Consider the following 143,686-nt stretch of genomic DNA (forward strand, 5'->3'; position numbering starts at 1 on the left):
TCTCCACCCCCAATTTACTATATTTGTTTGAGATAGGGTCTCAGCATAAAATTCTGGCTGACCTGAATCTCACTTGTATTGACCACAAACTCACAGAGATCTGCCTGCCTCTGCCTCTGCCTCCTGTCTTTAGTCTATTCTTCGTTTAAAACAAATCGTTAACAAATTGTTAATGCTTCTACAATTTATTTTGAAGTGACAAGTTCTGATAACTCTTAGAATTTTATTTATTTGTTATTGACTTATTTGAAACAGAGTCTCACTCTGTAGCCCAGGATGGCCTGGAACTCACTATATAGCCCAGTCAGGTCTTGAACTCATGGGAGGTCCTCCTGCCTCAACCTCCCAAGCGCTGGGATTACAGGCTGGAGCTGCTACATCTGGCTTTAGAGCAGTCCTGAAAGTTAATGACATGCAGGTGGAGTTGTGTGGCTGGTGCGGCCAAAATCTATGATTTAAATCTGCACTCTCCCTTCCTTTGTCTGCGGCCTTTTTTTGCCTGGCGCTCCACCTTTCTCCGTAGCAATGTTTCCCAGCCATTTTCTCAGGTTAAAAATTCAGAACTTCAATATCTATAAGCTTATTGAAATCAAATACTCAAGTAAGTACATCATTCCCAGCCTTTTGTTTTATTAAAGAGAGAAGTAAGATGACAGAATACCTTTTATATGCCAAGAGCTTTTGAACAAACACACCGTTCGGTGCTTTGTATATCCTGTGGTGCGTGGTCCATTTCACCAAGGAGATAGGCAGAGGTCCTGCTTCCTGTGAGTCCCTCGCCTCAAACATCATCTAGGAACAGGAGTGTGATCTGCCTCACACGCCACAGTGGGGAGGCCTCTCTTCATTGATCCCTTCATGGTCAGGGTCTCAGGAGTGACCTAGGGGTTGCCCAGATGGAATGCATCTCCCTAGGGATTGAGGTTTGCAATATAAAGCACAAAATGGGGGGGTGGGGGTGGATGGTGGGGGTGGGTGGGTGGAGATTTGGTATCCTTTGTAGGTTGATGTGTCTGATAGTGGCACTTAGCAGCAATGTTCTGAGGCTGGACCTCATTGGCACCAGTCTGAGGATGGTTCTTTTTACACCAGCCCTTGGTTTCCAGCTGAATTGTCAAATCAGACACTTGAGGCCCTGTCAGTATTTCTTTAGGAAATTCCAGTTCAGGTGGATAGAACCAGAGTTGGCACAGTTCCTGCAACCAAGTACTCTTATCAAAAAGTAAAGAAACTGGCTCCAAGTCACAGAGTTTGTTCAACTGGCAAGAGGCGGTGTTCTGGCAATGCTGTCTTTTTTTTATTTTTGTTTTTTTTTGTTTTTTTTCGAGACAGGGTTTCTCTGTGTAGCCCTGGCTGTCCTGGAACTCATTCTGTAGACCAGGCTGGCCTCGAACTCAGAAATCCCCCTGCCTCTGCCTCCCAAGTGCTGGGATTAAAGGCGTGCGCCACCACGCCGGGCACAATGCTGTCTTGTTTCCTTGATCCTGTGCTGCCTGGGGAATTCTACAAAAGGGCACCGCCTGGGTGCAGGGTTAAGCAGGGTACACATATGTGAATGGCAAGTGAAGAACATTTACCCCAAATCCATGCTCAATGACACATGCATAAACAAGCAAATCTACTCGTACCAGGGATGAGTTGTGTTCGAATATTATTTCACTTCATCCTCATCACTATGTACTAAGTTAGAAAACAGTGAGTCTTGGGAAGGGTTATCTATATTTATACCATAGAAAATGTTAGTGCTGGGTTTGAACTTGAGTCTGCAGAAAAGAAACATGCTGACTCATTAAGCCACAGCCTCACTGTGGAACTTTTTGTTTGTTTGTTTGTTTTTAAGATTTATTTATTTATTTTATGCACATGAATTCATTGTAGCTGTCTTCAAACACACCAGAAGAGAGCATCAGATCCCATTACAGATGGTTGTAAGCTACTAAGTGGGAGCTACTAATTTAACTTAGGACCTCTGAAAGAGCAGCTAGTGCTCTTAATTGTTGAGCCATCTCTCTTAATTGTTGAGCCATCTCGCCAGCTCCTTCACCTTGGAATTTAATCAACCAATTAACATGTTTCTATTGTCAGTTTTCTATTAGCCTTATAATGGCCCTAGAACAACACTATCAATGTGTTCTTGTTTTTTCTTTGTTTTTGTTCTTTTGTTTTGTTTTTTTCTTGTTTGTGATCTTACATCTGTGTCCTCGAATGTGTCACCTGTCTTTTTTGGGGAGCTGGACATTGTCAGGACACAGGACTGTATTCCCTACTGGTCTTCCCGTCTGTCTATCCATCTCTACAAAGGCATCTCTACAAAGACTCAAATATGGCAGATACCGGGCTTGGGCAGGATGGTGGATGGGTGGGATACAAAGCTGTCATTGAACCAACTGAAGAACTCTATAAAGGCAAGAGACTTAACTCCTTAAAGTGCTTACATCTAAAACAGTAGTTCATATTTCTCTTCAGGCTAGCCTGCCTCTACCTCCCCTATGGTGGTGGTGGGGGGGGCGGGGCGGGGCGGGAATCTGCCTTTGCTTATTGAACTGTTCAAGATCCATGCTGGCAAAATAAATAAACAACAGACATCTCAGGGTCTTTGGGGACAGATCCCTTGCCCAGACCTGGCTCATGACAGCCAATGAACATTTTGTCGTTTGTGTTTTGGATTAAGAAAATGAGTTCTGCATGTTTCCTAGTATCACAAGGAGCACTGAATTGAATTGGTGCCATTGTAAGCTTGATTGTTGTTGCATAGATAAAAGCCTCATTAAGTCCCTCACGAGGAGAGGAAAATTTTATTTTGAGGAGCAACGAGGGCTTCTTTGCTTGTTGTGGTTACAACAACAAAACATTAAATGGAGGAAATAATTAAATAACTGAACTTTTTTTTTCTTTACCCAAACCTTGTCAAGAGGCTGGGTGAGTTTTTAATTAGTGCTGCATTTTCAATAAATCCAGATCAGTACGTGGTACCGATTCTTTCCTGGATAAGGGAAAGATAATAATGAGAATCTTATTTTTCAGTCCCACACTAAAGGGATGCCTGGTATATTTAATCATGCTGTAGAAATCCTGGCAGCCTTCTCTGAGCCTGGCCTCTGCTCTAATTACATTTCTAGATTTTAGTAAATTGAAAGGGAAAATGTAGGAACAAAATAATTAAAACCGAAGAGGAAGTGCATATTAAAAAGGAGAAGCTGTTTAAAATTCTTACACGTAGTGCTTCCAAGGACATCCACAATCGCTTAATCAGCTCCACACCAAATCAAAGCCCTTTGTGCAGAGGCTGGAGGGATCATATCTCAGGTGGGCGGTGTGGTCCTCGCAGTAAAATGGGAGCCTCATTGCACAGAGCTACAGATGGCAATAGAACCTCTTATAGCCTTCCAGATCACTGGGGATTCAGACTGGGGTCTGGACAAGCTGCTGGCACATATTCCATACCCGGAGGAGCCCTCTCCCTCTCCCATATCCTGGGTAGAGTCTGGCTAAACTGTAAGGATTAGTCTCAATTGTAAGGAAGCTGAAACAGATGTCCAGATGTGTCTATTCTCCATAACCAACTCTTTCTGCACCTCTTCCCCATGCTCCTTTCTCAAGAGCCTCTCTCTCTCTCTCTCTCCCCCCCCCCCCCTCTCTCTGCTTCTCTGTGAAATCCTAAGTCAAGAGACTAGGTAACTAAACAGCCACGGTGTCACCAAGGGCTAGTGATTTGTAACTGGTTACTGAGTTACCCACGGGACAGCCATAATTTTTACAAGGAGCCAACACCTCTCTGGCTTCAGCTCAAGAGAGGAGGGTTTGTTGATAGTGACAGTAAATGAAATCTAATTGAAAAGTTTCAAGAATCTGCCTCAGGTGTCAAGAGCTCTTTCTGCTTTAGAGCCAAGCACACGGACCACATCAGTAGAGAATCTGGGCTCTCCAGTTCGTAAATAAACCATTTTGGTTGGGCAGAGTGGAACACCCTTTCAGTCTTAGTACTCAGAAGGTAGAGGCATAAGATCAGGAGCTCAAAGCCAGCCTCTGTTACGTAGTGAGCTGTGTGTGTGTGTGTGTGGGGGGGGGGGGGGGTCAGCCTGGACTGTGTGAGATCATCTCAAAACCCCAAACCCTCAAAATAAAGCAGAGAAAAAAAAAACCAATAAGAGCAATTTCATCTAGAATCTAGGTTGTGTAAGGCCCCAAGGGTTTGGAAGGTTTTGCTTATAATTCCTAGGATATTTCATATGGGGATTACGGGGTCTGCTTCTATACTTGAAAGTGGAAAGCCTCCCGGCACTGTCGGGGTTCTTTCCAAACCCAGTGGCTTGGTTCCTGGGCTGCCAGCCTTCCCTGCTGAACAGGCTCACCAGCCACTGGGTGCCAAGGAGCATGTGGCAAGAGATAGGAGCAGAGTCTCCTGGAGACTGTCCCAAGGCCTGGAAAGCAGTAGGGTGCCAGGAAGCAGCTCTCAATTAGGCTGCAACCCTGTTACCTCATGACCCACAGGGTCACTGGGTTGATCTCTCAGAGCTAGGTGTGTGCTTGATATGTGTATGCAAGAGGCAGTCTGCTTTTGCTTTTGAGAGCTTGATTCAGTAATAAAATATTTTCTTTTAAGTTTAAGGTAATCGAAGAATGTAACACAAAGATGACTGTTTTCTTCCAGGGCCAAGATGCTCTGAGACAATTCTACCCAACTCCAGAATCACTTTTGGTCCATGGGAGCTAAGACATGAGACAGACTGGGGACCCGGATGGCTTAGCCAAGGAATTGTCACAGAATCAGCTTCCTCTCCATTGGGTCTCTCTCTCTCTCTCTCTCTCTCTCTCTCTCTCTCTCTCTCTCTCTCACACACACACACACACACACACACACCCCTTCTGCCTTTCCCAGAAAGAACAGCTCTTTGGTTATTGTTGTCAAATGCTAATTTATTTAGTTTTCAAGACGCGGTATCACCTTGTAATTCTAGCTGACTGTGAACTCAGTAAGTAGACCAAGCTGGCCTTAAATTCACAGAGCTTCTCCTGCCTCTGCCTCCCGAGTTCTGGGGTTAAAGGTGTGCCTCACAGTACTCTAGCAAAGTACCTTATAAATGTTAGCATTTGCAGGCTAGGCTTATTGGACATGGATCTCTATGAATTTAAGGCCAGCCTGTCAACAAAGAGAGTGCTAGGTCAACCAATCCTATAGAGCAAGACCCTATTTCAAAAAATAAAACAAACTAAAACACATGTTAAAAGTTCTTTAAAAAGTATTTTAGCTGAGAGTTGCCTAAAAAAGAAAGTAAGAGCTAAGTCATCGGTAATCCACAAACTGCACAACTAGGTTTCAGTTGCGAAATGCCTGTTGCTGCTCCACCCACCCGGTCCCTGGATCTCAGCTTCCTTCCTCCATTCTGGCCTCGCACCTCAGCGCGAACTTCTGCGCGCTGCACGCGACCCCCTCCGAGTTCCCGCCTCTTTCCACTCTGGCTCCGCCTTCCGCCCAAATTCCCGGGCCCTGGCACCACCTCGCGACGCTTGCGCACTAGGGAAGGTAGGCGGAGTCTTAAAAGAGGAGGAGCTGGAGAGTCTTGAGCGGGACGGGGTGGGGCGGGGCAGGACGGGGCGGGGCGAGGCGGGGTGGGGCGGGGCGGGAAGCTGGGGGGAGGAGGCCGCGCGGGGTGGGGCCCGGCGGGTACGCGCTCGCTGCGTCGACGTGCTGACGACAGGACGCCCAGGCCGGTGTGTGTCGGTGTGTATGTGTGTGTGTGTGTGTGTGTATGTGTGTGTGTGTGTGTGTGTGTGGTGTGTGTGTGTGTGGTGTGTGTGTGTGTGTGGTGTGTGTGTGTGTATGTGTGTATGTGTGTGTGTGTATGTGTGTGTATGTGTTTGTATGTGTGTGCGCGCTCCAAGAGTGTATTTGTGTATCGGCGGTCCCGCAGGTCCCGGATGTTGCGGGCAGTATGAGGCGAGCGCAGGGGGACAGGGACCAGCAGCTGTCGCCGCCGTTCTCAGGTGAGTGTGTGTATGTGTGTGTCAAGAGTCGAAGAAGGGGTTGGCCTGTTGGGGTGCGGGGTTTTTCCTTGAGAAGTGACTAAACCCTCCCCCACAACACACACTTTTCCTAATGTACTATTCTCTGCCCCATTTCCTATGTTGGTTTCCTGGCCCGAGGAAGCCAGAGCCTAGTCAGCCGTCCGTTCTTCCTACCTCAAGCATTCTGGAAACACAAACGCGCCCCCTGCCTCCTGCCTCCCTCACCATCATATCCCCAACCCCATCCCCCTTGCCAAATAGTGAGCTGTCGCCTGCGGCGAGATGGGGAACTGCGCATGCTCGAATGTGAAGGAGCTCCGGGTGCCTGGTCGCTGCTTCAGGACGCATGCGCATTGCTGTTTTGCAGGGACCTGCGGGATAAAGAGCCCCTTGACCACGAGCCCGCCTTCTTCGCTAGACTTGCCACCCAATAGTGAGCTTGTCGCTCCGATCCGAGAGGGAGAATTTAAATTATGCGAGGGATTTAAGGACAAAGCACTATTTGCATCTGGTGTTGCCCTAGAGACTCCCAGGCTACCAACGCCTCCTAGAGCCAACGTGTCCCACGCTGACCCTTCTTTTTGAAACTTAACTGCTACTTCTACTTCTAGTATTACTTCCCTTTCCACCACTCCCGTCGTCATGCTGAAACCTTACTACAAACTTCCCCTAAGTTTAGGAGTAAGTCCAACTCGTTATTCTGGCAGGGGATTTTGATAGTCTTGTTAAAAAGGATTTGTTAAAAGGTCCATTAAAAAAGAAACTAAGGTGGGAATTTCTCTTTAGTAAAATTCTGAGTTGCCTTTACAGAGTAGCTAAGGAAGGGATAAGTGCCACACACAGACTTGAGGTAACAACAAAACAGAAATCAAGCTGTCAATCAGTAGCTTCATTTCAGCCCTTTTACTTAGTGGGACCTTTTTGGTTCATTGTGTGTGTGTGTGTAAGTTCTTCCATAGCGTTTCAGTTTAGTTATACATTTAGTTGTACAGTTTAGTTGTACATTCTGTGACAATATGGAAACAGGGGTAATCAGAAACAATTGAACAACTTGTCCAGAAGTATTAGTTTCAAATAATTTGAGCACTAATTCTTTCATATTGGCAAGTTCCAAAAAATTAAAATGAGGAACTTTACAAAAATATTCCAGTGACTTAGGTCCCAGAGTTTTAGCTGACAGACTGCAGTTGGTTCTTTAGTTTGGTGCTGTGCCATCCCTCTTAGAAACTTTGTCTTAGCTCTACCATGTAGGGAAAAAGATGTTTTATTTGTTTTTGATATAGTCAAGTTGTTATGTAGCCATGACTGGCATGGAATTCCCTATGAAGACCATGCTGGTCTCAAGACTGTATTCACAGAGATCTGCTTACCTCTGCCTCCCTAGTGCCAGGTATACATTTGGTCCCAAAGATAAACACTTTCTACTAGCAAAAAGTTTGCTGAATTGTATTGAAATGAATAGCTAACTTGTTGTTGGGTGGAGAGAATGGAAAAGGGAGGGGCATCTTTTGTTTTTCAGTTGTCTGGCTAACCTAATGTCTCATACTCTTGGGAGTGGGACATGAATCAGCCTTGTTTTGAAATTCCTTTTCCTTTGTGTTCTTTCTTTGGTATTCTCACAAGACATAATTTTGGTTGGCATTTTATCCCTAGAACCTCATGTTCTTGGTCTTGAAAGTGTATGAACACTTCTCACTTCCTCATTTAACTGGGCTTTATGTGGTTCAGTTGTCTGTCTATTGTGCTGTTTCCAGTTGCCATGTTGCACTTGGATCCAGAGGATGACACAGAGCAGCACAGGGGTTGGGGGCAGGGGCACATACATCATCCTGTGCTGGGAAAGAGCTGGATCCTCAGTCTCCCACCCCTACCCTCAGCCCTCAACATCCCCAGTAGTATAAGTTACTGTGTCAACTCCACATTTAGGATCAGGGCACTTGGCATCCTTTTGGTATTTTGGTGACTACACCTCTTAAAAAAGTTATTGCAGAGGCTAGTATGGTAGTGGGAAGAACTTTATGAGGTGTACGTCCTTGCCTGGATCAGGCTGTTGTAAAATCTAGAAGGGAAGCTAATGAGGTAATCCCTGTCTGTCTTCTCTGTAAGCTTTCTTCATTTGGATGCTTTGTTCTTATCTGGAAATGCTTTATCTCTGAATTCACTGAAAGCCTTATTTAAGTTTTTCCACGGTGCAAAAGCTTGGGATGCTTTTAGGATTAAGATAAGTTGTTCATTCATTCAGATTGGTACAGAAATTTGTTTAGAAATAAAAGGAAATACAAATGTTTAAAAAAAAAAACCAAAAAAAAATCAAAAAACCAAAAAAAAAAAACAAAAAAAAACCAAAAGCTCCACAGTGAGAATGCAAACCCTTCCATGGTTCTCCTGTCTGTCAAGTTTACCTTCTCAAAGGCAGCAGCTCCTCCTCCCAGCGTCAGTCCACACAGCACAGCACAGACGCAGACAGATCCTTTGGTTTCTGTTTTCCACAAATGATTAGACACTTTGTATATTTTTATTTTTTCAATTTACCTTGGTGATCATTTCATATAGTATGTGTAGTATCTCTTAAGTGACAAGGGTTGTACTGTATATGATATGCCGTTGTTCAACAAATTTAGTAAGCATTAGGGTTTCAAAGCCACAGTTCATTTTTTTATGTGTTCTGGTGTCTATTGGATTAGATTTTTTTGGCGAATGTACCAGATCAATGGGTGTATGCATTTTGAATGTTGGCAGTATTGTTGAGTTGTTTTCTACAGAGGTGTATGAATTTATATTATTGCCAACAGCTCGTCTGTGTGTTTCCTACTCTACACTTTCATAATTTAAAAATCTTATAGTGTTTTCTCTGAAATTTTAAGTTCATTATATAGTTTCATAAATTTCCTTACACCAAGGAGTTGTGGACAGACTGTCACCGTTTTGTAAGTCAGGAGTCTTAGAGGTACTCTTTCATGAAAGAGTGATGCCGTAGGAACAAAGACATACGCTGTGTTACAGCAGACTCAGGGCAGTTCTAGGAAGGCCTATGAGACCTGGATCCTAGGGTTCTCCTCTTCACTTTCAGTTCTAGTTTCTTTGTGTGGAACTCCAAAAGCTTATGTAACGTTTTTTGCGATATCATTTTGGTAGCTTTGAGCAAAGGCAAGTGAGCTGCTTTTTGTTGAGTTGAAAAGGTAACTCAGTGGCTAAGATAAGTGTCTCTTTTCTCCACCAGAATGTTGGCCTTAGCAGTCTTCTGACTGCAGAATGCCTTATTATGAGCTGTAAAGAAAGAGAAAAGGCTGGGTATGGTGGAGCACACCTTTAATCCCAGTACTCAAGAGGCAGAGGCAGGCAGATGGATGTGGGTTTAAGGCCAGCCAGAACTTTATAGTGAGACCCCGCACCCCTCCCAGAGCCAGTCTCCCCCAAAAGAAAGAATGAATGAATGAACGAAGAGATGTCTGTACCTGAAGGAGATTGTGATCTTACCAGATGTACTGACTATGTGAAATAGAAGTCATAAAATAAAAGTAAATAATACTATGCCCGTCTTCTACTCTGAGAAGACCTGAGAGGAGTGACAAAGGACTGAAAGAGAGTTAGTTTGGGAGGGCTTTCTGGAGGAAGTGTGTGCTGAGGTGTGTGTTTGTTTTTCTTCAACTATTGAACGTTCAAACATACAGAAAAGTAGAAATGTACAGTTATTATCCTTCTGTCTACCACTTTAATTGTTCACACTTGCTGTATTATAAAAAGTATACGTGCTATACATGTTAGGATGTATAATGTTCAAACTTTTCTATATTTCAGATATATTCCAACCTTTAGATGAAATACATTGTTTTACTCAGTTGTTCTTACAGTGTTTGTGACAAGGCAATTTGAGTAATTTTAAATTTTATTTTATATTTTGAGACAAGGTGTAGCCCTGGCTGGCCTAAAGTTTACTTTGTAGACCAAGCTGGCCTCAAATTCATAGACAGCCACCTGCCTCTGCCCCTCAAGTTCTGGGATCAAAGGTGAGTACCCCTGTACCTACCATTGTTTGTCTTTTTCCCCTTCAAACACATCTCTGGTTTCAGAACTGTTTGAAGCTACTCAGGATTAGTGGCTTTTGTGTTTTGAAGCAGCCAGGCCAGGCCATCTGTGTTCTAGTGTACATCACCTCTTAGAATTTCCTGATTATTTTCTTGGTTTTAGTAATTTGCTCTTTTTTTTTTTTTTTTTAAGACAGGGTTTCTCTGTGTAGCAACTCACTTTGTAGACCAGGCTGACCTCGAACTCAGAGATCTGCCTGCCTCTGCCTCCCAAGTGCTGGGATTAAAGGCATGCGCCACCACTGCCCGGCTAGTTGTATGTTTTAAGGTGATGAAGCTCAGACTTTTCAATGAAATTTCTTCCTTCTATAACTAGCAGATAGTCTTTAGAATGGTCCCATTCTGGCTACTGTTACTTTCCTAGTAGCCTCTTTCCTAATGTGATGGCCTTCCCTTTCTCAATTAAGTAGTTGTAAAATGGTGATTTAAAACATTCTGCCATTCTTTTCCTTTGGCTAGTTTTTTATTTTCTATAAAACTTTCCCTTATCAGTTAGGAGGAAATTATAGTTTCTACAACAAAAGGTTGAGGTGAATCTTTCTTTCCATTCAATATTTTCTGAATAAGGAGGTGGTATAATAATTAATAGGCAGTTTAGAAAGGCTACTGACAAACAACAGTTCTGGGGATTTATTTAATGCCTGGAACATGAGAGGCAAGTAAGCACTCTACCTTGGGTTATCCCCGTAGCTCAAGCTGTCATCTTGACTGGTAGCAAATGAATAGTTGCTTTTTTTTCTGTTAGTATCATCTTGCACACATGGCTTTTAATGTATTGTGTCTTACCAACAGTTACAACGTTTTTTACGATGCACAAGATGTTCTCTATTTTGCCTCTGGAGTCCTCTCAGCTCAGCAATATGAGTGCATCCTTGCTTTCTGGCACAAGAAGTTTTTGGCTGTATTTTTTCTGTCCCACATGTGCAGTCCTTACTTTACCTTTCTTTCTTTCTTTCTTTCTTATTTTAAAAATTTTAACCCTATTTTTATTTTATGTGTATGGTGTTTGGCCTGTATGTATATCTGTGCACTGTGTGAACCCTTGGAGGCTAGAAGAAGAAATCTGAACAGTTATGAACTGCTATGTGGGTGCTGGGACTTGAACCTGGGTCCTCTAGAGGAGCAGCCAGTGTTCTTAGCCAATGAGCCATCTCTCTAGCCCCACACTTTACCTTTCTGCAGTTTCTCTTTTAGTAAATTAGGTTGTTTATTCCCTTTATGGGGCTCTGCAGCTAAGTTATGAAAAACAAAGTTGCCTTTATTTAACTCTGTATACCTAGTGTTTGATTCTCTGTGCTGCTGGCATTGCTAGGATCTAGATCTTAGAACTCACAACTTCTTTGTCTTGAATATTCTTTGTGAAGATAGGTAGTGTCCCAAGTGAAAGAATTGCTATATCCCACATGAACATAAAGTTGGCTATAGAAAATATTGGAGGTTCCCTCCCCTAGGGCAATGTTGCAATGTCACTTTTTTTCTGGGGTGAAATATAAGGAAATGAGGGCTGGGATGTAGCTCAGTTCTTAGAGTACTTACCTAGCATGTAGGAAGCCCTGGATGAGATTCCTAGCACCACCTAAACTGGGCTGCTGGCCCACACCTATGAGCCAAGCACTTGGGAGCTCAGAGCAGGAGGAACAGAAGTGTAAGGCATCCAATAGCTACATAGGGAGTTTGTCGCCCAGCTTTGTGGAGCATGTGCTGTTCTAGCGTTATATAAAAGAGGTCGCCGGGCGTGGTGGCGCACGCCTTTAATCCCAGCACTCGGGAGGCAGAGGCAGGTGGATTTCTGAGTTCGAGGCCAGCCTGGTCTACAAAGTGAGTTCCAGGACAGCCAGGGCTACACAGAGAAACCCTGTCTCGAAAAACCAAAAAAAATAAAAAAGTAAAAAGAGGTCTTTGTGGGGATGTGCGTGAATATTTGCTTTGCTTTCCTTCTCCTCAGTTAAAGCATTCCTTTTAAAATGTCCACGTATATTTCTCTACATGAATGTTATGTAAGATTCTGCTGTTACAGCATATTTTTCATTATCATTAGATTTTCATCTTTTAAAAAGGAGCAAGACAAATTGTTCTTAATTAGGGAAATTTTTCAGCCAAACCATGACCTCTGATTCCCAGCTGTCTTAACTCAGGGTCTGGAACATTGCTGCACCCTGTGATACTGTGTACTGTAGACTTAGGAAAAATGTCTGCTCATCTGAGTGCTTTTTGCAACTCTGTCACACTAATGAAGGCTAATTTGTAGCTGGTCCTAGGATCTAGACTAATTCTTGCCTTAGTAAAAAATGTTTAATGAGATGTTTCCTGGGCTGGTGAGATGGCTCAGTGGGTAAGAGCACCCGACTGCTCTTCCGAAGGTCCAGAGTTCAAATCCCAGCAACCACATGGTGGCTCAAACCATCTGTAACAAGATCTGACGCCCTCTTCTGGAGTGTCTGAGGACAGCTACAGTGTACTTACATATAATAAATAAATAAATCTTTAAAAAAAAAAAAAAAAAAAAAAAAAAAAAAAAAGAGATGTTTCCTATGCTGGGAGACTTTGAATAATTTTATGTTACTCAGAGCCAGACAATAACAATATTCTGATACCTATCTGAAATCCAATTCCCAAGTTCTCTTTACCATCTTGTCATATTTATAAGGTTATTTATTCTCAGTCTGGTTTCATAACAATACTGGCTCCACATTGCATTCTGCTTGTGTATTTGAGGAAGCACACCTGTTTCTTGTGTTTGTTTTCAGGCATGGTAAAATTACTCAGCAAGGCTCTGTGGACATATTTGCTAATAAATTGGATCCAGTTCCTTCTTTCACTTTTGTATTTATAAAGCTCCCATTACAGGAAAATACTTTAAAATTAGAGTTTTGAAGGAACATCTGGGCCGTTATTCTTATTACTATAGTCAATATTTTATGTATTTCTGAATTTATTTATTTATTCATTTATTTTGTATGTGTGTGTGTGTAAACATGTGCATTTCAGGTTACATGTGTACCACCGGGCATGTGTGAAGGTCACAGTATAATTTCCAAGAGTTGGTTGTCTCTTTCTACCACGTGGGTCTCAGGGATGACGCTCAGGTTATCAGGCTTGACAGCAAGGGCTTTTACCAACTGAGCCATCTCTTAGATGTGGTAGATTTTCATAGACTTGGCCAGAAGCTGCAAGCGTGTTCTCTGTATATAGCAAAGCTAGCCATGCAGCTTTATGGGAGCTGGGTACAGATCACAAGAGTAGATATTAACATATAGTAAGTCTTCCTTGATACAATCACCATTACTCTTGACTGTCCTAAGAAGCTGTTGGCATAAATTTTCCTGCCATCACCAGCTACCTTGGAGAGGGCTTACACATTTTTTTCAAAAAAGTTCTAATTTCTCCTGTCTGCAGATCTGCTTTTGTATTTGTAAGAGGAAAAATGCACTTGTAATTATTTATCTCCCTAAATTGAGATGTATATATTTTTTTACCTGATATTTATAAAAAGGCAGCCATGTAGAAGTTTGCTATAAATAAAAATAAGCTTTTCAATGTTGAACGTCATTTGTACTGCTGGCCTTAAGTTTTAAATTGTAAGTTGGCTGTACTGGTGCACACCTGTATATCCAGTACTTGGATGGTAGAGGCAGTTCTATTCAAGGACAGTCTGATCTATGTGTGGTGATCCAGAGCAGACAGGGCCACACAGTGAGATCCTGCCTTAAGAACACAAAAAGAGGGGGCTGGAGAGCACCGACTGCTCTTCTAGAGGTCCTGAGTTCAATTCTCAGCAACCACCTGGTGGCTTAAAACCATCTATATGGGATTTGATGCCTTTTTCTGGTGTGTCTGAAGAGAGACAGTGCATTCACATACATAAATAAATCTTTAAAAACACACAAAGTAGGGGCTAGAGAGAACTCAGTTGGTAAATTGAATTGAGATCTCTAGAACCCATAAAAAGCCAGCATGGTACCTCATACCCATAATTCCAGTGCCAGGAGGCAGAGACAGGAGTATTCCTGGGGCTTGACAGTCTAGCCAAATCAGTGAACTCCAGGTTCAGTGAAAGAGCCTGTCTCAAAACACAAGGGAAAATGACTGAAGAAGACACCTGACGGTGACCTTTGCCTCCACATGCACTCATATTCACTGCCCAAAATAATAATCTTAAATATGATCTACTTTAAATATGTAGAAAAGTATAAAGAATAATGCTACTCACATACCATCACCCAGTTATACAAAATCATTTCTTGTGTATATGTATGTGTGTAAAGGCCAGAGGGCAACTTTGGGAATCATTCCAGGAACACTGACCAAGTTCTTTGAGGCATGTCTCTTATTGGCCTGGAGCTGGAGCTTAACAATTGGTGTAGATTGGCCAGCAAGCTTCCCCTAGGATGCTTTTAACTGTCTTCCTAGCACTGGGATTATAAGCCTGAGTCATGCCCAGCCTTTAAAAAAAAAAACAAAGAACTCTTTTATTAAAAAGATTTATTTTTAGTTTATGTTTGAGTGTTTGCCTACGTGTGTGTGTGTGTGTGTGTGTGCGTGCATGTGCGTGTGTGTGCGTGCACACATGCACATGTGTCCACAGAGGCCAGAAGAGGATATTGAATCATTGAATCACTTGGAGAAGAAATGACAGGTAGTTATAGGTTGCCATTGGGTGCTGTGACCCAAACTCGGGTCTCTGGAAGAGCAACCAGTGCTCTTAGCAACTGAGCTGTTTATTTCTCCAGCCCCTTTGCCTGGCATTGTTATGTTGATTTCCGGAATCTAACTTAAAAATGTTGTGAATAATAGGTATACAAACTTCTCTTTAAAATATTGCTTTCAATTCTTTAGTGTATAGATCTAGAGTTAGAATTCCTAGATCATGTGGTAATTCTATTTTTGATGTTTTTTTCAAGATCCTTCGTTCCATTTTTCATGGTGCCTGTACCATTTTATATTCCTATCAACACAGACGTTCCAAGTTCTCCACATCCTTACCAACACTTTTTTTTCTTTTTGGTACTGGCATCCTAACGGGTGTTGTTGAATTCTTTTTTTAGCTTTATCTTTTATTGAAGTTGAGTTGTAAGTTTTATTTTATTTATCTTTAATTTTTAAAAGGTTCATTATGTTTTTCTGTTTGTTTATGTGTCTGTGTCTGTGTGCTATGAGTATGTGGGTGGCCATTCGGACCACAAGAGGGCGTCAGATCCCTTGGAGCTGGAGCTGCTGGTGGTTTTGAACCACATGATGTGGGAACTGAATTCTGGTTCTCTGGAAGAGTAATATGTGCTTTTAACTGCTGAGCCAGCTCTCCAGTCCCCTTTGTTTTGGGGACTGAGTTTCACTCTGTAGCTGGGCTGGCTTGAAACTCATGATCTCCTTCCTCAGTCTCTTAAGTCTTAGAGTCTAGAATACAAGTGTGAGTCTTCATGACCAGGATAAACTATGTCAGACCTATTTTGTTGTCCTTTTGATGTTTGTATAACCTACTCTGGCTTCAAACTTGTGCTTTCTCTGCTTCCCTAGTGCCAGGCTTGAAGTCATATGCTACTATACCTGGTTTTGTTTGTTTGTTTTGTCTTGTTCTGTTCTCTCTGTATGTGCTTGCTTTACAGAAGGAATTCTCTTATATTAGGGTAATAATTAAGTCTTATTTTCTCATATGTGCTTATAGTTTTGCTTTTTTTACATATAGTTCTCTACTGTCAATTTATTTTGATATTCAATGTGGGAACGATTAAGCTTTTTTCTATAAGAAAGCCTTAAACCATGGATCTACTTTTCCATGAGGAGAACTCCGTGACTCCTGTTTTGGATAATCCAGCTGTTTCCTACTCTTGTTAAAATGTCATCTGTGTTTGTCTGTGTATATGAGGGTTTTCTCTCTAGTCTCTTTATGTGCCATTGGCTGTCTGGCCTGTCTTGCTCTGTGCCATTGGCTGTCTGGCCTGTCTTGTTCTGTGCCATTGGCTGGCTGGCCTTCTTGTGCTATTACTGTACTGCTTTCCTTAGCAGAGACTTACAGTAATTGTTCTTGTCTGACAAGCAAGGCTCAATGTCTCCTTTTTATGTTCATCAAGCTCCTTGAAAAAACCCTGTTTTGTTGGTTGGTACAATTTTTTTTAAAAATTTTTTTGTTGGTTTTTGGCTTTTTGGAGACAGGGTTTCTCTGTATAGCCCTGGCTGTCCTGGAACTCACTTTGTAGACCAGGCTGGCCTCAAACTCAGACATCCTCCTGTCTCTGCCCCCGGTGTGCTGGGATTAAAGGCATGTGCCACCACCGCCCAGTTTTTATTGGTGTTTTTATACAATCATAACAGGTCACTTTCCACATGAAGATCTTATCTCTATATAAAAATAATGACCGCACCAAAAACCAAACCAAACCAAACCAAACCAAAAAAACAAAACACCAATAAAACAGTTTTGGTATTGGCATTGGTATTGAACTTGATGGTATTAAAGATATCTCTCTCTCTCTCTCCCTCTCTCTCTCTCTCTCTGTTGTTATTTTTAAGACATGATCTCAGTTTATCTCAGACTGGCTTCCAATTTGTGGCAATCCTCCTGACTCAACTTCCTAAATGCTGGGATTACAAGTGTGAGCCACCCTGCCCAGTAGTTAAAACCCTAATAATAAGGAAATGGGACCTACTTAAACAAAGAGATTATCAAAAAGATATATAGAAGCTGTATAGCACAACAAAAACCAAACAGATAGATTTCAGAAAGTCCTGGAACGAAAACAGTTGCATGGACTTCAGCAGTAAGAACTGGTAGACTCTGGTGCTCTATAAATAAACTTCAGTTTCCATGAAGCTTGATTCAGATTCCTAAGGGATATCTGATTTGGTCAGGCCAAGGCTTGATTTCCCATGGGCCACATATGTGCCCCAGGTTCAACTCCAGTTGTTTATGGGGAAGGGGAAGTTTGATATAAATAGAAGGGGGGGGCTGGAATTAGAGACAAATTTTCTTTGAGTAATGATGAATCTTAAGACTCCTTACAATCTTAAAATTCTTAGTGTCTTGAGGGTTTCTTGTTTGTTTTTAAAATGTGGGTTGTATCTATTGGTCACTACTAAATTAGAACTTAGGATACAGGGTTGGAGAGATGGCTCAGCAGGTAAAGGTGCTTGCCACCACCACGGTGGAAGAAGAGAATTGACTCCTACAGGTTGTCCTCTAACCTTTACTTTGTATGCCATGGCATGCACACACTAAATACATATATTAAAATAAAGAAAATATATTTAAAAAGAAAATGTCAAGAAAAATGTTTTAAGAATTATTTTTTAACTTTAAAAATAAAGTCATGTCACTTTAATCCCAGTACTCAAGCAAGCAGGTGGATCTCTTGAATTTGAGGTCAGCTTGGTCTTTGCAGTAAGTTCTAAGCCAGCCAGGGCTATATAGTGAGACTCTATCTCAAACAAACTGAAGTCCTCATCGTGTATTAAACTAAGTAGTATTTAAAAGAAAAAAAAATGAGCCAAGTGGTGGTACATACCTTTAATCCCAGCACTTGGTAGGCAAGAGGAAAGCAGATCTCTGTGAGTTCAAGGCCTGCCTGGTCTGCAGAGTGAGTTTCAGGATATCCAGGGCTATATAGAGAAACTCTGTCTTGAAAAAACAAAATCAACCAACCAAATAAACAAAAAACTTGAAAAATTAGTAAGTTTGGTTTTAAGTCCCTTTAATGTCTACCTTAATAGAAGATAGATACTAAATTTTTATATCTGGTTCTATATTCTTGTTTGTTTAATTTTTCAAGACAGGGTTTCTCTATTTAGCTCTGGCTGTTCTGGAACTTACTCTGTAGACCAAGCTAGCCTCTAACTCACAGAGACATACCTGTCTCTGCCTCTTGAGTGCTGGGATTAAAAGCATGTTTCTTTTTGAGACAATCTTTTTACTTATCTGTGGCTGTCTTGGAACTTACTATGTAGACCAGATCTGCCTGCCTCTGCCTCCTAAGTCCTGGGATGAAAGGTGTGAGCACTCCTAGCATTCTATATCCTTTTATTATTGTACACACACACACACACACACACACACACACACACACACACACGCAGGTGCCAGAGAGAGAGAGAGAGAGAGAATATGAATGAGCACATATGTGCTACTGTGAGTATGTAAGGATCAGAGGATAACTTTCAGAAGTCATTTCTTGCCTTCTACCTTGTTTTTGAGGAAGAGCCTATTTGTTTCTGCAGTATTGCATACTTCAGTTTAGTCAGCTTCAGAGCCTGTGAGTGAGTCTACAGGGAGATTCTCCCGTCTCCCACCATCTCAGTGCTAGGATTGCAGATGTCTGTCACCCATTGGGCTTTTTTTGTTTGTTTGTTTTGTTTTTTGGGTTTTTGTCGTTGTTGTTTAAAAAAAACCAAACAAACCATGGATTCAAGAGATCAAACTCAGGGTTGTCAGGGCTTCCTGCCAAGTACTTTTACCAGCTGAGCCATGTTCCTGGTTCTTTGCTTCTATATGCAATCTGATGTGATAGATTATTTTTGTTGAAATACAGGATGGAAATGTAGTCTCAAAGGACAGTTAGAAAAGGGAGAGGTATTTTATAGCCATTTCAGACAATCACATACCTTTGATATTATAATAAAACTGACCAAACATTAGTTTCCTTGTAGGTTAGTTTGCACTGTTGATCTGAAATTATATTGATGTAATTGTTATATTGACATATGTTGATATGTCTTACATTTGGATACGTTATTTATTTAAAGAGATCGAATCTCCTTGTGTTGCCCAAGCTGGCTCTAGACTCTTTCAGGAGAGCCTTCTGTCTTCCTGAGTAGCTGGAACAAGTGGACAGTTGAATGGATTTTACCAATAGTCTCAGACACTGATCATTTGGAAAATTATTGACTCACTGAGTTCAGCTAATCTTCTAAATGTCTAAAACATCATTTTCAAAAACCGCTTTAGTTATGATCACCATTCTTTTCATGAAAAAAAAAATCAGTGTTGGGAAGCTGTCAAGCAGCTACAATTACTCAAAATTGTAAATTTTTTTTAATTAAATGCTCAGATTTTATCATTGGCAACAAATACTGTCAGTTGTTTTCCTTAATGTGACAGACTTACTTCATTTTCAAGAAAATCTCTGCTATCTATTTATGTCTGAATAACTAGTTTGTTCTTTTTCCAAGAAAAAGTAGTGTTTCATGAAAAAGCTGGTTGAGCTCAAAACTCAGTCACAAGTGCTTTTCCTCGAAGCCATTGTGCTCAGGGATACTGAGAGGTGCTTCTATGTACCTCCTGTTTCTGTTCACAAGATGTCATGGGTTTATTGTTATTACTTCATCAAGAACGCTCTTGAGCCAGGCGTGGTGGTCCACATATGTAATCCTAGCATTTGGGAAGTTGAGGAAGAGGGTCTGGAGTTTAGTTGAAGGTCAGGCCTGGGCTACATGAGATCTTGTTTCAACAAAACAGGAGGAACATTTTTTTTTAAAGATTTATTTATTTATTATATCTAAGTACACTGTAGCTATCCTCAGATACTCCAGAAGAGGGCATCGGATTTCGTTACAGATGGGTGTGAGCCACCATGTGGTTGCTGGGATTTGAACTCAGGACCTTCGGAAGAGCAGTCAGTGCTCTTAACCACTGAGCCATCTTGCCAGCCCAGGAGGAACATTCTTAGTGCAGTTGACTTTATTTCTAAGTCATCAGTGGACAACATCTCAAAGATTAGTACTAATTTAATACCACTTACCTTACCTTATGCTAGATGCAACAGTTTCTACTCATTACTTTGTGTGATCAGAACAAATGTCAACATAATCATAAATCTAAACAACTTATTATGATTAATATTGAAATAGTTATGACTTTGAAGACCTTTTGAAAGGGCTCTGCCATGCATCTGTACACCACACTTTGAGAACTGCAGCCTTAGGAGGAGACACAGATGTGTCATGGTGTGGTCTTACTGGGTTGCTAGTGTAGTCACATTGAGTTGCTTAACATGGTTATCAAAAGGAATGCTGTATTTTAAAAGTGCATAAAATGTTTCAGATTTCGTGATTAGAAACATATCCTAGGAATTAACATTTTCAAACATCAGAGTTGAAGGGATTCAGCTTTTCAGCTAGATATTCTTTCAAGTATGTGATAATCTTGCTATAAACTATTTTAATAACATGTCACTTAGGTATTACAGTACATACAATAATTTAACATTTTTCAAACATTAAAATTTTTAAGTAAATTTTATTTCTTTAGTTAGTTAGTTTGCACATGTGTGTGTGGAGGTCAGAGGACAGTTTGGAGAAGGCGGGTCTCTCCTTCCACCATGTAGGTCCTAGGAATCAAAAATCAAAGTTGTAGAACTTTGATTGGCAGAGAAGGGAAAGAGAAATTTAGGTAGAAGATGCTAGGAGGAAAACTGTGGAGATAAAGAAGGGATGGGGAATATTGGGTTGTAATCCTAGGTCTACTTAGAGAGGCCCTCTTGAAATCTCTGAATAGATAATTTTTAAGAAAATGTCTGTTGGAGGTCAAAGAGACGAGCAGGGGCAAAAGCTAGGAGGCATGCTGTGTCTGGTGTGCTCAGAGATTCAGTAAGGAGGCCAGCATGGCTAGACTTAAGTGAGCAAGAGACAAAGTAGAAATGAAGCCTAGTTCTTACAGTGCTCTTTGTTAGGATAGCCGGCCCAGAGACCCTGCAAGAGTTCTAATTCCTGCACTATGCCTGTGCAGAAATCTTTGCAGGTAGGACTGTGGCAGAGAAGAGGGAGAGAAGTGACTGTGTTTGAGAAGTATGTCAAGGAAGAATCCATTTAATTATAGATTGAATGTGGGGGTTGCAGGAAAGGAAATGTCATGAATGATTCCAGGTTTCTGGCTCAAGAAACTAGATGGGTAGAGGTGTCACTTACTGAGTTGAGAGTGAAAGATAAAGAGGAATGGGAGTAGGTGTGGAATTTAGACGGAAGATCAGAAATCAGTAGTTCAGTTTTAGACATGTCAAATTTGGTATGTGAATGAGGCTAAGTATACATATGTTAAGTAGGCAGATATATGAGTGGAGCTTCAAGTGAAATCAGACACTAAGGTAATACCATATGCTTATTGATGGTCTTTACTGTGTCTAAATGACATCTTATACAAGACAAATTTGATGGATAAAGATCTTGGAGTGTGGGAACTAGTTAGCCTCTCGCAGTTATCTGAACAAGAAGTGTGGTGGTAATGCGAATCAGGATGGTGTTGGCTGGAGCGAACAGGAAGTAGGTTGGAGATCTGAGGACCTGTGGGATGATATTCAGTAAAGGTGGACACTGGACAAGGAATTGAAGATGGCTTTGGAATGTCAAGCTTGGATGAATGGTGGGTCTGTTAGCAGTTATAAAAGTCAGAAGGAGCTGGCTTAGGAAGTGGTTGGTTTTAGATGTATTAACATTTAGTAGAAGCATCCTAGTAGTAGGTAGGTGGGGGTTTTTGCTCTGAGTTTTGGAAGGGCAAATGAAGTTCAAAACACAGTCCATTTCCATGAAAAAAATTCATTTGTATAAAAATGATTCACCAAGATTTATAAAAATGGTAACATCCACATCCAGTTTTGATGTGTTAGGGTGTCTGTTATGTGTCCTTGGCTGCTTTTTGTATAATGTACTTCCATTTGGTCACCATATTTGAGATGTACTGTCTTTTTTCCTGTAGTTCTAGGATTCCCAGTTAATTCTTCCCTTGTAGCTTTTAATTTTTTTTTCTTCATCTTGATTCTTCAGAAGTTAGTATCTGAGGAATGAAGAAAGTTCCAAAAATAAAATGTGGGAGTAGGGGCAGGAGAAGATGGTTCAGTAATTAAGAGGGCTTGAAGCACAATCATGAGAACTGGACTTCAGATCTCAGTTTCTACAAAACAATTTAGGCATCTCACAGACACCTGTAACTCCAGCTCTGAGGGATCCAGCCCCCTACAGGTATGATACATTCAGACACACATAAATACAATTAGTCTTTTCTTCTTTAATATATGGTAGTACAAATGAACATTTGAAATGGAATGGCTATGAAAGCTGCTGATGATAAAAGCCTGCCAACACAAAGGCACAGTGCATGATGGTCTTCGTGTACTCCAGTACTCAAGTCTGTCCAGCAGAGATGCCAAAGCAGTGGGATGGAAGTGATGGTTAACCTTTGGAATTTGGCTTGACTCATGGTCATCCATCCTGTTTATGGAAATATATTCTGCAGAGGTGAAAACCTTCCTTCAGTGAAAACGACTCTAAATTATTTTGGAAACTTCTGGAAATACATTGAAGAAGATAGCTGGGTGTGTACCTTAATTGGCAGAGTGCTTGCCTGGCATGCCAGAAGCTCTGGGTTTGCCTGCAATACCACATAAGTTGGGTGTGGTGATGTATGCCCATAAGTGAGATGTAGGAGCAAGCAGATCAGGAGCTCAAGGGCATCCTTGGCTGTATAGTAAATACAGAGCCAGATTGGACCACATGGAGAGGAAAGGAGCTGAGGAGTAAGCTAAACTAACTTTGATATACTGTTAGTGGTTACTGCTCTTCATGAGCTACCTCATCATTCCTTAAGTCCTTAAAGAATTATTTTTTAAAAAAACCTTTTTGTTTGTTTGGTTTTTGTTTTTTTTTTTTGTTTTTTTTTTGTTTTGAGACAGGGTTTCTCTGTGTAGCCCTGGCTGTCATGGAACTCACTCTGTAGTTGAACAGGCTGGCCTTGAACTCAGAAATTCGCCCGCCTCTAGCCCCACCCCCCCAATCTATTTTTATATAATCAAAGCATTTTCCTTTTTTCTCATTATAAAATAATTCATGAAAAAAAAAGTAAAAGTGGAAAAAAATCACCCTAACACTCATTCCATGGGATTAACAACAGTTGGCATTTTCATTTTTCTAAACCATTTGCTTGTTACTCTTTGTGTAAAGTGCAAGTCTGTGAATGCCACATGCCACTGGGGATATGTGGAGGTTAAAGGACAATTCTCAGGAATCAGGTCTTATCTTCTACTTGGCTGAGGCAGAGTCTGTCTGTTTCTGTCACTGTGTACTCTAGGCTCGTTGGTCCCCAAGCTTCTGGGTGGCTCTTTCTTATCTCCCGTCTTACTGTAAGAACAGATGGAGTGCTAGAACAAGTAGGATTGTGTCTGTCTGTGGGTTTGTTCACAGGAGTGCAGGGAATCTCAGAGGCCAGAGGCATTGGGTCCCACTGGAGCTTGAGTTTCAGGCAGTTGGGAGCAGTACACACTCATAACCACAGAGCCATGTCTCTAGCCCCCCTTTTCTTCTTTCAGTGGCTAAGATCATCAAGTTTTTAACCCACTGAGCCATCTCACAAGTCCAACATTGTCTCTTTTTGTACATTTCTTTAAATGTCCATGTGTATTATTATATATTTATGTAAAGATATTTTTTCAAAAATTGAATTATTTTAAAATTTGCCTCTATAGCCAGGTGCGTTGACACATGCCTGTAATTCTAGGACTTGGAAGGCAGAGGGAGACTGATTTTTGTGAGTAAGAGGCCATTTAGAGCTACATAGTGAAGCTCTATCTCAAAGAAAGAAAAGTGCCTTAAAAATTCACTATATCCAGGCTAGAGAGATGGCTTAACTGTTAAGAACACTGGCTATAGCCGGAGGTGGTGGTGCACGCCTTTAATCCCAGCACTTGGGAGGCAGAGGCAGGCGGATTTCTGAGTTCGAGGCCAGCCTGGTCTACAGGGTGAGTTCCAGGACAGCCAGGGCTACACAGAGAAACCCTGTCTCGAAAAACCAAAAGCAAAAAATAAAAAACAAAAGAACACTGGCTATTCTTTTAGAGGACCTGGGTTCAATAGCCAGCATCCATATGGTGGCTCAAAACTGAAACTCCAGTCCCAGGGGATCCAGTGCCCTCTTCTGGCTTCCATGGGCACTGCATCTACATGCCAGAAACCACTCATACACACAAAATAAAAATAAAATTTCAAAAAAAAAACAGAATTTTTTCTATGCTGGTGAAAAGAAAACATGATTTCTTAAAGTATTTCCATGGAAAGCAGAGTATAATGGCACACCCTTGTAAGCTCAACAATTGAGAGATGGAGGCAGGAGGATTGTAAGTTCAAACCAGCATTAGCCATATAGGAACCTTAAGGCTAGCCTAGGCCATATGAGATCATATTGCAAATGAAAACAAAAACCGTGCCGAGGAGATGGTTTGCAGGAGCCGTGCTTCCTGTGTAAGCATGAGGGCCTGAGTTCAAAAGTGTCAGTAGGTTATTTGTGCCTGTGGCCCCAGCACTGGGAAGGGAAGACAGGTGATCTTGGGAGCTCGCTAGCCTGTCAACCAAGGGAAACCAGTGACCTTCTGAGTCAGTGACAGACACAGTCTGAAGGAATGAAGCAAAGAACGACAGACAAAAAGACCTGACAGCCTCATCTGGCTTCTACATATGCACACACAGAATCATACACACAGACAAACAAACCACAAACAAAGGAATCATAGGCATCTAAGGCATGGATACATAATCTGTTAGTGTTTGTTTAGTTAGGGTGGTTTTGTTTGCTTTTGTTTTATATTTTTGAGATAGGGTCTCATGTAGTGTGAACTGGCTTGGCACTTGTTGGGTAATAGGAATTATTTGAACTTCTGATTCTTTTGTCTCTAACTCTCAAGTTCTGTGAGTACAGGCATGTGCAGTCATGTCTGGTTTATATGGTTCTCAGAGTAGAACACAGGGCTTTGTGCATGCTACCAAATACTTGACTACCTGAGTTATATCCCTAGTCCCTGAATACATAACTCTATTAATTAAACATTCTTCCCTACTTTGATCTGTAAATTATCCTGTCATAGATATCCTTGTGCATAAATCTTTATAGGCTGATTTCCTAGGATTGATTTCTCAAATGACATTACTTTGTGAAAGCCTGTGCAGTGGGACCCATGCTATGGCTCAGTAGATAGAGGTGCCTACTGCCTAGGCTCACTGCCGAGGCATCTCTTCATCCCCAGATTTTAATCTTTTCCTAAGCACTTATCCTGGGTGTCATTATCTCTATCAAAAGGATATGTGTGAGACTGGAAAGATGGCTCAGCAGTTAAGAACATTTGCTCCTCTTGCAAAGGCCTGGGTTTTCATTCCCAGCACCCACATAGCGACTTACAGCTGTTCATAACTTTAATTCCAGGGGCACTTGCACCGTCTTCTGCTCCCCTGGTACCTAGCTTAATGTGGTGCATATATATATATATATATATATATATATATATATACATGCAGACAATCACTCAGATGCATAAAATCTTTAAAAAGGGGGTATGTTAAGATTTGAGTGAGACATTATAGAAGAATTACAGTTCTGGGCATTCTAGTTAATTGTCAGCCTCTGAGTTCTAAGTAGCACTTAGTTTACTGTAAGTATGATTGGAATTCAGAGTAAACTGGGGTGGCAAGGTAGAACTTGACCTGGATCTAGAAAAGCAATATTGTGATAAGAGGAAGAGGAATGTTTTTAGCTTTCAGAGTGCTGTGAATCAATTTGAGAAAGGCAGGTGAGTGAGATGACTGAGAGGCCACAGTGCAGCCAGTTGGAGAGGAGAGGTTATTTGTGGTGTACTTGAAAGGCTTTCTGAGAGCTATGTTGTATCTCAGAGGACTGCTCTTATTTTTAGTATATTTTAAGTTGTATAGTATAGAAACATAAGATAAAGTAGACAGCCATGGCTCATTTGTAAACAAACTAGAAACAGTGTAGTCACTTTTTCAAGAAAAAAAGATTAAGGGTTATTTTTGTGTAAATTACTTTAAGAGTGACCTTCCCAACAACAACAATTGATTTTGCTGGAGACTTTGATAAGCTACTGTTTGATTGCTCCTGTTGGTTTGATAAGCTACTGTTTGATTGCTCCCGTTGGGGTTCTTACTCTCCTGTAAAGTTGAAGAGTTTAGCTTTTTCTGACAGTGAAATTATTACAGAACTCCCCAAGTATAAAGAAGTTTATGAAATATCTAGTCTATATTCATGTTGGTGCCCATTTCTGGCTCCTTAGGCACGTACTGGAGCTTGGTTCTTCTCATCTTTTATTTTCAAATGTCATTTAGAGATGCTAAAATTTTTATATTATTTATTTTGCGTGTGTGTGTGTGTGTGTGTGTGTGAGCACACATGGCACGTGTCGTGGTTGGTGAAAGGTGGTCAGAGGACAAACTTGTAGGAATTCTATCCATGTAGGTTCTAGTATTCTAACTTAGTTCTCAGATTTGGTGACAGGTGAATTTACCTACTGAGCTATCTTGCTGGCCCAGAGATTTTTGTTTAAAAGTGTTTTATGGCTAAGAACAAGCAGCAAGAGGATGGGAGGAGGTCAAAGGGAAATTGTTTTCAATTTACTCATGTTGGCTTCTTACTTTATTTATTTCCATGATATCTTTAATGCATATCAAGGATATGTAAATTATTATTTCATAGGGGAGATAATTTTGGATGTAAATCTTTAGGAAAAATTATGTTAGTGCATTTGAAAGTAAAATGTTAAGGATATTTTTTTTTAGTATTTATTTTTAATTCGTATTTTTAAAAATGCAGTACAGATAATAATAGTAATTTTTAAACTCAATAGCTTTCAGCAAGGCAGTGGTGGTACACGCCTTTAATCTCAGCACTCAAGGCAGAGAGAGATGGATCTCTGAGTTTGAGGCTAGCCTGGCCTATAGGGTGAGTTCCAGGACAGCCAAGGCTACAAAGAGAAGCCCTGTCTTGGAAAACAAAGCAAAACACAAACTCAAGCACTTTCTCTTTAAAGTACATAATGCTGAAAGCTAATTAGTGACTTACTTTATTTCTCTTCTAGGAACACTTTCTTAGGTAATTACATTCACAGGGAATGACAGAGAAACTAGGCTGGCATTTTGCCAGTGTACATCAACCAGTATTTTTTTCTGTGATAGAGAACATGTCTCTCTTTGGTCCTTTCCCTTCTTAGAGACATAGTAGTGTTAAAAATAATTACAGTAATATTTGAGCACAAGTGTCAAACATTGTATTAGACACTATACACTTTTAACTTATTCAATGTTCATAACACTCTACTAAGATATTCTCATCAGTATTTTACAGGTGAAGAGTCTGAGGCACAGAAAGGTTTCTAAGTAACTTGCCTGAGATTTTATAAGTAGTATTCTCTGCTGTAACAATCAAAAGATCACTACTACATGGTACGCCTGAAATCTTAGCCCAGGAAAGTCAGTGGCCTAGAGGCTGACTTACCTGAGCCATGATGTGTGCACTCCTTCCTTTTTCATTTACTTCATTTATTAAGCACCTACAATTTCCTGGGCTCCACACTGCGCCTCGACACCAGACTTACTAAGGTGAATGCAGCATAGCAAGCGCTCTCCAGGGAGTCCCAGTCTAGTGGGAGAGATCTACACATTGAGAGTAAGGAGGAAGCATTTAATTTTCCTTGGAAAGATTACAGTAGGTATTTGCAAAGATGAGGGGAAAGCATTCTGGGTAGAAGGAAAACCTTCAAAGATGCCATAACAAAAACCGAGCTCCCTGTTAGTGGACTGGGATTGGTGTCTTGGACTGATGTGGTGATCAAGATTAGTTTGGGGTGTAGTTCTAAGATAATATTGACTAGAATTGGGAGGTGGGGGGTTGAGATAGGGTGGAGAATAGAGTGGAGAGTGAAGGCTGACTCCTGGGTTTTTAGTTTGACTATCTTGTGTGGGTTTCCTTTTTTTGTTTTTCTGAGACAGGATTTCAATAGCCCTGACTGCCCTGAATTCACCTCTGTTTCTGACTGCTGGTATTTAAGATGTGCATCATCAGGTCTGACTTGAAGACTTGGGTATATAGTAGAATCACTGTGGAAGATAATCAGGTTTTTGTGGAAAGACTTTTTTAAGTCCAAAGTGGAAGAATAGAGAACTATTTGAGTAGCAGGAAGTTACAGTATGAGTAGATAGGCAAGCTTGCAACTCAGTGAAAGGATGGATCAGTGGGTAGTTTGGACTGACTTGGAGACTGAAGTAGAGAATGGGCCATTTCTCTGTTTCCATTAAAAACTCACCTACATTTTTATTTTATAAGTTTTGGGACAGGGTCTTACAACAATGCCTTGGCTGGCCTGGAACTTTCTACGTGGATCTGGGTGACCTGGCACTCTGAGATCTGCCTGCTGAGTGCTAGTATTAAGGGTGTACGTTACCATGCTTGGCTCTGGTCTAAATTTTTAGATCCTGATTTATCTGCTTCAAACTTGGTTAAAAAAAAAATTACTTCTGAAATAAATGCTTTTAGTTAGCTCTTATTAGATGATTGTCCCCAACTTTACCGTATTGTTTTATGTCTTTGTTGGGGTGACATGACTATAGGTATTTGTCAGAATTCACAGAACTATATACCAAAAAGTATAAAATGGTAACAGAAAAGATTATCTATAGTTCAGTAGATATTCTGCTGTCTCTACCCTTAGGCGGCATATGGCTAGATATTTTTATATTAAAAACCCAATTTTATTTATTTTAATTCTTTCTTTCCTTCCTTCCTTCCTTTCTTCCTTCCTTCCTTCCTTCCTTCCTTCCTTCCTTCCTTCTTTCTTTCTTTTCAAGATAGGGTTCTCTGTGTAACAGCCCTGGCTGTTCTAGAAATGGCACTGTAGACCAGGCTGACCTCAAACTCACAAAGATCTGCCTGCTTCTGCCTCCCAAGTGCTGGGATTTAAAGATGTACATTACCACTGCCTGGCTAAATCTATTTATTTTATGTGTGTATGTATATGTGTGCCTGAGTGTATGTATGTGTACCAAATGTGTGCAGGAGCCTCCAGAGGTCAAAAGGACCATTTGGATCCCTTGGAACTGGAGATATGGCATGTCGTGAGTCCTGTGAGTGCTGGGAATTAAACCTGGGTCTTTTGCAAGAACAGCAAATGCTCTTAACGTGAGCTATCTCTCCATCTTCCGAACCTCATTTTAATTAATTTGTCTTAACTTTGAAGCCACTTCATAAATATGTAGTCAAGTTCATAAATAAGCATTGGTTTGGATTGTAACTGTTCTTCTTATACTTATTTATACACTTGAGAAGCAAGTAAGGAAAGTCCTGAAGAGCCACACACTGCAAAGTAGGCTCTGAATGAGCTCCAGCCTGCCTGGTCCATGGAGTTTGTTTAATATAAATACTTCTTGTTTGTTTTGAGAGAGAGTCTTATGTATTTCAGGCTGGCCTCCATCTTACAGTGTAGCTGAGAATGACCTTGAATTTATTATGCCCACTTCACACCCCAAGTGATAGGATTACAGGTGTGAGCCATCACACCTGGCCAAAAAGCATTTGTTTTCTTTCCTTTGTTGTTGTTGGTTTTGGTTTCTCTATGTCTGGCTGTCCTAGAAATGGCTTTGTAGACCAGGTTGGCCTGGAACTCACAGAGATCCACCTGCCTCTGCCTCCCAAGTGAATATTTTGTTTTCCAATTTCTTTTTGAATAAGCTTGTTCAACTATGGTTGATATGTGAATCAAGGTCATAATTTTATTCCAGAATAAAAATAAACAGAATCATCGTTATTTCTAATCATAGTTCAAAGATATGTTAATATATGTGAAAATTACAGTTTATAAAAGCATTGAATGAATTATAAATGATATAAAAGTATCAAAACATTGGTCATCAGTTTTAAGTCACTTATTTTTGTAAATTATTTGTATTAGATAATCTGGTTGGATAAAACTTTCTGGTACTAGTGAATAGCAGCCAATGAATATGCAGTTGAGTTATCAGGATGTAAATAGCAAATCACCACCTTTTCTTTTTCTCTTATGTCAAAGTAGTTTGGCATTTAACATAGCAGCCCAACCTAACGTTGCTTTAGTTTGTCCTTTTTTTGTTTGTTTGTTTGGTTTTTTGAGACAGGGTTTCTCTGTGTAACCCTGACTGTCCTGGAACTCACTCTGTAGACCAGGCTGGCCTCGAACTCAGAAATCCACCTGCCTCTGCCTTCCGAGTGCTGGGATTAAAGTCTAGTTTGTTCTTTACACAGTAAACATGCTCTGTGTTATGTTGGATGTTTTTGGATTTGGTATTTGGATTAATACATATCAGGCAGCTTATTTTTCTCTTGTTGAGCCTCTTAAATAATTTTTTTGTCTCTTAGAAACCAACAAGAGAGAATATTAAATTCGCCTGCCTCTGCCTCCTGAGTGCTGGGATTAAAGGCTTGCGACATTTTATCTCAGTTTATTGTATGATTAGATTATTTGATTTTCTTTGATTTAAATTTTTTTTTTTTTTTGAAAATTCTTTCTTGCTAACGTGTAGAATTTGACTGATAGATGGAATGTTGAGCTGTTAGGTAGCACTTGCCAACACACCTGGAAGACTCGAGTTTTTTTTCAGCCTTCATTCAATCTGAAACAGCCTCCCAAGTCATGAACCTTGAGATCTAAGCTTTATATTCTTAGAATTTTGGGACCGCCCACACATTGGCCTGGCCCTTGCACCAGGCTGCCTTGTACTTACAGATTCACCTGCTCCTGCCTTCTACATTCTGGCATTAAAGAATCCTGGCCTTGACTTCTTTTTGTGTGTTGTTGATTGTGTGAATCTGGGTACGTGTGTGCATGTGTGTGTGTGTGTGTGTGTGTGTGTGTGTGTTTAACAAACATGGATACTAGGAATTGAATTTAGGAACTCATGTTAATAAGGCAAGAAGCACTTTTCTGATTAAGTCATCACCCCAGCCCCTTATTGACACTATATTCAGTTAACATACATATTGATGTCTCTTTGGGTGACTGGAACTATTTACTGTGAGTCCTGTCGCAGTTGGCAGCTGAACTGACATAATCAAAACAAAGGCTAAAAGACAAGCCTCATTCTAAGAAAGAATTCTGACCTTCAGCATTGTACTTAGCACACAGTTTTACAGGTCGAAAACGATGGCCTTGATTCTGAGTATTTCCTATTTAATGTCTACAATTGTAAGGCTTGTACTTTGGTGATCCCTGATAATAACAGAAATGAGAAGCAATTTTCTTAAGTAGTTTGATGTTAGTTAAGTAGTTGGTTTACATAGATGAGGAAAAAAGAATATATTGAGAATAGTCACGTGTTGTTTTTTTCTTCCATATAAAACTAGAGAGAGCTTTTGCTGAAAATACTTTTATTTTTTGAGTCAAGGGCTTGCTTTGAAACCCAGGCCAACCTTAAACTCGCAATTCTCCTGCCTTAGCCTTCTTGAAAGTAATATTTTTAAGCCAGGTGGTGGTGGTGCATGCCTTTAGTCCCAGTACTTGGGAGGCAGAGGCAGTCAGACCTCTGTGAGACTGAGGTCAAGCCAGTCTACAAAGTTCTAAGACAGCCAGGATACACATAGAAACCCTGTCTTGAAAAACAAAAACGGGGCTGGAGAGATGGCTCAGCGGTTAAGATCACTGACTGCTCTTCCGAAGGTCCTGAGTTCAAATCCTAGCAACCACATGCTGGCTCACAACCATCCGTAATGAGATCTGACACCCTTTTCTGGTGTGTCTGAAGACAGCTACAGTGTACTTAGATATAATAATAAATAAATCTTTAAAAACAAAAACAAGAAAGAAAATATTTTTAATCTTTGTCTAGAATTTGATAGTATGCTACAGTGGAAATATCATGAATGTATAAAATAGCAAATTATAGAGAAGTTAAATAGGAGCTTTATTTTATTTTGCTTTTAAGAACCCACATACTAGGCTGGAGACATGGCTCAGCATTTAAGACCACTGACTGCTCTTCCTAGAGATCCTGAGTTCAATTCCCAACAACCACATGGTGGCTTCCAACCACCTGTAATGGGATCTGATGGCCTCTTCTGGTGTGTCTGAAGACAGTGACACACATGTGTACTCATATAAATAAAATAATACATAAAATAAATAAATCTTAAACAAAACCCATATACTCCTTTTCTTCATGCATATAAGCTCTTAGGAGTGTCTGGTGTTTACATTTTTTTTTTTTTTTTTTGCAAATACTCCCATTACAGAATTAGATGACAATATCCAAAATAGATGCTATTAATTAAATCAGTTATAGCTGGATGTCTATTACATTTTAAATGTTGTATGAATTGTTCATTTAAAAATTGTAAAATACCAAGAGCTTCTTAATGTTCTGTTAGCACATTTTACCACCTTTGGAATCTTAGATTAATGTGTAGAAGACGGTTGAGCTAATAGGAATTCTTTCTCAGTAACAAAGGCAAGGAACCAAATCATATTTACCATGCAGTAGCCCTTTTTGAGCAAAAGTGACCAGGTTAGCATACATCTTAGTAAAATACATCTTGATCTGAGATAGAACTGGCCTTTCTTGTGGTTGATAGAATTCACAATACAAGATGTTTTTTTTACCTGCGCTCTGAAATGTATTTTCAGAGAAATGTATTTTCTGTCAACAGAGACACTTCATAGACAGTACTGTAATCACATCTGCTGTAGTTTTAGTTGAAGTTTGTCCACTTAGTTTATAAAAGACAATTTGGCCTGTTTGTTTTGGTCTAAACCTCACTGACTCTTTTACTTTAAAATCTGTTCATTCCCATTTTTTTCCCTTCGCTGGCCATCTTGAATCGATAGATACTCAGTGAGGAATTACACTGGAAGTATGTATTAGTACATTTTGGAGGACAGTTATTTTGATAAAATAGTTACCAAACAGTGTGCCAAGATTCCTTGGCCTCCTTAAAGAGTGGTTTGTTAAATTGTTTGTAGTAGCAAAAACCTGGAAATGATACAGCCGGGTTAGAAGGGAGTTCTGTATAATCCTTAAAAGGAGTAGGTGTGCCAGGCATGGTGGCATAGTCATTTAATCCCAGCACTTGGGAGGCAGAGATGGGCAGATCTCTGTTAGAGGCCAGCCTGGTCTACAGAGTGAGTTCCAGAGCAGCCAGAGCTACAAAGTGAGACCCTGTGTCAGAAAACAAAACAAAACCAACCTCCCAAAGAAATCCAGCAGCAAAATAAACAAGAATTAGGAAGTATGTGCCTACAAGAAATACTTGCTGGCACAGAGCTTTTGTTTTGTTTTGCTTTGCTTTGCTTTGTTTTTATGGGGTTTTTAACTTAAAAATTTTTGTCACTTACCATTTTTATTGGTGTGTCTGTACATACATGGAAGTCCGAAGACAGTGTACTGAAACTGGTTTGCCTCTGTGGTGACTGGATTCAGGCCACCAGGCTTGGTGGGCCTCTAGAGAGGCTCTTAAAACTTTAATATTTGGGTTGTAGATCCCTGTAACTTTCTGTCTCCCCATCCCTCCCTTCCCCTACCTCCTTTCTCTTTTTCTTTCTTTCTTTCCTTTTTTTAAAAAATGGTTTTAGAGCTTTATTGTAGAAAGGCAGAGTGAAGCCAGGTGTGGTGGCGCACGCCTTTAATCCCAGCACTCGAGAGGCAGAGGCAGGAGGATTTCTGAGTTCGAGGCCAGCCTGGTCTAAAGAGTGAGTTCCAGGACAGCCAGAGCTATACAGAGAAACCCTGTCTCGGAAAAAAAAATAAAAAATAAAATAAATAAATAAATAAATAAATAAATAAAAATAAAAGAAAGGCAGAGAGAAAGGAGAGAAGGTAGAAAGAGAGAGACGGCCATGGCCACGTGGAGAGAGGGTGGAAAGGAAAGAGAGAAGGAGGGTTAGAGAGTAAGAAAGGTGAGCGCTTAAGAGCTCTTTTCCTTTTTTTTAGAAAGCAGAATCTTGCTGTGTTACCCAGGCAGGCCTCAAACTCAGTTCTCCTGCCTCAGCTTCCCAAGTGCAGGGATTACAGTGACGACAGACTTGTGTGCCACCATGCTTCTTATAACTTCTGAATCGTGTGAACTGCCTCTAAACTCACTCCTAAAGAGAGACAGGTGACATTGTTTTTAAAATAATATTTCCAAAGGGACACAGAAAGTAATCACTGGAAATCAGATGAACTTTAGTATCTGACTAGTCTAGATTTTACTGTTTTTATTTCATTGCTTATCCAGGGCTGAATAGATAAGATAGTCTTTGTGACTGTTTTGTGACATTCTTACACTGTTAGCTTAGAAAATTCAGATTTAGGAATGTTGTGTGTAAAGCTACACTAGAACTCATGTGCCAGAACATCAGTGGTTTATGAGTAGATTGGCAACTTTTGCCTTTTTCCAGTTTGTCTTCCAAGTCTATTTAACTGATGGCCATTTCCTGTTTTTCAGAAGAACCAATAAAATGTTGGCATACCTCTTCCAACCATGATGGAATGGTATTAACTCCTCCCCATGTTTATAAGTTTAAGCGGCTCAATCGACCCCTCATAAGTGAATTCACTTATGAGGTCCTTGTGTATTCTTCAAAATGAGATTTGTCTGAAGTCTAGTGCTTCCTTTTTTTTTGAAATAGTTAACTAGTTATAGAATAGTTCATTAATATTAGCTAATTAATATTAGTTAATATTAAGTAATAGCTAATTACTAGGTAGTTAATTATTCTAAAATGTTAGATTAATTTTATGATATCTTTAGAAACTAAAACTCATATACCAGGGTGAATATTTTCTGACATTTTAATAATTTTCTGTTTAAAAGCAAACCTTTTAAAAGATGTTAAAAATGTTTAAGAGGAAAAAATATGTACATATTATTTATATAGTGGAGAATTTCTTAGTTCTTGAAAATACTTATTCATTCAACTATACCTTGAATCTTTTTCTACTTCTTCAAGGCTAAAGACATTTTCAGTCCATGCCAAGCAGGGAAATGCATAATGGTGAGGTTGGTAGCTCAGTGTGGGACTAGACATTCAGATTAGAGTCAATACATTTTAAACAATTATTTTTATCATATATGCGTGTTTTGTCTGCCTGTATGTCTATGCAGCATATATGCCTGATACCCAACAAGGCCAGAGGACATAGGATTTGCTAGGGCTGGTTACAGTCGGCTGCGAGCGGACATGTAGGTGCTGAAATTGAACCCAGGTCCTCTCTGAAAGATCAGCCAGTGCTCTTAACCGCTGAGTCGTCTCTCAACAAATATTTTTTATGCTTGAATGACTTCAGGGCTCAAGCAGTAGAAACACTACTAATTTTTACTACTTACTAATTTAATTATTTACTGTTGTTATAATTAGCTAGATTTAGGATTTTTAAAAAATCAGTTTTGTAACCTTACTGCTAGTAAGGATGGGGAAAACTTTTATAAAACTTAAGTGACTCACAGTCCTGTTTCAAATGGGAACTCTAAATATTTTATAATAATTCAAATCATTTGATTTAGCTGATAGTATGATTCTACCTTGAAAGAGAGTTTTAAGGGGAAAGCCCTTTTACATCTTGAACATCAGAGTCAAACTATGTAGGTGCTGTTTTACTCAGTAATGATTAGTTGAATTGTAAAGGAAAAGGGCTACTGGGGTCAAGAGCAAATGGATTTCCAAGTTTATCTTTGTAATTCCATATCCTTAGGGAGCAGTTCAGGTGGTAAGGCTGCCTCCGTTCTGTATGGTTGTGACTGCGCAGTGGATTGAGCAGCTTGACAGTTGACTGAGGTTGAACAGCACGTTCAGTAAGACTGCTTTGTTTTCTGATTTGTTTATAGTATCTTCACTCTTAGTGGAGAGAATTTGCTTGGTCCTTTGTACTCCTTGTGATGGGTAACCAGTGCTTCACCAATCTGTGGTGCTCTCATTTCCTCATCATCCTAAAGCTAGTGCTCTTAGCTGCAGTTGGGGAGTCTGTTGTCAGTGTGTTATCTTTCATTTGCTCCCTTTGAAATTCTTCTGCCCAGTACTCCCCTTTCCTTATACAGCTGTATTCGGTCTTAGCTCTGCTATTGGCTTCAGTGTCAGTGTCACATTTGGGAAGCTACTAAGTTGCTTTGGTGTTCAACTTCTTGATCTGTAGTACAAACTTATGTTTTAGAGTGGTTTTATTAATATGGAGCACATTTTTTATGTGCCAAGCACAGCATAGAACACACTGGGTGTGGTACTTTCCCCCCAGGAGAATAGTTGTGTTCAACGCAAAGAACTGCCTTTGTTTATTTCAGATCAATTTAGTCTTTTACTTATGAAAAATTAGTATTAGTGAATTCTCTCAATTTTCACTTTGTAAGATATTTGTTAAAGTGGTTGATGCAGGAGGGAGAGTCAGTTTTCTTTACAGATGTGGTCACAGGTTGGTTCTCATGCCCCAGGGGATGAGCCATGCCTATGTGTGTATGGACAGGACTAATTGGACCCAGTGGGCTAGGAAGGGAGGAAGGAAGGAGAGGAGAGGGAGGGAGGGAGACAGAATATGAATATGAACCTAGAGGCATAATCTTCCACAATACTCACGTGGTTCCCTCTCCCCAGCACTCTGTTTCTATAAGCAGTCTTTTATCTGGAAAAGATGCCAGTGTTGTTGTCATGGCTCATTGTGATTAGTTGTTTTCTTTTTTGAGACAGAGTATCACTATGTAGCCCTGGCTGCCTGGAACCCACTCTTTAGATCTATAGAGTACAAGTCAGTGTTATAGGACTATAGAGATGACTGAGCAGTTAAGGCCCCAGCTGCTCTTACAGAAGACTAGGGTTCTATTCCCAGTATCTTCATGGTGGCTCATTCACCATTTGTAACTTCAAACCCAGGGGATTTGATGCCTTCTCTGGTATCCTTGGGCACAAGGCATGTACATGGTGTACAGACATACTTGCAGACAAAATATGCATACACATAAAATAATCAGTGATCAGAAAAAATAGCCGCCTGTCCCTCCTCCCTGTCTTCACCCCTCCTTCCATTCTTCTCTGGTGGGCATGAGTCTAGGACCTTTGGAATGCTAGGCAAGATCTCTACCACGGAGCTATGGCCTCAGCCCTAAACTAGTGATCTCTCTTGAAGTGAAGGGGTACTCTTGAGAGTGGCACAGAGGCTAGACAGTTCCCCTGTAGCCTAGCAACCTGAGTATTCCATCCATAGAACCCAAGGTGGAAGGAGACTCCTGAAAGTTGTCCTTTGACTTCCACATGTACACTGTGGCATGTCTGTGCCCCCTCCCCTTACACACACTGTCAGGGAAGAGCAGCAGTGGCTCAGGAAGCCTCACCACCTTAGCTGAGGAGCTAGTGATGGGCAGCTGATGGCTGCTGGGGGAGGGAGTCGTGGTTTTCTTTACAAGTGTAGCCTCGGTGTATTTCTGCTCAGATAGAAGGGCATTGTGAGCTCAGGAACAATGCAGCTCTGAGAGGAAGCCTCCTCAGCAGAGGTGGTGCAGCTCCTAGGGGAGGGGATCCCCAGCTGAGCTCAGGAGCCTCAGCTCCACATTTTCACCTCTTCCCTTCTTCTTTTCATTGCTTCTTGGCTTCTTCTGCTGAGAGAGTCACATTAGACAGCAAATCTCATGAAAGAGATTTGTTGTAGGGGCCAGGGAGAGGATGAATCCAGGGATGGCTGCCCTCTGCTCCCAGGGTGGACAGTGGGGAATTGGGCAAAGGGCAAGGCATGGATAGGATTTCCTAGGGAACAGAGATTTTCAGGGCAGAGCTTTCCAGATTGAAGATTGGTGGGATTTTAAGTTCTGAGTTTAGGAGCTCAGGGATTGGTGGGGTTTTTTTTCATCCCCTTTTCCCTGTATTGGGCCTGTGGGTTAGGATGAAAAGTCTGCAGGCGATTTTAGCTGAGGTGCCATCTCTGTGGAGCTGCTGGGGAGGCTGGAGAAGTGCTGCTACTGTGGACAGTTCCTGTGGGGCAGCGCCTGCGGGTGGTATTTCACGAAGGCGTGCATGTCTTTGTGCATACACACAGCACTAATTGGACTCAGTGGGTTAAAAGAGACAGATAAAATCTAGAGGCAGAATAATTATTTTTAAAAATCATACCTAAATGATTATATATAAGGGAATTTTCTGAGATTAAATATGGCCTAGAGTTGGACCCAGTGGCATGCAGCTGTCTTCAGCTACTCAGGAAGCTGAAGTAAGAGGGTCTCTTGGCCTTGGGAGATTGACACAACCTACATAGCATAGTGAATCCTGGACTCAAAACCATACTTACTCTGTATCATAAGTCTATGGCTTTGTTTGAAAAGTTTATGATCAAAGTAACAAGAAAATCCTATTGGATGCCAAAAAGAAAAGAAGCAAGCCACTGTATTAAAAAAATCAACATTTTCTCAGGAGAACCTCAGTGCCCTCCCTGCTCTGTTCTCAGCTTTGTAGAAACAGAATGTGTTTGTTTTGCTTTTTGTTTGTTGGCATAGGGTCTGGCTACATAGTTCAAGCTGTCCTTGAACTCTTGCCCCTTGAGAACTGGAATTATAGGCATGTGTACCACACCTGTCTAGAATGTCATAGCTGCACCAAGAAGATGGTTAGGCTATGGACTGTAAACACCATTATAGGTTAATACACACGAAACAAATCATCCAAGGTGTAGAGACTGAGCTGTTACCTCTGAATGAGGCCAGAAAGTCTTTATAAAAGGACACTTTGCCCGCTACTGGCCCCTTTCCTTCTACCCCTTAAGAGATGACTTGAGTTAGTAAAAAGAAGCTACCAGTGAGCCAGTGTGGTGATGCACATCTTCAGTCTCAGCACTAGGAGGCAGAAGCAGAGGAAGGGGGATCTCTTATGAGGGCAGCCTGGTCTACACAGTGAGTTCCAGGCCATTCAGGGATACCACCTAGTGAGACCCTGTCTCAAAAAACAAAACAACAAGCCGGGGTGTGGTTGCCCACGCCTTTAATCCCAGCCTTTAATCCCAGCACTCAGGAGGCAGAGGCAGGCGGATTTCTGAGTTCGAGGCTAGCCTGGTCTACAAAGTGAGTTCCAGGACAGCCAGGGCTACACAGAGAAACCCTGTCTTGAAGAACCAATCAACCAACCAACCAACCAACCAACCAAACAAACAAAAAACCAAAAAGGAGCTAGCAATTAAAATGTCTAGGAAAATGGTTTTAAGGAACTTCTCGGCAAGGAAGAAAGAATCAAAGGCCTGAGATGAAAACAAGCTTGGCTTGTTTATAGAAGGGCAGTGTTTTTTTGAGTTAAAAGATGGTCAAGAAGGGTAGGTAGGCCATGAATTTAACATAAACTGGCTTCCATGTATAAGAATCCTCTAGGGTGTGATAATAAAGACTGAATTTTACTTTAAATGTGGTGTGATCTGGTTGGCATTTTAAAATGTTTACCATGGCTGCTTTGTAGAGACTAGGTTGAGCTTCATACAGAGGAAGTTAGGATGCTAGGAACAGGTAACAACTGTTCCGTGGAGAGATCACTGTGACTTGGATACAGTGAATAATAGAAAGTAAAGCCTAGTGATTGGAAGGACTTGATAATGAACAGAATATACAAATACAGGGGTTTGGCCTAAGCATCTGCGTTGAAGTTAGTGCAGTTAATATTGTAGTTATGCTGGATGCCACAAATAAATACAAAGAACCGTAGAAATTCTGCTTTTTAATTCTGTAACTTTAGAAGGAAAGGAACTGATTTCCTAGAAACAGTAGAATATTATTCTGGTACATTGGGATAGTAAACATTTTAAAGAACTGAGGCTGAGGTGTTAATGTGTGGAGAGTTAGTCTAGAAGGTACATAGTGTCTGTTCTTAGATGAAGGTGTAAACCCGGTCAGTGGCTTGCTCATGTCTCCATGTTAATGACGATGCTCAGAACTCACTAGAACCCAAAACCATTTCTACAGAGTTGCCATTAAAAATGAAATTGAGCCAGGCACAATGGCACATTCTAGCAATGAGGAGGCCAAAGCAGGAGACTCGGAATTTCAAAGCCATCTTCAGTTACATAGAGACTTTGAGGCCAGCCTGTGCTCATAAGATCCTATCTTAAAAAGAAAATGAAATAAAAATCAAATCAAATTTCAAGCTAGAGTATTTAAACATACTGCCTGTGAGATATTTTCCCAAATTTTTACATGTTTAACAAAAGACATATTCTTACATAGAACCTTATGTAAGGATCAGGAAGTCAAAGGATTAAACTATTAGATTAGTAGTTAAAAGGCTCGTAGTCTAACTTAAGCTGCTTAATAACCACGTGACAGGACAGCTGGGAAGCCTGTTTCCTTGTTTGTAAGATGCTTGTTTTGCATGCTTCACCAAGTTGGTAAAAATCCCAAATACGATCATGAATGTCAGAGTGCTTTGAAAATAGGACTGAAGCCACTTAGCACTGAATGCAGTTCTGCTTTGAGGGAGCCCTTCTACTGCCCCAAACATGGAACTAAACAGGCCCTTGGTGGAGACAGGAGGATGAGGTAGGGATACAGATTGTATCACAGCTCTGGATTTTGAAGTTATAGATTCTACTATAGTAGTCAGTTGTACAGACCTATTCAGGTGCCTTGATCGTTCATAAGCAAAATGATTTGTAAAAGAGGGAACTCTGAATCAATTGAATATTATGATGTATGAGTAAGTTTGATTTCACCCCCTCACCTGATAGTCAGAACTTTATTTCTACTCTTGTTGCTGAAATGAAGACAGCAATATAAAGTTAATTTTTATTTCTTACTTTTCCCCTTTTATTTTAGATTTGGGCTATGTAATGGGGTTTTATTTGGTTTCTTTAGAATTATATTATCGCTCAAGAAATGAAAAGTACAAATATGCCAGAGATAGAACAAACAGAAAAAGAAAAGGAAGGAGAAATATTAGAATGAAGAAAGACTTAAAATATTTCAAAGTAGTCTTCCCCCCTCAAAATAAAAAAAAAATCTCGTGTTTTTTTACACACTAAAATTTGAGGTGATTAGAAGAGGGGGGTTGGTTTTTCAGGGCAGCACGGTAGAGAGGGGTGAGAAGGGGCTCTGTGCAAGCATTCCCTGCAGAGACCAAAGTCTTTTTGCAGGCCTGCTAGGTCACTGAGCCTCCCTTTTGTTTAAAAGGTGCTTCCTTACTAAAGCGTGAAGCAGTCTCTTTGTACTCTGTGCTCAGGTCACCCATGCTACATTATTTCTATCAGTTACAGGTTTTACTACCAAGGTTCTCACTAAGGAGATCTGGTTAGAGTCATTGGTTTTGTAGGTGTGATGAGGCTTCATTCAGACTACATTATTGTGTGTTTAAAAGATTACTCTCTTTTTAGCTTTTCTAATTCTGTTTCCCCTGAATTTTGATGAAAGCCCAATAAAGAACATGAGAAATATCATCAGTTAAGTCATCCTTAGTTCCTATCCTTGTTCCACAGAAAATGTTATAATACATATCCTTTCAATGTAAGCTTTATGTGTTCCATCTTCATATAAATTTTAGATATGTAAGTACTTATGTATGTATATACATATATATGTATACTGCACATATTTAAAGATTCTTTTTTCTTTTCTTTTGGACAGGGTCTCTATGTAGTCCTTGCTGTCCTGGAGCTATCTATATAGAATGGGCTGGTCTGGAACACAAAGAGATACTTCTGCCTCTGGCTCCCAAGTGCTGGGATCAAATGTGTGCCACCACACTTAGCTAAAGATTCTACAACAATCACTTCTTCATTTATTATTTTCTGACCTCTATCCATGTTGGTATACATATGCTTAGCCATTCATATTTTGTTTGTTTGGTTTTGAGACAGGGTCTCACTATGTGGCCCTTGCTGGTCTGAAACTCAGACTCACTCACACTCACACTCTTTCTCTTAAGATTTATTTATTTTATGTATATGAGTACACCATTGCTCTCTTCAGACACACCAGAAGAGGGCATCAGATCCCATTACAGATGGTTGTGAGCCACCATATGGTTGCTGGGAATTGAACTCAGGACCTCTGGAAGAGCAGTCAGTGCTCTTAACCCCTGAGCCATCTCTCCAGCACTGGTCTGAAACTCTTAAGTGGACCACGTTAGCCTTGAACTCAACAGAGATCCACCTGCCTTCTGCATTCTAAAATAAAAGCCATGCATCACCATGCCTGGCCCTAGGCTTAATGTTCTAGTGATACCATTTTTATTTCCTAGTAGCACAACTAGGTTATGTTAATGATTATTTAATTTGCCATTACAGACAAAATATCAAAGAACATAGGTCGCACTCTCTCTCCCTCTCCCTCTCTCCCTCCCTCCCTCCCTCCCTCCTTCCCTCTCTCTCTCTCTCTCTCTCTGTGTGTGTCTCTGTGTGTAATACATTGTCTTATATCTGATAACTTTTTATAAACTTCTGTACTATCGAGATTTGCCTCTTCTATGTAAACTGGGCTGGTCTTGAACTTGTGATGCTTTTTCCTGTTTCTACTTCCCAAGAGCTAGAATTACAGGCTAGAATCATTTTACTACTTTTTAACTACTCAGATAATTTAGTTCACCAAATGTGGGACTGTTTAATGACCTCTGGCCTGGTCTGTGCAGTTCTTTTTTTTACCTCAGATATTCAGTGTGTCTCAGTCATAGCTGTTAAACTACTGGGCTTTCACAGAAATATGACATAAAAAGCAGAGTCCCAGCTGTTAGTGTTCTTGCAGATTTGTTCTTACCTTAGGGTGTGGTCCAGGCCATAAGCTCCGGGTAGGAAAGAAGCTCAGGTCTAGGCTTACTCTCCCTTTACGTGGATGAGGTGCTCCCTCAGGGTGCACACGCAGTGGGTACAGCACACACAGCACACACACATACACGTAGCCAAAATACTTCATGCACATAAAGTAAAAATAAATCTTTAAAAATATGACATTTAAAAAACAAAAATAGGAGTTTGAGGCTAGCCTGGTCTACAATACAAGTTCCAGGACAGCCAGTGCTACACAAAGAAACCCTATCTCAGAAAAAGGAACGTTTTCTTTCTTTATTATTTGGCTTTTTGAGACAGAGTGCCACTACGTAGCCGTGGTTGGCCTGAAACTCTATGTAGGCCAGGCCATGAGTTCACAGAAATCTGCGCACTTGGCTCTGCCTCTCAAGTGCAGGATCAGAGCACCACCACCTAAGGCCTGGGTATCTTTAAGGTTATATTTTATTTACATATTTTTATGTTACTTTTATTTCTTTCTTTCATGTATGTGAGCACACTGTAGCTGTCTTCAGACACACCAGAAGAGGGCATCGGATCCTCATTACAGATGGTTGTGAGCCACCATGTGGTTGCTGGGAATTGAACTCAAAACCTCTGGAAGAGCAGTCAGTACTTTTAACTGCTGAGCCATCTCTCCATCCCACATATTTATTTTTAAAAATATTTTATCTTATAATAAAAATAAAACATGTTCAGTTTTTACAAACTTAAAAATAACAAGAGATACAAAAGGAGCCCTGTATTGTACATTGTCAGATATTCCCAGGACACAGGGCTTCTAGACTCTTTGCCCTCAAGGATGTTATCATTAAAAACAGGTATTTTGCTTTGTTGGGGGGAAAGATAATTATGCTTTCATCAGTGTTCTGGACATCTGTGTTCCATTAATATGAACTACAGAAACCTAAAACTTGTTCATTTTAAGAGGCTGGAGAGGTGGCTCACAGTTAAGAAAGCACTGGCTGCTCTTCCAGAGGTCTTGGATTCATTTCCCAGCATGCACATGGCAGTTGACAACCATCTATAACTAGTCCCATGGGATCCCATGTCATCTTCCATTGTGCAGACATAAATGCAGATGAAATATCCACTTACATTAAATAAGTAAATCTTTAAGGCCAAACGTGTTGGCACACACTTCCAGCGCTTGGAGGCAGAAGCAGGCAAATCTCTGTATTCAAGGATAGCCTGGTCTCACAATCCCAACACACACAGCCAGAGCTACACAGAGAATCCCTGTCTCAAAAAAAAAAAAAAAAACAAACAACCAAACAAAAAAAATTTGCTAATTTATAAAGAGGTATTTTTTGTTTGTTTGTTTTGAGACGCGGCATCCTTATGTATTCCAAACTGGACGGAAGCTTTAGTCTGTAACCCTTAGTAACCTCAAACCTCATCTGTTCTTGTGCCACCAAAGGAATGTATAGAGCGAATTACTGTGAAATCTTTAAGGACTGAGTCAGAAGGAAAGGTGGATTCACTCATTATTAAATAGGTTTGTTTCTGGCTTTCCATGTGCCAGACGCTGTCTAGGTGCTGCAACGAAACACATAAACCTGCCTTTGTACAGCTTATTTCTCAGTGAGAGGAAACAGACTGTAAAAAATATAGTGTGCTAGATGACTTTAGTATAGAAACAAATAATGAGGCAGGACTACAACTGACTGGGAGAGAGGATTGCATTTTAAGGATATCAGGGAAAGCTCTCATAGAGATGATGACAGTTAAGGAGTCAGCAGTGGCGAGGGACTGGAGAGTGTTAGCCCAACTCCAGGTACAAAGCCCTGAGACAGGAATGGACCTGTGCCGTGAGGAGGTGCAACAAAGAAAAGCGGCATGATTGGAACATAGCGAGCTTAGGAGGTGTAGTGGGAGATGCGACCGCAGAGGTGCGAGAGTACAGTGTGTGCAGGCCTCTTCAGGCCTCTGTACAGACTGTGGCTTTTACTCAGTGAGATGGGGGTGACTAGAAGTTCCCTCAACCACAGTGACATTCTACAAAGCAAAAACCAAAACAAAAAAATCACTATGTTCTGCTTTTGCTTTTTTCAGGGTTTTTTCTTATATAATTGGAGTAATGGCTCCTGGTGTATAGTCACATGTATTAGATTTCAACATTTATGTCAAGAGAAAACTCCTGAAATACAAATCTTAGGTATTAAAATTAAATTTTAAGTAATATGATAGGATATCAGCCTGTAAATATTCTTGGGTGACACTGCTCTATTACCAAGTTCTCAATCTTCAGTTATCTTTGAAAAAAGATAAAAGAAAGATTGCAAGGGCGTGTTCTCCAGAGATGTTTAACTTTTACGTAGTAGCGGGGAGCTGGCTAGCTATATACTATAGTGTTACTTTAACAACGTGTTTCAAACAGTTTTATTATGTATTATGATAAAAAAAAATACACAGTGCATGATGTCCTAGTTAGCTTTCTGTAGCTCTGATAAACTTCTCTGACCAAAAGCACCTCTCAGAGGAAAGGATGTATCTGGCTTACAGGTTACAATCTATTACCTGGGAAAGCTGAGAGGCCGGAGCTCAGAGCAGGGAACCTGGAGGCAAGATCTGAAGCAGAGACCACAGAGGAGCATTGTGTATGGGCTTTTTCAGCTTGCTTTTGTAGGCAACTCAGGACCGCCTCCCCAAGGGTAGTATAGCCCATACCAATCAATAATTTCAGTATGGACTGAGTCATCCCATATCAATCCATAATTTAAAAATAATACTCACAGTATGCCCACCGGCAGATCTGGTGGAGACAGTTTCTGCGATGGGTGAAGTTCACTTTTCCCAGTTGATTCTAGTCTGTGTGAAATTGACAAAAACCAACCAGCACATACGGTTACATAGTTTAAGGATTAAGTACTTTTTAAAAATACCCAAATAATTATATAATCATCAGTTAAATGCCTAGAAATACATCATTGCCTGCATCAGAAGAACACTGTCTGGCTAGATCTTCACTCCTACCGTTGTTTAGAGAGACCCACGTCTGACATGGCGGTAATTGTTCACTTAATCTTCACCACAGTCTTACCATTCAGGTTTTATGCTGACCTTCTAGTTTGATTTTGTTTGTTTTTGAACTTTGTATCCATGGAATAATGATACAGTATATGTTTTGTGGGTTTTTTTTAAGAACTCAAAAATATGTCTATGATTTTGATATGTGCTATATAGAACTATAGTTGAATCTCACTGTCCTACAGCATACTTTAAATGAATAAATCATAATTTATCCATTCCATGTTGTTTCTAATACAGGCACTTAGGAAGGTTGCTGCACTACTCACACACAGTGGTAGCCACAAACAGGAGTTTTTCTAGGCCACATATTTGGGGATGGAATTGCTGGATCTTCAATATTAATGTTATCTTATATATACACAAAGGATACCTTTAATCCCATCATTCAGGAGGCAGAGGCAGGTGAATCTTTAAGTTAAAGGCCAGCCTGTAACTCCATATACAGGGAGTTCCAGGACAGCCAGTTGCTATGGAGAGAAACTCTGTCTTGGGAGAAGAGAAAAATGAGTTGATGGGTGTATTAACTATCTTGGTCTGAGCACTGTGCATTGTACACAAGTATCAAGATGCCACATTTAAAAGCTTTTAAAATGAAACTTTGTTATATATTTTAGTTAATTTTGTGTGTGTGTGTGCGTGTGTGTGCTTGTGCTATATGGCAGATGTGTGGAGGTCACAGGAGAGTCACAAGGAGGTCACCTTGGCAACAAGTCAGTTCTCTCATTTGACCTCTGACTCCCTGGAATTGAACTCAGGTCACAGGCTTGGAAGGCATTTGCCTTTAGCCACAGAGTCATAAAACTGCCAGCCCAATTTAAAGGTTTAAAAATTTAAGTAATAAACTTATTTGCCAAATAGTGGCATTTATTTGTCTTTATATCAGTACTGAGTCTCTGTTTCTTCTTGCCTTGTTAGTATTGTCAGGTTCTTTAGCTTTTCCAGTGTATTGGCTCTAAAGATGTTAATTCTGGAAAAGTAATTGACAACAAACCCCAGAAACTTAAGGAAAAGTGAGGAGGGACTAAAAGTTTCAGTTTCAAGAATCACACATACAAACTGGGAATGGTGGCACACACCTTTAATCCCAGCACTTGGGAGGCAAGAGGCAGAGGCAGGCGGATTTCTGAGTTCAAGGCCAGCCTAGTCTACAAAGTGAGTTCCAGGACAACCAGGGCTACACAGAGAAACCCTGTCTCAAAAAAAAAAAAAAACGAAAAAAAAAAAAAAAAGTTGGCCACCATCTGCCTGTCAAGTAGTACTTAAAGGTATTTCTTTTCCTACCTTTGGGATTTCAGGAGCTTTGTCCCTTTCACTACTTCCGTTTCAAAAACTGCCTTGTTCAGTGGTGCTCACCAAATAGTTGTTGAGTGGATTTCGTCAGACTGCTATTCTCTTGATAGAACTTTGTGACATTTTTCTGAGTTTTATATTGTGGTATCTGGCTGATTAAAGCTGTCCTGATGCAGCATCCTGCTTAGGGGGATGCTCTTTCTGTTACTAATAGTAACCACATTTGGTTTTACTCTTAAGGGAAATTAATTTGAGTCAGTGTGTTAAAGTTCCCGTGCACACGTCTGAGAGGCCGTGATGGCTGACCAGGAAGCTGCACGGCGCTTTATTTCCTCAAAGGAAAGCAAAGTTGGTTCCGTGGGTTCCTTGGTTTTTGTTTTGTCTTCCCTCCCTCCCTCCCTCCCTCCCTCCCTCCCTCCCTCCCTCCCTCCCTTCTCTCTCTCTCTCTCTCTCTCTCTCTCTCTCTTGCCTAGGTTTTGTTCCTAGAAGCCTAATTCCTGTTGTAGGATATGTGATAGACTTTTTAGAGCAGTTGTGTTACAGACAGCAGCCAAGATAACTCACCAAACATCAATAGTTTCTTTTTCTCCCTTTATCGTCAGTCATTTGTGGCCTCCTTCTTGCTGTTTCCTAAAGCCATAGGATAAATAAATTTCTTTAAATGTGTCTTGCTTTGGTATTATTTAGCCACATAGCACTTTTAATAAACGGATAATCTTATATGTTGTTATAATATTTTCTCAACAATGTTGACATGGTGCAAGTAATATTTTATTTTTGCTTATAAGCAAGAGTATTAGAAACAACTATGGTTTTCTTTCACTTTATGTGTACTCTTTTTTGAGAGCTGAATATGAAATAGATTTCAGGCCAGAGATATTAGAATAGTAATTTTGTTCAGTAAGTCCTTTTATCAGTCATTTCATTGTAAGTATATCATCTGATTTTTGTGAATTTTTTTACCTTTAAGACTAGCAGAAGTAAGACATGTATAAGACGCAGAAGCTAGTTAAGCTGACTCATCATCTCTGTTTCCAACAGAAATTTCCTGCTAGACAAGACAAATTAGTTTTCCTACAGATTTAACTTGGTGAGTTTTATTTATACAATTTAAATGAAAGGATAAACCAGAATGAGATGAACAGAAATATTTACCATGACTGAAAAATGCACATTTTTAGTGCCTATGCAAGGTAATGCTGAAGTCATATTAAAAAAAAAAAAAATACATACGTTTGATTTTCTTTTTAGTGTGTGTGTAGTTGAATGTATGTGCCTGTGCAAGCAGAAGGCCAGAGGACACTCGGAGCCGTCCTCAGGAGCAGCATTCATCTCCTTTGACGCAGGGCCTCTTGTTGGCCTGGAGTTACCAAGTCGGATAAACTGGGCCACAAGGGAGTGCCGACATGCCCAGCTCTCTGTGGATCTGGGGGTTGAACCCCGGTCCCTGTTCTTATAGAGAAGGCATTCCAGCTTCTTGTGACTGACTTCAAGAAAGGTTTCATCATAAATATCTCTGCTGGGAATTAACCAGAATCTCTTAGCCATATCTTTTATATACTAGGAAAAGATTATATATACTAATATTGAAGGAAGCAATTATATTTTGATTTAAAAAAAAATTTTTGAGATGTAGTTTGACACTATATAACTGGCCTCAAACTCAACTTTCTTCTGCCTCAGGCTTGTCAATGAATGCTAGGATTATAGGTGGATAGCAGAAGTCCCAGACGGGTTAAATTTTTAATTAAAGATTGACAATGCATGATTTGGAAACAGTAGAGTAAGGAGGGCTCCCCAGTGGGTTAGAAACACAATTGACAGAGCCAAAGCCTAAGCAGTGTGCTGGCCTTTTTAGTCTATAAAAGAAGTTTGAATTTTGAGCCTTTTTATATTGTACCTTAGAACTCAGCTCTTTAATATTAACTTAAAATCTTGCTACCAAAATGGCTACTTTCTTTAACTTTGTTTACTTTGTGCTCTGATTTATGCTTCAAACTCTAACGTATACTTTTGCAGGGTCTTACTGGGTGAAATAGGTGTTACTCCATTTTAACCTTTCTGACAAAGGCCATCAGGAAGTAAGGACATGCTCTTAAGATAGATATCCTGGCCAACTTTTCCCTGTTTCGGCTGCCTGTGTGTTTTCACTTTCTCCTTGACTCAAGAATTTGGAGTAAATGCTGGAGATTGAGAACTTCTGGTTCTCTTTTGTTCTGTTGAGTTTATGTAGATAGTTCATTGCCTGGATAGATTACCCATTCAGCTCCAAAGACTCTCTACCTGCCTTCTAGTGCTGGGGCTTCTAGTCTAGGTCCCTGGTAACACTTTACCCAGAGAGCCATCTCCTCTGAGTGTTTCTCCCTCTCTCCCCTTTCCTTTCTCTCTGTTCTGAGCCCTCCATCCCCAACACACACACCACAGTAGAATCTCTCCTGTCCCTGTCCTCAAATGATGTGCCTGAGGATGGTCTTTTAACCACTGGTTGGTTTGGCTTCCACTTTCCAAACGCTGAGATTATGGACATGTGCTGTCATGCCCAGTTTATGTGGTGCTGGGAATCAACTCCAGAGCTTCCTGTATGCTAGGCAAGAACACTGACTGAACTCCATGCCTAGCCTAGCATTTGATCATGTTAAGAAAGAATTTATTTTCTATGTTTAGGTTTTAGATAAGGCACCTTGCTTCATTTAATCAGAAGATATCTTAGTTAAGACCCTAAAGGAGAAAATGACAAGCCTTCTCCCCCCCTCGCCCCCCCCCCCCCACGAAGGCTGGGATGGTAGTTCTATGATTGAGTGATTGCTTATCATAGTTGGAAGAGGCTTTTCCTTTCAAAAGGTATTTGTGAAGAAAATTGAGTTCCCTAATGCAGAACATACTGGGTTGCTTTTGTAGGATAGTGAGTCCTCTAGAGCAGAGGAGCCTTTATTTTCCAAGTTTTTAAGTTTATTCCACATTCTATATCCCAATACTGATTCTGATTCTTTTATGTTCATTCTTTGGGCTCCCGTCTGGCTAATTTTTATTAGCAATAAATATTTTAAATGGTTTCTTATAAGGCCAGAGGATATTATGGGGTAATAGACCTCTGTCTCTGTCTCTCTCTCTCTCTCTCGCTCTCTCTCGCTCTTTCTCTCTCTGTTTCTCTCTCTCTCTGTCTCAATAAATCTTTTTTATTATTTTCCAGCTTTTGTTTAGAATAAGTAAATTTTCTTCCCCTAGGAGAAAAGTTTTGGTTTCACATGTGGGAATGTCAACATCTTTACCTTTACCGTGCTTGCTCTTTGGCGTCTTGTCCATTCTGATCATTGGAAGTAACACATGGTTTCAATTTATGAAATTTGAGTCATTGCTTATTGTTTGATTTTTGCCTTTCTACATTTCTAAAGATTTCTTTCTTTTGGAACTGAGACCTACTTTGAAGTGAAACAGCCCCTTTATTCGTAACTTTGTTTCTTGATTTGAATTTGCGTTGTTCTATTTTGGACATGTCCCAAGTGATGGGTTTGAAAGTGGTGTGTGGAGATCACACTCTGATGGGCCCTGTGTGCTGTTTCTTTATGGTTGTTTTGTTGTTGCTCTGTTCTTTTTTAAAAACCAGCTAGTAGAGTTTTTCTTCCCAACAGGCGTTCGGTAATTAACAAAGCAACATATCACCTGCCCAGGGCTTGTTTTGGACATGTTTTATTCTTCTGGATCCCCCATCCAAGTAAAAATGTATTTTCCCCCTCATATGCTGTTATATTGCATGTACTTTGTTTCATAGATATTTCTGCTTAAATTGAAAAGCAAAATGGAACTCCAAAAGTCTTTCTAATCTTTGTGGAGTTTTCAGTATAAGGTAGTTAAATGGAATATGGTTTCCAGGACAAGCTTAAGTTCAGAGCATAGATGCATTGCCTTCTTCCAGCATATATTCTGAGGGTAGATGATGATGGCCAGTTTGTCTGTATCCATAACTCTTCAATAAGTGGTGGGTAGACCTTATGGGAAGGAAATTATTTCCAGACCCTTAAATTGGCAATAAAATTGTTCGCTTTTTTATTTAATTTATTTATTTTGCTATCTAGAAAAGATGTGCCTAAAGTGAACATTATTCCAGATTTTATCCTTTGAGTTGGCTGCTAGATCTCCTTAGGGACAGGACAGTTTGTGGTTATTTATAACCTACTTCCTTCTAAGGTGGGCAGTAAGGCTGTAAACTCCCAGCATACCCTGAAGCTTGGGAATGAGTGGGGACATTCTGCTGTTAACCAGTTGCATTTTGGGAAGGACTTGATAGTCTTTCATATACCTTCTTATTCATTGCTAGTTTAACTTGAAAGTATGAGTCCTGCCAGTCTATTTCTGTAAAACTCTAGCTTATAGTACTGGAGAAGAAGGAAAAATATTGCTTAAAGGTACTGACTTGTACACTAAATGCCATCTTTGCCTCAGATTTTTCTGCATATTCAATAGTTTGAAAAAATTTTTAACTCTTTTTGAGATGAGAGTCTCACTATGTTGACTAGGCTGGACTTGAACTCCTATGCTCAACTGATACTTCTGCCTCACCCTTCCAGGGAACTGAGACTGGAATTATATGTACACTGACATGCCTGGGTTTGAATCTTAATTAGACAAATATTTAGCTATACCAGAAAAATAGTCTACATCTTAGCCTGGTTTAGGAAAACTTAGTTAAGTGCCTAGACAGATGCGTCTCCCATTGTACATATTTGAACATGTTTAATTTGATCATTTTATTGGAATTTTATTATATAGAATTTAACTTGAAATAACTTAGATTTAGACTGGCACCCTGGCTATTATTTTAATGATACTTTCTTCATGTTTTGTTGTTGTTGTTGTTTTGTTATGATGGGGTCTCACAGTGTAGCCCTAGCTGTCCAGGAAGCCACTATATAAACCAGGCTGCCCTCAAATTCAGAGATCCACCTGCCTCTACCTCCAGTGGCCACCTGTAATCCCAGCAGACAGAAACAGGATCCAGGAACAAGCTGGCTCATTAGACTAATCAGAACTGGCAAACTTCTGGATTCAGTAAGAGACCCAGCCTTAGTAAACAAAAGGGAGAGTGATGGAAGATGCGCGACATCAATTTTTGGCTTTGACACATGCACATGTCAGAGCAGGTTCACCTGAACATACATACATGCACCCACTCACATGTGAATGCATATCCATGCACATGTGAATATATATGTGTATGCATGTATATTGTATGTGTGTACGTGTGCCAAAATGTGTGTATCTATATTGATGAAGTTTAACTTTCTAAGTAGAGTACACTAAAGAAAAAGAAATCACAAGTGTCTAGCTATTCAACAACAGGCTTATGGAACAAATATTTATTGAATGCCTGTCATGTCACCATTGGAGACACAGGGAGATGCTATTCTTCCATGGAACATAAATTCTGGTGGAGAACTGTGGAAATACAAGCAAAATAATTTTAATTAGTGACAGTAAAGAGAAAAATGGGGTAATATGGTAAAAGAAACAGTCTTAGAAATAAGGACTGCCCCAGATTGGGTGGGATGCTACTTTTATAGTATGTCTAGATGACAAGAAGGAGTCAGCTATAAAAGACCTGATGGGACCAAGCACTGTGCCTCATGCTTCTAATCCAGTAATTGGGAGGCTATGGCAGGAAGATGACAGTGAGCTGAAGGCCAGCCTGGGCTACAGAGGGAAGCCCTATTTCAATCCCTGCCCCCATTGTAGATGAACGTGAGGAATGAAAGCTCTGTGGTCTGAGGATAAAGTCCATGTACTCAGTAATGATTTGTTCCAACAGAATTAAAAACTAAATAAAGCATATTGATTGAAAAGAACTGCAGGCATTATTATGAGGCAGAGAGGCCGTGGTGGTCAGGACAAGGCTTATTTTACTCAGAACAGTATAAAATGTTGAAGAATGTATGTCTTGTCTCATTTGGATTAAAAACATATTATAAAGGTGTGTGTGTGTGTAGGTGTGGGGGGGGGATAGGTAGGTAGGTAAGTCCGACTCGTTTCTTTCTCATTTGTTTGTTTGTTTGTTTGTTTGTTTGAGACAGGAGACCCTTTTCCTGAACCTGGAGCTCAACAGCAGGCTCCAGGGGTCTTCTTGTTTCTGCCTCCCCAGCACTGGGATTATGTATGTATGTATGTATGTATGTATGTATGTATGTATGTATGTATGTTGCCATTCTCAGCTTTTTATGAGGGTGTTAGAGATCTGAGCTCAGGTCCTTATTGTTTTAAAAAGCTAGAACCAAGAGCACTCCCAAGATAAACTCTGCCCTGTATTGCTGGAATCAGGCAGGCAGTGGACCCTCAAGACAACCCTCACCTCGTGCCTTGTAGCCCAAGCACCCTGAGATGACCCCTTCCTGATGCCATAGCACAGGAGGGACATAGCACTCCTGAGACAATCCTAGATACCCAGAGACTCTGAGTGTCACTAAGATGAGCAAGTACGTAGTGGAGGAAGAGAAGCAGAAGGATGCGGGCACAATGAAGACAGGCAGGACTCAGATTCAAGGGCAGTGAGGAACAGCCTGATGTGAAGAGCTGGTGATGTCACTTTGCCACCTAAGGCCATGGTGAGGTCCAGGCCCATGCTGCCGATGAGAGCCATGTCTGGGTCTGTGGCGCTCCAGTAGCAGGAATCTGTTACCACCAAAAGCCAGGTGGAAGTCCCTGGTCTAAGCTCTCCCTGCATCTTGCCTGGGCAGTGCTGGAGAGCTCACCCTAGTGGTGTGGGTGCAGGAGAACTGGCAGGCTGATCAGCTCAGCTACCACAAATGCCCAGATCCAGGGCTTTGAGTTGGCCCACCCCAACATCTACACCATCTATAAACTGCTGGAGTGTGTGAAGGGGCCAGTCCTGCAGATCCAAAGTCACAGGATGACACAGTCCCTCCATGACACAGGGCAACAACAGGAGTCCCAGTGAGGATCCAGCATTGATAGTGTAGCAGAAGCCCAAGGCCTCAAACAAAACCAGACTCATTGCATGCACATGCGTAAGTAAAGCTGTGTGGACAAAAGGGTGGACTGTGGGACGCACTGTGCAGCTTACACAACAAGATTTTTTTTCTTTTGGGGAAAAGGTTGCAAGGTTGGAAGGCAGATATGAAGGGATAGGGAGATGAGTGGGATTGGAGTACATGGTGTAAAGTTCGTAAAGAATCAATGAAAAGTTAAATACAAAAGCCAGACTCTAGCTTAAGGCAAGGAAATCCACTTATGCCTCAGACCCTTCTACACTAGGAACCAGCATTGTCATATTATTGCCATTAGTAAAATCTGATCTAATTAGATCTTCTTTCTCCTGGTGTAATTTCAAATTCTGTGACATCTTCCAGCACCATAACGACAAAGTCATCAAACCCTAGAAGTATACCAACAGTTTCTTTATCAAGTGTGAATAGTTGATCTTGCACCACAGGACTTGCAACAGGTTCATGGATGCAGTGGCTACCATGGTCATGCTGGACACATTGCCTTTTTTTATAATCTCGTAGGATTGTACAGACTATGAATTGGATAGACATACAAGAAACTCCAGCCTTTCCTTTGCTGTTTGAGATTCTCTTCACAGTGCTTCTAGCTTCATTTTAAAAGTGTCTCTACCTAAAAAAAAAAAAGACCCAGTGTATTTAATATTATATTAGATTAAGCCAATCATACAAAGGGTCTACTTATAACAAATATTCAAAACTCATTCAAATATTGCAACAAAAGATGTCAATATGACCTGTCCTAGCTGTCTCTAAGATAATGAAAAATTATTACCACCTGGGCTGAATATGCTTGCGCACGCTAACAGAAATTCCTTTTAGGTCACATTAGCCTCTTGAAAATGAATATACCCAAGTCTTTATATATTTTTTTTTAAATCAACAGTGTTTTTGGCATCTTATATTTTGAAGAATGGAAGTTTCTCTCAGGTTTAAAATGTGTGTGGCCTTGGGGATCTTCTTTAGAAACCATACAAGCCTTTAAAGCCCACAGACAAAAAAAAGGTAGAGGTGGGCTTTTTAAAATTCTTAACTTTTCTCTGGCAGAAACCTCTGTTCCTAGCTCACACTCCATTCCTAGCTCATTTGTGCTGGGTGTTACGTTGTACCACATGGAATTGCCAATACAAACCTACTTTGGCATATAAAACAAGTCTCGTGGTTCAGCTCAGTATCTTCATGATCTTATTCCTATCACTTTAAAACTGATGGATATACAGCTGACTCAGATGTAATCAGAATGTGTGAGATATACGTCTGTGTACATTGATTTATTCTTTAATTCTCTGGATGAGTAGATTAGGTTGATGAAGAATGCTTATGAAAGATTAAACAAAATAGCTGCACAAGCTGTGTGTTTTACACTTTTCAGAGATATTCTGTCTTAGCTCAGTGAATACCACACATCAACTATTGACTTTTTTTGTTTACTATTAATAGCATCTGTCTATATCTGTCTTGAAAAAATTCTGATTATATAAGAAGTTAGGGCGAGGCAGTGGTGGTGCACGCCTTTAATCCCAGCACTTAGGAGGCAGAGGCAGGTGGATTTCTGAGTTCGAGGCCAGCCTGGTCTAAAGAGTGAGTTCCAGGACAGCCAGGGCTACAAAACCCTGTCTCGAAAAACCAAAAACCAAAAAAATAAAAATAAAATAAAATAAAATAAAATAAAAATAAAAAGAAGTTAGCCCAAATTAATTATTGGCTAACCCCAATTAATTAGCCCATTTGATAACCATGTTTTTAAAATGAAGAAAATTATAGCCAGTTTTTTGTTTTGTTTTGTTTCCCTTTGAAAAAGAAAGATATACTTCATTCTGGCCAAAAGCCTCATTTTTTTTAGATATGGGATTTGATGTTACAGGCTAGGAGTTTGGACCTATGTTTATCTTTTATCCAAGAGAAGAAATTACTGATTGACATTAGATCACACGTCTGGTGTACTTAGTGTTCTTTGAAATCCTGCCTTAGAGATCTGTCAAACAAAACCATAAAAACCAGAAAAGTTGACTAACTACTATAACTAGATAAATATTTTAATCGTCAAGGTATTTTTACTGGGTGGTTAACACCTTTGTTTCTAGACACTGTGCTAGATGGTAAAGGGATGGATGCAAAGAACAGATGCAAATTATGTTTAAGTCACTTTAAAATCTAATGCAGGTAGTGGACTGTTTATACATTTACAAAAAGACAGGAAGAGGTGGGTCAGCTGAAAACTGACCTGTGTAGACTCAGCTTAAACATCATCTTTACTCAGTAGTATTCATGTTTCTCTTATCTATATCTACCTTCCACAGTTTAACCTTATTAGAAATCATATATTTATTGATTTCTCTTCAATAAACCACCCTTTTTCAAAGGATGGTTACTGATTTCAGGGTCTTATACTAGTGCTAGGAAGCATCCCATCGTAGATGGCTAATAGCTTATAACACTGCATCCAGTAGTAGAGTTGAGAGGAATATGCTGAAGTACATTTTTTCTGTAATCTAGGAGCATCTCTCCTTACAGGTCAGGATTTTGTAGAGTCAGCAGGAAAATAATATGGTGGTACATAAAGGCATCTTCAACTTAGAGTTGTCAGTGCAGTGGAGTTTGGTAATCTTGAGAAACTTATTTTCTCATTAAAGAGATTGGATGGTCATGTTTTGACATGTTTGAAGCTGTGAAGAATTTATTTTGGCTCAAGTTGTCTCTTGCAAGCATTCTCAAAGTCTGACCCTCAAATAGGTCTCTCCTTCCTGGGATTGTTCTTGCTGAGCTGCTGCAGCAGTGGTGTGAAGTACCGAGGAGTTCAGGCAGCTCCAGGTGACTTTGCCCATGGTGCTCACTATGAGTGAAATTAATTAGACTTCTGCCATCGCAGTCAATTTCTCTCCCAGCAGGTTGTGTGGTTAGAGCTTCTCAGAGCCGAGATTGAGTCTCTAGTTCTCCTAGGTGCTGCGTTGGACATTTAGATGATAAGTGGTTTCTTTTGTTTGGTTGGGATTTTTTGTTTTGTTTTGTTTTCAAAGAAAGACTTGGTTATAAAACAAGTCAAACACAAAAAATGGAGAAAAAGGCCCAAGACCAAAATAGTATTTCTTTTAAATTTTTTTTTATTTTAATTTTTAAAATAATAGACTAACAAAATAATAGACTAAAATAGCCACTCAAACAAATACTTGCTCAACCCCAACAAAATAGCATTTCTTTATTCCTGGTCATAATGGAGTAATAGTCAGTGGAAAGAAACTAATGAATTAATAGAATGTCATTTGAAAAAATATGTCTTTTTCCTAGACTTTTAAATTTTGTACTTGTTAAAGCAATGGGTATTGAACCTAGCAAACACTCTACTACTCAGCTACATCCCCAGCCCTCTAAAATGTTAGATGAATTTGAAAGTTAAAAAACCAAACAACTTCAAAATAAGTTTAGATCAGTATTTTGTGATGACTCAATGTGGAGTGTAGCCTTCAACACACACCTTATGAGCCGAGTTTTAAGCTGTTAACTCACATGTAAAATTCACCTTTTCATTGCTGCACTGCCCAGAAGTAGGAAATTGGAAGCTTCAGTCTAGGCAGCAATGATAACTGGGATTTGTAAAACTAGTTACTAGACCAATGAGCCTGTGAAACCAGGTCTTATGACTTAAACAAGCAGGTGAATGCAGTGGTTTGAAAGATTAAATGAAACAGTATTCCATGTATATAAGACACTTAACTTCATCTGTGAGGGCAAATAACGCTTTAGTTAAAAATGCTTCTAGGGTAGTGCTTGTGACCAATGGAACATTCAGTTACATTTATAAGTATATTAATTCTGGATAGGTACAAATATGTCCTATTAATCCTGCGAATGCTATCCCTAGCAAATGTTTGTGAGTTGAATTATTTCTGGATGATTCTGTCGTTATTCATTTATATCATCCTCTACCAGGATTTTAAGCAGACTGAAAAAATACTTGGGCGACAGCTTAGTCAGTAAACATGCACATAAATACGAAGGCCTGAGTCTGACCCCAGCACCCATGCAAAGCCTGGATGGGTAATGTCTGTAGTCCCAGCACTGTGGAAGCGGAGACAAGAGGAGCCTGGAGCCTGGGACTCTGGACAGCTAGCCTAGCTGAATCTCTGAGCTCTAGTTTCAAGGAGAAATCCTGTCTCAAAAAATAAAGTGGAAAGCCATAGAAAAAGACACTCTACATCATCTTCTGCTGTGTGTGTGGGAACACACATGCACAAGATAAAAGCTCAGCTGGTAGTGGTGGCGCACACCTTTAATCCCAGCACTTGGCAGAGTGAGGAGTATTTCTGTGAGTTCGAGGCCCACCTAGTCTACAGAGTGAGTTCCAGGACAGCCATGGCTACACACAGAGAAACCCTGTTTCAACAAACAAACAAACAACAACAACAACAACAACAACAACTACTACTACTACTTCTTCTTCTTCTTCTTCTTCTTCTTCTTCTTCTTCTTCTCTCTCTCTCTCTCTCTCTCTCTCTCTCTATATATATATATATATATATATATATATATCTTTGTGAATTATAGCAAAGAGACAAAAGAAAATGCATGAAATTGAAACTAACGTAGAGTGAATGTGTGATTACATATAAAGCAGCACTTATAGAGCAGGAATATAAACATGTCATTTTAGGAGACGTGTCAAAAATTTTTGTCTTACAGCTTCTAAGTAGCCAGGCAAAAACGACAGATAGCACCATATTGGTGAGATAGCCCAGCAGGTAAAGCACTTCCTGACCACCTGAATCGAGTCCTTGAAATCTATGCAGAAGGGAGAAGAGAGAACTAATGCTAAAGAGTAAAGAGCTGTCCTCCACATTCATAGCATGGCATGTGCTCACACACACACATAATACACACACAATCAGTAAAGAGTTGTCCTCTAACTTCCACATACATAGCATGGCATGTGCTCACACACACACACAATACACACACCATCATCATTTTAAAAATTACTTAAGCCAAACAGTTTGGCTTAAATCAAACAATAGTAGGTACTCAAGCAACTGTTATCTCTAAGATTTGTGTTGTTTTATTTGCTTTCTAGCATCCTTATTATAAAGTAAACAGGCTGCTCTTCCTGAGGACCCAGGTTCAATTCCCTGCACCCACATAGCAACTGTCATAACTCCAGCTCCAGGGTTTTCTTCAGGCCCTTGTGGGCTAGGCACATATGTACACACATACACATATAAGGCAAAGTACCTACATACAGAGAATAAAAATAAATGTTTAAGAACAAAAACATGAGAGACAAAGTTAAAGTGTCTTCTCTATTCTTTTCTGTTTGTTTTTGTTTTCTTTTTTTTTTGAGACAGGGTTTCTCTTTGTAGACCAGGCTGGCCTCGAACTCAGAAATCCACCTGCCTCTGCCTCCCGAGTGCTGGGATTAAAGGTGTGCTCCACCACCACCTCCCTGCTGCTTTCTAGCTTTTTACTGTTGCAGTGTCCGTTGGTACTCTAGTTCATGTCTTGTTCATAAGTGCAGAATTTCTCTAGGCTAGTGGTACCCAGTGTGGTTCCAGAACTAGCACAGTAGGATTACCAAGGACCTTGCTAGAAATGCAGTCTCTTGGGCCCATCCCAAATTGCTGACTCAGAAGCTTGGGGGGTAGGATCAACATTCTTAAGAGGTAATTCTGTTGCTTTCCAAATTTGGCAATCCCTGCTGCAGTATGCATTCTGTTCAAAGTGGAAGTGCTAAGTTCTGTGATATGTGTACTTTAAACTTTGCTAGATATGACCAAATTCCTACACATACAGTATAATTCTTGATCCACTGTCTCACCAACAGTGTGAGAGTTTCTGTGTCTATCCTTTATCTCTGTAACTTTGCATCCTTTGACGTACTTTATTTGTTTGCTTGCTTGTTTGTTTTGAGAAATGGGGTCTCATTGTTTAGCCATGGCTGACCTATAACTTTCTATGTCGATCCAGTTAGCCTTGTACTCACAGAGATCTGCTCTTGTGAACCCCAAATGCTAGGATTCAATTATGTACAAGTGTCCCTGGCCTAACTTACATTGTTATGCTTCTGTGGGGATGTCATGCGTGTGCCACAACACACGGTGGACTGAGGACAGTTTGTAGGGCTTGTCTCTTCCCTTCTATGTTGTGGATCCCAGGTCAGTAGACTTGATGGCAAGCACCTTTTCCTGCAGAGCCATTATGCTAGTCCATCACTTACATTTTTTAAAATAATTTTGAGTTGGATTTTATTGTTAGTGGTACATCCCACACAGGTAGGTATATAGCAGCTATTTAAAAGGGGACTATGAGAAAGGTATAAAGAGACTTGGAAATGTTTGTATATTGACTGAAATTTGATATTGTTGAAATGATTGATCTCCATAAGAATGTAAATCAAGAAATGATTGAGCTGTGCAGTGGTGGCATACACCTTTAATCCCAGCACTCGCCTTTAATCCCAGCACTTGGGAGGCAGAGGCAGGTGGATTTCTGAGTTTGAGGCCAGCCTGGTCTACAGAGTGAGTTCCAGGACAGCCAGGGCTATACAGAGAAACCCTGTCTCAGAAAACCAAAAAAAAAAAAGAAAAAAAAGAAAAAAAGAAAAAAACCAAAAAGAAAGAGAAAAAAAGAAAAGAAAAAGATTGAGAATTAAAGTATGGGGAGTGATCGTGAACAAAGACAGTCCAATAAAACCTGAGGAAGATTGCATGTGGTGGCGCTTGCTTTTCATTCCAGTTGGAGGTGAGAGAAAGAGAGCAAGGGAAGGGAAGGGAAATTGAGATTGAGGAGCTATTAGCAGAGAAAGCAAGAAAAATTTAGAGAGTCAGGTAAAAACTTGACTTGGTGTTGTGGAGAAAGGAACACATCTAAGGGAGGTGTAAAAATGCTGCCCTTTAAGAGAGCAGCTGGCAGAGGAGTGGAACAGAAGGCTGTTCTTAACTTTGTAGGGAGGCACAGGAGACCAGGAAAATTGGAGGGTAGGGTACCAAGGTCATTTATTTCCTTCCTTCCTTCCTTCCTTCCTTCCTTCCTTTCTTTCTTTCTTTCTTTCTTAAGATTTATTTATTTATTTATTTTATGCATATGAGTACACTGTAGCTGTACAGACAGTTGTAAGCCATCATGTGGTTGCTGGGAATTGAACTCAGGGCCGCTGCTTGCTCTGGGCCCTGCTCGCTCCAGCCAAAGATTTATTCATTATTATATATAAGTAATGCAAAGGACGTCAGATCTCATTACGGGTGGTTGTGAGCCACCATGTGGTTGCTGGGATTTGAACTCAGGACCTTGAGAAGAGCAGTCAGTGCTCTTAACCTTAGCTGAGCCATCTCTCCAGCCCCCAAAGTCATTTTCAATGGGAGTGTTTGTGTCCTAAGAGCAGGTTCTGGTGACAAGGAGGTATCTAGTATTAACCGTGTTATCTGTCTATCAAGCAGCCTTTTTAGAAATCCGCTTTAATATATCCTTTAATTAAGTTTGTCTCGATTTGTTTTTCCAGACAGAGTTTCACTGTGTAGCCTTGGCTATGCTGAAATTCACCTTGTAGAACCAGGCTGTCCTTGAACTCACAGAGATATGCCTACTTTTACTTCCTGAATGCTGGGATTAAAGGTGTACATCGCCATACCCAGCTAATTTATCTCTTGCTGTTGTTTTATTTTACTCTGTAGCATATGTTGGCTTGATACTGGCTGTGTAGACTAGGTTGGCCTCAAATTCAAGAGATCCACCAGCCTCTGTTTCCAGAGTGCTGGGATGAAAGGTACATGTGCCACCCTGCCCAGCTGGGTTTTTCTTTTTCTTCTTAAACATGATGTTGAACATTATGAATAAGGGCAAGGCACAGTAATGGAATTTTATTTATTCAGTTCATTCATTTATTTGAGACACAGTTTCATGTCGCACTGGCTGGCCTGGAACTTGCTGTGCACCGCTCTGAGTCACAGAGATCTACCTTAGTCGGCCTCCTGAGGGCTGGGATTAGAGGATTAGAGGTGTAAGCCACCATGCCTGGACAATAATGTAATTTTGCCCAGGAGACAACATGGTCTTCTCTGAAGTTAGTTTTTAAATCGGGATAAATTGTTTCAACAGGCCACAAAGTTTTCAGTCTCTTAGAAGATTAAACAAATCATAGGACAATAGAGGGAAAGGAGAAAGTAATCAATTTTTAAAAGTTTAATAAGTCTTTTTAATTATTGGGTCTTACCAGGGTGAAGAAAAACCAGAAACCTTTGCCCCCTGACTTTGGAGACTCAGTTTAACCTTCAAACTGGCGATGTCAAGGGTTCCAAGTCCTCCACCTCCGGCAGAAATGTCGAGTGGTCCCGTTGCCGAGAGCTGGTGCTATACACAGGTAAGCTCGGGAGGCTGCTGGGCAGAAGCACCACACTCACGTTCTTGCTCTTGAGGTTCCTAGTGTCTCTGGCAAACAGCACAAGATGAGGACCTTATTGGCCTTGTTTTTCTGACATAGAACCTGAATCCCCAAGGCTAGTGGTTTTCCATGGTAGTTGAAGGGGAATCTTTGCCCGAATCCTTTACATCCTCCTTGATGGGGCTGTGTTCTAAAGCCTGGAACAGTGTTTGAGATCCTCAGCCCCAGGATGGCATCAGCATCTCAGCTACGGGCTTGTTTAGGACCCCAGAGCTTTAGACTTCCCCTACCCTGTCCGTGGTTTGTTCTTACTGCTGCTGTTCTTTCCGGCACTTGGGTTCTCTCACTTCCCTCCAGTGTTTTCAGAAGGTGAAAAGTTATAAAACAGTCGGTCACTGAGACTTCTTTAATTTCTTTTAATGAACTGATTGATATCTTCCTGTGGGGCTAAGGGAAGGATACTTGTCTGGTTTACAGCCTGTTTTTCCCAGGTTGCCCGGATCCTATTTAATTCCTTCCTAATTTTCTATCAACAGATCAAGGTAGTGAAGTTCTCCTACATGTGGACCATCAATAACTTTAGTTTTTGCCGGGAGGAAATGGGTGAAGTCATAAAAAGTTCAACTTTTTCATCAGGAGCCAATGATAAACTGAAATGGTGAGGAAGAACACCTCTAGGTGTAAACTTTTTCTATAAGTTGCCTGTTTTGCTTGGTTTGAATAGGATATGGATAGAATGTAATTTCTTAAAGGCGGGGACCTTACTTTCTTATTCCCATTGTCTAGAATAGTTGCAGGTATGGTATGTACTCACAAACAAATGGTTGAAATAATTTAATGAGTTTAGTATATTTAGCAAACTCAAGTTGTATAGGATGATGTAAATGAATAAAGAGGGCAGGTGGTACCTGAGGAGTTTGATCCCTGGAGCCCACACTGTGCAAGGAAAAGAACTGGTTCTGTAAGTTGTCCTTTGACCTCCACACTTGAGCCATGGCACTTAGGGGAACACTTATGGACACACAAAAGAATTCATAACTATAATTTGAATGTTTTAAAGGACTGCTAAAGGGCTGGCCCTGTAGCTCAGCAGCAGCGTGCTCACCTAGCGTGTGTGAAGATCTAGGGTTAGTTCTTGGCACTGCAGTAAGTATATGAAGGACTGGTAACAACCCAGCTCTAGCCCATCAGGGCTGTGTGTGGAGAAAGGCCTACTATCATCCGGTTTGTTTGTTTGTTTTTGTTTTTTCAAGAAAAGCAAAACGTCTAATTTTTGTGACTTTTTGTTTGTGTTGAGATGTGGTCTCACTATAGTATTGGCTGGCCTGAAACCCAACATGTAAGCCAGATTGACTTTGACTCACAGAGATAGATCCACCTGCCTCTGCTTCAGGAGAGCTAAGATTAAAGGTGTGTGTCATTGCCTCTGGCAGTACATCTAAAGGTTTTTAACTTAAAATCTTGACTTTGAAGTTTTCTGCACACATATAAAGACTTAGACTCCATCTCCAGAACTCATAGATGGGGTGTGGTGGTAGATAGTTGAAATCCTGCCACTCAGAGGAGAGAGTTCAAGGGTAAGCTGGGTATGCTGGTGCATGCCTTTCATCTCCATACTGGAGAGGTGGAATTGGGGGAGTTGGGGGAGGGGAGGTGGATCTCTGGATTCAAGGACAACCTAGTCTAAATAGCAAGTTCCACGGTAGCCAGGGTTACATAATGAGACTCTTTCTCAAAAAGGAGAACAGGGCAATGGTTCAAGGTCATCCTTACTATATAGGGAGTTTGAGGCCAGCCTGGACCACATAAGATCCTGTCTCAAATAATAATAATAAAATAATAATAATAATAGTAACTTACTTTTAAGCAATAAAGAACATTTCTTTGGCTTTGTAACTGGCAGGGTAGAGATAAGCTTCTTCCAGGAGACACATTATTACACTGCAGACCTCGTTTTCATGGTATAAATGTCTTAAGTGTAGCTTCCCTATGCTTGAAGTAACAATGTGTATATCTGCCACATGCCAGTAAATCTTTGAGCTTTCTCTGAATTAGCTGTATAGTCAAGCGTGTGCCATTCATGTACTGAATGGGTTAAGTCTGGGATTCCTGAACTTAGAACCTATTGCCAGGTGAATATGATCGGGGTGTGAGGATTAATGCCTTCTAAGCCAAGTATCATCTTGAGGTATAGGAGCAGGTGGTTAAGGCTGCAACCATATGTCCCCAGCAAAGATCAAAACATTTTGTCTCTGAACTACCACTTTGATCTCTGATAACCCTCTGAAGATTTTATTAATTTAATATTGGTTGACTTTGTACATTAAGTGGCAGACTACTTACTGAGTGAAATGTTTGTTCTAGGCATATATTTAAATCTCTCTAGCATCTTGTACCGTGATATATATAGCATCTGTACTCCCTAGAGAGGCACTGGATTAGACCACCTGTTTGAGAGAAGTGACACAACCTTGGCAAGGCCTGAAGATACATGTGACTTGTGCTCTATGGTGGTAAAGCAGTGTCTGAACTACATGCATTTCAGCTAATGACATTTACAACTTAACTCAGTTGAACCTATTAAGTTCTGTGTCTAAATTCTGTTTTGAATCATCCTTAACAGATTGGCATCTCAAACTCTTACTTAGAAGCGAAGCTTGGAACATTCCCCTGTAGAATAAGTTTTACTTTTATCTGTGCTTCTTCGACAATACCTCTGTTATTTTAAATCTTAAAATATAGTTGCTGGGGGTTAGAGGTATGGCTCAGCAGGTAAGAATACTTGCTGTTTTTGAAAAGAATCTGAGTTTACTTCCTAGCACACACATTGGATGGCTTATAACTAACTCCCTGACTCTAGTACTGGAGGGATCCCGTGTCTTTGCCACCACACATGTGACACAGACACACACATAAATACCTGCAAAGGTGTGTATCAGCCAGGCATGGTAACACATGTCTCTAATCCCAACACTTGGCAAGCAGAAGCAGGCAGATCTTTGTGAGTTCAAGGCCAGCCTGGTGTCCACAGCAGTTCTAGAAAAGCCAAGGTTATTTATGCAGAGAAACTTGCCTTGAACAAGGAATATGTATCATGTGCATACTTCTCCAGAATAGATTTTGTTCTCCCACAGTGTTACTAAAAGGCTCTTTGACTTTGAAAAAAAATTATTCCTCCATCATGAAAAACTAAGGGCTACCTTTTCTGAGTTTGAAGAATGAAAAACAAACTAATCTGAAATATTCTAAATATTTTAGGGTGAGACAGGTTAATGATTTGGCAATTGGTAAAGAAATGGCAGAGATGTAAGGGATGTGAACGCTCCGTGATTCTTGTCTGTTCTTTAAAAGTTGATTCAAATTGGTGGAGAAAAGTTGTTTTCAAGTTTCTATTGAGTCAGTCTCCTGGTGAGGGGCTTAGAGTTTAAAAAGCTAACAACAGTATCAGCAGGAACAAATCTTCCCCTCTGGGTTCTCATGTTCGTGTTGGGCTGCAGGAGCCATAAGGGTTCTTTTGATGCACATTTCTTTCTATGATGAGCAGGTGTTTGCGAGTAAACCCGAAAGGGCTAGATGAAGAAAGCAAAGATTACCTGTCGCTTTACCTGTTGTTGGTCAGCTGTCCAAAGAGTGAAGTTCGGGCAAAGTTCAAGTTCTCCATCCTGAATGCCAAGGGAGAAGAAACCAAAGCTATGGGTAAATGTTCTCTACTTTCACATCAGTCCTGACATACACCGACGCGTTGTAGATTCGGGCTGGTCTTTGTGTAACTAAATATGACTTTCTTTTCTATCCCAGAGAGTCAGCGAGCTTATAGGTTCGTGCAAGGCAAAGACTGGGGATTCAAAAAATTCATCCGCAGAGATTTTCTCTTGGACGAGGCCAATGGGCTTCTCCCTGATGACAAGCTCACCCTCTTCTGTGAGGTGAGTCCTTTTGCCCTACTTTGAGACTGGCAATTCCCTGACCTGATGTGTTTTGGTGGATTTAATTGTATTGTGTCAAGGATGTGGAATGAGAAAAATCCCCAAGGGGAGTGGTTCTGTACAAATGTTCTTTATGTGGCTGATTGAGCTGCCTATGATTTCAAGGTTGCTGGGCACCTGAGCTCTCCACTCGTTACTTTCATAAGAGCAAAGATTGTAGCTGTCAGTTTTGAGTTGCTTGAGTCCTCCCTTCTTTTCTTTTTTGAACTGTGGGTTTTTTCACATAGTATTTGGAAGGTCTGATGCTTCAAGCTGAGCAGTGGCCAGCAAGTGCAACTAAAGTTGTGTATCTGTTGCTTAAACTTCCTGGCTCCTTCTTAAGTGGCAAGTTTAGGTATGTTTAACTGTTGCTTGCTCTCCTTTTTTGCTCTCTGGACTTTGTAGGAGTTGAGTGTACATGGTTTGTCTTGCTGGAGTCATACAAAATTGAAAAGTGAAATTTGAAAGCTGTGGAAACTTGAAGCTTAGAGGGCGAGAGTTAGCTGTTACCAGATTGAGAGGTCAGTCTCTCTCACCAGAGGCCTAAGAGCCTTTGGAGAAACTTCTAAAAATTCCTTGACCCAAGATCTAATCGAAAGGGGGTTTTTAATATGGTTACTGAGTATTGCAATGAGCCAATTTATGCCATTTTCCATACAATTAGAAATGCAACTTGGGTAAATAAGTAAAAGTTTTATCCCGTAAACTAGAATATTAGTGTCCCTGTATATCTTATAGGCAGGGAACTGCTTCCTGAGAGTGAAACAAATAACCAGTGTACTCCGGAGGCAGAGTGCAGGCCAAGAGTCCCAACTGACAGCTAGCCCATGAAATAACAGGCTTACATTGTGAGTTAATGACTTTGTAAAGGCATATCACACCTGTGTAGTCCAGGAACTTGTCCCTTAGGAATCTTGCCCTTTTGTGAAAGAAGCATGGCTGGCAGTAACAGGCTTGTGGATGGTAACAAACACTGCTAACGATTAGAAAGCGTTGCACGCTAAAAAGGTAAAATTTAGTTTTCATGATAGCCATTCCTGTCCATTTTAATTGCAAAGTAACTGAGTGAAATGGTGGCGTATCAGTACCTATATAAATATATGAAATGTGGCAGTTGTTTGATGTTTAATGAACTTGAAGTGTGAGTTTCACGTTAGTCTTATTAGCTGCAAGTCATACTCACTTAGCTCAGTAGAACGACGAGAGTAACTCTATGGCGTTGTTTGAGGTTAGCTGTTGTATAAACAGCATCAGCTTCAATCTTTGCCTGTTACCTATCCTAGGGTTTTGTGGGGTGTTTGTTTGTTTAAAGGAGGTTTCTCTGTAGCCTGGGATGAACTGAAGCTCACTACTATCTTCCTGCCTAGCCTCCTAAGTGCTGAAGACTTGTGTTTCAAGGAAAACTTTCAGATTGTGGAAAATTCTAATTTTGTTGGAAACGGAAGCTAGCCTTCAAACGTCTCTGATGCGAGTCTTTAAACATTACCCGTGGCGTTTCAGGCAGTGCTGCACTTTATATTGTAGCATTTGCAGGTCTGCAGTGGGTCCATGTTTCTCTCATGTGCCTCCTCTTTCCCCACACTGTCCCAGCTGCTCCAACCCCTGGATTGTCATCGTGACTTGGAAATCGTTTGGCCTGCCCTTAACTTGGTTACTCTTATCCTATGGTTAGGTCTGAGGCTGAGTTCCAGCATTTTCTCCTCACTTCCCCATATGAAATTCTCTTAGGAGAAATCCTGTGGTTAAGTTTAGATTTGCCTTACTGACTTAGAAGGGAAGTGAGATGACACATTGGAGATGAGGAGATGTTGAACAGGGAAACGTCTGCTGAGTTCTGCTGATGCTGTGCTTTCTCGCCATAGAACCAGGTGTGCCATCTGTTCCGCTCACACTTCCCAGTTGGCCACAGGTGCCGAGTGTTGCTTCTCGTACTTGGTCTTGTGCCTAGTGAGACTCATTCCTGTTCCAAGGCTCTCTGTGGACTTAGTAGCATTCAACACTGCAAGACGGTTGCGTGGGGGTGTGTATGGGATGTGTGGGTTTTTAAAATGTCTGCAATTCATCCAAGTTCTTAGCACTTTTCACAGCTAAACCACTTTCCATTTAAGTCCTGTTCCTTTGACCTGTTTTCCCCTGTATCAGGGAATATTTATAAACAAGTTTATTTTAATTCATGTTTATATTTTATTTTCTATTTTAATTATTTCCTAATTAATTAGAGGCTTTTATGAAAGGATGTCCACATGGAAATTTAGTTGCAAATACCCACTATGCTACAATGCTCCCTCAGACTGTGCCCAGATACTTCTGTGCTATCCTGATGTGCACTAAGTGCAGCTGCTTCAAGGATTCTTGGTGCACCCAGCAGTCATAAGGGAATCCTAATGTTAAAGACTGAGAACCACACATGTGCGCATTTGGCCTTTATCTCAGTGGTATTACTTCGACTGAATGTTTAAATTAGATTGTAAACTGAATGTACCAGGTAGGTGGTCTTGTTTGTAATGTGCCACACAGGGTTCACTTTTAGATCTCTGTGATTTTTGTCTATTAGAAAGTATGGCGATTCTTCCAAGTTGATTTTGTTTAATGAACATACTTAGAAATGTTTTCTAAGCATTTCTGGAATCATCCCTTATCACAATCTTTAGAACTCGGTTAGATCTGTTTTCGTCATTTCGTCTGTTATACAGAGACAAGTAGTGTCTTGGGAGGTCAGGTAATTTTTCCTAACATTGTACAGCAAATTAATGTCAAAGCCATGTCAGCTCTCCATTTCCCACTTCCTGTCTGCTGTGCTGTCCTCAGTGGAGCTGAGTGCCTTACTCAGGAGAGCAAGGGCTCTCCCAAAATTTCTTAACAGAGAGTATTTACTTTGATAATGAAAGGGAGGACATAAAAAGCATGTTTAAATTATATTTTTAATTTCCTCTTTAATAATTTGGACCATAGAGAATGTTCAGCTTCTGTTAATCCTCTCTGGTTACTTACACTGAGAACAAATACTCGTTAGCAATGGAGGTACATGCATTTCCCCTTCACTGCCGATGAAGGTGGAAGAGTCCTCTTTGTAAGGTGGTAGTTAAGGTGAAATAGCACTTATAAAATATAGCACATATGAAATACCACTTATAAAATATCTGGACATAGCCGGGCATGGCATGGTGGCGCATGCCTTTAATCCCAGCACTCGGGAGGCAGAGGCAGGCGGATTTCTGAGTTCAAGGCCAGCCTGGTCTACAGAGTGAGTTCCAGGACAGCCAGGGCTATACAGAGAAACCCTGTCTCAAAAAAGAAAAAAAAAATCTCTGGATATGAGTTTATGCTTCTAAAACATAATTTTTCATTCTCATGCATAGAATATTCCTTTGGTTGCCTGAGAATATATATTTTCACCTAATTTTAAACAAATATGTTAGGGAGATGGCTTGGCTTAGCGGTTAAGAGCATTAACTCTTCTTCCTGAGGTACTGAGTTCAATTCCCAGCAACTGCATGGTTGCTCCTTTGATGGGATCTGATGCCCTCTTCTGGTGTGTCTGAAGACAGCTACCGTATACTCATATACGTAAAGTAAATAGAATCTTTTTTTTTTTAAGATTTATTTATTGTTATATGTAAATACACTGTAGCTGTCTTCAGACACACCAGAAGAGGGCATCAGATCTCATTACGGATGGTTGTGAGCCACCATGTGGTTGCTGGGATTTGAACTCTGGACCTTTGGAAGAGCAGTCGGGTGCTCTTACCCACTGAGCCATCTCACCAGCCCAAATAGAATCTTTTTTAAAAAATAAATATGTCTATTCCTTTTTATTAGTGAATTGTTGGTATGCATTAGTTATACTATATGAAACAACCAGTTTGTTCATGACCTATGAAGATCTTAGCTTGATATGCAACATCTTTGTAGGTTATAAACTATGTTGATAGTAAACGCACATCCACACTTGAAGTTAACCTGTGTGTGCTGTTCCTTGTCCACACTCTGCAGATTTACTTGGTTTTGAGCTCTGTAAATCTGGTAAGACATGGACTGTTGTCACCTAGCTAGGACCTGCTGTTTTTTCCTTTTTTCTTTTTAAACATTGTTTCTAAGATGTATACTTTGTATGTAAGCACGGTTTATTTTGGTGCAGGGGAACATGTCCTTGTTGGTACTGTTTGTTCTCTTACTGACTGACTTTCAGATTGTCCCTGCTGTTGCTTTGAATGATGTGTGCTATACTATAAACACTGTGCGCTGCTGTTTCCTTATCTTTTCAATTTTTAAAATGTTTTTCAAATTATTATTTTTTTTTAATGTATAGGAGCACATTGCACCTGTCTTCAGACACACCAGAAGAGGGCATCAGCTCCCATTACAGATGGTTGTGAGCCACCATGTGGTTGCTGGGAATTGAACTCAGGACCTCTGGAAGAGCGGTCGGTGCTCTTAGCTGCTGAGCCTTCTCTCCGGCCCCTATTCTTTCAATTTTTAATTATTCTATAGGCACTAAAGTATTTTTCATGGACTTTCCTTTTTATGGAGATGAGTGTACAAGATTTGACAGTCCTTAGTTGTTAACAGGTACTGAAGGTTTCTATGGATTTCCCTCTTCTGTGGATGAATATACACTACTCAACAGCCCTTAGTCATTCATGAAATTTCCTTTAAATTTTTTTATTTTAAATTTCCTTTTTTACAAAAGAGAAGTTGAAGCCAGGCATGGTAGCCCATGCCTTTAATCACATACTCAGCAAACATAGTCAGGATCTCTGAATTTGAGGCCAGCGTGATCTACTGAGCTAATTTCAAGACAGCCAGAGCTACACAGAAAAACCCTGTCTTGAAAACCCAGAGGGGGCCAGGGAAGAGAAGTTGATTTTAAAAGTGAGACCCTTGGTCTGGAGAGATGGCTCAAATGGTTGAGAGAGAACACTGGCTGCTCTTCCAGCGGTCCTGCCTGAGTTTAATTCTCAGCAACCACATGGTTTCATAACCATCTATAATGAGATCTTGTGCCCTCTTCTGGCGTACAGGCATACATGCAGGCAGAACACAACGTAATGAATAAATCTTTTTTTTTTAAACAAAGTGATACCCTCCTTAACTTGAAGCTTGGGAGATTATACACCCTTCCTGAGACATTTTCATGCATTCATTTATAAGACGACATAAATGTCACAGTCCTGTCATCCTCACAGCTGCAGTTCTGAATGAGTCTCCATAGTCAACTTTATAGGCATAAAAACATCTTTCGTTTTTCTCAAAATGGTCTCATTTTAGCATCATCATTTGCAGAGGAAAACAATCCCTCTCTAAGTTAAAAGTTTGGGCTCTGAAGACTCATTTGTGAGTGCCATTTAAAATTTATTTTTAATTAAGCGAATTTAATGTTGGTAAGAGGTGCCAGACATTCAGAGCTCTGGAGAATCCAAGCATCCATATATCTACAGAACAAGTCTGGCTCAAACTGTAAAGGTACATTCTCCTTCCTGCTGTGTTCCTGTCTATGTCCAGAGAGAAGAATTGCCCTTCTGAGACTTTGGGCCCCACTCATTACCAAGCATGTATCTAGCCAGCAGAAGGTCCACTGGTAACCATAGTTCATTTGAAACTCGGCTTAGCTTTTGCCAATTCATTTTACCCAGTCTACTCAATTGCTATTAAGTGTTAATGATTTTGGGCTCCTGTCAGCCTGGTTTAATTCAAACTAGAAACATAGTGCCAAAAGCTTCCTCTATTCCCTTCATTGGTCATCCCTGGAGATCTCTGCCTTTCCCTAGGAGGAAGGTGGATTTAATTGGTCTTTTCCTTTTTTTTTTTTTTTTTTTTAATCAGTATTTAGAACTATAACTGGGAACAGACAACTTTCACTTTTAATGTTAATATTATAGCAAAGAAATGAGGGCACCAATATGACAAAATGGTTGAACCAAATTAGAAATCTTACAAAGGACAAGAGAGGATCTCTGTGGGGTGGTTTGTGCTGGCTTCTGGGTTATTAAAATATTGTTATAAACTGTCTCTGATAAATGTGCTGTAATGCTGAGCACATTCATAATTGATTAACTTGACTCCCTCCTTGTGCAAGATCATAACAGCTTGTTTTAAAGAAGTAAGTTTCCTGACCTGGTAGTAAATATCTCCCTGGAACAAGAAGGCATTATAGGTCATTTGGATCAAGCACTGACCTTGCCTCTGGGTTTATGACTGCAGCTGAAGGATGACTTTGCATCTTGAAGGTCAAAAGAAATCTAGGTCATCAAGGATGTTCTCAAACTGTCTTTCTCGTCAGACAGACTCTTAGCAGTAGAAGAGCGGGGAGTTGATTCTCAGGGATTGAATTCGGCTTAGCCCTAACTTTTCTCACGTGGTGTATGGTTGTAGGGGAGAAAACAGTGTTGTTGGCTACTTATTTCTTGTTTGATGGCTAGAATATTTTATAATGTTAATGTGGTTTCTAAATCCTTGTCATTGGTATCCTAACATCTGACTTTCACAAACTCATCTATACATTTAGCTTGGTTTCTATCTAGGTTGAGTTAATTCAACTAGTTGAAACATGCTACTGAAGCCCAAGTGGGAAGTTGGAGCTTTTCATACGGTTGGCATTGCCATTCTGTCCTAGGAGTGGAAACGCATGTGTAAGCTGAAGTTAGCCATCTTGAATGTCATTGTCACAGATGATGAAGTTCAGGTGTAAAACTTACAGCACCCTCACCCAGTTATCCCTCCTGGAAGGCCTCTCTAACTCAGTCCTTGTGGGAATTGGGCCATCATGTTCATTAATGGAACATCTTTGAGAAATGCCTTACTATAGGAACTATACTTCATCTGTGTTTCCTGACCTGACTAAAGTCAGTGAGATGCTTTTGAACTTAAGTTACTAGGTTTCTTTAGGGAGTTTTATATAATGACTTCTATAGCATCTCTTATGTGTAAGATTTCTTTTAAGGTGGGATAAGGGGAATATTTGACATTTAGCATTTGTTCTTGTCAGTTTCTCCTTGGGGGCTATGCTTGGCTTTGCAAGGGTATAGGACTTATAAGAAACTGTAGGAGAACTTATTCTGTGAGGCTGTCACTGGCCTAAGGTGTGGTAGGAAAGAGATGTGTTTGTAATAAATGGGGAAACAATTGAGCCAAAGGAGAAAGTCTTGATTTGTGGAGATAAATCAAGAAAATGAGGTATCTGACTGTCTGTAGCACTAAGGTAGAAGTCCTCTCTCCACCTGCTGGTAACAAAAGCTTTGTTTCTGTCTCTTTATATTTCACAGGTGAGTGTAGTACAAGACTCTGTCAATATTTCTGGGCAGAATACTATGAACATGGTAAAGGTTCCTGAATGCCGGTTGGCAGATGAGTTAGGAGGGCTGTGGGAGAACTCTCGATTCACCGACTGCTGCTTGTGTGTGGCTGGTCAAGAATTCCAGGCTCACAAGGCTATCTTAGCAGGTTGGTATTTATTCATGATTCACTTTATAATTTTGATTCAATAAGAAGAATAGTGGCTACCCAATTGCCTTTAGGGAACAACTTCAGCTTATGAACTCTGTACCTAAATACGTTTTTAAAATTTACTTTCATTTTGGTGTTTTGAGATAGGGTCTCACTTTATAGCTTAAGCAGACCTAGAACTTATTGTTAGCCTAGACTATCCTCAAACTTCAATCCTCAGCCCCATCCCACTTCCTGCCCCTACTGCTGAAGTAGTAGGTATATGCCACTGTACCTGAACTGTATTTTATATTCTAACGACAGTTCTCATAACCAAAAGTGCTACTCTTCATAAAAATGGCATTTCTGGTTTGTCTTAGGTGGACTTGGGTACTATTTTAAGAGTATAAATGGTGGTCATACAAAGGAACTACCTATGTTTGCACTGGGCAAGTAGCTCTTGGAGTACCTAAGAGCAAGTGGTAGCTCCTAGCTGGACTTTGGATGCCATCGAGAGGATTCTGTTCTAGGGACTAAGTACTGTGAGGCTGAGACCTAGGCCTCTCAGATGGTTAAGCCAATGCCTTCACTATAAACACACGAGAAGAATGAGGCTGTGCTACTGACCCAGAGGATCAGCTCTTGTTCTGTCAGGTTCTTGATCTTTAAAACCAGAAGGACTCACCCCGAGGAAGAACTGATAGAGGGCTGACTTCGCCTTAGAGAAAAGCGGAGCCATAGCCACACACTGCTCTGCAGACCATAGAGCGTGGAATAGCATCGAGTGACTCTCCAAGTAACAAATGTTTTCCCAAGACTCCTCTGCTGAGCTGTCTCAGCTCCATCATTCTAAAGTACACACTTGAGATGAGCTCAGCCTGTCTCATGTGACAACTTTCCATTCTCTGCTTCAGCTTGGTATTGTTGTCAATGCTGAAGGAAGTGTGTAACTTAGACTAATATCTACCTGTATAGTGAGACCCTCAACGTGCTTGCTTCCCCCAATCCCTGTTCCCTTTAGTGTTTCTTTCTTGCTTGTGTATGTGGTACAAACATGTCTATGCAAGTTCATGTACTTTGTGTGTATATGCAGAGGCCAGAGGTTGAATGCCTTCTTTTGTCACTCTCTACCTTACTTTTTGAGATAGGGTCTCAGTGACATAAAGCTGTTTTTACTGGACTGACTGGCAAGTGAGGTCTAAGAATCCTCTATGTCTCTCCCATATCCTCACTTAGTGCTGGAGTTACGGATCCATACCTGGTTTTTAAGTGGATGCTAGGGATCCTCGTGTATGGACAGCAAGCACTTTATCCACTGAGCCATCTCCTCAGCTCTCCTATCCTCCCCGTGTGTCTTTCTGTAGATGTAGTAAGCTTCCTCCCCGAGCCTGCAACAGTAGATATTTCAGACTTCAGCCTTTCCCCTCTAACCTTCCAACTCCTAAAGGATTTCCTTGCCTTCCAAGGGGCCCTTTTGTAGGAACACCCTTGATGCTTACTGTTCTGTCACCTGCCTTCTCACCGGCAAGGAGGTATTGCTCATCTTCAGAATCGATTGATTTGTATACTTGTGCTCTCTGGCCTTGCCCTGCCTTCCCAGAGCCCTCGGTCTCTCAGTGTGCGTGCTCCCTTTCTCCCCACATGCTCTAAGCTGCCATAGTCACGGCCTTCTTCCTTTCCCCACAATGTCCTCACTTCACCTCCTTGCCAGAAAAGCAATTTTCCAAAGTTAGATGAATGACCTGCTAGCTTCTAAGTTTGAGAGACTCAATCATGTGCTAGTTGACTCCATGCTCCAGTTTTTCCTGGTTCTTCAACTATCTTATTCTTTCCCTTTATGGCTCAGAAAATCGAACCCTAGGCCCCATGTATGCTTGGCAAGCACTCCATCCCTGGGTGTATCTCCTGCTTGCTCCAGCTATTTCTGCTGTGTGGCTTCCCTCTCTCTCCCTCGCCTGTCCCTTCAGACATCAGCCAGCCCTAAGGGTCTGCTTCAGTGTTCCCTCTGTTCTCTCTGGTGATTCTGTTCCCGTTGCATCAGCTGCAGTCTGTCTACTAATGACTTGTAAGCCCTTCCTGCTGCTGTGCACCCTCCCATATTGAAGCACCTTATAGCCTGTAACTCTTCTGAGATAAGCAGAACATAGAGAGAACCTTCTGAAATAGATTAAAACACTGAGGTTCACATTTGAAATCTGAAAAGGTGGGGAGAAATTTCTGCTACATAACCCAGGCTGACCTCACATGCAGAATTCTCCTGCCTTACAGGTGTAGAGTGTATACTACTATGCCTGGTTAATTTATAAATTTTAAAAAAGGAGGGGGCTCAGAAGGTTAAATGATTCTTCCAAGAAAATAGAAAATGACAGGGCTAAAATGAGTTCTTTCTGGCATAAACTACATACAGGCCCAAAGCTCCAGGTCTCTGCCACCTTCCTACACTCTCCACCTGTCCTTCCACTCCTAGGTACTGAGTTGGGAGTTTCAACTGTGACCCCCAACCCCTGATTTACTCAGCAACATGAGCATTTTTGAGTTCTTAGTCATTTTATTATTTTTCACAGTTGAAAGTAAGCTTTGTGTGTGTGTTGTTTTCATGGGTGTTCATAGAATGTACATGGGCTCTGTTTCTTGATTATCTTTTTCTTCATTCCCATTTCTAAAAGGAAAAGCAGAATTCTCCATAATGAAAGAAATTAAATGCTAAGAAAGATGGTTTTACCAAATAGAGGGAGCTTTGAAGGGCCATAAACCATTATACTTAATGTAAGGCTTTTACAGCCTTTGGGGATAATAACAACTTCATTGAGAACACATAGCTGGAGGAAGAGACAACTTGCCAAAAATGTTGGTCACCAAGCTAGCACATGCCATTGAGCCCAGCTCTTGACCTTCTCGCTGTGTGGTCTCTATACAGGTGCCCTTTCCAGCCAGACATCCAGGATTAGAACACCCAACTTCAACAATGGAATACCTTCCTTCCATTGGGATTTCAGTCTGTACAAGTAGGCCATATGCCATTCTTGTCATACACAGATAAATCATTTCCATAAAATGTAGATGATTAAAATACAGCCAATGACGTGTTTTGAAAGCATATGTTTTATAATTCCGATGTTATTTCCATGCGAGACAGGAAGAGCAAAGATCTTCATTATTGCTGGGGTAAGTGAGCAGTTCCCGTGTGATAACCTCATTGTTTCCCTCTCCTCTCGTAGCTCGGTCTCCAGTCTTCAGTGCCATGTTTGAACATGAAATGGAGGAGAGCAAAAAGGTGTGTACCAGGATGCACATGTACCTGCTTAACCCAGCGACTGCAGCAGACCTTGCCAGGCCACAGACTTTGATCTAATCATCTTTCTCTTGCTGTGTTATTAAAATACAGTTTCGTGAACAGACACCTTCTGAGAGCAGAGAGGTGATCTGAAATGTCCCAGGTGATGTGGACTTACCTGCTCAGCAGGTCAGCTGAACAGTTTGGATTAAAGATACTAGAAAGTCCAGAGATTTAAAAAACAAAAAACAAATCACACATTTTAGTGCTTGTGTTGCTACTGTGTTGGAGAAGATAAAGGTGGTGGACAGTGGTGGGAGGGGAGGAGAGCTACTGCGGCCAACAGTCATGGGGGGGGGGGGCGCACTGTCTACCCATGGTGTTAGGTTTAACTCACACAAGCTTCTCCTCACCAGAACTTAAGTCATGACTGTAGGTTAGGGATTCTGTCTGTTAGGACGCTCCTCACTCTCAGCTTTTCCGGCGTAGAATCGGGTTGAGATTAACGACGTGGAGCCTGAGGTGTTTAAGGAGATGATGTGCTTCATCTACACGGGGAAGGCGCCGAACCTCGACAAGATGGCTGACGACTTGCTGGCAGCTGCCGATAAGGTAAACTAAGAACAGGAAAATCGTCGTAAGACTAGGTGACGTAATCGTTTATGTGTTATATTGTGTGTAGGTGAAGCGAACATACATATATCTTATAATTTCGGCAAGACATTCTTACACATTATTCTAACACAGTAGTAACGTTTGGTACTAAAAGTGTCCTGCTCAAAATGGTAAACTCTCAGGGTCAACTTAACTATGGAAAAGAAGGGTATGTTTGATATTCACCCCTCTTCTTGTTCTACCTGAAATTTAACCCTGTCAAGAATTAAGTAAGTAGCCGGAGTGTGGTTTGCGCACGCCTTTAGTCCCAGCACTCCAGAGACAGAGGCAGGCGGATCTCTGTTCGAGTCCAGCCTGGTCTACAGAGTGAGTTCCAGGACAGCCAGGGCTACACAGAGAAACCCTGTCTCCAAAACAAAACAAAACCAAAAAAAAAAAAAAGAATTAAGTAAGTAAATAGATGTGATTTTTTTTTTATTTTATTTTTTCTGTTTTTTTTTTTTTTTTGAAGACTGGGTTTCTCTGTGGAACCCTCATTTCCTAGAACTTTAACTACAGACCAGGCTAGCCTTGAATTCAGAGGTCTGCCTGCCTCTGCTCCTAAGGGTGAGCACCATCAAACCTGGCATTTGAGTTGTTATGTGGGTACCTGGAATTGAGTCTGAGTCTTTTGGAAGAGCAGCCAATGTTTTTAATCATTAAGCCATCTTCTCAGCCCCAAATAAATGTAGTTTTGAGAGAGAAAATAGCCTAGAGGTAGTGGCACATACTTTAATCTCAGAACTCAGGAGGCAGAGGCAGGTGGCTCTCTGTGCCTTGGAGGACGGGCTGGTGTATAGAGCTGGTTCCAAGACAGTGAAGGCTACAGAGACACACTCGTGAGTTCACACACACACACACTTCCTCACACACACTCACACTCACAGGGGCTGGGGAGAGGGAGGAGAGACCTTTATCTGCATCTTGGCTCCCATTTTACTGTAGAATTCCTCAGACGCTAATGTGTATTGGAAGTTTTGTTTTCTTCTTTCTTCCCTCCTCCTTGAGACAGAGTCTCTCTATGTAGCTCTGGCTGGCCTAGAATTCATTCTGTAGACCAGGCTGTCCTCTAACTCACAGAGATCCTTCTGCCTCTGCCTCCCAAGTGCTGGCTGGGATTAAAAGTGAGAGCCACCACACTGGGTTTACAGAGATTTTCTGGGAAGCAAGTATTGAAAGTTGCATGTCTCCAACTCAGTTAACCCTGGAGGCATTTTCTCAAGAATCACATCAGATTAGAGGACCTGAGGACACAATGGGAACTGGCTTGCATTGTAAAGCCACATCAGCTAGAGCTGGGAGGCTAGCTGCCTGTGACCTGGAGCCCATGCAGTACCTGTGATAAGATGGACAGTGTGATTGACAGTTGCCCTGTATACTAGGCAGGGGCAGTTGATGTAAACTGTTAAAAGGGCTTCCTTACTACTAGCTGGAGACCTCAGGAGAAAGCAGATGCTATGCTGGGAGTTCCGCCTCTTTCTGTTGTGTCCTGAGTTCTAGTACTTTTCTGAGGAAAAAGTTCCTATAACCAAGAGCACCGGAGCCTCTCCAGGTTTTGCTCTGGAAAATTGGGTCCTAAGGACAGAGGATGGTGCATACAACAGAGGTTTTTCTGAGTTGATCAGCATTTTGAAGGGTTATTGAAGATAAAGAATATAGACCCAGTTGTTTCTCTTGATGAAGATCGGGATAGTAACTCCATTCTTACTATCTTTAAGACTTGACTAATAGTTAGCAACATGAAAATGCCGTGCTATCCCAGTCAGCCTCATTTCTGACTAGGAGGAACTGAGTTTCATTAAAGGCAGTAAGAAAGTATTACCTTTAAGCTGAGTAAAATTAGCACTGCCCACTGCTCATTTTATTTGAGACAGGGGTTTGCGCTGTAGCCCAAGCTGGCTTGGACCTCATCATCATCCTGCGTAGCTCTTGAGTAGTAGGGGTAGCTGTGAGTGCCCAAGCCTGGCCCAGGCCTGCTTCATAGAGTAGCTGTGCTTCTGTGTGACCTGCCGCTGGATCCAGTGCAGTAGTCATTTGTGCTTATACACCTCAGGTCTGTATCCTCTTATCTTTGAGGTTCTAAAAGGGTGATGAGTACTATAAAGTTCACATTTTAGACAAAGATACTGAGGGTCAAAGTTTTATATCCTTAGAACCAAAGTTAAAACTTGTTTACCTCTGGGTTTTCACTAGTTCAGGGAGCAAGGGAGTCAGCCTCAGTTATCATTCAAGAGTGGAGGTTTTAGTGCACCATGTTTCCTTCTGATTTTAAAAAAGAAAAAGAAAGCAGTTGAATCCAACAATGCTATAAATTTATGAATGACGAGTTGCCAGGCGGTGGTGGCGCACACCTTTACTCCCAGTGCTCAGGAGGCAGGGACAGGACAGGCAGTCTGTGAGTTTGAGGTCAGCCTGATCTACAGAGCCAGTTCCAGGACAGTTAGGGCTACACAGAGAAACCTTATTCTGGAGGAGAGGGAGGGGAGTGGGTGTCAGCTGCTAATGCCTGCATTTTCAAATCCTACTCAGAACTCCCCCCGGGAAGCCCTTGCTCCAAGACTATTTGAAAGCTTGCTTTACCTTTATACCTCTCTGTGAGTTTAGGAAAACAGAGTGAAAAATCCTTCGTGGAAGGATCTAAACACCTAGAATTTACCCAGGAGGCTGAACAGCTTCTTGTGCTCCTTACCGATCTCCTGGGGATGTGTGTAATTAGACTCAAAACAAAACACAACACGCTGGCCAGGCCTAGGAGACACAGTTTCAATCTCCCAAGTAAGTACTGCCATTAGGCAAGGTTTTCAGAAGCATAATTAAGAAAAAAACTTTGTCCCCCAAGAGACAAGAGTGGCTACTTTTGTCTAATTGTGCAGGCGGGATCAGAGCTATTCACAGCAGAAGTCCTTTTAAAAGAATGTGTGAGGAAGGATAAGAGGGGCAGTCCTTGTGGCACCGTAGAGAGGCTGACCGTGGACTCAGCCCCTCCAGCACCTCATCTCCTGCCTGTCTGTGTCATTTTTCCCTTTTCCATGGAAACTGTGTTTCAGTTACTTAAATGTAAGAAATTAAACTGGCACCAAAACTAATAAAACTCCTTTTTGCTCTAGGAGATCACAGTGCCAACAGGTTTGCCTCCTTGCCTGAAATTCATAATAAAATTGTAGTGGTTTGATTGCCATGATTCAGCCTGGTAGGGCATTGTGTCATCGAATTCTGAGGCCCTAAAGGTGGAGGCCCTATGGAGAAACTGTGGAAAACCTCATAGCGAATGCTTCTCCAATGAACTAATTAATGGCATGTTATTTCTTGCCTTCTTTATTCCTCTGGAAGTTCATGCTAAAATAGAGAGCAGGTAGCAGAGGGTCATCAGACCGAATCAGCTGGATCAGCGCGCCAACCTCGACCTTGACCCTCTGCTTCCAGAATGCATGTGCTATTTATTTAGAAAATAGGAGTGTTTAAACTGAAATTGGAACCAGGGTATCTGCTGCTTTGTCCTTTTCTTCCCTTCAGAATCTTAACCTCAACCCCAATAAAATAAGACTTGATTTATCTTTTCCTTTTTCAAAGAAGCCCTTGGCTCACCCACACTCAGGAACAGTTATGTGTCAGAGATGCTGGTGAAAACCACCACAGGGTCCCTGTGCACAGCTTGATAGGTCAGTTGAGACATTTGCCAGGGTGGTGTTGTGTTTAAGTAATGAGAACTGTGGCAAATGTGGTGGTGCACGCCTTAATCCCAGCAGTCAGAAGGAAGAGGCAGGCAGATCTCTTGAGTTCGAGGCCAGCCTGGTCTACAGAGTGAGTTCAGGACAGCCAGGGTACACAGAGAAACCCTGTCTCGAAAAAAAAAAAAAAAAAAAAGAAAGAAAGAAAGGAAAGAAGGAACAATGGAACCCCACCCCCAACAAAACAGTGCTTCAGCTGTAAGCAGTCGGGCTGCAGAAGCTGTGATGGCATGTTCTGCTGCTGCAGCTGGCTAGTGCTTCATTGTCAGGGTAGGTGGAGACTGTGTAAGAAAGGCAGGGAGTATAAATCTGCTCTGGTGGTCATTTCCTAACAGGTAAGCTTTAGAATCTGATAGACAAGGCTACCCATGTTCTTTCAGTTGTCTTCACTTCAGGCATAAGCAGCTACCCTTCAAAGTGTGGTTGTGTTTGTGGCTGTGTTGGCACTTTCCTGCACTCTGCCTCGTTCTCCGGCCGCACAGCTAAGGAGAAAGCTTCAGTGGCGGTCAGCCCTGGGCCGTTGCTGCTCTGACCACAGCTCTGCTTGCTCCACAGTACGCCCTGGAGCGTCTGAAGGTCATGTGTGAGGACGCCCTCTGCAGTAACCTCTCTGTGGAGAACGCTGCAGAGATTCTCATCCTGGCTGACCTCCACAGCGCAGATCAGCTGAAGACGCAGGCAGTTGATTTCATCAACTAGTGAGTAGCGCCTTCAAAGTCCTTCCTCGAGAATAGTTGGGAGGAAGAAGTAAGAACGACTGAATTAGGGGGGAAGTGAGCAAGCAGCCTCCTTAACCTTTCGATGGGAAATAGAGAATTGTTATCTTTCCACTCAGCTCAGCAGTGTGACAGTGGTTTTGCTTGCATGGGTCAGGTTGTACATGTGAGGCTCCTTACTTCCAAACAGTGCTGGAACTGAGTAGTGAGGCTCCCTGGCCTGGAAAGGCTGTGTGTGCCCATGACAGCAGCTTCCCTTCACTTTGACTAACAAAGTAAAGATAGATTCCAGAAAAATAGACGTTCCTGCTTTATGAGTTAGTAAAATATGTTTTATAGTCTCTGGTGAGATCAGGAAAAGAGAAGGGGTAGACATTAACTGATTGCTAAAGGCTATTTTGGAAAGGAGACAGCCTACCAGATGTGTTACTTGATTCCAAGTGACAGGTGAGGTCACCACAGTGCTTTCTAGAGTACTGTGAAGGAGCTGGGGCAGGTTATAAGTTAGTCTTTCTCATTGAGATGCACTTTATTACTCCTTTGCAGCAGTAAAAATTTGGGGGAGCAAAATTTGGAGGGGGGAAAAAGCCCTCCTAACAGCACCTTGGGGTTAGCAAGTCTAAGGTGTTCAGGTAGGTGAGTGAACAATTTTAACACAGAAAATACCCAAATATGGGGAAATAATGTCTCCTACGTCTAGTTACATGGCTGTCTCTAAGGTGTTAGCCTGAGACAGAAGAGGAAAGGGAGGACCAGTAAGTCAGATCTGTTCAGGGTGCACTGTATGTTGGATAGGTGCTTGTTCCTTTTTAGAAGGTAACAGCCATTGAGCAAAAAGTGGCTGTCATCTTCTCTTTTCTGACCCTCAATAGGCCCTGGCTGTGATGTGCCTTGTGGTCAGCAAGACTAGTAAATGGCGAAAGCAGGGGGAGTCAGAGCCCTTGCTCTTTCTCTTTATTAGCATCCCTGAGTATAAATATCTTCAACAGTGTTGAGTCTAATGTACAACCCACATTTTGAAAGTGCAGTACCTCAGAGTCCGAGCTTTCAGAATTAGAAGAGCCACAGCCCAGTCTACGGTCTGCACACTGTCTAAGAAGCACATTCTTACGTATGTTAAGAGTTCTGTCTGGGTCGTGCTGATTGCATTAACATCTCTACACCACACACTGGAAAAGTGGGCTGTCTAGATAGCTGTTTGGACCATGTGCACACTCCCTGTACTAACCTCTCTCTCCACATTTCTCCTAGTCATGCTTCGGATGTCTTGGAGACCTCTGGGTGGAAGTCAATGGTGGTGTCACATCCCCACTTAGTGGCAGAAGCATACCGTTCTCTGGCTTCAGCACAGTGCCCTTTCCTGGGGCCCCCACGCAAACGCCTGAAGCAATCCTAAGATGCTGCCAGTTGGGAGACTCCATTTATTTTCCAGAAGCAGCAGCCACCGTTGCTGCCACTGACTACCAGGTAGACAGCGCAATCTGTGGAGCTTTTACTCTGTGTCAGGGAAAAGACTGCACGATGACCCAGACTTTAAAACAGCACTAAATAACTTAGGGGGACTGGGGGAGGGAAGGGCCCAGGACTCGGGCCACTCAACCTGATGAAACCCTGTTGCTCTGTCACCGTGTGCCCTTTGGCCTGACCAAGTTTGACACTGGGATTCAGTTTAGGCACTGGCCCCAAGCACATCCCAGCAGTGGTACTTCGGAGAAATGGGTGTCTGACTGAGCAGAACAAATCGTCAGTGCCTGGAGCAAAACGGAAAAAAAGCAGAAACAAGCGGACATTTAGTCTTCAGAGGTGGAAAAGGAAAGAAGAAAGATTTTTTTTTTCCAAAAATCAGTTTGTGGATTCCAGTAGTATTTATGTTGAAAGAAGCAAATTTTAGTCCTTCCAACTGTGGATATTTGTGAAAACTCCTCACTACCATCCAAGTATCAGAAGAGCTCTCTCGTTAGCACTTACTGTTTGCAAGAACAAGCCCATCCTTTTATCCTCTTATGACAAGTGATGCGTGATGGCGGGGGAAGTCATCTGATCTGGAAAATGAGTGTTTGGCGGTAGTGGCTTCTGCAAAAATTCTTATTGGTGTTAAAAACTGGAAAAAAATAATTCATCCAGAATTCATACTGTCTTGATAAAAACTATGGTTCTGTTTTTTAGATATTGTGGAAAATGGATTTTTGGGGGGGCATTTTTCTCTGATTTTATTTTTTCTTCCCTTCCCCTTCCCTTTTTCTAAGAGAGAGAGAAAGAGGGGGAGGGAGAGGGAGAGGGGAGAGAGAAAGAGAGAGAAAGAAAGAGAGAGAGAAAGAGAGAGAGAGAGAAAAGAGGAGAGGAGAAACAAATCCAGAAAATACATAAAACAAAAGGAAGAGTAAAGGAGATTTTATTATTATTGCTATGTGAAAAAAAATCCCAGCCCAGATGGCCTGGCTGTTTGCACCTGACTAGTTGCCTGCATAGGAGCCGGTCCTGTCCCTTCTGATTAGCCCCTCTTCCAAAGGGGAGACTTCCAAATGTTAACTTTTTTCTTTTTGAAAATATAAATAATTACTATTTTGTACTGTGTGGTATCTCTGGTCTTTTGTTTCATTCACTTGGCTTGTCTCTTGGGTCTGAGATGCTTGCCTGTGAGATCTTGAAGCCCTGGTTTGATCTCCATCGTGCAGGGATTATGTTCAGAATGTCTAAGAAGCGGTAGGATTTATTTACTCTCCATAGTCTCACGCAGCTGCCAGCCTGTTGTCCTCCTTGAGGAGCTGCCAGCCATGTCCTGGCGAGTATCTGGGACCAGGTCCTACTTTGCCAAGGCAAGCAATTGTAGTGGGCTTCTTCTGCACCCTGTGTGTGTTAATACCCAATCCCAAATCTCCTTTCTCCTAACAAAATCAAAATATATATATATTTAGGGGACATGAATATGGAGATTAAATAAAGGGAAATTGTTGTGTCTTCTGGGTCCTGTCATTGATGTATTTCTGGAAAAGCTGAGGTCTTAACTTCCAGTGAGCTCAAGAGTGCTGTGGGGTTCCAAGCTTCACAGCACTGGCCAGACAGTGGAACACACTAAAAGCATACATTGTTTGGCCAAGGTTGCATTATTTAACCTTAGATGGAACTTCAGCCCTTTTCACATTCCATTGTCTTTCAGTGACTTTACTCTTGGCTAATTTTCTGGTTTTCATCATGTACCTACTATTGGCTGGGTATGCGTAGGTGAGCAGCAGTTTTTACACAAGTGGGTCTCGTTTATTTTACCCTGTGGCACTTCCCAGTTTCCTCCTTCGTGTGACCTGTGTAAAGATGTGTCTGTCTCCCTGGGTACTGGCTGCTGGCCACTGTCACTTTGGCCCCCACTTCCAAACTGATGCATAGACACAGTGATACAGGTGGATACAGCATCTCCTCTGCCCGTGCTGCCTCTGTGTTGGTTCTGTAATCCTCAGTTCTCAGCAGACCTTTATCCACAGGGTCCTTTCCAAACCTCCTGACCTCTCCAGGAGTTTGGTTGGACAGGTGATAGGTGGTGCTGGCCTGTAGCTGGAAACGATGAAACCCAAGGGAGGCACGTGCCTAAGGTCACACGAGTACTGAGCAGCCGCTCATCTAATGTCACATCCTGACGATTACATAAGGAAGGGAGGAAGTTCCATTTCGGGAGTGCTTAGGTACAAAATTGGAAGTGAAGCTCGCTTCCTCTGGGAATAGTAAGAACAAAGCCCCAGAAAGGTGCCTCCACTGGCCTGTTCTTCAGAGCTCCAGCAGGGCGAAGCAGATCTGCTTTCCTGAACTTCACTCATTCACAGCCCGGGGTTGAAGATGGAGGACTCAGAGAAAGTGCTTTCAGGAAGGGAGCTGTCCTGACATCTGGCTTTTAGCAGGATAAAGAGGTCTGTTCTGGGATTTTCCATACTTGCAGAATTTCCATCATGGACTTCACTGAGGATCGGGAACTGGTGGAATTTCAGGTATAGAAGAAGTGGCTCAGCCCTTCTGTTATTACACTCTTTCTGGCCATGTTTGTTTTTGTTTAAACGATACAGTTGAAGCCATCTGGTTATGACAACATCAGAGCCCCAGCATACTGTTCATAAACCTCCCACTGCCACCACCTCTTCCCTTAGCTCCCCCACATCTGAAATTTAATTCAAGTTAACTCCACAATCTGGGCCATGTGCTGTCACTGCAGAGATGTCCGTGCCAGTGGAACAGTTGGAGATTGCAATTCCACAAGGATATGGCTTATTTATCAAAACAATATTTCAGGCAAGTAGTTCCACAGAACCTTTGGAGTTGTGGTTTGGGGGCCAAATAGAATATCTGGCAATGTCCCCTCCCCCACCTCCCTGTGGTCAGCCTCTGCCTCATACCTGACCATCCATGGGGGAAGATTTTTTTTTCCCATTTCCTACGTGGAGATTAAACCTGTCTGTTGTTATTAGGCAGCTTGGAGACCTTTATAGGTTTGAACAGCTTAGGAAAGAAATGTCCCTCTTTCCCTTCTCACTGATAAGGCTGCCGGCCTTCAGCTGTCAGAGAGCCGCTTTTTTTTTCTTTTCTTTTTTAATTCTAGCCAGGAACATGAAGGTCCTACGGCAGGCAGGCAGGCCCAAAGATCTCTGGCTGGACCAGTGTTCCCAGAGTTCCTTTTAAAGCGTGGCTTCAGCCTATCATGGGATCTCCATGTTGGATGAACCCATATGCAGATGAAGGGAAACTCTGTGTTTGTGAGCAAGCACCCAGGCTGTGGAGAAGGGGTGGCCCTGCACGTGAAGCTGACTGGTGCTTTGTTCTGGCCCTTCAACTCCTATAAAAGAACTGCTAAATCAACATGCAACATGGCTGCATTTGCAGCTTTCTGTATACCTTTGTCAAAGATAAATTCTTGGCTGGAACCCAACCTTATTTTCCACAACTAATTATCTTTTTAATCAGCCTGGACCCCGTGTGTTTCCTTTGTCTCTCGACTTTTTCACCGTACTGTGCCCTCCATCCTTTAGATTCATTTCTGATGGCTTGCTGACTAATCAAACATTCAGGTGAGTCTCACTGGCCTGCCGTGTACGTGCCTGCACAAGGTAGCCATGCTTTCCCTGCTTTTAATTTCAGAGGTGGCTGTGCCACTGTGGGAACCTTTGACCCGATAGGTGGATGCCTCCTGGATCCCGTGAGCAAGAAAGCAGATGTAGAAGATGAATCTTGGGGATAATGAGCTGGGAGAACCAGAAGCTCTAACCTCCAGATGAGAACAGAAACTTGAATGTTGTTGGCTGATGGGATCTCTAAACCATTAGCAAAGTGAGTGGAGGCTCCCCCTCTGTCAGTCCTCTAATGCTGGAGGAGGGAGTGACATCTGCAGTACTGTTTGCTGATTTCTGCACTCTGAGGGGGGGGGGGGGGGAAGGATTGGAGACTTGAGGGAATTCAATATAAGCAGCAGAAATGATTAAGGAGTTGAAGGGGATCAACTCTGGGGGAGAGACATTATGAAGATAAAGTACACGCCACTCCAGTATAGGAACGGACCTGCAGCTGACAGATGTCAGGGGCATTCTGAGCACTTGCTGGCTTGTCCTGTGGCTCTCATTCATTCCAGTTGTGTACGCTGGGAAGGTAGACATGTCACTTCCTCAAGGTCACGCCTCCTGACCCGGAGCCAAGAAATAACAGCGGGCAATAGAATATTTGGTGCTTAGACCCAAGGACCAAAGAGAAGGTGAAAAGCCACTATGGCCTGGCGGTGACATGGAATTGTCCACTAACACTCAGGGAAATGATCTTAGTGATGAGTTCCCAAGCTGAAGAAGGCCACGGCCGAAATATTCATCTTTCCAAATCCAAGAAAACAGAAGATGTGTGCTCAAAGTGACAAGAGACTAAAACTTAGGCTACTAAGAGAGCAGATGCTCACGTAGCATGGGAGAGCTCAGCCTTCCCGAGGCTAGCTGTGGGACAGAGGATAGGATTTCTGCTCTACCGATTAAATAAACCAGAGGGGCTTTAGAACTAAAGACTAGAAAGCATACATTAGGAGAAGAGTGGTTACCGGAAAGCACTTTCAGCCATGGTGGAGGCAGAAGCCAAGGCTAAAAAGGATGAATCAACACACTGAGTACAAGCTAAGTCGGCATAAGTAAGAGAAGAAGGGAGCCAATGCCTAAGAACACAGTTCAGTTAAGTCGGTGAGCACATTTATTTTGTGTGCAATGGTGTACAGGTTGTTCGTGTGGTTGGCTGACGTGAGACTCATGTTTGTAGAATAACTGTAGCTTTCAGTTGAGAAAGAAAACAGCCAGATTCCATCTACACTCTTTTGAGAATGAATCCCTAAAGACTCGTTTCTGTCCTCCTTCAGCCTATCTTTCAAGTAAAAGTTTGCTTCACGCCTTAAATCTTTTCATGGGCCAGTGGTTGGTTCACTGGTGTGCTATGAAAGGCGTGTTATTTAGCTCCTAAATACAGAAACCCTTTGCCAGGCTGCAGGATTCAAGTACTCTCACCATGGCTAACTTCACATCTTCAAGGTGACCTTACTGAATGAGAACTAGGAAGGAATGTGCTCTGTGCCCTTTTCTAGAATCTTCCCTGCACAGACACCATGGATGCAAATAACCTCATGTGCATAGGCAGTAGTAAGATGTTAAATGAGGAGGAAGAGATTTTGAGCGTATATTGTCTTTGCTAATTGTATGGTCATACAACTTAATTCTTTTTTGTTGTTTTGTTTGTTTGTTTGTTTGTTTTGTTTTGTTTTTTGAGACAGGATTTCTCTGTATAGCCCTGGCTGTCCTGGAACTCACTTTGTAGACCAGGCTGGCCTCAAACTCAAAAATCCGCCTGCTGTGAATTAGCAGCTAGCTCTTAGGATTTCCTGAAAATTTAGCAGTTGGCTCCAGAAAGCCAGTGTGAACCAGCTCTAGCACACCACTAGTGTGGCTTTAGATTGTTCTCTGAGCTCTCTGTGCCTGGTCATTTACTGTTAACCCACAGTACTTTAAAATAATGCACTTGTGGGACTAGAGAGATGGCTCGGCAGCTCTGAGCACTGGCTGCTCTTCTGATCCCCAGCTCCCGCTTCTAGCCACCTTGGGCACCAACATGCTTGCGGTGCACAGGCACTTAGGCAGACAAAGCTCTATATACACAAAATAAAAATAAAATGCATAATGCACTTGTGTCATTTAATGGCAAACTGAAATAGTATGTCATTGTTCATCTGTAGATCTGTTGACATTGATACATGAACCAATAGTCTTGTAACGCGTTTTGATCTCTCTGGGTAAATTAACACATTTTTATTTCTGTCTCTCACCAGTACTAGAAATCTGTGTTGATTGGCGCACTAACGGAAAGCAGACATCAGCACCGAGGATTTATGCGGCATTACCAGTGGTTCTTCCGGGGCCGTGGTCTCCGCTGTGCGTCCTTTCAAAGTTCTCTAGAAAGAAAGGGCACGCGAGCGTGTCCAGGTGGCAGTGGGTGGTCCACAGGGTCCCCCCGACTAACGTTGAAAACTCTTTGCCTTGATTTGGCTCCACAAAGGTTTCAGAGACGCTAGAGTGAAGAAGCTAGGGAAGCTCTAGTTAAGCATTTGTACTGGCTCATCCAGAGGACCCACACCAGCTTCCCAGGATCCATGGCGGGTGGCTCCCCACCACCAGGAACTTCAGCTCCAGGGAGTCCAGTGCCCTCTTCTGGCCTCTTTGAGACCCCACACACACTCAGCATGCATACATACACACACACACACACACAAATAAATAAATAAAAATAAATCTTTTGGAGCTGGAGAGGCAGCTCAGTGGTTGACTGCTCTTGCAGAGGACTCAAGTTGGAATCCCAGCTTCCAGCGCACAGCTGCATGTGACACTAGCTCCAAAAGGATCAGTCACCTCTGGTCTCGGGCACCTGCGCTCACATGTACATGCTTGTACATATATGTACATAATTAAAGATAGATATTTTTAAAGGTTTTATGCTGCTTCTGTTTACTACTAATAATTCACTCACAGATGCAACAGTATGCCACGGACTGTGCCTGTCTCTAGGCACATAGCCACAAGTAAAACTGACTCTTCCTTGTTAAGCTTAGAGCTTGACAAAATATAATAAGCCCATAAATACTGTTTAAAATACTTGTTAAAGGAATATTCATCAATGGTATAGAGATGATAATAACCAGAAGAAAATACAGTTAAAATATGTTAAAAGTGTCAACAAGAAAAAGTAAGAAAATATGTTCATTAGAATTGTCAACCTGGCAGCTGGATGGTGGTGGCTCATTAGATCCTAGCGCTTGGGAGTCAGAGAAGAATTGGCCACACAGCAATCCTTGGGGTCTATGGTCATTCCAGGGTAAGACTGCAAATGGGTCAGGTAGTACATGGGCAAGGTATACAGGCAATTCATTGAGGTGTGGCTGTGTTGTGATGGATAAAGGAGGCAGAGGAGCACATGAGAATGTGTGTGTTCTACAGAAAGTTTTAAGATTTTTATTTATTTATTAAGATTTATTTATTATTATATGTAAGTACACTGTAGCTATCTTCAGATACACCAGAAGAGGGCGTCAGATCTCATTTCGGATGGTTGTGAGCCAGCATGTGGTTGCTGGGATTTGAATTCAGGACCTTCAGAAGAGCAGTTGGTGCTCTTAACCGCTGAGCCATCTCTCCAGCCCAAGATTTTTTTTTTTTTTTAATTTTTGAAAATTGTGTGTTGGGATGGAGAGAGAGCTCAGGGGTAAAGAACACTAGCCACTTCTCCAGAGGATCCAGATTCAATTCCTAGCACCCACATAGCAGCTCACAACCCTCAATAACTGCAGTCCCAGGAGATCTGATGCTGCCTTCTAGCCTCTAGGAGCATCTGGCACACATGTGCATAGACATTCATGCAGCCAAAACACTCACCCACATTTTTATGTGCATATCGGTGGAGTGTGTGTGCACATGAGTATAGGTAGCTTTGAGATAACTGGCCCCCTTGGCGCTGACAATACAGGTGGCTGTGAGCTGCTGGACATGGGTGCCTGGGACTGAACTTGTGTCCTCTGAAAGAGCAGTACTTGCTCTTAACTGCTAAGGCGTGAGCATATTTAGAGCTGGACGTGGTGGTGTAGACCAATAGAGAGGAAGCCGTTAAAGTCCAACTGAGCTCAGTAGAGAGGGGACAACCTACAGTAAGGCCAGGTAGCCTGGGCTCAAGCAGTGCACAAACTAGTAGGCCTGTCTAGTAGTGGGAAAGTAAGCACATTTGTATCTAGTGACTCATTGTTTGTTTGGTCTGTTTGGGGGTGGAGGGAGTAGGGTGGGGACAAGGTCTCTTTATGTAGCTGTTCTGGACCGTGCTACGTAGACCAGGATGACCTGGCCTCACAGAGATCCTCCTGCCTCTGCCCTGTTAATGCTGAGATTAAAAGTGTGTGCGACCACACCTGACCTGTGCTTTTTATAGTTAAGTAGAAATGAGGAGATGGCCACAAATGGGAAAGAGTGGTGTCTAAAGGGAGATCTGAGCTAGCCATGGAAGAGGACTTGGAGTTGGTGCACCTAGGCATCGCTGAGTGCTGCCACGCGGGATCTGAGCCTTAAGCGACACTGGTCTGAGTGCAGACCAGGGTAAAGTTTTTACTTTCTTACCTGTATAATGGACATATCAGATAGATGTCTAAGAAGTTGGGGAGCAAATTAAGTCATGTCCCTAACCCAGAACTTAGCATTGAATAAAGCCTCCAGAAAGATATACAGCTGACAGTGTTATGGGTGTTTCTGTATGGTGGTTTCCATTTCTAACCTGTGCCATAGGTGGCTTTTAGAGGCCGTCTCCTTTCAAGATTTCTTTGAGCACAAATCTATAGTGAGGAACTGTCAAATATGAACACCTCTGGGTGAACAGGGATCTTTGACAGCAGGATTCACTCTGGAAAAAAAAACAGTCTTGTGCCTGGCTAGCCAGTATCCTGTGGGTTCAAGGTGGCTCACTGTTGACTGTAGAGGAGGAAGAGACCCGCTGAAGTCCCAGAGAACAGCCTGTCCTGAATCTTGGTCACATGGAAATCACTCTTGGGTTCTCCATTTATGATTCTCACTGTCACCATTGTGATAGCTCCAAAGGTCAGGAGAGCAGACCTTCTGGAAGGAGGTAAAAGGCAGGACAGAGCCACTTCAGCCTGCAGTTATAAAAAAAATAAAGGTTGGCAGGAGGAAGTCACTTGACGCCCAGAGCCCTGCTTCCTGGGCGGCTGCTGCTGCCTTGGGTGGCCCAGGAAAGATGGATGCTAAATCAAGCCCCTCTCTGCACGATCCTCCTCCTCTTGCTTCTCCTTTTCCTGTCTTTACTGTTCCCTGTTCCTCCCTCCTTCTGGAGCATGGAAGCTTCCATTTATTTCTCCCCTGTTTTCCTAGACATTTCCTTCCCGTCTCCAGTCCTGCTCACCAGAGTGACATCTTGAGCCTGATCCTGCTGCATTAAAAAAAAAAAAAAGAAAAGAAAAGAAAAAAAAAATCCTGCCTCCAATGAGCCCTTCAGTTCTGATCTCCACGGAGATGTGGCAGATGGCAGAGCCTGACTGAGCGGCAGTAGCCCCCATCCCAGGCCAGGGAACTGCCAGGACTAGTAAATGGGCTAGTTATGTGCCTTTCTACACTTGTGTATTTCAACTTGGTGCTCCCCCAAAACCAGAAACACTGTCATATCCTTAAAAAGCAGCCTGGAGGAGTGCAGCTCCTCTCTAGCTGTTTATTTGTCCCTGTGGAAAGCTTCCACATAGCTACTAAGTTCAGGACTTAGCCGTGATTGAGACTTTCTAGCTAAACTTTGTGTCCCCGTGCCTTCAGCCCTTCCAGGATGTAGTTCATCTGTGCCGATGTAGGATGTAGTTCATCTGTGCCAGGATGTAGTTCATCTGTGCCGATGAACTAGCCATGCACAGGGGAATGGGGAGAGGTCTAAGACTCACTCGTAACTGGCTTCAAACATGCTGGCTGGACCAGAGAAAGAGAATCCTGGTCACCTTGGAGACCATTCTTTCTCAAGTGGGTGAAGATGATGTAGGTGGCCAAAGAGAAAGGGAAGGGGCTGAGTTTGGCCTGGGCACAGCTGAGGACCCCAGATTGGGGTTGAAACCCTGGTGCAGTGGGATGGGAGAGCACCCTGGCAGAGTGTGTGTGTGGAGGCTGCACTCTGGCTGTTATCTCACTGAATAAAGCCCCTCTAGCCACCACATTCTCCAGAGATGTGTGGAGGGATATATAGCTCATGCTGGAGGGGGCTTCTCCAGAGCCTGCAGAAGTGGGGGTCTTGACCCATGAAGCTACAGGATACAAACAAAGGCCCTGTTTTTATGTGTTTTGTAAAAATCCATGGGAACCTTCTGACCTTCCCTAAGATTTTTAGTTTGTTTGTTTTGTTTTGTTTTTCGAGACAGGGTTTCTCTGTATAGCCCTGGCTGTCCTGGAACTCACTCTGTAGACCAGGTTGACCTTGAACTCAAAAATTCGCCTGCCTCTGCCTCCCGAGTGCTGGGATTAAAGGCGTGTGCCACCACGCCCGACTACCTAAGATTTTTTTTCTTGCACATTCCATGACCGCCATTCTCCAAGCCTCCCACCCAGTATCAGAGATGGTTGTAGTGTGTGGCTGGATTCTACATCCATGCTACACACATTTCTTGATGCTTCACTCATTCTAAAAAGCAACCTGAGAGAGAAAGAACATCTCATCTCCCTCTTCATGAATAAAGAAATTCAGATACAAGCCCGAAGCAGTGGCACACACCTCTAATCCCAGCACTCGGGAGGCAGAGCCAGGCAGATCTCTTGAGTTAGAGGCCAGCCTGGTCTGCTGAGCTGGAACAGGTGGCAAGTCAGAGGCGACACGTTCCAGGACAGCTAGGACTACACAAAGAAGCCCTGCCTCAACAATCCCTCCCTGCCTAAAAGAAATTCAGATACAAAGTTGTTCTCCAACTTTGCAGTAAGGAAGTGTTAGAAGAGGAGTTTGAATCCAGGCAGCCTGGCTCCAGAGTCGATCCTCAGCTGCAGAGCTACACAGTGTGCCCTGTAAAGGAGAAGTCCTTCCTCCTCCTGTGAGACGCTTATGAGTTGGAGGAGGTAGTTGGAGGGTAACTGAGTGATAACAACCCAGAACCTGCCACATGTGCCACTATTGGCAGGGCACATCCTTCCAGTCGCCATGTGAGCATAGATGGGGGAGCTTACTACCCCCTCTCAGAGAGGCCAGGGGACCACACCAAAATCACCTAGCAAGGAAGACTCAAACCCAACTCCCTTCAGACATATGCTGACTCTACATAGCCTAACCCTAACTCCAGGGAGAAGGGAGCTCAGGTTCCCTGGCACCCTGGAGACTTCTCTTTTCCCAAGCCACAAAAGGAGTCCTGGGTTAGGCCTTCTGGAATAAAGAAGATGGCCGTTGGGGGCTAGAAGATTTATTTATTTTACAATTGATGATCCTAGCCCCTCATCACCATTTCCCAAGAGTGAACTGTGAAGACCATTCTAGAGAAGACAACGGTCCACTGAGGATGGGAAGGACGTGTGCCAACACTGTGTTTCCTCTGTTGCCCTCGCTCTTCGTAGGGTTGCAGGGGTGCAGCAGCCAATTCCTGTCCTCCTGAGAAGGAAGGTATTCACAAAGAGTACCATCAGGCACAATAGGGGTGATGTCACACACACAGCTCAAGGGGCCAAGGTACTTGGGTTCGGGTAGCGTCACACTACAGTCCTGGGGAAGTACCACCCAGACCATTCAGAGGTGGCCCCACACCGCCTGCCTCAGGGAGCCACAACAGTGTGCCCTGTGTGCACTCTCTCTTTCTCCCGAGTCCATCGGGGATGCCCACATTCTCTAAAAGTCCCAAAGTGAGCAGGTACACAGTACTGCACATACAGTCCAAGTTAGGATCCGGCTCTGCAGAGGCTGGGAAGAGAGGATGGCAGAGGAAGCAGGTTTGGGGGTATCCAGTATAGGAGGACAGTAAGGATGTCATACAAAGACCCTACGTATTAAAAGACCCTATCCAAGCCGGGCGTGGTAGCGCACGCCTTTAATCCCAGCACTCAGGAGGCAGAGGCAGGCAGATTTCTGAGTTCGAGACCAGCCTGGTCTACAAAGTGAGTTCCAGGACAGCCAAGGCTACACAGAGAAACCCTGTCTCGAAAAACCAAAAAAACCAAAACAAAACAAAACAAAAGACCCCATCCATAAAGCTAAGCCAAGCTGCTCCCGTGCTGGGGCTATCATTCGGGACTGTGGGGAGGGGGCGGGGCCTGTGGCTCCCACACCCTGGAGCCACTTCCTCTTGAGACTCCTGTTTCTGTCCCAGCCCCTGGCAGCTCATTGACCCCAATAGAACACTTCCTCTGAGTCGATGGCTCCAGTGTAAACCCATGCCTCTTGTCTGGGTCTCCTGGCCCAGCGGAGACCAGCTGGAAGTTAGAGAGGCTTTATTAAACAATATTTGTTGAGTGAATAAGTACCAAGGAAGAACAGAAGGGGTATTAACGGATGATGTCCACAAGGCCTATAAATAGCCCAGCTCACGAGTCTGGGTTTCGGTCTGTCCTTGCCAGGGCTTGGCAGACTCTGGCCAGGCTGGACTCATTCTGCCATTACAGGGAGGGGTCTTTAAGCTACGAGACCCCTCTGCAGCCCACCAAAGTGACCCCTTTCCCCTTCCACACCCAAGACAATGAGACTGAAGAGAGACCTTTATAGACACTGCTTTCCTTTGGTGGGTACAGAGGTACCCCTGTTTTTTTAACCAGAGCAACAGAAAGGAATCTGAATCATGTTTTCTTCTACCCAGATTGGCCTGGGGAAGGGCCAGGGTCCTGTAAGCAGACCGTGCAGGTCCTGCTCTCGGCTCAGAGCCCACACGGACAGCATCAGGCTTTAGAGCTTGGTACCCTGTTTCCCAAGGATCTGTTCTGCAAAACCACACCCCGACATGCCCCAGCTGTGCCCTATAGACCAAGCCAGAGTTCTGGCTGTGCTGGCTATTCCAGGCTCTCTGTGGCCACCACAATGGGAGGCATGGGAGGCAATGCCAGCTCCCTCAGGGCTGAAAGGCCAGCCACTCCTCCGCCCTGTCAACAGTGCCCCCTCCTGTCACTAACCCCCTTCTGCCTCTGGACTTCCAAAGCAGTGTTGTTGCAGGTAATTAAAGGGTTTTAATTAAATTAGGATCCCATCTGGCTGGGATCAGTCAGGCCCTTAACGAGGATTGTGTGTCACCAACATCAGAATGTGTATGGGGACTTAGACACGTGAGGACTGAATTTGGGGCCTGGAGGTCCTTCAGATGGGGGGCAGAGAATCCTGAGCTCCCTGGGGCTCCCTGAAATAAAGCGACTTGTACCACCTCCATAAATGAGGCCATGGAAGGGGAGAGCAGCAGTTTCCTTCTTGCCCAGGAGTCTCTAACATTTCTGAGATGTGTTGGGATGTGTGGGCGTTATTTCAGTTCTACCAATAAGGAGACCAAAGTCTGGAAACTGAAGTGCTTCAACACGAGATTCAACAACAGCTTCAAGAAATGGAGATCTTGAGGGCATGAGGGCCCCTGCCTATAGCCTTTGCCCTCGCCCTCAGAGATAGAGGTAGGAGGACTGGGAAGAGCCCAAGGGCAGCTTCTGGTATATATACCTGGGCTAGGCCAGCCTGGGCTATATGAGGCCTTGTCTCAGGAAGGGGGAAAAAGAGGAACCCTAAAACAGAGGGTTGAAGATGATGGGAATTTCATTTTTTCTCACATACAGAAGTCTGCAGGCAGCTTAGGGTTCTCAAAGACCATATCCCCATCCAGCTTGCCACTCCCCCACGTCTCCGTGGCACTTATGCTAGCATCTCCAGGCTAGTGTCCACATTTGCCAGATAGCAGGGTGGATGAGGGACAGAGAAGGAGCAAAGGGTGAACACCTCTACCTTAAGATGCTTGACACTTACTCTATAAGCACTTGACCTAAAGGTCACTGGCCAGATCTCAGCCACAGGGTCACATGTAAAAGACCAGGGTGCGGGATGGGCCAGGGAAATACAGGATTATGTCAGGCAGCTGTGTGCCCAACTAGCAGCTGGGGATCCCATTATGAAGGAGGCAGGGAAGGCTGATGGTATATTAATTCTCTTTTCCTATAACAACAACAACAACAATGGATAAAAATGAAGTCTCTGCCAGGCGTGGTGGCACATGCCTTTAATCCCAGCACTTGGGAGGCAGAGGCAGGTGGATTTCTGGGTTCGAGGCCAGCCTGGTCTACAAAGTGAGTTCCAGGACAGCCAGGGCTACACAGAGAAACCCTGTCTCAGAAAAGCAACCCCCCCCCAAAAAAAAAACCAAATTAAAATGAAGGCTTTGTTTGTTTGTATAAGCTTGCAGTTTGAAGAGACAGTCCATCACAGCAGGGAAGGGATGACACCATGAGAGTGGGACAGCTGGTCACATTGCACCCATAGGAAGCAAAGGGATAGATACTGGTGCTCAGCTTTTTCTTTCTTCCTATTCGGTCTAGGGTGCCAGCCCACCGGATAATACTTCCCACACCCAGGGGCCAGTCTTCCAACTTCAGTTAAACCTCTCTGAAAACACCCTTGCAGACACGACACAATGGTAGAGGTATGGCCTCGACTCCATTCTACATCCAGTCTAGCTGGCAATGCAGATGAACCATCACATATATTATGAGACAATTAGCCATTTCTGCCATAGGTATTATGTAGCAGAACTAGAATATGAATCCATGTCCCGCCGTGGTCCCACCGTGGCCCAGCCTTGGCCCAATAATTTCCCCAACATTGCACCAAGGTAGGGAGAACTCTCACTTTTTCAAATAAGGAGGCTCATTGAGTGATGTGGCACATACCTTTGTTCCCAGCACTCAGGAGGCAGAAGCAAGTGGATCTCTGAGTTTGAGACCAATCTGGTCTATTTAACAAGTTCCAGACCAGCCAAGTTACATAGTGAGACCCTGTCTCAAAATATTCAAGCCAGGCAAAAGTGGCACATACCTTTCATCCTAGCACTCCAGAGGCAGAGGCAGGCGGATCTCAGAGTTCGAGGCCAGCTAGTTTCAAGACAGCCAAGGTTATACAAAGAAACAGTCTCAAAACAAAACAAAACAAAACACTCTCAAAAGAGGCATTGGGCATTGGTCCTTTGTCCAAGATCATTCAGATAATCCATTCCACTCTGGGGACCAGCTCAAGCTCCCTGCATGCCTTGTTGCCATTTCCTTAGAAGCCTCTGCAGTTCAGGAGGAATTAACGCGTTCCTGGAGACACGAAGCCAGGTGGCTCTCAGATAATGAGCCGAGAAGCCTTGAGCTCAGCAACCTTGACTCCACTTACTGGGTCAGCTCTCACAGCTTAGCAGGTCAACAAGAAATAAGGTTCCTGGTGAAGCCAGGACCTGTCCCCTTACCAGCAAGACCCAGGTCTCTTTTGTGGCATTTGTGCCACTCCAGGACTTTTGCATAATCAGCAGGTGCCGCCCCCACCCCACTTTGCCTGAGCCTGGTGGGACTGATGGCGTCTCTTGTCACCTGTCACCCCAGCCCCCGGTTCTCCAGGCAGCACCGCAGGACTAAGATTCTTCTGGAGTAACATTTCTCTCTCCCACTCCCAGCCAAGACATTGGATCGCTTCCCAACTCAGAGTAACTGGTTCATTGAGTTTCCTGCAACCTATTGCAAAAGCCCACTCAATGATCCAAGTCCCTGATCACCCGATGACCTTTAGCTGCCTCCACCCCCGTAAACCCCTTCCTCCAACTTCCCTCTCCACCCACCCACCTTGTGCATCTCTGAGCAATAGGCCTCGCCACGGGAACCTGCCACATGCAAGGTCATCAGCTCTCCTGCCAAGGATGGGGAAGGAGGTGACTCAGTTCCCGCTTGCTCATCTAGGGAAAGAGAACGAAGGAGAGGGAGGAGGGACAGAAACCCATTCAGTTTTGCCTTAAGCTTCACCAGGAGGAGAACTAACCGGGCTTTGCTGACAGGGAAGTCTCTACTGGCTCACGAGTTACAGAGAAAGTCACTGCAGTATGGAGACTGCTGAAGCCAGGTGGCGCCTGTGTGCATTCACAGCTAAAGAGCACAGCAACTCCAGGTATCCTGGTGTTCAGGAGAGTGGTTTTCCTTCATCCACAGAACAGTTCTTGGCCTCAGGAAGATGCTACTCTGATAAGAGGAGGTACAGCCTTTACCTCGGTCTAAAGCACCATCCAGTTCCTCTTCAAAGAGGCTTACTGTTTGAAAGAGACACAGTTCATCACAGCGGGGAAGAGATGACATCAGGATGCCTCAGATGCCCTCCCAGCTCTGATGGAGAGACACAAGCCACATCCTTGAAGAGGATGTGGCAGGCTTGCTCCAGGGGCTAAACCCATTGGAGAGATAAGGCCCTACCTACTTAGTTGCGGGAGGCGGGGGGTTGCAGACAGACTAGAAGTAGGGTCCCCAAATAGCTTGAAAAGGTTGCAGGCTGGTCTCAAGGTCAAAGAAACCTTGAACTTTTAGAAGGTTCGTCAAGAAGAACCAGTTCTTTGTGGATGCTGCCAAAGGCCAGAGGGAGAGGTCAGGGTGCTTTGTGGGATCCAAGGTCCGGTCTCTACAGGGGATTCCTAGCTGTTGCTCAGAAGGGCAGAAATGGGTATCCTTTCAGCCAGGGAAATAGATCTGCTACCCTTGTGAGGATCGAGGGGGCTCATGAACTCTCTGAAAAGACTGAGAGAGACCGGAGGTCTCCTCTAGTGAATCAGGACTTGGGAAGATATTTGTTAGCCAAATCTGAATTGAAAACAGCCTGGTTGCTGGGGAAGGCAGATAGGCAGGAAAGAGGAGGCAGAGTGTGCGTGAGGGTGAAATGAAGTTATTAAAATGAACCCACCCCCTGTGCAGGCAGCACAGTGTGCCAGAAAGGCCGGGCCCTCCAGCTGTCCGCAGCAGCTGGCTCTCCGCAGAAGAAGAGGAGTAGGAGGGGCGGGTCAGAGTGCCCGAGCTTTGCTAGAGTTCAGTTTGCACACAGAAGTGGGGATAGGGGAGCCTCACATTTTTCTTCCTCTTCCACCAGACCCTACAGGTGCCTTGGGACAGTGTCTGGTGAGAGGCACAGGTGGGAGAACCCTCCAGATTCCAGCAGTCAAGATTTGTCTTGGCGGGGGTGGGGCATTGGGCGGGGCCAAGTCCAAGTTCTAACTCTGGTCAATGGTACGGAGGGGAAGGAGAGAGAGAGAAAGTGTGTAGGGGCATGCGCAGTCTTGAGTCTCCTCAGGAGAAATGGCTCCAGGGTGATTCAGGGCATAGATGAGAAGGGAGTGTGCCCCCCTCCCCTCCCTTTCCATCCATCTTGGTTTCTAGGTCATTTCACATACAGAGGGGCTGCAACCAGGTGTCCGTGTGCTGCCGTGTGTACCTTTAAACCATCTGGGCTCAGAGATAGTGGGCAGAGAGCAAAGACCGGAAATGATCAGGACATTGGTTCTCACTCTGGGACTCTCCTCATTATGGCTACACTTCTGAAAGGGACCCTGGGGACCTAAATGCAGATCTTCAAGGAGAGTAGACCTAGGATGACCTAGCGTGATTGGAGCTCCAGCCTTCCCTTCACCAAGCCCCCAGTGTCAAGGAGCCTTGCCTGGGCCTTTCTTTACCCATGCTGATGCAGTCTCCAGCTGGAGGAGGAAGTGGCTAGTCTCACCCTCGGTTTGTCCCCATGCCACCTCAGTCTGTTCCTTCTACCCCAAGAGGCAGATGGGAGTCACAGCTGGAGAGAGCAGAGATGAACCTCTTCATCCTCTGGAGCCGGAGCCAAGTTTGCTTAGAGGTCACCAGGCAGTTTTCGCAGGATGTCAGCATGTCCCCAGGCTCGGGGCCCAGAGACACTCCTGCTGAGTTAGGTCAGACCCTGAAGGCTGCAGGAGCATAAGCCCTCTGGGTGATTCTCATGGGTGTGAGGGCTGCATGATACAGAGAAAGAAACAGAAAGAGGCCAGCAAGGACAGTGGGCTTGATCAGGCCATGCAGAAAAACAATGGCAGAGCTGGGGCACCTCTGGGCATCTACCACTGCCCCCTGCAGGGCTCGAGATGGTACTTCAGGGAGGATCTGGGGAGGAAGATGTCAGCCTTACCTCCCCTGCTGCCTCTTCCCCGAAAGCTGCCCCTTTGGGTGCCATGACCAGCCCCATAAGTGTTACTTTGGACCTCTGGCACTAGATAGTGTGCCAGCAAAGGGTGTCAAAGAAGCCAGCCCAAAAGCCCTCAGTGAGCCCCTAGCTCCAAGAGATCTGCAGCTTTGGTCCCCATTTGGACCACACTAGCCAGCCAGGGGGCCCATGGTCCCTCTCCCCTGGATTACTTAGAATAGAATACAGTGTCCTGGGAATGCTTTATTTCCTGCTCCAAGGACAAGACTCTGCACAGAGAAGTGACAGGGCATCTCACAAGACTTCCCACCCCTCCCCCCACACACACCCCACAGACAACACTAGGGCACAGTTCCAGCATGGCCACATAGCCTCCTGAGCCTTCCTCTGCGGATAGCCCCACCGCCCAGCAAAGGAGGCTCTATCCCTATCCCAGAATGCCCCAGTCTTACAGGAAGAACTGGCTGTCAAGGGAGGGAGCACTCTCAGCAGGTGGTTAGGGCAGAGGATGGGCATACAGCACATGGGCGGACTTCTGCTTTGTGCCCCTCATGCTAACAGGACCTATAGTCATCCTGTCTCAGCTGAAGGACAAGGGTGGCGCGCCATCAGCAAGAGGTGTCAGCGGTACAAAGGTGCTGGAGGGAGGGAGAGGGGATTTCTGGAAAGGAATGGCCTGGCTGGTGACCGAGAGTCATGACAGCAAACACCCAAGGGTGGGGATGAGGTTGCCATTTCAGCCTCAGTGCGGGGGAGGGGGGGGGGGAAGGGGCTGCCCACTGCCGGCTCCCACGGGAGACGCCATTGAGCTCTCCATCCTAAGTTGTCTACACAGTTGGACTCCCCTTTGCTGACCACTGTCCTCCTTCTGAATAGCAAGGAGAGAGACAAAGGTTGAGGTCTTCTCTGTGGCTTGATCTGGGGTTGCCTGGCTTCCCTGCCCAGGGGCCTCGGGGCCCAGCATCTGCTTTGGATAGGAGGGAAAGCCCTGTAAGGCTGCCCAGGGCATATTTCTCTTCCATAACAAGTATCTTCTAACCTCAGGTTGGGCACAGCACTGGGGACCCTTCCCCAACACCTGACGCTTGATCCTGACCCACCAGGCCTCTCTTCCTCTCCACCCCCTCCCTACCTGAGGTCCATCCCTTTCCCTGCCCAGTGTCCAGCCAGCCAGCCTCCTGCACCGGCCTCTGCCGCCCATCTAGGTCACCCAGATGGGTAGTAGGGGGTATCACTGTGGTAGTTGTAATCTGGGCACACCTTCTGCACCAGTCGATAGTCCGTGCTATAGAAGGCAATATAGACGCAGACAACTTTGAAGGGCTGGGAGCAGCTCCAGGTGGCCGAGCTCTGAGCGTGGTCACGGGAACAGATCTTGGCTGGGTCGTGGGTACAGAGCGAGGTCCGGCGGCCCCGTTCTACCTTCTCCCACTCCATCCGGCAGTTGAAAATTTTGGATGCCTTGGCTTCGATGAAGATCTGCTGCTCTTGGTGAAACTCCACAGCTTTGCTGGGGGGTACAAGGCTGATGGAGATGTTACCTTGGCCCGTGGCGTTGTGGCGGAAGTGGACGCTGAAGGTCCCGTTTCCGTGGTCCACAATCTTGCCTGTGACCAGCAGGTTCAGGGCCACTGTCTTGATGTTGGAGTAGAAATCACCCCATCCAAATATTTTTTTCACCTTGGTCGAGGGTAAGGGACTTTGTTTGGGGCGGTTGGGGGGCTGCCCAAGGACACCCCAAACCTCCCCGGGTGGGGCTAACAGCCCTAGGAGGGTGGAGTTGGCCAAGGGGCGGGACTTAGGTGAGATATGACCTCGCTTGCGAGGCACCCTAGGCCGAGGCTGGCCCTCATGGTCATCGTGTTCAGGGTCCTCTGAGCCAGGCGGGCCATCGTCTTGGCCGCAGATGACCTACGGAGGGATTTGGAAAGAGAATTAGAACCTTGTCCTCAGAGGACCTAGAAGATTTGAGATCTGGCAGAGCATCCCATCAGTATCTACCTGGTCTCTGTCCCTGTCTACTCAGGCTAAAGGGGTGGGGTGGGGAAGTAAGCACTTGTTCCCTTGGGGGTCAGGTGTGCACCCTGGCTCTTTCATAATCCACCCTCGTGTTCTGATGCTTCAGTCATCTCCATATCTCATCTTTACTGCCCTGCCTCAGCCTGCCATTCAAAATCTGGAGGGGGTCTTCTGGACGTCTCTCCTCTCCATGGACTAGGGTACCAGAGACATACGACTCTACTCTCCAGATAGGTCCCAGTCAGATGGGAGGGCTTGGCTTCTGATCTTGCAGAAGACCCCCCCCCCAGTCTGAAGGGAATGCAGACTGTCTACCCCTTTCCCTCCAATTTATTTATTCACTTCTCAATCACAGCCTTCTTCTCCTCCCAGTCCCTCCTCCCACTGCCCCTCCCCCATCTCTCCCTCTCCTTCATCTCTGAGAAGGGTGAGGTCCCTCCTGGATAGCAACCCACCCTGACACCTCAAGTCACTGCAGGTCTAGGTACAGCCTCTTCCACTGAGGCCAGCCAAGACCGCCCAGTTAGGGGGAGAGTTTCTACCCTTGAAATGTCCAGGTGCCTGGGAAGTGTCACTTCTTTCTATCTTCCAGGAGTCCTTCACCTAGAGCTGGGAGTTGCAATTTATTTGGGGAGCCCCACCCCTACCTTGGGAGCTCCCTTCTGTCAACACACACACACACACACACACACACACACACACACACACCGTATATCTTTTAAGACGTTTTAGTCTTCTGGCTAGGACACCGTTCCTAGCCCAGTATAACTGCCGACTTTAGAGGCAAAGACAGCCTATGCACCACAAAATACGAATCCAGAACCCAGCCAGAGTCCTGGTCAGTTACCAGTTTGGTTCAGGTTTTGCTAAGGCTAGGAGACCAGGAGCAGATGGCACACCCAGGATGGCCAAGCTTGTGGGAGCAAAATCCTCCTCTGGGGAACACGTGATGACATGCCAAGATGGCACTTGCATGATGAGGGACCAGCTCTTGTGAGTCCCATTTCACAGGTGAGGACATCGGGCCTTGCAGGTTACATCACAAGACATGGGCCACAAGTGTCAGCCTTCCCATCAACAGACACAGTCCCACCTCACGACCTTTTGCAAAAGACTTTTATCAAAGCCCTGTTTCCACCTGGAATGCCCTGTCAGACTCCGCCAGGGCTTGTCTTGCCTACACAGGCTCAGCTATGGTGACAGGCCACACCTTGGGGAGGCTTTCCTGGAGGAGAGTGGAAAGAGCCAGCGGGGCTCAGCAGAGCAACAGGGAGGTTACCTGGTTCCCTAGGCTCCATGGCCTGAATGTGTGTTTGCTCAGTTCCCGAAACCGAGTTCTTCCCAGTGTGTCTATGTCACCAGTGAGGGGACAGGAGCTCAGCCACAACATCTGGACTGATGATGACATGGGTGGGGCGGAGGGAATCCTGAGGAGCTGGGATGGGAGGCTCCAAAGGGTTTAGTTCTTATGCTCTTGCTCTGGCCTTGGTGACCAAGCCAGTCTCGGAGTTAAGGCTGCTCCTGCCTCCCAAGTCCCCAGTGCCCCAGGGTCAGGAGTCAAGAAGGAAGGCTCCTGGGTTTGGGTTTAAGGCTGCCCACCTGTGCGTACTTGGCTCTAGGGTTTAACTAAATGGTTGAGACAGTCAATAGCTCAGTAGTAAAGAGGGCCACAGGAAAGGGCCAAGCAGGGAAGACATCCTCCCTAGTCCTAGAGTGGACTAGGAATGGAAGGGTTGCTGTCAATGGGAATTGTTTTGAGGAAGGGGGCCGTTCCAGTGGCGCCGAGGCGGAGGCTTCTCCAGGACAGGATTAGGGTCGGGACAGATGTGGGGCGGTGGGCGCGGGTCGCGAGAGAGTTAAGCTACAGGGTAGGGTCCAGGGTGGGGTTCCAAGGCACCCTGGGCCGCGGGGGAGCGGGGTCTGGGCGCTCAGCTCAGCTGCTTTGAGCGCCTGGGGCGGGAGCCGCCTGCCCAGGTCCTGTGGGGCTCGGGCTGCGCGCTGCCGGGAGAGGCGAGGAAAACAACAGGCGAGGAGGGAGGGAGCGAGAGGGACGGCGGGAGGCAGGGACGCGGGGGCTGCCCCCGGTCCGCCCGGGTTTGGCGCGCCAGGGCCCACAGTTCGGGATTCTCTGGGCCCCAGAGGTCAAAGAAGAATACCGCGTCCCCTGGCCGGGCAGGTCACCTGCCCCACCCCCGTTTCGCGCGTCCTGGGATGCTGCTACGAGAGGTCGGGTAATCCTTGGCTACTCAGCTTGGGGGGCCTTTTCCCTAGTGTCACTCGCACCTCCCGCGATCAGCCGCGGAGTGGGTGGGCCATCCAAGCACCCTCCTCCCCGCCCCTATTAACCCTTCCAGTCCGGCCTCTGGCCTCGGACCCGCCCTCTCCCCTAGCCTCCAGCGTTCACCGCATCCCCAGGATGCCGGGGTGGGGGGAGGGAGAAAGTTTCAGGGCTCCGCAGCTTCCCGCGCTCTCCCCATCCCCTGGCCCCCGCCCTGCGCCGCTCCCCGCGGACCACTCACCAGATAGAGGCTGCCCTGCACTAGGAACACGAAGCAGCAACGGGTCAGTTGCATCTTCCTCCTTTGCTCTCACCCGTCTCTCTTTTCCTTTCGGGGTCCCAGGCCCCCTCCGTCCCGGACTGCTCCTTCAGGCGCGCTGTCCCATGCTCCGGTCCCCGGTGGCTCGCGGCCCTCCCCTCAGCCAGTTGCTGGGACCGACCCCGCCCCCTTCGGTCCAGCTGTGCAGCCGCCGCCCCCTCCCCGAGTCCAGCTGCTCGCCGCGCGGTCCCTTCTCCCAGTCCCAGATGTGCGCCCGGAGCGTCTCGAAGGGGCTCCGGCTGAGCGGTGACTCTGCCGCTCCAGACAGGCGCTCGGCGCCCGGCTTGTTTCCAGAGGCTCGGCTCTCACCCAGATGTGCTGGGGACCTGCGCGCGCGCCCGTCCCCGGTGCTAATTCCCCAGACCAGACGGCCCCTCCCGCCCCGTCGTGGCGCGCCCCCTGGCGGACGCCCCGGGCCACGCCGAGCCGCGGCCGCCCGCTCCCCGCTCTGCGCCCCGCCAGACTGGAGCGCTCCTGGCGCCCAGGCGCCTCCCGCTTCCTCGTCCCTCCCACTGGCGGCGGCGGCGGCGGCAGGTACGGTGAGCCCAGTCGGTACCTCCGGATTTAACTCCTCCCCTGCCGGCCAGCAGCCTGGGGACCTGGGACGCCCAATTTCCAGCGTAGGGGACAGGAGGAGGGCGGAGGAGCTCTGGGTGAGGAGGCAAGAGGCTGGAAGACCGCGGATGGGGACACCAGCTTTTCCGCCCTTCTGGCAGCGCGCCTTCTTTTCTGTAGCGGGCACACGGGAATCTGTCGCTCTACCTACCTCCACCCTAGGAGTCCTAGAATTTGGAAAGACGACTCTCCCTAAATCCATTTTTAAGGGCTCAAGGATATTTACAGCGGATCACAGCTGATGGTTCCTGCAAGACTTGATGAGGGTGCTAAGGGAAGTTCTTCTAAGTGTCTAGCTCGCACCCTTTTTCCTAGCACATTCGTTCCTTTTCTTCTTAGACGACCTAAGAGCAATCAGTACGAAGCATTTGGTTGAGGCGCTGGGCTGAAGAGACCACTAGGGTCCAGGCTGGGTTCTGAGGTTGGGGTAAGGGTTTGCCTCCTGAGAAATAGAGGCATAAATGGCGTGAACAGGCCTCTCAGAGCATGTTCTTCCCTACCCATTTCCCACGGCACAGGTGTCACCAGGCGGAAAAGGGCCCCACCCCAGTGGGGTCCTAGGTTGCTCTGTTCTCTTCAAATCACCAAGACAAGAAAGATTAAGACCTAGACAAGAGATCCCAAAGGGTCAGGACCACCCTCCTGCCCTCAATGGCTAGACATCCTTCTGAGCTCTTTACAACTCCTTTGGTCTTTAGAAAAACAAAAGGTCGAATCCTAGGACCCGCATGGAGGCATTTGGAGTGGCCCCAGCCTACACTGGGTCTACCGGAAGCTCTCCACACTCTCTTCTGTGGCCCTCTGAGATCCAGTGTGGTCCCTGGCTGCAGCCCCCAGCTCACACCCAGCCTCCTCCCCCACCATCTGCCAGGCGTTGTGCGAGGAATGCAGATGAATCTTAATATCAGCCTGGGCCAAGTGCAAAGAGGGAGAGACTGCAGAAGGAGGTAGCTTGGATGAGCCCCCTGTCTCCTGGGTGCCCTGGGCCTTTCGGGCTCTTTGCAGTGTGTGTGTGTGTGTGTGTGTGTGTGTGTGTGTGTGTGTGTGTGTGTGTACTCAAAGACTGCCAAAGGCAGGGGAGGAGGAAGGAACAGGTAAAATTTTGTGTGGCCTTGGAGCTTCTGGTCCAGCTGGGAGAAAGATGCTGTTGGTCTGAGCGTGGGCAGCTAGTTCCCGCTCTCAGCTTGACAGAGACGAAGCTGGGCTCACTCCTTACTCATTCCAAGTCTTGCCCCCAGGAAAGCAGTGTGGCCCAGCAGAAGGGGTACTGTTTTCAAGCCAGACAGTCTTAGATTCCACGCCAGGCCCCAGCCCATTGTGTGACCTTGGGCAGGTTACTGCCATGCTGGGATGCCAGGTTTCAGATCTTTCCTTTGGAGGTGGGAAGAACACAGTGTGTGTCCCCAGTGCGGGCGCCATGGTTGGCGGGCACCGTGGGAGTGCAGTAAACGGAAGGGCTCGCTTTTGCACTTCCCACACATTTGCTCTGGCTGCTCTGCCTGCCACGCTTGCCCCCACTCCCCTCTTGGACACTCCTGGCTCCCACTTCAAGTTTCTTCTCTGCCTTCATCCATCAGCCAGTGGTAGAGCCTATCCTCCATACCAGGCTCCCATCCAGAGCCTGAGTTACAGAGATGAATGGGACACCATCCCTGCCCTCAAGGATCTCCTAGCCCTGTGTGTGAAAATCAATCATTATAACTCACTGGGATGCGTGCAAAGACACAGTCCCCATAGGGCCTGGAGGATGTACCCGGAGAGGTGGGGGAGGGGCAGGAAGGTCAGGGCATCCCGGAGGTCAAGAGGAGTAGGGCTACTTCTGGCAGGAAAACAGTTTGCTGTTCTGGAGTGCCTCCTCCAGGGGAAGAAAGGAGGCAGGGATCAGCTTTTGTGTCGGCTGAAGGGGTCTGGTTTATGGGGAACCTTGAAAGGGTTTTTAAGGGACTGGTTACAGTCCTGCTTGTGTTTTGGAGAGCTTTCGGAGAATTCACTAGGAAGAGGAGGGGGAGGGGAAGCAATTAGAAGACTAGGGTTGGGGGCCTGAAGACAGCAGCAGCAAGCAAAACCAGAAAATGAAAACCAGCCAGGCTTTTGCTGTTGCTGAGGTACAGGATGCAAAGAGGGAGGAGGGGGTAAAGGTGCCAGGCAGTGTCCTGCATCTGACAGGCTGCATGCATGATAGACTGGGGGGAGGGCAGGGCGGCGGCTTGTGCCCTGGTCAATGGAGGAGGATGCCTTGGGGGAATTCAGCTTTAGCTATGACATCTCTTTATGCTATGCTGCTGTTGGCCATCCAAGGGCACCTGGAAGTCTGACCTGGGATGTGGGGCATGCTGGAGAAGTTGTAGGCACCGGAGGAGGAGCTCTGGGCAACCTGACATTTAAAAATTAGGCAAAGGAAGAAAACTCCCAGGAGCTCACGGGCAACCAGGAGCAAAGCGGGCCACGGGGCTCACTCTGGAAGCAGAAGGAGCAGGAACGCTCTCACTTGAGTGTGCCAGGCAGAGTGACAGCCACCATATGCAGGCCCAGGTTTCCTGGCTGGGGGAACAGGAACCCAGTACTGTATAGTTTTACAAGCCCTTGCCCCTCCCCAGGAGACACAGAGTAAAGTGGCCTCCAGCTCTCTAAAAATCTGAATAGAATTAACTCTGCTGGTAGAGTGCTTGCTCAGTATGCACAAAGCCTGGCGCCCCACCTTTAGCCCCCTATAAACAAGATATGGTAGACACACCTGTAATTTCAGCACTGGGGAGGTGGAGACAGGGGGGTCAGATGTTCATGGCAACCCTCAGCTACACAGTGATTTTGAAGGATTTTTAAATTTTTCTTCCTTTCTTTCTTTCTTTCTTTCTTTCTTTCTTTCTTTCTTCCTTTCTTTCTTTCTTATTTTTGTTCATGTTCACCTGCATAAATGTCTGCGAACCACCTTGTGCCTTGCCTTGTGCCTACAGAGGCCAGAAGAAGGCATTGGATCCCCTGGAACTGGAGATACAGCTGTAAGCTGCTGTGTGGGTGCTGGGAATCAAACTTGGGTCCTCTGGAACGGCAGCACTCTTCTTTTTGCTGATTAAAAACATTTATTTATTTATTTATTTATTTATTTATTTATTTAATGTATATGAATACACCATTGCTCTCTTCAGACACACCAGTCTTCTGATGTCAGATCCCATAACGGATGGTTATGAGCCACCATGTGGTTGCTGGGAATTGAATTCAGGTCCTCTGGAAGAGCAGCAATCAGTGCTCTTAACCACTGAACCACTGAGCCATCTCTCCAGAACCCCCCTCCCGCACTCCCCCCCCCTCGCTGATTTTTTTTTTTTTTTTTGAGACAATGTTTCACCATGTAGCCATGACTGACCCAGACTCCTGGCTCCCGATGTAGATGAGACTAGCCTCAAACTCTCAGAGATCCCGCCACCTTGACAGATGTCACCCTGCCTGACTCTTAATCATTGAGCCATCTCTTCAGCCCCTACATAGTGATTATGAAGCCAGCCTGGGTTACCTGAGACTACAGGAAGGAAGGCTGGGAATGATGGTGTATGTCTTTGATCCCAGCACTTGGGAGGGTCAAGCAGGCAGAGCTTTATGAGTTCGAGGCCAGCCTGGTCTACATAGTAAAACCCTGTCTAGAAAGAAACAGAGAAAGGAGGAAGGAAGGAAGGAAGGGAGGGAGGAAGGAAGGAAGGGAGGAAGGAAGGAAGGAAGGAAGGAAGGAGAAGCTCTGAGGTGGGGAGTGTTGGGTGGGAGGGAATGATCCCTAGCACAAAAGGACGAAGGTATGCCAACAAGGGATGGAGAAAAGATACCTGGGTGTGTGGAAAGCCCTTCAGCAGAGAGAGGGAAGGCAGGCCATAGACACAGTGCACCTGGGTACCAAGCTCCACGGCAGTGGTGTGATCCCAAGGTGTGTCTGTCACTCAGGGCCACATCTCCATATGCCCCGACTCCTTCTCATAGCATCCCTTGCACACAATAGATACTCTGCGAAAAGAAAAGATGCTTAGTGCCCAAGGCCTGGAACCTCCTGCCCACTCTGCACCCAAATGTCCCTTGCCCAGCATTTGCCTGACACCTCCTCTTGCCTGCTTCTGGAAGGATCCTGTATATGTGTTTCCCTCTTTGCCTCCCCAGACCAGCCAAACAGCACAGTGGGGCCCCTGATTTGCCCTCAGCCAATGGGCGGGAGCTAAGAGTTTCTAGCTGTTTTTGAAAAGCAGGCAGACAGTGGCTGCCCTTAAACTCACTGTCTGGAGTGGTCTGAGGGAGAGGCGAGGCTGGCTCATAATTGTTAGCAATCTCTCCGGGTTAGCCGGCAATTTGCAATTTTAAAGAGTCGGATAGAGATTTATGTATTGGGCATTAGGGAGGCCCAGGGGGAAAACCAAACTTAAATAGGGGGGTGAGTATGGGTCCCTGGGAGATGAGTGGAAAAGTGTGGAGCCATGGGGGAAGGAAAGAGCCTTCTAGGCAGATGAAGCCGTTCGAGGAAAAGTCACAGATAAAAGAGAGCCCAGGAGTGGGGTTCTGAGGGGCCCGGATGAAAGAGTCATTTGTTCCATGAATAGTTATCAAGTGTCTACTTTTATGTCCGGTCCTGGCCGGTGTGCAGTGTGTTTCTGGACCGGCAACTGCGTTCCTCATTTGCATGGAGAATGTGGGGTGGGGTGGGGGTGGGGGAAGATGTGGAAGACAGCAGGGGGAAGGCCCAGACTCTGCGATGCTAGCACACAGCACAAGTTCCAAGAGGAGACGGGTCCTAATTTACCTGGAGCCCAAAGGATGGGAGGGCCTGGGGCTGCCTGAGGGTTGAGGTTGGTCTTCTAGGCAAACGGATGGAGTATTAATCTCCTGAGCCTAGGAAGCCTTAGTAAGAGGAGCTGGAGAAGACACGAGTGTGGCGAAGACAGGGAGAAGGGCTCAAGGGAAGGGGAGATGGGGGTGGGGGGTGGGAGTAGAGGGGTGTGAGGGTTGCTGTGGGTGACTATGGAGTCAGCACCAAGAAGAGCACCCCGGTCTTTGTGAGAGGTAGAGCTGAGAGTTGAGTGAATTGGAGGAGCCAGGCAGTGGTGGTAGGTCAGAGACTTGGGGCTGTGCGGAAGGGGCAATGGGGACAGGAGAGGGTGGCTCTGAAAGGGGTCTAAGAGAAAGGTGTCTAAGTTCAAATTGACCCCCAGCTCTCTGGCTTAGGGAACACAAGTGTGGGACGAGCCTGTGGGTACTTGGGGCCCAGGCATTGTGAAAACAGATGACACTGGAGAGCATCCTGCAGAGGGCAGACCAGTACGTGTGTGAGCCTGGAGGCTCATCTGAGCGAGAGTGGGGATTGCTAACCAAGTGCACAGTGACAGGGCTGGTGCACAGTAGGGCCACAGAATCTGTTTTGTAGGAAGTAATGAAAACAAGAGACCTTTCATTACTCAGTGGTGGACCTTTGACTTAGAATGCTCTGAGGGAGACTGCTAAGGTACCAAGTTCATGTTTTAGGTCCCAGGGTGTGTGTGTGTGTGTGTGTGTGTGTGTGTGTGTGTGTGTGTGTGCGCGTGCATGCGTGCATGTGAATGTGTGTGTGCCTTCGCGTGTGTGTGTTACGTGTTACTTCAAGTGCTTCTAAGCCTTCACCACCCGAAGGGACCTTTTACTGGAAAAAGCATAGTCTATTTGCTCTTGTTAGGTTCCTGGCTCTGAGGCCCACCCCCCACCATCTTAGTAGTTGGTCTTTCCTCTTCCTGGATCACGGCGTCTGGAGGATGTGGAGAGCTTCAGCTTCTCTCTCCCGGTCTTTGTCTGTGTCTGGATGTAGCTGGTTGAAAGTGCTTTGTAAACTGAACAAAAGGAGCGCTGGGGCTCCTTCCGGTTACATTTCAGCGTCTTGGGAGATGAAGAGTGAAAGGAAGAAAATAGGCATCTGGCCAGGCGCCAACACCTGGCACTACCTTCAGTGGCAAACCCCTCAGCCACCTGTCGGCTGGACCCAAGTCACCATGGTTAACGAGAACCTTACAGGGGGCGATGGTGAGACGGAGCGCGGGTGTGGTGCGAGGATACGAGTGGCGTCGGCGCGCCACCTGGTGGGCGGCCCGGGGAAGGCAACGCCCTCTTGCCGCCCGCGACAGCTCAGTGCCTGCCTAGTGCCTCTCATAGACTGAAAAAATGGACGGCCATCATCTTAGGAGGTGAAAGCAGGAGGATCAAAAGTTCAAAATCATGCTCAGGTGCATACCTAGTTCGAGGTCAGCTTAGGTTCCCTGAACTCCTGTGCCCTACATGTCCCCAAAAATGGTATGAATGGGGGTGTAGTGCTTTTGAGCTCCGGAGACCGATCACCTAGTCCCTAGCTTGAATTTGTTCACCATCTTGGGTAGGTTATTTCACCTTTGTGCTCTTCGTGGTGTAATAACTATGTCGGGCAGACGTGCTCAACGATTACTAGCTATTGGAATATTCAGACTTGTTACCCAAGCACAGATTTCCAATTGTCCTGTTGTGCTAAAAGCTCACAGGGAGGCAGTGTTGTCAGTAGTTGGTCACAGGGAAAGACGGTGGATGGACGGAGGCAGGTCGTACATCTCGCAAAACTGCCTCAAGGTCATCATGGTGAAATGGGTCATCTGCGGCGAGGATTATTGCTTCCTCTGTGCACGGAGGCGATGCAGGGTGCCCAGGTTCCGCAAGCTCTCCAGTCTCCAGGGCCGTCGAATTTGCCTCATGGGTATCAGCTACACCGGCCTGAATTCAGGGGCTTAAGATTCTTTGGACCCCTGCTGAACACGATTGTCAAAACGCCAAGTGTCAGCTCCTCGCACAGATCCCATTCTTGTTACCTGCCAGGCCTGTCCAGGAGCTTCAACAATTCCGGGGGCCACTCCCCAGGAGTGCAGAACGCTTGGCTGCACCTTCCATTTCTAGGCCTGTAGCGACGCCTGGCGAGCAAAGGAAGAATAACTGCGCCTGCATATTGGCGCGCTTATGCCAGCAAGCTGAGAAGCCCTTCTGGGTGGGGTCCTGCTGGGCACTCTTGAATGATGGCCATGGGAAGCAGCAGACACTTCCTATTGGATCCTGGGATCACGAGGGCTCCCCAGAGTAGCCTTGACTGGGGCTTCTATTGCTCGGATGACATCTAGGATCATCAGATTCCAAATCCCTTCCAAGACCTGGCAGAGGGAGTTTAGGGGCCCCAGCAAGGGGCAGGGAGGTGGGTGGTAGTCAAAGATACTAGGGCCTCAAAGGGAAGGATTTCCAGGTTTTTTTTGCCCATATATATTGTTTGGGGTCGCCATTGTTCTGTTTCTGGTAATTCCAGCCTGTCCTAGCTTGATGTGATACCACCATGATCAAAAGCAACCTGGGGAGGAAAGGTCTATTTTATTTAACCCTCTGGGTCTCAGTCCATCACCAAGAGATGGATGCAGGAGCTCAAGCAGAGGCCACGGAGGGATGTTGCTTACAGTGACTTGTTCCCCAGACTCACGCTCAGCTTTTGTACCTCTCAGGACCCCCTGCCCAGGGGTGGCTCCACCCAGAGTGAGCGGAGGGCCCTCTTATATCAATCATTATCAAGAAAATGTTCCCCCCCCCCCGACCCCAGACTTGCTTCCAGGCCACCAGTCTGATAGAAATGTTTTCTCAACTTCTTTCCTCTTCTCAGATGACCCCAAGTCTATGTCAAGTTGAAGACACACACATATTTCAGCACACAGCCCGGAGAGATTTGACGACAGTGCTACATAGGACAAAGGTAGATAAGCTTAGGAATGGTCACAGCCTAAAAAGGACTCCAGTCCAGGAGGCTGCTGTAAGCCGAGGACCAGGGGAGAGGCAGCAGGAAGGACACCGTCACTTGGACCTGGCTCTTCTGCCTCTGATAGCCCTGGGTCACCATGGGAGTGTGGCTGCCAACACCCACTTCATGCAAACTTAGCCCCTGCCTGCCAGAGTCCTGCAGCTGGTGGGAAGCTCAGAGTCTCCTCACTCCTGCTAAGCTAGACCCCAGTGAGTACTGACTTCGCAAGACTGGGATGCAAAATCATGCATGTCACAGTTGATGAGTGGGGCCTCCTGTGTTCTGCCTCATGAAAGACTCATATTTCCCCTCATGATGATCGCCATGCCAACTTTGTCCCTGCTCTCTGCCCCTCCTCTCTATCCAATACACTCCAGGGCAGGCTGCGGGACTCCACTGCTATTCCCAGGGTTGGGGTTGGGGTATGATGCCAGGTCTGTCCTCCCATCAACCTTTTTTACCATCCTCACCCCCAAGCAAGAGGAAGTCAGAGTTTGGGAATGCAACCAGTGGGTAGGCCCGTGGAGTTGTCTTTCTACTGTGTGGGGCTTGCCAAGTCAGATTAGGAAACACTGTCTGCAGTTTACGATCTGTCTGACCAAGCCAAGAAGGCAGGTCTCACTACTGCCACATTTTACATATTGAGAGGACTGAGGCCGGACGTGGTGGCACACGCCTTTAATCCCAGCACTCGGGAGGCAGAGACAGGTGGATTTCTGAGTTCGAGGCCAGCCTGGTCTACAGAGTGAGTTCCAGGACAGCCAGGGATATACTGAGAAACCCTGTCTTGAAAAACCAAAAAGAGCCGGGTATGGTGTTGCATGCCTTTAATCCCAGCACTTGGGAGGCAGAGGCAGGAGGATTTCTGAGTTTGAGGCCAGCCTGGTCTATAGAGTGAGTTCCAGGACAGCCAGGGCGATACAGAGAAAAACCCTGTCTCAAAAACAAACAAACAAACAAACAAAAAAAACCCAAAAAACAAAAACAAACAAACAAAACCCCCCCCAAAAAAAAACAAAAACAAAAAAGGGGGGAAGAAAAACCAAAAAGGAAAAAGAGAGAGACAGACAGACAGACAGACTGAGGCCTGGAAAGACAAGACCAAAGGATCAAAATAGTACTCTTCAGACATGAGACTTTATTTTTTGTTATTTTTTAACTTGGTGTAGGTGTGTGTGTGCATGTGCATGTGAGTGCAGGTGCCTGAGGAGGCCAGAGCCATCAGATCCACTGCAACTGGAGTTCCAGATGTGATCTGTCAGCTGGGTGCTGGGAACTGAACTGGTCCTCTGAGCTCTGCTCTTGCTCTGAGCAGTTCTCTCTCCACCACAAAAGAGATGTCTTAAGGTTTTACATTTATTTTGTTTATGCTAAGGGGTGTTGCCTTTCTCCACTTATGACACAAAGTAGCCCTTTCTTTGTTCATTAAAGTTTATTCATTATTTAATCTGTATGGGTGTTTTGTCTTTATGCATATCAAAAGAAATTTGTTTGCAGCTGGGCATAATGATGAAAACTATACTTCCAGCTTGTGGAAATCCGAGGCAAGAGAACTGGAGTTTGAGGCTAGCTTGGGCTTAGGGAGGTCCTGTCTTGACAAATAACAATCAAGCAAAATCCACAAAATAAAGTTGTTTGGGGGGAGCAATAGTGCTCAACCCAGTGGTTCCAACCTTCCTAATGCTGTGAGCCTTTAAAAAGGTTCCGCATGTTGTGGGACACCCTCCCCCCACCCCATGAAGTTATTTCATTGCTAGCTACATTGTAACTGTAATTTTTCCACCGTTGTAAATTGGAGCCTAGACCTGCAGGGGATCTGGTATACAATCCCCTGAGAAGGTCGGGACCCATAGGTGAGAACTGCTTGCTTAATTAAGAGGAGTGCTAGGGTCCTGGCAGCATGGGAACACACACACACACACACACACACACACACACACACACACTCACACATACTTACCCTCACTCTCACACACACACTCACAGTCACTCACACACATACGCTCACTCTCATGCACACACAGACTCACTCATACACACTCACACACACATATACTCACTCACACATACACTCACAGTCACTCACACTCTCATACACTCACACAACTCTCACACACTCACACTCACATGTGCAGACAGGATGTGGGCATGTCTGGGTACTCCAGGCTTCTCAGGAGACAGGAGGTCTTTAGCTGCTGTGTTAAGTACTTTTTGTGTTGTTTTGTCAAATTCCCTAACAAAAAGAACCTTCAGGGCTCCTTTTGGCTCCTGTTTGAGAGCCGGGGTCATCGCTGGGGGTGAAACTGTGACAACAAGAAGGGCCTGAGCTGTGCTAGCAGGCGTGGGTGGCCTCTGGACACGTTGCCGCCACAGTCAGGAAGCAGGGAGGGTGACCCCTGTGCTCAGAGCCCCTTTTACTTTTTTATTCAGTCTGGGACCCCAGCCCAGGATACAGGGCTGTTGCATCCAGGGTGGGTCTTCTGTCTTCAGTTAAACCTCTCAGGATTCGCCCTCCCTGACACACCCAAAAGTGCAACTTGATCTCCACCCTGCTCACCTAGACAGCATCTCAAGCGCCCCTCTCTCCCCTCGCTGCCTTGATCTGGCCTCTGAGCCACTGACAGCCCCTGCCAGGCCCTCCCTGACTTCGCCACGCTGCGCCCTGGACCTGACCTCTCCCCCTGCTTAGCTGGTGGGCACACACCTGCTCACCCTGGGAGGCAAAACCTAGCTGAGATCTTGATTCTTGCCAAGGCTTCCCTGTTCCTTATAGGGTTACATAAATCTATTTCCATGCAGGCATATAATTAGCTAATTACATAACAGACTCTGAGTAGCTCCTTACTTACCTCCAGTGCTCTTCTCTCTCGTTGCCTCCCAACTTTCTCTCCACTTGGACAGTCTCCTTCCTACCTTCATATTAACTATGCATATATGACTTTATGTACCTGCAGAGTCTAGGCTGTAATTGATAGGAGATGCGGCATTTGTCTGAGACTGACGATTCATTTACTATGACTCTCTCTAGTCGTATCCATTTTCTCATATAAACAGTGCAACCCCACTCTTTTTAATGCATGTGAAAAATTCTAATGTGTATATAAACCACATTTTCTTTGTCCACTCCTCTATTGATGGACACCCGGTTCTGTCGCTTAGCTATTGTGTGTAGCGCCGCAATGGTCATTGATATCTGTGCCCTGTGATCTGCCGACTTGAAGTCCTTGGGTAAATGCGCAGGCGTGGCATAGCTGGTAGATCTATTTTTAATTTTCTTTGGGAGGGGCTCCCTACTGATTTCCATAGTGCCAGGCCGATTGACACAACTTAAGGTTGTGCTTCAGAGCCATAAAAAAGAAATCAGTGCCCATACTGCCATAAAAACAGATGCACAGATCCGTGGAGTAAGAGAGAGGACCCAGATACAAACCCACACAGCCAGAGCCACCCGACTCCCAACAAAGACACCAAGAATGTACAGTGGAGAAGTGACAAGCCCTTCAGCAAATGGTGGCAGCCAACTGGGATATCCAAATGCCTACTGAGGCCTGTGCTTCAGCCTGTATGAAAATCAGCTCCGGATGGGTCAAAGAACTTCACGTAAGACTGCAAACTCTGAGACTGTTGCAGGGAGCAACAGGGAAACCACTTCAGTATGTCAGCATGGGCGAGGGCTTTCTGAACAGGATGGAAGGATGGAAGGAGAGAGCATTAGTGGTTGACAACGGGAGTAGGTAAAGCGAAAGATGTCCACACAGCGAAAGGCAACAGCCATAACAGTGAAGAGGTAGCCCATAGAGGGAGATCTTCGCTAATGGGACGGATGATAGAAGATTAGAGCCTAAAATAGACAGAAGCCTCAGAAAACCAAACGCCAAAAAGAGCCAACATTCCAACTCAGCAAATGAACTAGAGAAACAAGCAGACAGTTCTCGCCCGGCGAGATACAGAGACCGATACACAGATGAGAAAATGCTCTGCATCACTGGCCGTCGGAGAGATGCTGCAAAACTAGACAGGGATCCACCTCAACCTAATAAAAGAACATGGCAGTCAGCGGGAAGACAAAGGACAACTGATGCTTGGGCCAGTCAGATGGCTTGCTGTGTAAAGACCTTTGCCACCAAGCCTGACAACCCGAAGGTGTAGTCTCAGAGCCCGCATGGCAGAAGGAGAGATCCTACCCCATCAGGTTGTCCTCTGACATCTGTAGACATGTTACGACACATATGCACCCCCCCCCAACAAACACACAAAATAAATTTTTTAAATGTTTAAAAAGTAAACAAACAAACAAAAAAAGATAGAGCAGAGCGAGAAGCTCTGGCTTCCTTTTTTGTCTGACTCTTCATCGGCAAAGTTAGAAAATATATTTATTTAGTCATATATTTGTTTGCTTGCATGGAACAGCCGTGCCAAGGTCAGAAGACAGCTTAGCTTGTCTCGGGGACTGAACTAAAGTTGTCAGACTTGGCAGCAAGTCCAAAGCTTTTCTGAAGCAGAAAGGCCAGCCTCCCGCCGATGGACCCAAGTCCCCTGCTCTCAAGCACAGCTTCTCCTGCTGGAGGTTTGGACTCTGTGGTCCGGCTCCCGAGACCCCCGAAAGCACTCCAAGCCATGAGTAGTGAGTTCTGTGGGAGGCCACAGCCAGAAAGATGGGCTCCAGGTTTGTCCAGTGTGGGACAGTGGGCAGAGTCTTTCCAGAGGAGGTGAGTGTGGACTTTTGAGCTGAGTGTGCGTTCATGGCAGCATGGGAGGCTGAGGAAGGTGGTTTCGCCGGAGTATCAGCTGTCAAAGGAAATGCTGTTGGTTTAGGGGAAATCAATTTATCTAGTAAACAAGGCTGCCATATTGTGATCCATCTGGCAGGAAAGGAAGCCAAATGGCTCCTCCTACCATCTGACAGCACCTACGGAACGAATCCCGGGGACTTAACGATCTAAGCAGAAAAGCTAAATGTTTCAGAAGAAACTAAAAACATTAGAAGAAAATCTAGAAGTGATTTTAAAAAATTATTTATTCTTAATTTATGTGTGTGTTTTTCCCTGTGTACGAGAAGTCAGAAGTAGGAGACAGATCCCCTCTAACTGGAGTTATAAGCTTCCATGGGAGAGCTGGGACCCAAACCTGGGTCCTCTGAAAGAGCAGCCTGTGCTCTAACCCTTGAGCCACCCCCTAGAACACTAATTCTTGAAGTTGGGGAATGAGACAACTCTTTAAAAATAATAGTGTGTGTGCTGGACTGTGGGTTTAGGAGTGGGATGTGAGAGAGAGAGAGAGAGAGAGAGAACGTGTGCGTGTGTGTGTGTGTGTGTGTGTGTGTGTGTGTGTGTGTATGTGTGTCGGGGTGTGGGCTAAGGAATGTGTGTGTGCAGAGGCTAGCGGTCAACCTTGTCATTCCTCAGAAACCTTGTTGTTTGAAGCCAGGTCTCTCACTGGGACTCAGGGCTTGCGCTTTGCATTAGACTGGCTGGCCAGCTGGCCCCATGGTCTTTCCTTTCCAGCTCTGGCCAGCACACCCAGCTTCTCACCTGGGGGCCTCACGCTTTGGAGGCAAGCACTTTACCATCACCTCAGAGTCTTTTAGCTTTGTTTCTGGAGACAGGATTTCATGTAGCCCAGGCTAGTCCAGAATTCATTTTATATTTGAACTAATGATTCTCTGCTTCTCCCTCCATCGGTGCAGGGTTACAGGTGAGCTCCACCATGTGTGGCTCCAGATGTTCTTGGGGTTTTATGTGTATGGGTGTTTTGTTCTCTCTCCATGTGTGCCTTGCTGGTGCTTGTGGAGGCCAGAGAGGGCGCCACATCTCCTGGCACTGGAGTTGCAGATGGTTGTGTGTTGTTTCCTTTTTTTAAAAAGACCTTTCTTTTAGCCCATCGCCCACCAGAGGTAGTGGAAAAGAAAGGATGCAGGGAAACTGGACCTGTTTAAAAGTTGTTCTTTAGAGCAAATCCCATCTATGTGGTTAGGAAAGCAACAGCTTAGTTCACAGGTCGGCAACGGCAGCTCGAACCACTCGCCAATACTTTATAGATACACCAACAATCCAGTTCTATAGAGTCTAGAGAGCCAACACAAATCAGCAGCAATGGCGCTACCTAGTAGAGACAGCCAGACCTCGGCCTCAGCAGGAGTCAGCAAGAGAGGCCAGGATCACCAGGGACACCAAGAGAAGTTCTCTGCTGTGCCCCTTCGCTGAAGTAAAGATCAGCAAAGATGAGAGACCAAAAAGCATTATAAAGCTAGCTCTATAGCAAGCCCCTCTCACAGTCTGTTGCATCCCTTTTAAACTCCATGTGTTCCCCATGGGCCTGGCCTCAGCAGCATGCGATGTCTCAGCTGACATCACTCTGTCAATCGGAAGCCACAATACACCATCAGAAGGTTTTCGTTTTTGTTTGTTTGTTTTTGGTTTTTTTTTTGTGCTATGGAATCCCAACAAATGGAGCTCAACTGCTCAATGTAAGGGGACCAATATATGCATGTCGCTAGTAAAAAGTCCTTCATCACGTGTCCTTTCATGTACATGTTTAAAAGAGCATCCTTTCTCCTGTGTCTGCTTCAGATAAACATTCCTTCATGAGGCTGCCTTAGCAGAGTATCCTTTTATCTGTGTCCACTCCAGAAAAACATTCCTCCTTCCCGTGTTTGCCCCCAGCAAAACACCATCTGACACAACTGACTCTCCAAAGAACCCCTCAGTTTCCTCTTCAGTTGTGAACCACCATGTAGGTGCTGGGAATCGAACCTAGGTCCTCTCGAAGAACAGCCTGTGTCTTAATGGCTGAGTCATCTCTCCAATCTTCTTAAGTAAGACAGGAGATTGAGAAGCCAAGACAGATAAGGGGGGGGGGGGAGAAAGGGAGCAGGAGAGAGAAAAGAGAGAAGTTGTTTATGAAGACTTATTTGACGTAAGGTTTCATGGATAAAATCCAATGGATGAGAAACAGACAATAGATTGAAATATATGTAGCAAAGAACTAATATCATCTCTATAAAATAAACTATGTGCCAATAGGAGGCAAAAATAAAAATCAGGCAGAGGCACAAGTGGATATGGGAAGAGACATGGCTCCTCAGGGGTCAGAGCTGCAATTTAAACAAAAGGGGGGTGGGTACCTTAGAAAAGAGTAGGCAGCCAGGGGTGGCAGCACATGCCCTAATCCAGAACTCTGGAGGCAGACAGGAGGGTCCATACAAGTTCCAGGACAGCCTGAGCTACATAGTAAGTCCCTTTCTTGGAAGACAAAAAAAAAAAAAAAAAAAAAAGGATGACAAAAAACCTCTTCACACCTGGCAGTGGTGGCGCACATCTTTAGTCCCAGCACTTGGGGGGTGGGCAGAGGGAGGCAGATTTCTGAGTTTGAGGCCAGTCTGGTCTACAGAGTGAGTTCCAGGACAGCCAGGGCTACACAGAGAAACCCTGTCTCGAAAAAACAAAAACAAAACAAAATAAAAAACTCTTCATTTACAGAAAAAGAAAAACCAAACCAAACCAAAACCAATAACAAACACTCTGATCAACTAGCATAGCTTGTTCCCAGCTGTGGGCCTCCCCTGCCCCAGTCAAACCATTTACATAAGTACGGTTCATTTGCTACGAGAGCAATGAGCCAATGTTGATATGTTACGATTAAAGTCCGCAGTTTATTCAAGTGTCCTTCGTTTGTATCTGGTGCCCATTTTCTGTTCCAGCATCCATCAGGACATGTGGTACCCATTTTCTGGAATTCCTCTTGGCCTAGGCCTGTTTTTCAGATCGTCCTTGGTTCTGATGACCTCACAGTGTGGCTCTGTCAGAATCTGATGATATCACCCATTCCTCTCTTCCTCCCTGTCTTAGTCAGGGTTTCTATTCCTGCACAAACACCATGACCAAGAAGCAAGTTGGGGACGAAAGGGTTTATTCAGTTTACACTTCCACATTGCTGTTCATCACCGAAGGAAGTCAGGACTGGAACTCAAGCAGGTCAGGAAGCAGGAGCTGATGCAGAGGCCATGGAGGGATGTTACTTACTGGATTGCTTCCCCTGCCTTGCTCAGCTGCTTTCTTTTAGAACCCAAGACTACCAGCCCAGAGATGGAACCACCCACAGTGGGCCCTCCTACCCTTGATCACTAAATTGAGAAAATGCCTTACAGCTGGATCTCATGGAGGCATTTCCTCAAGGGAGGGTCCTTTTTCTGTGATAACTCCAGCTTGTATCAAGTTGACACACAAAACTGCCAGTCCACCCCTCTCTCCCTCCTGATCTAACAAGCATTCTTGCCACTGTATCTCTGATCTCTATGTTTGCTACTTTGGCACAGGTTTCTACTAAGTTGCCCAGGCTGGCCTTGAACTCACTTTTCCCAAGGTCTACCTTGAGCTTGCAGTCCTTTTGCCTCAGCTCCTCAGAAGCTGGGACCACAGGTCTGCACCAGCAGGCCTGAGCATCTCCATCACAGGTGCCACACTCTCCTCTCCTCACAGCTCAGATCCCAGATGGGACCTTGGTCACTCAGAAGGCACTCTTCCCTGGAAACATTACCAGAAAGGTAGACCTGTAGTTTACAGCTAAGGGGAGGTCACGGCATCTCCCTGCCCCTTAAGATGCCTGTATAGGGCTGGAGAGATGACTCACTGATTGCTCTTCCAGAGGTCCTGAGTTCAATTCCTAGCAACCACATGGTGGCTCACAACCACCTTTAATGGGATCCAATGCCCTCTTCTGGTGCATCTGAAGACAGCTACATTATACTCGTATACATTAAATAAATAATATATTTTTAAAAAGATGTCTGTATAGGAGCTGGAGTAATGGCTCAGTGATTAAGAGCACTTCCTGCTCTTTTAGAGGACCGGTGTTCAATTCTCATGCTAACTCACAATTGTCTGTAGCCCCAGTTCCAGGGGATCTGACACCTTCACACAGACATACATTAGGGCAAAACGCCAATGCACATGAAAAAGTAATTTCAAAAAGATATCTGTCTAATTTGTTTAGAACTCTGTCCCATTTATTGATGTAGCCAGGCACTTCCAGTGTCAATACGAACCATGTGGACATTTACAGCTAATATGGGTTCTGATCCAATTTAATTTTGGTGCTCACTGTACTGTGTTGTTTATCAATCAGTAAGTAAGGGTGGGGGTGGGGTGGGGAGGGTGGGTGGGGAGGGTTGGGGGTGGCCGAGAGAGTGAAGAGCTGTCACTCCAGCATCTTCCTGATGCCATGGCTGCCTGACAGGGCCTGGAGAGCTTGCTCTGTCCCTCCAGTTTCGGGGAATCAATTTTTCTCTTCTGATCTCAGGCAGGCTATGCAAGCATATGCATATGGCACAACGCTCATATGCATAAAACAAATAAATCTGAATATATATATATATATATATATATATATATATATATTTGGATTTTTGAGACAGGGTTTCTCTGTATAGCCCTGGCTGTCCTGGAACTCACTCTGTAGACCAGGCTGGCCTCGAACTGCCTGCCTCTGCCTCCCGAGTGCTGGGATTAAAGGCGTGTGCCACCACGCCCGGCCAAATCTGAATTCTTAAAAAAACACCCTGACAATAGAAGCTTACTAGAGAAAGGGTTTGTTTTAGCTCACAGCTCAAGCTACAGTCCATCATGGCGGAAATCAAGGCAGCAGGAGCTTGAGGTACCTGGTCACATGGTGTCCAGTCACAAAGAGGCCTGAGTGCACAGGGCTACTTGGCTAGGTTTCCTTTGTGCAGTCTAGAATCCCATGAAAGGGTCACACCCACAGTGGGCCAGCCTTCTCGGTTCATTTAACCAAACCAAGATGGCTACCTCCGACCCCCCAGGCACACCCTGAGGCTCTGCTCCTAGCTGGTTTTAGGTCCTGCCACTAAGTGACAACACTAATCATTCCAGAGAGGGGTGGAGCCAAAGATTGGAGCGTGGAAGTTCTGAAAAGTCAAAGAACTAAAAAACAGCAATGTAAATGGCTTTTTACAAAGAGGGTATCAACTACCATCTCTCTCATTTGTCACCTGGCAGCCATACTGCTCCGCCCCCTAGCTAGTCTCCACCCAGTGGATTCCCTAGTCCACTGGTTCTCAGACTTCCTAATGCGGAGCCTCTTTAATACGGTTCCTCACGTTGTGGTGATCCCCAACCGTACGATTTTATCGTTGCTACTTCATAACTGTAATCTTGATAATATTATGAATTGTAATGTAAATACTTGATATGGGACTCCAGGGGGTCGGGACCCACAGGTTGAGAAACACTGCCCTGGCATCCTTAGGAAACATGTACAGTGGTCCCTACACTACCCTGTGTAGATAGAACGTTCAGACTCAGTGTGGTGACCCACTGTGCCTTCCCTTGGGGGCTCCAGTCAAATGTCGTTCTTCAGAGAGCCCCACTTAAGGCAACAGTGCCTGTCCAAGGCCCTTTGGCTCCTGTCCATCTGCCCATAGAGAATTTGAGGTATTGGCCATCTTCCCCTCCCGCACGAGTCTTTGGGTCCAGAAGGCGGTGGATACCTGTGTTGGTGGCCGACTGTGTAGCCAGTGCTTTGATCAAATCATCAGGCCATCAGGTGGCCCAGCCCCCAGAGGCACCCTGTGTTCTGCTGTGAGCTGGGGAGAGGAGAGCTGGTAACCGCATCTTTACACGGCTTTGGTTTGTTTAAGCGATTACAGAGAACATGTAGTACGTTGACTTATAATTAAAAAGAAAATCCAATAAAGTTAATAAAAAAAGAAATTAAAGTTTTCATTTCCTGGGGACTAAACAAGAATGCAGCAGAAGGGAGCACAGGTGTCTCCTGAGGCTGGTGGATTGGCGGAGTGGAGAGTGCTGGAGGGCGTGGTTGAGTGGAGGGGTGAGAGAGACAGGAGGGGCTGGAATTGAGACTGTGGGGCTGTGTGTCCGGAGGGCTGGGAGGCGAAAGTAGAGGCTGGGAGCCATCGAAGCTGAGATGTACAGTCGGTTTCATGCGGGTTCATTGTGGGATGACTGACAGGGAATGTGGCTTGTGGAGGTGGCGAAGGCTGGCCACCCCGGGACACCACCACTGGACCGTGGACAGCCTGTGGTACACACATATATACATGTCTGTGTCCTCAGAGCCTTTTGGCGTTATTCGTGTCTCATTTCTCCAGCGATAAAATAGAGGTTGGCACAATATGCCAAGGGTCTTCCAGTGTGGATGTCTGCCTCAAAGGATGCTGAGTCCTGAGATCTGTTGGAAATGAGGTTGGGTTAGAGTGCTGTTGGAGGAGTATTCCCACACTTGAGACAGAGGCTCCCCAGTAGGAGGCTCTGCCTCTGGCCAGCAGGGGGCGCTGCGATGCCGCGGCATTGCCCGTTGCTCGGTATGGACGCTGGACTTGCACGCCAGCTGTCCACTGCCTCTTGCCTGAAGGGATCTTTGCCTCTGACCACTCAGGTCGAGCCACGATGTCCAGCGGCACTCCGGTGTCTGCTTCTTTGGGTCGAAGAGATGAGGCTGGGTCAGGAGCCTGTCAAAAATCATTCCTTCCATGCCCCAGGCTCCTCTCTTGGAGTTTCACAGCCAGGTCTCTCTGGCTCTTCCTGCTCTGCAGTCTTTGCCTATAAAGCCGTTTCTAGGTGTTTATCCAATTCTTTCTCGAAGAAGCTGAAAAGCCTTGTGAGCTGTTTTTCTGAAATGTAGAAGCCTCCCAGAGATGGGTCAGCCACATTCCCTCCTGTGCTAGAGTCTCCACCACCTGCGCCTACATTCTATCACGGCCTCCTAGTCCCCAGTCCCTCTTGTGATCTTCTCCTTTCCTGTGGCAGGACAGCTGGAGTGATGTCTCTCCTCCACAGTGGGTCTGGTAGATGCCCTAGACTAGGCAGTTTTAGGCAGTTGAACCCTGGGTTAGCCTATCTCTGGCCAGCCCTCCCTGTGTGATTGCAGTCCCTTCAGATATTTTCCAGGGGCTTCCGCCCCCCCCTCCCCCCCCCCCCCCCCGCCAGATTCCCTAATCCCCACAACCTCTGATGCCCTCAGTGGTGGTGGGGGTGGGGTCTGGGAGAGGTCATGTTCTGGATCATTTGGGACCTCTGGCCTCTCACTTCAGTATCTTGTCTGACCTCCTTCTCTGCATACCCCTCATTGCTTCTGCTACCCCAGGCCTGGCATATTCTTGGGTTTCTCTGTCTCTGTCTGCCTCACCCCCATCTCAGACAAGGTCTCAGGTCCTTGGAGTCATTGTGTGACTGAGAACGGCTTTCAACTTCTGATCCTCTCTGTAATTCTGGGACCACAGACCTGCATCGCGGTATCCGATTGTATGCCATGCTGCAGATTCCTGCAGGCAAGATAAGCGCTCTGCCAACTGCGATACAGCCCTGCCCACTGGGTGTCTATTTGGTCCCAAAGTCAAAGGAAGCTCTGTCACCTCTCATTTGACTAATTTGTACCTTCTCGCTTTCTGGGCTACCTGCTCTGGAGTTCACTGGGCACTTGGTGGGACCAAGATAACAACAGAGCATCCTGGGACTCCGCACCCTGGTGACCAGTCTCTCAGCCTCCAAGTGTGACTTGGAGGAGAGACCCCTGTCAGATGCTCAGCTATCAAAGGAACCCACTTAACCCTTACTGCCTAGTCTTCGGCTGCATCCTGTCTCTCAGTGCCTAGGGTTGCAGGCCCCATTAGACTAAGGCCTAGAGTCTGAGTGTGGGGGGATCCACAGGAGTGAGGCCAGACCAGCTTCCCAGGGAGAGTACCCAGCTGTGTGGCATGTGGAATAGAAAAAGTGGCTTTAGCCAAGGGGGGTGGGAGGTGGGGGTGGGGTGGAACAGGAGGGATGGCTCAGTGGTTAAGAGCAGGTACTGCTCTTCCAGAGGACCTGAGTTCAATTCCCTGAACTCATCACTGTCTGTGACTCCAATTCCAGGGACTCTGAAGCAGAACTCACACATGATAAAGCAACCAGCCCTAGGCCAGTGCAGAGACACACCCACGAAACACACGCTTGCCTCTGCTCTCCATTCTGTCCTCGGTCAGCTGTGGGGATCCGGTCAGTGGGCAACTCCTCAGGATGCCCATGTCACGAGCTGCTGAAACGTTAAGATGTAGGGAGTGCCCTGGACCTGTGCAGACAGACCCGCCTGACCGGGAAGGCCCGGGTTAGGCGCCTGATCATGCCCAGGGCTGCCCAATCCTCAGCAGGGCCCTGAATGACAGGATGGCAGAGTGGTTGTGACCCTGACAAAAACTCACTTTACTGTGTGACTGTGGCAAGGAAACTCCTGTATCTTCTGAGCCTCACTTTCCCTACCTATAGAATGGGCCAACAGTATCTCCAACAGCTATGGCGTTAAATGATGGAGTTTAACAGCAGCTCTGGAAGCTAAGTCTGTGCGGGTACCAGGGACGCTCCTAGGACTGAGTCATGCCCCCCGCAACAAGCTTGGAGTCTGCTCTGTCTCTGATCCCATTCTGTAGATGGAACTACTCCACTGAGCTGCAGAGGCAGAGCACAGAGCAAGCGTCCCCAGAACCAGATCTATCTACATTACTCATCGACACTTGAATTCAGGTTACACATATTCAAACTCACTGAATCCTCATAATCCACCCAGTGAGCCCATGGGCAGGGAACCAAGGCCCAGAGAGGCTGTGGCACTTACCCAGAGCCACACAGCATAGAGGGGCTGAAGGCAGCACTGTCTGGCTCAGGTGACCATGCTCCCTCTTCTCAGGAAATAAACACACAAACCCAAGTACTTGTCATATAAGCACAGATTTCAGGAAAGTATAATGACTTTGCTTTATAAACGGAGGACTGTGGCTTGTAAGACCTGGGAGAGGGCAGGAGCCAACCTCTTCTGCCTCTGATGCAGGAGTGAACAACAGTGAGTTCTGTTGGTAAGACTGGGAGAGAGTGGACCAGCTGAAATGGGTTTTGAAGGATGCGTAGGAGTTTTCCAGGTAGGCACAAAAGGAAACACATCTAGGAAGAGGGAAGAACATGAGGTATAGAGGTGAGAGCGTCTGTGGTGGATGAAGGGAGGAGCTCCTGGCAGAAGGCAGGACCGCATGCTACGGTTTGGATGTCGCTGGACCCAGTCTGACATCCTGTTCTCCACATGGTGAAGGGAGAGGCTGCAGAATCTCTGAGTAGTGGAATCCGGAGAGATGTCTTTAGGTAAGCCACATACATTCATATAAGTAAAATAAAAATAAATTATTAAATAAAATAGGAATTCCAAGCCTGGGGTCAGCAAGGTGGCTCAGTGGGCAAAGGTTCTTGTTACACAAGTCTGGTGATCTGAGTTCAAGTCCTGGAACTTACGTAAAGGGGGAAGGAGAGGAGCAGCTCCATAAACTGTCCTCTGACCCCCAGTGCGTGATGTGGCATGTGCCCTCCCCATCGTGCAAGCACATGCACACACACACACACACACACACACACACACACACACACAGCATGTGCCCTCCCCATCGTGCAAGCACATGCACACACACATACACACACACACACACACACACAGCATGTGCCCTCCCCATCGTGCAAGCACATGCACACACACACACAGCATATGCCCTCCCCATCGTGCAAGCACATGTACACACACACACACACACACACACACAGCATGTACCCTCCCCAACGTGCAAGCACATGCACACACACACACACACACACACACACACACACACACACAGCATGTGCCCTCCCCAACGTGCAAGCACATGCACACACACACACACACACACACACACAGCATGTGCCCTCCCCATCGTGCAAGCACATGCACACACACACAAACACACACAGCATGTGCCCTCCCCATCGTGCAAGCACACACACACACACACACACACACACACACACACACACACACAGCATGTGCCCTCCCCATCGTGCAAGCACATGCACACACACACACAGCATGTACCCTCCCCATCATGCAAGCACATGTACACACACACACAGCATGTGCCCTCCCCATCATGCAAACACATGTACACACACACACACATACATATGACATGTGCCCTCCCCATTGTGCATGCACATGTACACACACACATGTACACACACACACACTGCATGTGCCCTCTCCATCATGCAAACACATGTACACACACACACACAGCATGTGCCCTCCCCATCATGCATGCACATGTATACACACACACACACACACACACACACACACAAACACACACACAGCATGTGCCCTCCCATCATGCAAGTACATGTACACACACACACATACATATGACATGTGCCCTCCCCATCATGCATGCACATGTACATACACACACACACACGTACACACACACTGAATGTGCCCTCCCCATCACGCAAACAAATGTACACACATTCAGCATCTGCCCTCACCATCATGTAAGCACATGTGTACACAAGTGTACATGAAGACATCAACCACAGGTGTTGGCATGAGTGAGATTCCACGGGGCATAATGGGTACATAGCTGGGTGCTTAGGACTCTGTTTTCACACGTGCACAATCCTGGGCACACTCCGTACTCTGCACATTTGTGTGTGTGTGTGTGTGTGTGTGTGTGTACATGTGTGTGTGTACTCTAATGGTATAAATGGAGAGGCTAGACTCTGTGTGATGGGGCCAGTACTTAGGATGAGTTCTAGTCAAGGTAGGATGTAGAGAAACAACCCCTAAGAAGAGGTTCAGCATCCTGTGAAATTACAATTCTAGGGCTGCTTAGAAATAGCCAACTAGGAAACACATTCAAATAAGATGGAAATTATATGTAAATAAGCAGGCTTCTCCTTCCTGGCCAGGGCTGAGGCTCTATGACTCTTCCTGGAGCCTTGAGGGCAAAGAGCAGTGGAAAGTGTGGGCTCTGGTTCAAAACCTCACAAGACCCAGAGTCTTCCAAGAGATCCCTTGGGATGTTTCCAGCTGCTACTAAGCCTGGTTCCCAGCTGTGAGGTGGCGGTGGGGGAGGGTAGAGAGAGGGGAAAGGAGCTCCCAGGCTCTACCGGGGAAAATGGATGTCACAGTGACAGCTGGCCTAGTATGCATTCACTGGTTAGGCCCAGTTGTTGGGGCGCCAGGGTGAGGAATCATGGGTAGACAGGGCCTCTGAGATAGGCTTGCAGGGGGGCTCTTCCGAGCTTTCGTTGGCTTTCAGAGCACAGATCTTTATGGTGGAGGAGTCCCTACCCCACACCCCGCCTCCATGTCTACAGAGGACCTGATTTGGCTCAGCACAGCACCATCGGGCCAAGTCTGTCCCCCTGGCCTGTTTGTCCATGTGCCAAGAAGGATGCTGCCTGACTCCAGCACGCGGGCTGCACGGGCACTGCACGTGCCAGCCTTCACCCGCTGTCTACACCATGTGTGGAGCCGCTTCACCAACTCTGGGTCCCTGGCCTTGGTACCCAGCCTCTAGACCCGGTGCAGCAGCTGCCCACAAATGCACTCCAGTCTCAGCAGGGTCCTCCTCCCACATTCCCACGCTGGTGTCTACAGCAGGGCCCAGCAGGGGGGTACGTGGTTTCCAGGCCCCACACACTTGGCTCCCCACTCTGTCGATTCAGTTTCCGATTCACACGCAGCTGGGGGTCCAGCTGCCTCTAAAGTTGGGGATCCATTTCTTCATGTGGCATTTCTCTTCCCCAAGGCGGGGGCTGCAACTCTTTTCTTCACTTGAGGTCCCTGGAAGCGGGATTTGTGTACTTCATTAGACTAGAGAACTTGAGAGTAGTGACTGTCCCACAGTCACCTAGCAGCCTCTTAAAGGCAGGGTTCAGTACTGTCCCTTGGTCTGGGACGGTAGACAGACATCCGGATTTGCCTCGAGCCTAACTCAAGGCCCTGTTGGCATTCATGAGAAAACACGAAGGCCAGAAGGGGCTGTAATGACGTCCTATTCCCATAACAGCATAGGGAAACCGAGGCTGGCAGAATGGACACAGCTTGCTAGTGGCCCACGGGAACTGAGAGCAGAGGCCGAGCCCCCATCTCCCAGCTTAGGCCTGCTTCTAGGTGTTTCATCTCCAGCCTGTTCCTGTTCACAGGTCCCCTCCCCAAGATGAGGGTGAACCTCTGGCCTCAGCTCATTACCCTTGCAAGTCCCACTGGGTGAGCTTAGGGGCAGGGGGTGGGGGGGATAGCCAGTTACAGTTGGAACTGGGGCGGGCTTGTAAAAACCTCAGGGACCCTCCGTTGGGTAGGCCACTCCCAGAGAGACTTCTGACATGAATGAAGCCCCTGGCAACTCCCTAGAGCAACAGGCTCCCGAAGGACACAGCACAGGCTAGTGTGTGTGGACCACGGGGCTGCTTGCTTCTGTCCTGGCCCTTTGTGATCTGGTGAGAAGCAGGGCCTGGTGAAGACCTCAGCCTCATCCTTAGCAGCCCCAGTGGGAAACTGTCTCGTTCTCAAGAGCTCAGTTTCATTGAGTGTGCCCAGCTTTGGCCTCACACAACACCACTGTGAAAGGAAGCTATGGCCCCTGTTCTCAGGGAGCCCAAGGTGGCCAGCCCTGCCCTCTCTTCCGCAATCCATAAGCCATCCCTTCCTTTGCAGCTGGTCATTGTTGGTCTGTCTCCTGTGGGCTGGGATCCCTGAGCCTCTCTCACCTGCTGAGGTCTAGGCTGCCTCCTGTGCTCAGCCTGTGTGAAGCCTGATCCGTGGCAGATGTTCACAAAACACTGGGTTTGAACGGTGTGCTTTGAGAATCACAGTCCAGCTCCAGAGAGAATCCAGTTCCCTTGTCTTCACCCGGAGGTCATAAGGATACACCCTGTGTATCTCTTGAACACACATTTGCCTTACCAGGGCCCCCCACCTCTCCGAACTCATATCCCAACAGTTCCTTCTGGACCTCACCCCTTCCATGGCTCCCTACTGCTCTTGAGGACACCCCAGCTTTGTGCTTGGCATTCCTAGCTATTTCTCTACAGGTCCCATGCACATTTGTACCTCACCCCCAGACTCAGCCCTCTTTAGTAATCCCATGCATGCCTCTTCTCCCTGGCCTGGCTGGGCCATGCAAGGCCCCTGTTCTGCGGGTCCTGTTACCCTGTGTATCTCTCAGCATTTGTCGGGATCCCGTGGTTCTGAAACCCAGCCTTGAGCTCTGCACCGGGACAGACCCCACACCCCAGCCCTCCCTGCCCTGCCTCCTCCTCAGCCCTCTCCCTCCCTGCCCTGCCTCCTCCTCAGCCCTCTCCCTCCCTGCCCTGCCTCCTCCTCAGCCCTCTCCCGTTGGCTACCCCTCTATCACTAGCCACGTGAGGACAGACTTGTTTGTGATTTGCTTGTATGTTCAACATGAGCTCCAGATGGCCAGGTTGCTTACAACCTATGGCGAGCCCGTTGTCATAACCACAGCTGGCTGCACTCAAGGGTAGTCTCCGGGAGTCTGCAGGTGTCACCTCCCCTTGTGTTCCCAGGACCCCGTGCTGTGTGCTCATTGTCATTTTACAAAAAAGCAGACACCTCGAACCTTGACCAGGGACACTAGTGGGAGTGGGAAGCTGTGACCGAGCTGGGCTCCCTCTGGAGCGTCCTCCACACCCTGCCGTAACTATTTATCCTGTTCTACTTCCAGCCACACCCATTTCCGGTTTCTCTGTTTGAGAGCTGAGGGGAATTAGAAATCAGAGGGGGACACCACTGACCAGACAACCTCTGAATGCGGGATCTCTGGGAGTGAGGTGTGTGTCTTAACAATTCTGTAAGAATGAACGAACTTGGAGCCAAGAGGGCAGTCTGTATAGACAGTTTGCTGGGGTTGTTCGCGGGCGGAGGCAGGGGAAGGGTAGAGATATTACAGAGGACTCCTTGGGTCCATGCTGGGAGAGAGAGAGAGAGTTAAGCCACCCCCAGCCAGTCTGCTTGTTTGTCTGAGATGTCCCCTCTTTGCCCTTCTTCCTCTAGTCAGCCCAGCTGTGAGGCTGTCTGGGGCTGTCTGGGGCTGAAGGGTGTGAGGACATCTGGGTATTGAGGCAGTGAGACAGGGTCCCTGGGTTTCTGAGTTCCACACTGTGAGGTAAACGACCCAGGAACTCCCACAGTCTGGAGACACGTGGTTGGTTGTCTTGCTAACTGCATGGGCAGGAGGGCCAGCTCTTGCTTATTTTACATAAGGATGGATTGTGGGAAGATGCTGGGGTCCTGAGCCAGAGAAAGAAAATAAGAACAAAGGACAAAGAAGTGGCTTCCAGGATGACCCCATGTGTGGCAGAGCTGGGAAAGATCTCCTTGGGTGCCACCCACAGGACCTCCTCCAGGCTGCCTCCTCTCTGCAGGCTTCTGGCACATGCTAGCCTGAGTTTAACCCCCCCCCCCCCCAGTTCTTCATGTTTACAAGACCCACTTTCCCTTCTAGTGTGCAGCCTGTCTGTCTCTGATAATCTCCACCACTGGCTGGTCTCTAAGATCCCTGAGGTGTCTAGGCAGTGGTAGTAGGAGAAACATGGAGGTAGAATTCTTGACAAATGTCCAAGATGAGATGCTGTCATCACGTCCTTCCTGGTCACAAGGGTCCACACCTCCCCAATGTCCCTACCTTCTTCCCAGTCTGAACATAGACACTGTGTCCCAGATTGTACTGGCTGGGTTTGTGTCTACTTGACACAGCTGGGGTCACCAGAGAGGAAGGAGCCTCAGTTAAGGAAATGCCTCCATGAGATCCAGCTGTAGGGCATTTTCTCAATTAGTGATCAATAGGAGAGGGCCCAGCCCATAGTGGGTGGTGCCATCCCTGGGCTGATGGTCTTGAGTTCTATAAGAAAGCAAGCTGAGCAAGTCAGGGGAAGCAAGCCAGTTAGCAGCACCCCTCCATGGTGTCTGCATCAGCTCCTGCTTCCAGATTCCTGTCCTGCTTGAATTCCTGTCTTGACTTCCTTTGGTGATGAAAGGTGATGTGGAAATGCAAGCGGAATAAACCCTTTCCTTCTCAACTTGCTTTTTGGTCATGGCGTTTTATCGTAGCAATAGAAACTCTAACTGAGACACAGATGTATGATGTCTAAGATTTCTTTGTGCTAGAATGGGTCTCTCCCCTCCCCACCCCCACCGAACTCAAAGAGCTCTATGTCTGTATGTCTATGTGTGTTGAACCCATGGCCTCTACACATCAGGCAAGCAATCTCCAATTGAACTACATGCACCCTGAGCAAAAAGTAACTAGGTGCATGGAGCTGGCTTGAGAAGGGGTCAGACTTCAGCTGCTTGTGCAACCCCACATTACCTGGCGCGCTTTAATACTCTTTACTGAGTCAAGTGCAGCCCAGGCCTCCTCCAGGAGGCTGGTACCATCTGCCAGTCTCACAGACTGACAGGGCAGAAGTCTGTGGAGGGAGGTGACAATGGCGTTGGTGGAGTGGCTTGGCATAAAAGGTGACCTTCCACTAGGTCACACGTTCATATAACCCTCTCCCCTTTGATGTGAAAGAAATATGTCCCAGGTGATGGTTGTGATGGCAAGATGGGGTTCAAGGTCAGTGGACTTACAGTCATCAGAGAGAGGTGACTCTGGGTGGGCCTGACCTCATCAGGTACAGAAGAGGCCCTTCCTGAGGTCAGAAATGCTCCTTCTGGGCCTGAGATACCTCAGGGCCAGGAACAATGATGGCCTTGACCTCGAGGAGCTAAAGGCAGCTCCAGACTGGTGCTCACTGAGCAAACCACAAGAACCAAGTGTACCAATGACCACATGACCTTGGAAGGTGACCCTGAACTCCATAACTGTCCCAGAGAGACCTCAGGCTGATAACCCAAGGGACTGTCATGTCACACGGGTGTCATTCTGAGCTGTGGGATTGTAGGTTTGCTTACTCAGCACCAGGCAACCTAAAAATAACAGCAGTCCCAGAGAACCAACCATGGGGACTTCAGGGTCACAGAGAACAGGAGTATGAGCTGGGGTATGCCTATGTCCATTCCTCCCAGTTTTACGCACCCCCTTCCCAGTATCTCCACTCCTAGGCCCAGCCTGGTGCCTGAGGTTCTAACTCAATTAACCCATAGAGAACGCAGCTGGCCTAAGTGGTTATTTGGGGAGCACAAGGTTTGGGATTCCCAGACTCTGGGGCAACATGAGGACAATGCTAAACCTGTCCCAGGCACACACACCCCAATCCCAGGACCAACTGCAAGGCCCCAAATGACACCCCGACCCCCTCCCGTCCTCACCACTCCCCCTCCCACAGGGCTGGCGCCACCTGAGGCTCAAACAGCCCAGGCAGACAGCAGCTGAGCTGCCCCCTTCAGCTCTTCCCTGCTTCTCACCCCCTAGGCTGGCTGAGGAGGAAGAGTTCACAGCCACCGTGGTAGCTCAGCAGCTGGGGGGAGCCCAGATGTGGGAGAGCCCAGAAGACAGGATAGTGTTACACTCAAATGGCCTGCCAGCTTCTCCTTAGAAGACAGGGATGGCCACAGTGTCTGGGAATGGAATGGTGTGTGCTTGTGCTTCATTCTCCATTCTTATCCCTCAGCTCCTGAGCATCAGTAATTGAGAATCAGCTAAAAGGTAGGCTTTGGTGAGCGGCCCTAGGTTTTCAATGAATAGAGGCGCTAACCACCCCTTCCTCTGGGTGTTTCCTGATCCAGCTGGCCCACTACCTGGCCGGAAGCCTCCAGCTAGAGCAGCTGACAGGAAGAGACTGACCTCTCTCCAACACTGTTCTTTGTCCACAGTGAATGTACCGGCTTTGGTTTCTGTGTGGACGCCTCCCCTCCCCTCCCAGCCTCTGACTCAGGGGCTCCGTCCATCCTGTCTAGGCCAGGGGCTCTCCTGGATACACACAAAGAGAGCATCTCAGGTTCCCTGGTCAGGGGCACCTGCTCTTTGATCTGCCCTTCTTCTTTCCCCAGGGTACTGGGTGCTACAAGGGCGAGGCTCCATCCAGGGACAGGCACCCAGAGATAAAATCTGGGATGGGAAGGAGCCTCAGATGAGAGTGACTTTAAAGTGCCGACACACACACACACACACACACATACACACACACACACACACACACACACACACACACACTTTACCAAGCTCACTCCTGACTGCCTACCTGAGCTCTCCCCTCCTCCACCATCCCTGGCGTTCCTCCCAGATTTCTCACTGGGAAGTTCTCAGATCTGGGGCCCTGTAGATCCAGTGGCCAGATGGGAAAGGTGCGTGCTGAGCAGGCCTGGACCACATTGCAACATAGTAACCTGGGGACTCAGAAGGTGCCTGGCTTCTGACCTCTCAACTCAGCAAGCTGCCAATGGGTTCCACATCTGCATTTTCCTTATTCCCAGAATCTTTTATCTTGTTTGTTTGTTTGTTTTGTTTTGTTTCTTTTGGGTTTCTCTATGTAGCTCTGGCTATCTTGGAGCTCCGTCTGTAGACCAAATTAGCTTCAAACTCCGAGATCCTCCTGCATCTGCCTCCTGAGCTCCCGAGCACTGGTATTAAAGGAATGTGCTACCACACCCACATACCCCCCCCCCCATCCAGAATCTTAAAGAGCACAACCATACACCCACCAGGAAATGGCACCCTGCAGGGACCAGGTGGGGCTCTGGATGTCTGACAGACTCCGTGGCAAGGATCCTACCTTGTAGCCGCTCCCTAGTCTACTGAGGGGTGTGCCCAAGAGAAACCCATTCCCTTTCTGATCCTGCTAGGGTGGGGGTAGGGTCTGATGGTCCCTTGGACCAAGTACAGTGCAGGCCCCTTCCCCCTGCCCTGCCCTGCCCTGCCCTGCCCCTTCCCCACCCCTAGCCCCTCACCCCCACTCTGAAATCCCCTTTGCTTCACTCCTTCATGCTTGTTTTTTTGCTTGTTAGAGTTTTGCTGCTGTTAGTTTTGAGATAGGGACTTGCCTTGTAGCTCAGGCTGGCCTGAAATTCTTAAACCTCCTGCCTCAGCCTCCCAAGCCTGGGTTATAGGCTTGGGCCGTAACCATGCGTAGGTCACTCTCCTTTATTTTTTTGTGAGAGGCTTGCAAACCAGGCAGACTTGCCAGCAGTTCCCAGTTGGAATCCCAGCTCAGCCCCAGTTTACCACAACCCAGCTTGTGTTCTGGGCTAACTCCTTGGGCCTCTCGGTTTCCACTCCTCAGCTCTCGGCTGAGCTACCAGCTCCTCTCCTCCTCTTCTGGTCCCTTGAGGTAACTTCTCTTTCATTTTCCACTCACCCTCTCCCTTCCCCAGCTCCAGCTCTACACCTTGTGCAGGCCCTTCCCTCTTCAGAGTGCCTTCTGCTGCCTTCCTTTCCCTGGAGTCCAAAGGAAGACTCCTGGTGAGCCGAGAGGTTCAACAAAGGTGTCAATCAACTATGAGATCTAAAACAGGAGGGAAGTGGGCCATCTTAGGTTTGTAGCTTCATCCCAGGGTGGTATACCCAGCCACTTGCATACACAAGCACACGTGTATATATACACATGAACAAAGGCAGAAAAAAAAAAGTAAAATACCTGAATAGGACACCCAAAAGAAGAGGCAGAGACGGTAAATAACCACAAGAAGCACTCCATGGTGTGTGCCAGAGATCTGGACATTTAAACAAACAAGGTACCACTCACCTCACACCTATCCGAATGGCTAAACCTGAGAGCAGTGACCAAATCAAGTGTCATTCAGGACACAGAGCAAGAGAACACTCATTCTCAGGAATGTAGAGTGGTTAAAGCACTGTGGAAGGCAGGTAGGTCGTAGTGATACAGATACACAAACGTAACACACATGGGACTGTTGGATTTGTTTTTAAAGGTTTTTTTTTTTTTTTTTTCTGTGCGTTGGTGTTTTACCAGCATGTACATCTGTTAGAGGGTGCCAGATCCTCTGGAACTGGAGTTAGAGTTGTGAGCTGTCATGATGTTACTGGGAATTGAACCTGGGTCCTCTGGAAGAGCAGCCTGTGCTCTTAACCGCTGAGCCATCTCTCCAGGCCACCACTATTACTATGTTAATTCAGGCAGCTGCGATTACTGAAGAACACCTGAGCAAGGTCAGGCCTGTGGATGCTCCCTCACAGAGGGGGCTATTGAGGGTCATTAGACCCTCACCAGAGGTCCCACTCCCTTTCAGCCGAGGGCAGCCCCACCGCCCCCTACCTCTCCTCCCACCCCTGCCAGCTGTGTGTAACTCTGCCTTCACGTGGTCCTGGAAGATGCTAAAGTGTAAGACTGAGGAGGGACTCCATCTCTGCAGATGTGGAACATCTGGTGACTTGGGTGTTTTGATCACTCATGCTCCCATAAGCTCCCATAATCGTGCTTCTGAAAGTGTCTTACGGTTTTTTTTGTTTTTGTTTTTTTTTTTTGTGTTTTTTTTTTTTTTGAGGGTTTTTTGGTTTGGTTTGGTTTTGGTTTGTTGTTGTTGGTTTTTGTTTTGTTTTGTTTTGCTGTGAAGAGACACCATGACATGTCAATTCTTATAAAGGAAAACACTCGATTGGAGCTGGCTTACAGTGTCAGAGGTTTAGTTTATTATTACCATGGCAGGAAACATGGCATGTTGGAGACATAGTGTTGGAGAAGGGAGTCAGAGTTCTACATCTTGATCCGAAGGCAGCAGACATAGACTGCTGTATTAGGTATAGCATGAGCATGTATGAGATCTCCACAGTGACACACTTTCAACAAGATCGCACCTCCTCCAATAAGATCATGCCTCCTAATAAAGCCCCGTGGGCCAAGCATGCAAACACAGGAGTCTATGGCACCACAACTCTTCAAACCATCACAGAAAGTAAGGCCAATAAACTCCCTGGTTCACCAACCTAGCCTTGGGTGGAACTGTTTCTAAGGTGGTTTGTTGTTGGTGCCCAGCATGGGGTGGGTAGATGTGTCTCCAGGAAAAGTTAACGTAAGGACCTTAAAACCATACTAAATATGTACTCATCTGATTTGCAAACGTATGTCTTCAATGAACGTGTTTTTAGCAACTTTAGAGCTAGCTGTCAAGAACTGGAAGCAACCGAGATGTTTCTGTAGGTGAATGAATAAACAAAGCAGGTGCATCCATCCAGCAAATCTTATTCAGCGATAAAAAGACACAGGGGAAATCAGAATGGGAATTTCTAAGTGAAAGAAGTCTGGAGACCATGAAGGAGAACCGGAATGTGATGATGTAGTCAAACTATCACAAATATGGGCTGCCCTCCCTGAAGAGGGCGAGAGGAAAGACATTTCCCGTGTGCCTTGGGAAATGAGTGTGTCTCTGAGATAAAGGCAGGAGCTGGTTCATAAGTGCTGCGCTTTAGCTGATGAAGTCGTTGGCAGTTGGCTAATATTCTGATACGCCTCAGACACATAGTGGAGCTAAATAGTTAAGCAAGGGATTGGCAGGTGGCAGGAGCCAGGTTTCTTCCTGTGTAGTGGGAGGGAGGAGGGATGGAATGATTGACAGATTAGATGCAGATTTATCACATACCTCTCTACATTGTGCATGCACTAGCATACTCTCACACTTTCTTGCTCTGTCAGCGAAGGCCCAGGAGCCCTCATGTCCTGTTGGAGGTGAGCATACTTCATGCCTGTGTCCTGGTTTCTAATAATAAATTCAGCCGAAGGAACCCGGAGCTCTTGGAGAAACGGCTGACTTAGGACTTCAGCTGGTAACTCAAGATGCTCCTGGCGTTTCTGTAAGTGCCAGAGGTAAGCACGTGCTTGAATCAGACAAAGCCAAGCACCACAGTGAAGCTGAGAGGGCACAGGAGCTAACTGAAGGGGCTTCTCAAGATGCCTCTCATGGATAAACATGGATGCTCGCTTTTGTTCCTCTCAATTTTTTGAGGCAGGATCTCACTTCTGTAGCCCAGGCCAGCTTCACAGCTGTGATCTTCCAACCTCTCGCTCTCAGGGGTTGGGATTACAGGCATGCACCACCACCACACCCTGGTCCAATCATGGAAAATCTAAGCGACAAAATTAAGTAATGTGTGTGCGGGGTGCTGCTCATCTGATGGATACTCACCTGCATGGGCCCTCCAAGCTCCCCAGCACTGTATAACTTGCACATGAAGGCACTGCCAGAACTCTGGAGATGGAGGTAGGAAGACCAGGAGTTCAAGGTCATCCTTGGTTACATAACATGGTCAAAGGATGGCCTGAGGTGCATGAGGCCATCTCAAAAAAATTTAAGCAGTATTACGAGAACTTATATCCCATAGTGTAAAATCAAACGTCTATGAATCCACAGTGATATAAACAAAAGATCGACCAGGCGTGGCCGTGCTCACCTGTGATCCCAGCATTCCAGAGGTAGATGCCGGAGGATTACAATGTTATGGCTAGCCTAGCTTACATCGGGAGCTTCAAGTCAGCCTGTCTCACCTAGAGAGACTTAAGAACACTCAAATAAAATGAAACAAAAAATAAATGGAGAGAAGACATATCTAGTGTAAACTTCCAAACGCATTCTGTATAGTCTGCTGTTTGTACCTAGGAGTCCACATCTGGAGAGTCAACTAACCACATCTGGGGGGTGGAGCAAGCATGTCTAGGGTTTAGGAGGTAACCTGATAGTTAAGAACTCTGAGGGCCCAGGTTCACTTCCCAGCACCTACCTGGTGACTCCCTCCTAGATGTCTGTAAGCCCAGTCCTAGGAGACCTGACACTCTCTTTTCTTCTTGCCTCTGAGGGCACGTGAAAACAGACATTCAGCTGGGCGTTGGTTGTGCACGCCTTTAATCCCAGCACTTGGGAGGCAGAGGCAGGTGGATTTCTGAGTTTGAGGCCAGTCTGGTCTACAAAGTGAGTTCCAGGACAGCCAGGGCTACACAGAAACCCTGTCTCAAAAAAACAAAAAAACAAAAAAAACAAAAAAAAAAAGTAACCCAAAAAACCTGAAAACAGACATCCAGGCAAAACACTAAAAAAAGACACATAAAATAAAACAAATAGAGGGCTGAAGAGATGGCTCAGCAGTTAAGAGTACTGGCTGTTCATCTAAAGGACCCAGGTTCAATTCCCAGCACCCACATGGCAGCTCACAACTATCTGTAACTCCAGTTCCAGGGATCTGACACCTTCACACAGACATATATGCAGGAAAAGCACTGATACATTTAAATAAAAAAATTTGAAAAATTAAAAAACACTTTAAAGAGACTTTTTCAAAAACAAAGAAATTAAGAATTTTTAAAAATGAAATTAAAAACAACAAAAAAGCTGTAGACAGCAATACTACACACATGTAGGACTTATATCCATAAATATATAAAAAACTGAAGGTTCAACAACTAATAAGAAAGGTTCTATGTGTTGGTTACTCAACTTAGTATTTTATAATTGTTTGTTTGCTTGCTTGCTTGTTTTTCTAGACAGTGTTTCTCTGCTAACAGCCCTGGCTGTCCCTAGAACTTGCTCTATAGACTAAGTTGGCCTTGAACTCACAGAGATCTACCTGCCTCTGACTCCCGAGTACTGGAATTAAAGATGTGTATTGCTACCACCCAGCTATAATTTTTTTTTATATAATATTGTTATACTTTGTAAGCACATACAATTTTGTCAATCATATTCTAACAAAGATAAAGGGGAAAGTGAAAATTCAGACAGAAAAATAAGGCTTCTCTCTTTCCTTTCCTCTTTCCTTTTCTTTTGTTTTTTGTTTTTTTTTTCTTTTGAGATAGGCCTCACATAGCCCTGGCTGGCTTGACATTCCTTTCGCTGCTAGGAACAACCTTGAACTCCTGTGTCAACTTCAAGTGCTGACATTACACACACCACTATGCCTGGCTCAGAAAAGAAAACAATATTTTTTTAAAGAAGAAAACAAACAACTAAATAAAAAGCAGGCAAAAAAAAAAAAAATCTGCTGGAGATGTAGCCCAGGCTTGGAATAGTTGCCTAACACGCTTGGTTTAATCCTTTGTGCTGAAAACATAAATGAGCCAACGGGTCTGAGTCAATGTTTTGCTAAAGAAGATATGCAGATGGCAAATGGGTACAGGTAAAAATGGTTACCAGCATTAGTCACAGGGAAATGTACGTTAAACTGGGCTGAGATACCACACACAGTATGTGCGCCAGTACCAAGGGCTACAACGGAGACTCTAGGTATTAGCCAGGGTCTGAGAAGCCGGGGTTCTCCTGCGTTATGAGGGGAGGGTCATAAAATGGTCCACCTATTCTGAAGGATAGTTTCTTACAAGCTAAACATAGAGCTAATCTATGACTCAACCATTCCATTCCTATGTGCCTGTCCAAAAGAAAAGAAAACATGCGTGTCCACACAGAGACCGAACGTGAATGCTCACAGCGCTACCTGTAATTTCAAGTCTCACACAAGAGCCTCCACTTCCTGTCCAGCCATCATGGATGCTCTCGTTTTGTGGGTTTGTTTTATGCAGGCTAGGCAAGTACTCTAAAACTGATCTCTCTCTTTATTCTTCATTTTGAGACAAGATCTCACAAAGTTGCCCAGGCTGCCCTTGAAATTTTCTAGGTACCCCAGACAGATTCTGCACTTCTTATGAACCAGACCTGTGTCACCAGGCTTAGTTTTGATGGTGGCTCCTAACTCTTCACTGCAGAGGTAAAGTCACTGTTCTGACATCCCTACTCTCTGACCTCCTGGCCACTGGGAGCTGTATTTTTGACAACAAGCCACTAACATTTACTTTCTGTGATTTGTTCCAGAGTTGATCCAGTCGGGGGTAGGGGTAGGGCTGGAGAGATGGCTCACTGATTAAGAACACTTACTGTTCTTGCAGGAAATCCAGATTTGGTTCCTAGCACCCAAGCTGGACAGCTCACAACTCCAGTTCTAGGAATCCAAAGCTCTTTTCCTGTGGGCACTACACCAATGTGCACCCACATATACTTAGGTACACACATAAATAAACAGATACAACTTTTAGTAATAAATACATGGCAGCATTTGATCATGTGACTATTGTTTGCTACAAAGCTGAGCAGTGTGCTATTAGTTACAATGTAACTATGACGATAAATCCTTGTCATTTTAGGGAGGGGAAAATTGAGATCAGAAAGCTTCAGAAGAACACACAGTTTGTGAGTGGGAAGGATGCAAAAGCCTTTTCAGTTCCCCAAAGCCTGGTTACTTTGGAGGGGGGATACTGGAACTAAGATAGTTGTCATTTGATTGGCAGTTGGAAAGAGGTGGGTCAATGATAAGTAAAAACTTAAGCCTGAGTGAGCGACCGTGTTAGCAATTGGGAAGAGAACGTTGATAGAAAATATATACAGGCCTGTGTCTATTAAAGCAGCTGGATTAATAAAGAATAACTTTCCAAAGCATAAAGCACCAGGCCCAAATGGTTTTACTGGTGAAGTTCTATCAAGTATTTAAAGAAAAAATTATATCAGATCTCTACAATGTATCCAGATATAGGGAAAGGTGAGTTCTTCTTCTTCTCCTTCTCCTCCTCCTCCTCTTCCTCCTCTTCTCCTTTTCCTCTTGCTTCTTTCTTTATCTCCTGATTCTTCCTATTATTACTATTGTTGTTGTTGTTGTTATAATACAGGGACTCACTATGTAGCTCAGGCTGTCTTAGAACTTACT

At 45.0% G+C, this 143,686-nt stretch overlaps 2 protein-coding genes across 4 annotated transcripts; one reads left to right on the forward strand and one right to left on the reverse strand.

Moving 5' to 3' along the window:
* The first annotated feature begins 5,663 nt into the window (after positions 1 to 5,663).
* Positions 5,664 to 84,991, forward strand: Spop (speckle-type BTB/POZ protein). Of its 2 annotated transcripts, NM_025287.2 has the most exons (11): positions 5,664 to 5,712; positions 5,913 to 5,985; positions 62,103 to 62,246; positions 62,804 to 62,925; positions 65,812 to 65,963; positions 66,066 to 66,193; positions 73,495 to 73,672; positions 76,873 to 76,928; positions 77,418 to 77,540; positions 81,866 to 82,008; positions 83,278 to 84,991. In NM_025287.2, exons 3-11 carry the CDS (start codon positions 62,169 to 62,171, stop codon positions 83,420 to 83,422), a joined length of 1,125 nt encoding a protein of 374 aa, NP_079563.2. In that variant the 5' UTR covers positions 5,664 to 5,712; positions 5,913 to 5,985; positions 62,103 to 62,168; the 3' UTR covers positions 83,423 to 84,991. The 2 variants fall into 2 exon arrangements, with proteins under 2 accessions (NP_079563.2, NP_001346036.1); NM_001359107.1 differs by having other exon boundaries at positions 5,664 to 5,985; positions 83,278 to 84,987.
* Positions 84,992 to 101,425: 16,434 nt separating this feature from the next.
* On the reverse strand, positions 101,426 to 106,146 carry Nxph3 (neurexophilin 3). Of its 2 annotated transcripts, none has more exons than XM_006531933.4 (2): positions 104,501 to 105,695; positions 101,426 to 103,113 (listed from the first exon to the last, which is right to left on the reverse strand). In XM_006531933.4, exons 1-2 carry the CDS (start codon positions 104,627 to 104,629, stop codon positions 102,409 to 102,411), a joined length of 834 nt encoding a protein of 277 aa, XP_006531996.1. In that variant the 5' UTR covers positions 104,630 to 105,695; the 3' UTR covers positions 101,426 to 102,408. The 2 variants fall into 2 exon arrangements, with proteins under 2 accessions (XP_006531996.1, NP_570928.1); NM_130858.3 differs by lacking the exon at positions 104,501 to 105,695 and adding an exon at positions 105,741 to 106,146 and having other exon boundaries at positions 101,427 to 103,113.
* Positions 106,147 to 143,686: the final 37,540 nt, after the last annotated feature.

This window comes from Mus musculus, chromosome 11, assembly GCF_000001635.26.
Source record: "Mus musculus strain C57BL/6J chromosome 11, GRCm38.p6 C57BL/6J".
In the NCBI taxonomy this organism is placed as follows: domain Eukaryota; kingdom Metazoa; phylum Chordata; class Mammalia; order Rodentia; family Muridae; genus Mus; species Mus musculus.

What these genes read in the sequence shown, in the direction of transcription:
- Spop (NM_025287.2), top strand. Translation starts at nt 62,169, where the DNA reads ATGTCAAGGGTTCCAAGTCCTCCACCTCCGGCAGAAATGTCGAGTGGT. An exon ending in GCCAATGATAAACTGAAATG is followed by an intron (nt 62,926 to 65,811) that starts GTGAGGAAGAAC and finishes TATGATGAGCAG; the next exon opens with GTGTTTGCGAGTAAACCCGA. An exon ending in AGAAGAAACCAAAGCTATGG is followed by an intron (nt 65,964 to 66,065) that starts GTAAATGTTCTC and finishes TTTCTATCCCAG; the next exon opens with AGAGTCAGCGAGCTTATAGG.
- Nxph3 (XM_006531933.4), bottom strand. Translation starts at nt 104,629, where the DNA reads ATGTCATCATCAGTCCAGATGTTGTGGCTGAGCTCCTGTCCCCTCACT. An exon ending in CATGGAGCCTAGGGAACCAG is followed by an intron (nt 103,114 to 104,500) that starts GTAACCTCCCTG and finishes ATCCCTCCGTAG; the next exon opens with GTCATCTGCGGCCAAGACGA.